A 120,694-nucleotide genomic window follows, 5' to 3' on the forward strand; every position below is an offset into this window, starting at 1 on the left:
GGGATTGTAATGCTCCCTCTTCTACGGATACAAGGTGAAATTCTCTCCTGCATTAGGGCAACACTGTGCTTTCTAGCAGAGTTATGAAGGCTGCCTGCAGGAACTTAACAGGTGTATCTGTGCTTCACACACACACACTCCCCTGCCTGGTTCTCTGATAGTCCCTGGTTTTGTGAGAGCTCTGTGGGATACCAGACAATTAGCAGGTGTTGGACCAGTTTCAGTTTGCTGAGACTGAAAATACGTGTGCAAAGGAAAACTGAGGGGTGAGGCTGAAAGCTCTGTTGCCTCCCTCTATTTTGACTGTGCTCTTCGGCTGCGTTCAGGGACAGGCTCACGGAAACTCAGCATAGTGGGACTCATTCAAGTGTCCTCTCCTGGAGATCCTTCTCAGTGTCACCACGAGCTCTGCCCCACAGGGCTGCTGTCCCTGTGCATGCACAGGCCTCTGCTGATGCCAGCACCTTCGTTTAGTGACACTGCCCGAGCTCACAGGAGCCACTGCCTCCTTTCTCTTGGTGCCTCTGTGCAACTCAGGACTCAAAACACTTGGCCAGGAGCTTGCAGGTGAGTTGACTTCTGCACTGACTTCAGAGCGTTCTCCCTTCCAGTGTTCCAGTTCTGGATATCAGAGCTGTTTCAGCATTTGTGCTCCAGGCTTTTATTTCCAGAAGTCTTGGACATGTCTCTCTTCTCAATACGTCACTGGCAGGAGACTCCTGGGCTTTAGCTTTGCTGCTTTTGCTCCGTTCCCTTCTCATTACAGCACTCCATAGCAAACTGGATTGCCCTTCCTGTATTCAAACCTTCAGCTATTGGCAGGTGGCTTTCAGGACCCCCAGTCATTGCTGAGCCAAGCTGTACATATTTAATTGTGTTCATTTATTCTTTCTTCACAAGTCAGCCCTTTCAGCTCCCTCAGCACTTGTGTCACCTTTTTCTGAACCCCCTACAAACTCTGTCAGTAAGGAGCCCATCACAGAACACCACATTATAGATGCAACTTCACCACAGTGGCAAAGAAGAGATTTGACTGTTTCCTTCTGTCTTAAATGCAGTGCCACTGCAGATTCTCCTGCAGAATTCATTTGCTTTCTCTTCCCTTTTGCTGATGTATTTTAGTGAAAACTTACCTCCAGTTTTTCCTAAGGCCCCAGCTCTTGCCCAGGGCCACACATAGTACATAGGATGTGGGGAAGCTGTTGGCCTTAAATTCAGGGCACTCAAGAAGGATGGTGGGCTTATTTATCAGGGTGGAGAGAGGTGCTGGTAGGAGTCCCTGGAGGCACAGCAGTTTAAACAGAATTCAGGTAACGAGTCACAGCCAGAGCTGAGAACACAAGACAGAACTCCGGTTGCTATTTTCTGCATCAACCTTTGCCCTCACACCCCAGACCCACAGGCACCTTCCTGTCTGGGGAATGGCCCCTATCTCGAGTGCATGCCCTGGCAACCGGAGCAGCAGCACTTCCACACTGCTGTGTCTGTGCAGGCACACCCCAGCTGGGTGGCTGCAGCCCTGCAGGGACAGCAGGGTTATTCTCAGATGCAGCCACGCACATTCCACGCTGCGCTCTGTGAACTGATCTCTTCAGACTGGAGCTGCTTGAGGTGTGATGTGTTGCAAAGGCAGTGACGGGGGGAAGCTGTGGAAATGGAAGATGAGCTGACGTCTCAACGTGTCACAGCAGAGCCTCAGCGTGGGTACACTGACCTGGCTTGGAGCTCAGGACACCTCGCCCTGTACCTGCTTTCACCACTGAATGACTGTGTGAGCATGACTGAAGCACCCTCCCACCCTTGGCTGCTCTTTGCTCCCTGACCCTTCATCCAGAACCTCATCAAACAGCAGCTTTGAGACTTTTTTTATGCAGTACCTAAACAGCAGGGGCTGGGGTTAGCTCTCCATCACTCTAATGAAGCCCATCACAACAGGACAAACAAAAGCAGAGCAGAGTGATAACCCCTCACTAAGTTATTAGAATTGCAGCAGGACTAAATCCCGCCCAATCTGCTAAAGACAAGGCTGGCAGCAAGGGAATTTCAGTAATGTAATACATGTATTTTTAAACAGGGAAATAAGGAATGTCTGGGGAGCTACAGGCCAGGCAGTCTCACCTCGGGACCCAGCAAGATTGAGCAGATCTGCGCTAAGGCAGGTGCAAAATAAGGAGGTGATTGGTGACAGACTGCATGGCTTCACTAGGGGCAAATCCTGCCTGACAAATTTGGTGACAGTCTGTGACAGGATTGGTGTTGAGGGCTGAGGGAAGGGCAGCTGAATCATCTGCCTGGAGTTGTGCAGAGCATCAGACACTGCCCTGCGTGATCCCAGTCTCTGAACTGGAGAGACATGGGTGGACCACAGGGTGGGTAAGGAATTGGCTGGATGGCCACACCCAAAGAGCTGTGGTCAGTGCCTCAGTGTCCAAGTGTCCTTGGGGGTCAGACTTGGACTGGTGCTGTTGAAATCTTTGTCAGTGACAGGGCCGGTGGCATCATGTGAGCCCCCAGCAGGTTTGCCAGTGACACCGAGCGGTGTGGTGTGGTCAGCCTGGGGCCCTGGCACAGGGTGCCCAGAGCAGCTGTGGCTGCCCCCAGATCCCTGGACATGCCCAAAGCCAGGTTGGACAGGGCTTGTGGAGCAGCCTGGGACAGTGGAAGGTGTCCCTGCCATGGCAGGGGTAGAACTGGATGGACTTTAAGGTCCTTCCAACCCAAACCATTGCATGGTTCTGTGTGTGTGAGCTGATACACGCTGGGACAGGAGTACATGGCCATGGGTGCACCACAAGTAAATTTAGGCTGAAAAGTCAGAGAAGAACTTTGTCAGCATCAAGCCAGGTATGTTCTGGAAGAGTTTCCTCTAAGGAAGCTGGAGACAGATGACATCACCTTTCGTACTAACTACAAACGCCCTTTTAACATTAAAAAGTGGGCAGCTAATGATGTTTTGGGGCAGATTCCTACTCCACATCTTCCTTTCTCAAAGCCATGTCACATCTTCATTTCCTCTGTTACTTTCTAGCTTTAATTCCTACCAAGCATTTCCGTCAATTAGTCTGAAAAGGAGTCTAAAACAAATTTGTAAACCAAGCTGAGGTCCGATCAGAGGGTTCTACCTGTCCATTCTAAACCTGAGAAACTGTGGCTTCCTAGTGAGGACTTTTGACCGGATTTTTGTCTGAACCGCCTTACCACAATGGAGATAATTTGTTCCTTGATTGCAGCAGGCCACTTCAGGAAGTTTGCAGCTGAAGTGTGCAAGCAAATGCACCTTCTTCCCCACCAGTAGGAAGGGAGGCTGTGCTCCCCTGCCTGCCACCTTCGATTTCTGCAGCTCCCCAGGCCATGCCTGTGTCTTAACTAGGTCAGTCAGCATGGAAAGTGGAACCTTAGCTGGTTATCGCCGTCGAGAGAAGCTCTGGCTTGGGTTTCAGCACAAGCTGCTGATCCAACCTGTGGGGAAAGTGACTTCAGTGGAAAAAGCTACTTTTGTGAAGGAACAAAGCAGAAGGGAATTTGAAAGGACTTTAGAGTAGGTGAGAAACTCTGCTTGGTACCTGCCCGCCTTTGTGCCCCTGTCCTTACTGTGCATGTGCTCTAAAATACAGAGCAGAGGAACAAGCTCCTTGGAGTGTAAAATGCCAGGAGTTCTGCCTTAGCGGATCAGTGTCACTCCTGTGCCAGTGGCATGGCTTTGACAGGGCTGCTGGATGCAAACATGCTATCATAACCCCCAGGCCCAGGCAACACCTCCTTGTAAGAGCCGGGTGTGCAGCATCCTTTCCCAGGAGGTTTTGCAGGACCACGTGACTCTCAGGCAGAACAATCTCCCACAGACCCTGCACAGCGTGTGCATTGGGAAATACACTCTGGATCCATTGTTTCTGTTTGGGATCTTCCTGCACTGTGTGCTCCACTGCTTTGTCCTCTCTCCCATGATGAGAAGGAAGGCGGATCACAGATGCTCTGTGCTTTTTTACAGCAGTTACGTGTACAGCTGAAACCAGAGTCCTGAGCCTCCCCTGAAGGTACCATCTGATACAGCCCAGGCAGAGCCCAGGACACAGTGTTCTGCAGGGCTTCCAGCCCTTCTTTCTCAAAACTTCCCAACAGCTTTCCTGGCAAGGAGTCTCTTCCTGGCATCTCTACCTCACCTTGCTATTCTGCGTGTCACAATGAACCTGAGCTAAAGGTCACTGCTACTGAAAGAGGGGAGCTGCATTTCCCCAGCCAGCTCTACACTCTGCTGCTTTTACTGCCTCTGACTCTCAGCAGGGCCTTTTAAAAACAGAGAGAGTCTTCTCATCTGTCAGGCAACTAAGGAAGCACAACAAAAAACTCGTACTTTTTCTGCGTTAGGAAATAGAAATATTTGTGCAAGTCCCATGAATGCAAGGAAGAGGGAACGGTGAGCAGAACTGGAGGGTGAAGACCACTTCCAGCATCTGCCAGCAGCTAGAGCAGTGTGAAACCACAGTAGTTTCATCCTAACTGGAACCAAAACTGGTTTTTTGTTTTCTAAAACATTAGGAAAAACTGAAAAGCTGAAAACACAGAACAATTTTCGTGGTTCAGAGAGATGTCTTTCCTAACGATGCAAAAATACCTACAGGATAATTATCTCAGACCACAAGGCACATTGAATGTAATGTCCTTCATTCTAGGTATATTTTGGCAGAGTACAACCCTTAATTGTGAATATTCTTCTCTTTGGATGGCGTCTAGGCTAGAAAAAATATAGAATTAGCTTGTCCCAGTGGAGCACAGGGTGGGGTACTGCTGTCAGAACTTCGCCTGTAACTCTGGATGCAGGCTGTTCTCTCCTTCCCCATATTCACCCTGGAGAACCTTCTCCTGCTCTCTAGTGGCAGACGCACAGAAAGGCCCAAAACGTTCCAAAACGTTCCAAAACGTTCTGCTCCTTCCCGACCAGCTCACCCATTCACACCTCACTGTTGCTGCACAGCCCCGGAAATGGTTCCCAGTTCCAAGCTGGAATAGTTCAGTCGAGTATAAATCTGTATGCAGAGTGTTCCTACGAGTGTCAGAGCAATCGTTGTGCTGCATTCTTGAAACTTCCTGGAAGAAGAGTGCAGTCCTTTTCCATCTCCCTGCCTTTTACACCGAGGAGGGTGACTCGCTGTTTAATTGCAGTAAAAGCGGTAATAGCAGAGAGGCTCCTTGGCTGCCTGGCAGCTGGGACACAGCCCTTAAACTCACACCTGCAAACACACCTATAATTAGAGTTGAGTCCAGACTAAATGAGAGGTGATCCTGGATTTTAAACATGCAAACATTTCAGAGCAGTGGCATGTCCTGGATAATAAACTAAATAAAAAGTTCCCTTTAAGGCTTGCTTTAACATGAGCAACTCAGAACAGATGAGTCAGTGCTGAAAAATTGCAGATTATTCTCTTCTTCATCCCATCCAGTGGAAAATAAGGAATATAAACTTTTACCTAGTCATCTGCTGACGTGTGAGTAACATGGTTTGATACCTGGACAGGCAATCCTCAGCTTAACTACCTCAGTTGCTGAAGGATCCATTTTAATCAGAGTTGCACAGCACCCTCTTCTGCTGAGAGGAGCCAAGCCGTGGAACTCCCTGGGCTGTCTCTTCTCCTGTCTCTGATGGGCATTTATACACTGAAGAGCAAGGTAAGTATAAAAACTCAATTACAGCAACTAGGGCAGAATCAATAAAGGAATGAGAGGCTGGCAGCTGCTCGGATGGGGCTTTATTTCTGCAGCAGAATCCTGACACACGACATTACAAGAACATGGAGTGCTTAGATGAGTTATGAAGATTGATATTTATGATTATGACTTGCAATTGTGCTATTTAAAAAAACCACCTATTTGGTAATGAAAACCTGCTGGCAAGATCTGTTCAAAGAGGTGAAATTGCAGGAAGAGTAAAATCAGATCAGTAAATCAAATGCTCTAAATCATCAGTGAGACACACTACAATTAGGGTTGGATTCAAGCAGGCAGACTTATTGAATTGCGAGCATAAATCCATGTCATGCGTGTGCTGCCATTCCTTCTGGGAAGCACAGGCTCACCTCCAGCATTTCCAGACTGACCTCTGCCAAGGGCAGGAGGTTAAGGACTGTCTCCCAACATAATGATTCCCACGGACTGCAGTGAGTGTCAGTTCTCCTGAGGCTCCCCGGGCTGGCAGGATCCCCATTTCCTTCCCTCAGGCTCAAGGGGCACACAGGTGGATGGGGGGCAGAGAGACCTGCTGGAGGCTCAGGCTCTGCCTGGGAGGTTGTTCATTGCTGTTGGTCTGAAATGCAGAACAACCTTGGAACAGCAGGGCCTTTTCCTTTTCTCACTACAAACCTTGTCTCTTGTTAATGCCACTTGCTTTGTTTGCCTTAGGAAAACTGCCAGTTCCTAATGATCTACTGGCCAGTGTGTGGAATCTGCAGCACAGGAGTGGAAGGTGCAGGAGGTCCTCTGAACAATGCAGTGCCAGCTCTTGTGTGCTGCACTGTTATCCCTTTCCTTATCCACACAGAAAAGCACGTGAGGCTGCTGAGCCATAAAACTCCGGCCTGGGCTCTCCTTTCTGGACAGACACCTACTGAGGACATTGCTGTCAGCTGGAGGTTGAGGTGGCTCATTCCAGTTGCAGAGGTTGTGGCAGCTGGCTCATCAGCTTTAGTGCAAACAGGCCTGCCTTGGAATGAATTTAGGGAAATGCTTAACAAAAGCTGCTTTCAGCTCGGTGGCAACAGCTGGATTCTGGTGTTAAGAGGCAGCACTGCACAAGCACAAGTGGAGAGGAATAGCTTGTTCCAGTGGGCTGATTATGGCATGAGGAATTGGGAAATCCTGCATTTCAGTTGCTACCACTGCTTTGCTGAGAGGCCTTGGTGAAATCTTTTACGTTCTCTCTAGTGAGCATCTTCCTTATTTCATCTCCTGTAGCAATAAAACTTGCTTCAGTGAACAGTCACAAAGGCTGGCAGCTTGACACGCTACAAATGAGCCTTGCTTAGAAAGTTTAAGCAGGGCATATGATTTCCCTGGTTTAACTTTTAGTAGAGAGGAAAATTGTCCCAGCAGTGCACATGGGAGTGATAATATCTGTGAATTTCCTGTTCTCACTGGGGGAAAACACAGATCTAAGAGCACTTCTGTCTGTTTTCTCCTATTTCAGATCCTCTCTGCTTGGTCCCTTTATAAAGAAGAATTAGAATAAAGAGTGGATTTATGAGGAAAGAACCCCTCAAACTAACTGAGATTTTTGCTACAGAATGGTGAGGAACAATTTGAAAGTGACAGCAAGGCTGTTGCAGGATTTTAATCCTGAGTCCTACACTGATTTTGCTGTGGTAATCTGGCCAAGGTAACCATTCTTCCTCGTTTTCCCTACACAAATACCAGTCAGAAGGTGCTGAAGGGAGTTTGTGAACCTACTCTAAGCAGCACCTTTGGTGCAGAGCAGTCATTTCAGTGGCTCCTTGATTTTCTTTGTACGTATCCTGCAAAACTGCTGGAGGGAACTCAGTAAATGAACGGTTACTTGTCACCCAGCCTTGGGAATGGCTCCATCAGTTCTCCAAAGTGCCAGTTTATTACTCATTTTACTGAGCTACGAGGCATTAATAAAACATGAAGGCTGAAGCTGACTTCATTGCACTTGGAAATCCATGCAATATAATCACCCAGGCTGGGAAATCTCATTATTTTGCTTTCAGTTTCTCCAGGAAAACAGACATTTTGCACCAACAGAATTTACTCTTTGTGGGTTTCAGTTTGGATTCACCATCAGGCCACACTGCCGTGCTCCCAGCAAGATCCTTGCAAAGAGCAAAGAGACAATCCCCAGTAATTCTTTGGGAGTCTTCTTCCTTTGAAGCAGATCCAAAGAGTGGTCAAATAGCTCAGTGTAACCAAACCCAGAATCCTGAATTCTGAGCACCACAAACCTCCTCCAGGACAGGAACTTGGATACAAAGGATCTACTTGGGTCCACTTGGGAAGGGTCAAAAGGAGTCCTTAGAGTTTACAAACCTCTTGGACATCTTTGAAGAGCTATCAATCAATGGAATAACAGAGATCCAATTTTACTGTCCATTGGAACTTTCAAAAGGCTTTGGCAAATCCATTTTTTGAGGAACCTAAGCAGCCAAAGAGGGCAAGGGAAGGTCCTAACCTGGGTAGACAAAAGAAAGGGATGGTAAAAGTAAGCCATCAAGCCCCACAGTAGTGCCAGAAGAGCTCTTTAGGGACTGTGCTGGATGTAAGCAGTAGAGCATATTCACAAGTGACTCAGAAAAGGGTGTGAGCATTCTAGTCACTATTCCTGTTCATTTGCCTTTCCGTTTTCCAGGATTTAATATAGAAAGGAACATTATTAACATTTACTCTGGCTTCCTGTGTGACATGAGCTGGGACGAACCCAAATTGATTGCAGATTCAAATCTAGTATCTGGGATTGAGCTAAAGCAGACCTTCTATGAAAAAATATCTAATCTTCTTCTTAAAATTTCCTGTGACAGAGAATCTATGAGAACTTCATCATGTCAATCTAGAGGTTAGTTGCCCTCAACACGAAAAATTATTAACTTAATTCTGGCCTGGAGGCGGGGAGCTTCCAGGCAGCGTCTCTTTTGCAACTCCATCTGCTGGTGTGTGGAGTCCTCCGTGCTCAGGTCTCCACCTCTCCATGTGGGTACTTAGAGATGATTATCAAATAATTACTTACACTTCCTTTTGCTCAACCAGAAAAGATTACGCTCCCAGGATCTTTTCTATTAAAGTCTGTCTTCCAGTTCTTTTCCACTGAGCAGGATCTTCATCTTGGATTTGGTGCTCCCACAAGTCCTGGGTAGAGTTTAACCACCTTTGTGAGGGTCTTCTGCACCTGGAGACCCTTCCAGCCAAGGGGAAGGGCAGGATCATTCTCTGGCCATCCTGCTCCAGTCTTGTCCCTGCTAGGAAAAGTTAAGCATTCCCTGGTACTGAAAGGGCAAACACCTGCTCTGAACCCTTTCCCCTCCCAAGAAGCTGGAATTTATAAAAGCAACAACACAGTTGTGAGCTGCCCCCCCATTACTCGTGAACGAGGTGTTTCTATCACCACTCGTTTCCAAAGAAATCCTGTCACCTCATCCTGTTAAGTGAAGCCTGCAAATCCAAGGAAGTGGGAGTTTGTTGCTCCACCAAAATGAGGATTTGTGAAAGGTTTTGCAGAAAGGTGAAAACCAAAGAACTAACAAGCCCAGAAGTGGCTAATAACATGCACAGTTCCTCTTGGAACAGACTTTGATCACAGCTTGTCAAGTGTCTCCTGTGCCATGAAGTTGCTGCAAAGGGGGACAGCCGTGGCTTTGTTGTTGTTGTTTAACCTGAAGTGCTTCCTCTGGGCTGGAGTGTGCCCTGAGATGTCCCCACTCCAGAGTCTCTCCATGGGAGCAGGAGACGGTGGCAGTGTCTGGGTGTGTTTTACTCAGCTGCTTTCTGTATGGGTGTGAGCAGCCAGCAGAAATCAATGTTTTGTGCCAGATGCTGTGGGAACATGGATAACCTGGGAAACTGAATGGACATGTGGGCTGTGCCACCTCGGATGAGGTTTTGTCTGGCCCCAGAGAAGGGTGGAAGTGCAGTGTGTAGGTGCTGGGGGCCCAGGCAGAGTGGGACACTGAACCTCTCTGGGGACCATGGCCAAGCAGGGAGCAGCTGAGCCATGAGGGAAATGCTGCCAAAATCAGGTAACCACAAATTGCTGCTCCCCATCGTCCCACCCCAGATCAGCCATGTGTGGGGCTGCATGTGCTGTGGCATCGTCCAGAACTCTGCCAGACAGATTGAAGCTCTTTTCCTAAAACCCCCCAAACCAGAAGCATTTTCATTCTCCTCCTAAATTGCATCTGGTGAAGCAAATGCCCCTTCCCTGTTTGCCTGGTGTCCCACAGGAAGCATCTTGGTGAAGCTGCTCCATTGAACAGAAGATTTAAGACGCCATCAGGCAGTAGGAGAGCGCAGGAGGGAATATGATTCTGTCAGCTAATGGTTCAGGGGGAAATCAGGAAGGCCTGTCTTCTGTCCTGCTCCCAGGAGTTGCTCCCAGGCATTCCCATGGGACAGGGCACTGGCTGAAGACAGAGCCCAGGAAGCAGCACCCAGAGCTGCTGGGTGTTGTCCTCCCCTGCACTCAGCAGCACGGAGCAGTCACAGCTGCAGCTGCTCATTGATTTCACCAAAACCAGCTTCAGTATCCGCAGAGGAGCCGGGTGAGGGGATCCCTCCCCCTCACAAAAACACACACACAAGGCTGCCGTCCATCCAGGCAAACTTATTGCAGTGATGAACTGATACTATCAAGGCAACGGCCTCGAGGGTCTGCAGAGCTTTGTTTAAACCCTCACACAAAGGTCAGCACAGTGTTGAAAACAAATGAAAGCACAGGCTGTGAAAATCAATCCGTGGGGAGTCCCTGGGTGGGCTCTGGGAATGCGCAGGGGGCAGGGGGGGCACTCTGCTTCCCTCTGCTCAGCTGCAGGAGCGTCCCAGAGTTTGGCATTGTTTAACCGGGATGGCACTGGGGAGGAGGAAATCTTAGTTCCTCCTTGTCCTGAGAACCAGGGAGGTGCCTGCAGGACAGACTTAATTAGCACAAGGCAAAGGGCAGGCCCAGGTAAGGAAACATGGAATGAACCTTCTGCCTCCACCCTCCTGGCTTCGCTGGGTATTTCATCTTTGCCACCTGTACAGCACCTGCACCTTCTCTTATTAGGAAGTCCAAATCTCATTTTATTATTAACCACTGGAGTAATACTGTGCCTCCTAAACTACCATTTAAAAAGCAGGGGAAAACACATTTTCTCTTTTTATTCTCTTCTACACATACAACCTTCTTGTTTCCAAAGCCAGCAGGTTTTGGTTTATCTTTCAAAAGAAGGACATTCCCTTTTTGGTAATGGTAAGGTGTTCAGAATGTTGGCTTAGATAGTTGAGATGAAGAATAACCACAAAGCAGCTTATAATGGAAGTTCAGCTTGTCCTTAATGGTGGCACTGCAGCACAACTTCATCATGCAGTGCAGACAATTGTCCCCCTGCCCTCCTCCCATGTTCTCATGGAGCTCTGCCCTGCTCCTCTGCTTTGGGTCCCCCCTTCTCTGTGTTTTCCCTGCTCAACTCCTCTCACCAAAGCTTTCTCTGAACCTAAACAAGCAGAAAGGACTCAGCTCTCAGCTGGCATTTGGAGACCACGAGCTTGTTTCCTCTGCTGCCACGTTCTGTTCTCTGCTGGCTTTTGACATCAGCAGGATTTGCTGTGACACCTGTAATTAAACAGCAGCAAGGGACACACAGAGGCCCAGACTGGACCAGGAGTACATTTTTGATACAGAATTGAAGGCAAAGCTTGATCAGCACAAGCACAAATGTGCACATGTAGACACAGGCAGAAGCAAACTGCAGGGAATAGCCTCGGATTTAGGATAACCACGAGACCTTTCTGGTGTTGAGTGGGCTACAGGCAGTACCACCCAAGGCGGGGTTCTACAGCAAAGCCCAGACAGAGCAGGCCTTTATTTTAATCTCAGCATTATTTGCAGCCTTATCAAGTGAGGCCTTTTCCCTTTCCTCTCCTTATCTCCTGGCTCCTGGGGCGCTGGGCTTGCTGACACTGCTGCTGAGCCACACACGTGGTGGTGGCACAAATCCCTCCTTTCCCTGCAGGATCGTGGGGATGTGTGGAGGACTCAGGCTGGCCTCACCTGTTTGCTTCTTTGTAAAGGATGTGCTTGTGCCAGCGAGAATGAAATGCAGGCAGAAAAAAATACCCTGTGTCCCTTGGCTGTGTTTTCATGGCCATGAAGCTCTACGCCCCTGAAGTTACAGAGTGGGAAGGATAATTCCTGACCCATCCGTCTGTGGGCACCATGGCCGGGGTGTCTGCATGGGATAACTCCTGAAAATCCCTCTGTGGCACCATGGCCGGGGTGTCTGCATGGGATAACTCCTGAAAATCCCTTTGTGGCACCATGGCAGTGGTGTCTGCATGGGATAACTCCTGAAAATCCCTTTGTGGCACCATGGCCGGGGTGTCTGCATGGGATAACTCCTGAAAATCCCTCTGTGGGCACCATGGCAGTGGTGTCTGCATGGGATAACTCCTGAAAATCCCTCTGTGGCACCATGGCAGTGGTGTCTGCATGGGATAACTCCTGAAAATCCCTCTGTGGCACCATGGCAGCAGTGTCTGCATGGGATAACTCCTGAAAATCCCTCTGTGGCACCATGGCAGCAGTGTCTGCATGGGATAACTCCTGAAAATCCCTCTGTGGGCACCATGGCCGGGGTGTCTGCATGGGATAACTCCTGAAAATCCCTCTGTGGCACCATGGCAGCAGTGTCTGCATGGGATAACTCCTGAAAATCCCTCTGTGGCACCATGGCAGTGGTGTCTGCATGGGATAACTCCTGAAAATCCCTCTGTGGCACCATGGCAGCAGTGTCTGCATGGGGTAACTCCTGAAAATCCCTCTGTGGGCACCATGGCAGTGGTGTCTGCATGGGATAACTCCTGAAAATCCCTCTGTGGCACCATGGCAGTGGTGTCTGCATGGGATAACTCCTGAAAATCCCTCTGTGGCACCATGGCAGTGGTGTCTGCATGGGATAACTCCTGAAAATCCCTCTGTGGGCACCATGGCCGGGGTGTCTGCATGGGATAACTCCTGAAAATCCCTCTGTGGGCACCATGGCAGTGGTGTCTGCATGGGATAACTCCTGAAAATCCCTCTGTGGCACCATGGCAGTGGTGTCTGCATGGGATAACTCCTGAAAATCCCTCTGTGGGCACCATGGCCGGGGTGTTTGGGAGGGGCAGTGATCAACTGGCATCTGCTTGAAGCTCTTCTACTTCAGGCATGCTGACCCAGCTTGGGTTTGCAGTCTGGCTGTTTTCACAGGTCCAGGAATACTGAGTCAGAATGGAAATGTCTGGAGGTTGTTCTCCCAAATGCTGACTTCTTGCTGCCTGCCCAAGAAGTGAATCTTGCAGAGTCATGCCTGGTATCCATCAGTGTGTCAGTTCCCTCCTACTAATATTTCAACTCATTTGATAATTTAAAACAAATTTGATGGAGGGATTTTGTCTCAAAGTGAGTATCTTCCTACATATTTATGGAAGTAGGTGGCTGGAGTAAAGAGAGAATTCCTCTTGAGTCATAGCATTATAGAATTAGAGGGTAATTTAGGTTGGAAGGGATCTCTGAGAGTCTTCTGCTCAAAGCTGCCGCACATGGCAGCAGCATCAATAAATGAGCAGACACTGGAGAATCCATGGCAGCACAGCTGGGAATTGTGGAGGGAAGGTTTGTGTTGAATCCTGCACATCAGACATGGGAGACTCCACTCCCAAGGAATTTCTTTTATGGCCATTTTGCTCGCAGAGCATCTTGTTTCTAATTAGTCTCTTATTTCAAATTTTTCCATCTTCTGCCTGTCTTCAGCAGCTGGGGAGAGGGAGGCGTTGTAAGGTACATCCCTGAGGATTACGAGTTCCTCGGTCAGAGTTGTACAAGTGCCTGGCACGGGGTATGGCTGTAAAACTTTGGGATTGGAAATGTGATGCTGAGTTTGATTAACTTCTTCTGAGAAAAGGAGAGGTTTAAAGTGAGCCCAGACCGAGTGCAGCTCACCAAGAGCAGAGTCTGGACTTGCCAAAGCTGGAGGCTGCCATGACCATTGTGGGGGGCACATTTCCCATCCAATCCGGCAGTGCCCGATCACCCAGAATAGCACAGGGGATGTGGACAGGAGATGCAGCAGCAGGACAGGCTCCACAGAGGGATCTGTTATTGTCTGGGAGGCTGCAGCTCATTAAACGCTGCTGAAAGGCACTATTTTGAGAAGGGCTTGTTTGATGGGCACTGAGCTGATCCCCTTGGAGCAAACCTCTCTGTGCTGTCTGAATCCTCTCCTGAATAACTCCACATCCGGGGAGAAAAATAAGCTAGTGCTCGGTTTTTAAATGGAAATGTGATGGAATATATATTTGGAAGGCAAATTTTATTGAAGCCCAAGACAAGCTCAATATGAGCATTTCACTGTGAATATTGGAGGATTCATTGGTGGAGTTTAGACAGGAACTTTGTAAGCTAATTGTGACTAAATCACGCATCTGCTCTAATCTCAGCAGCTCCTCTGAGCTCTGTCATTTCTCTTCCTTAGAACTCCATCCGTGGTTGTCTCTGTTTTCCCATTTCTCAGAAGGTTCCTATTCTCCAGGGGGAATATTAAAGGTCAGGTGGCAAGGTGCTCATGCTAATCACTCTGTTCCTAGCTGGATTTCAGCTGCTTGCTCCACTGAGGATTACCAGCTTCTGCAAAACATCTGGAAATCTCTGGGGGTTATTTGCTGCAGAGTCTGGGAATTCTTTCCAACGCACATGGCTGGATTCTTGGGTAACATGTCCTTTGTGCAGTCCAGTGGCAAAGCTGTTGGTTGTCAGCACATTCCCAGCAACCCCTTTTACACCCTAGACAGGTGTTCACATTTCGATCTTGGTTACAAGGGTGAAGAGAGTGGACTTGCTGTGGATTTATTTACCACTGGAAGCTGGAGTGAATATTGCTTTCCAAGCACTTCCTGGTAGCAGCTTTCCCATCCTGTTGTGGATCTCAGCTCCTGCCGCTGCCTCCGGTGCCAGGCTCCGCAGTCCTCCATCGCTGGGGATCTCTTCAGCGTCTCTGTGCTCCCACTGATGGACTTTGAACCCACAGCAGCTCTTCGTTCCATCCTGACAGCAGCTCTGGGGGATCTTCCCTGTCTCCTCCCGCCCAGATCCCAGCGCCCAGGCGTGGATCTCCCTTCCCATTGCTCAGCTGGTTCCTTCACCCAGCCTGGTGCCCTCTGTGCCTTAAATGGGCCTCGGCACACGTTCCAATCCCCAGTCTGCAGCTCCTGTAGGGAACACGGAGAGCAGGAAGAAAGCCCAGGCTGAATTTCAATGAGTGCAGTGTGACAGCACACCTGGGTAATGAATAGGGCCAAGGGGGAGTGAGGATTTGTGTATTTATCACTATTATTTCTTCATTATCTCCGAGCTGTGCTGGGAGCTGCAGAGGCAGCGAGTGCAGCCTCTCCCACCAAAACTCCAAGGCAGAACCTCCCTGCTTTGTAGTGTTGAATATTTCATGAGTTTCATATGCCAATTATGAGTTACCTGCTGCCTGCTAGGAACAATAGGCCGCTTTGAAAGGACTTGTTCCCATTCTTCCCAGCCCTGCTACATGTTTAGTGATTCCTTTTTTACCTGAGAATCCAGAGGCTCAGGGGTGATGATGGGAGCTCTCAACCCAAGCAAAGGTGGGCCTCAAAGACCAGCTTGCACTGCTGTTCCGGTACCCTGAGCCACAGGATGTGAGTTTTTATGGCTCTCAGTCTATTCTTCTGTAGTCCTGAGATCATTTGGAATGGGATTTTCCACATTTGCACTGCACCACCGGACTTTTATCAAAATACCATATAAATGTGTATCTGTGTGTATATATATCTATATAAAATATAGATAAATATATTAAAATATATACATAAATATATTAAGTAAATAAATAACTAAATAAAAATACGAGCTGGCAGAATTCCTTAAGAAACAAACTAATCTTTGGCTGCTTCACCTGCATTCTCCCCACTAAATCCGTTCCCTTTGTATTTATGCCAAGTCCCTTGGAGCAATGTCTGATAAATATTGTTCAAAAGGAGATGATTTCCCTCCAAACCACTTCTGCCTTTTCCTGACAGGTGACTTCTCCCACCCCCTTTCGATGTACTGTGCAGCCAGTGATGGGCAAGCCAGTGAAATACTGTAGAAATCTGCCTCTGAAGGTGCATTTGCTGACATGGAAAGCACTGCCACAATGCTGGCAGTAAATCCCATCTCCGATACTGGTTTCATCCCATTGGACAAGGATAATTTCCATCCCCTACACTTGGTTCTTGGAAGGCTCTCAAGTAAAATATCATTACTTGGAAGTTGTCTCAACACAAACTTGTCACTACAATTTAAAGACTCCCCAAATTCCTCTGAGTTTGATCACCTGGAACTGCTGGAGCCAAGTTTTCACAAGTGTTCAGGAACCCACACTTGGGGACAGAGCTACACAAGGAGGCACCTTGTGGATTTGGCACTTCGGACAATTCCACGAGCCCACGGAGCTTCCTTTGATTCTTCTTTGGCACAGAGAGATGTAAAGGTAGCTGTGGTCTGCAGGTGAGGAATTCTGCCTGTGATGTACGGCCTGGCCGGGGGGGCTGGGCAGTGCCAGGCTCCCGGGCACAGGGACGTATCCATAGCTCTGGAATGGTGCAGGGTGTGCCAGCAGCCCGGCTCAACCTTTGCTCCTCATCATTTCTTTCCTCCTGCACAAGGGATGGAGCAGAGTTCTGCTGCCAGGTGCCCTGTGGTGTTCTCCCCCCCGCCTCAGGGCTGTGGGAGAACCTGATCCCTGTCCCCAAATCGGGCACAGCAATCCCAGCAAGGGCAGGGAATGGTGGGGCATTTCCAAGAGCCAGCCAGGACACCTACAGCTGAGAGGACAAACAGCCTGGTGCCTTGAGCACGTCCTTTCCTGCTCTGTCATTCCCCGGGAACATGAGGGACTACGCTTAAGAAGCTGCATCAGTTTCAGGTGTTGTGCACCTCATTAATCAAAACACATCCTTTTGGAAGGCAGCTGATTGCAGCTGAGGCGCAGAAGTGCGTACACCTCAGCATCCCTAGTGCTTGGAGGAGGGAAGAAAAACGGGGAAAAGACCTTTAGTGCTCTCCCTGGCTTAGTTCACATTGTCTAATCTACAGGAGCGTTGGAAAACGAGGTTTATTTCCCCAGAAAAACTGGTTCTATTAGAAATTGTGATTAAAATAATAATAATATTAGATGATGTTTGCACTGTAGAGTATTTGGAATGAGTCACAGGCAGTCTGGCTGTGCCAGGAGGTGGGAGGAGAAGAGGAGCAGGTGAACACATGGGAGAAAGGATTCGGGAGAGAGCGAGGGAGAGGCAAACAAAGATGAGGAAGCATGTGCTGTGTGTGTGCTTGGTGAAGTCACTGCTGAGCAGCATTTCCTTGCCGTGGAGCTGCAGGAACATCCTGCTGCTTTACACGGCACAGCCAACCTCTGCCAGTGGCTGCTGCGAGGGAAGAGGGGAGTATTTGCTCCCGAAAGCAGAAGCACAGAGGTGAGGTGGGGATTTCCTCCCTGCCTGCCGTGGGCATTCCTTGCCTGTGCTCAGCCTCCCTGCCTGCGCAGTTCACGTGGCTTGCTTCTCCTAGCAGGTAGGATTTGCAATGTCTGAAACAACAAACCTTCCAGAAAGCTTCGGATGCTGAATCTCGGCAAAAATACACCCCAAAATCTCTCATGGTCAAACTGATTCTTAACTCCACTGGTTTCAAAGGCTTGGCACTAGGAACGATTTGAACCACTATATCAATCTAGGAGCTTTTTAAACAGAATGAACAGGCATTCCCAAAGAAGCACAGGCAGGGCTGATTGCCATCTTTTTCCCTCTTTTTCTCCAAAAAAACCCTCTCAAATATCAAAAGGCAGGGAAACCCCTAATCGTAGCCGTTTCCCCCACTGCCGTGGCCTCTGTTACAGGAGGTGGCTGCCTTGTGGGCAGCAGCGAGGGGTGGCAGGATTCCCGGCCGGAGCTGTTTTCCCGGGAGCAGCCTCGGCGGGGAGCCGCGGGCAGTGCTGACTCAGGAGCCCCCTGGGAAGTGGGGTTCCCCCGCCGCGGGGAGAGCCCACGCAGCCCACACCGCCTGCGCCAGCCCAGCGCAGCCGCCCGCAGGCCGGCGGCGGAGCTCGCCCAGATGCTGCTGCCGCTCATTCGTTCGGGTTTGAGTGCCTTCTGCAGATCCGTCCCCGCAGGAGAGCCGTAGTACCGGTTTGCGTGGCTGACGGGGAAGCGACACAGCCAGCGAGAAAGGGTCCTTCCAAACCTCCGGGACGCTGCAGGCCGGGGCAAAGGCACCGTGTTCCCGGCAGGCAAACTTCTCCTAGGGAACACAGGCACTCCCCGAGCCCCTGCTTTGCACGCAAGTGAGATTTTCAAGGTGAACCGCTGGTTTTCCTTTAGATTTGGGTTCTCCCCTTCCCACAAAACCCCCCGTGCCTTCACAAGCAAACCTGCCCTCAGCAGCCACACCTCCGGGCGGAGCAGGGAGCTCCCGCATCCGAGAGAAAAAGGAATATTCTCGCTCCTATTTATTTACTTTGTCATGTTTACGATGCTGCTATTTATAAGCTGGCGGCGGCCCGGCGGCCGCGGCCGCTAACGCGGGGCGGGCCCGGGTCCGGCGCTGCCCGGTGCCCGCAGCGCCCGGGGCGCGGTGCCCGCGGCGGCGGCGGCAGAGCCCCGCGGTTGCCGGGCGTTGCCCCTTTAAGAAGCCCGGGTGCTGTCTCAGGTAGGCAGAGCCTGTGCGCTGTAGTCGCTCCTATGGCAACCCAATAGAATGGGATCGCTTCATGAATATTCCCAGGAGCAGGGGCTGCATGAGGAATAAGTGATGACAGTGATGTAAGCAAGCAGTGGCCGCTGCAGGTTGCAGTTCATTGTGTTATTGGCCGGCAGGTTGAGGAGTTTGAGGCTCGAGCTTCGCTTTCCGGATGATGTCTGCCCGCCGGGAGCCACGGCACATTTGCATCTCGAAGCCAACATGGCAAGGCGGCTGCTGCCGCCGCTGCCGCCCTCCCTCGCCTTCCAGCCAGAAGTGTGTGGCTCTGCTCTAGACTTCTTGCCCAGTGCTCAGCATCTGAGCAGACAGGGATTGCAGTAACACTCACCAAGGGGAGACAAGCAGCAAGTAGCCAAATCGGGACAACGGAGGAGAAGGGGGGGGCTTTTTGCCTTCCCTCTTTCTTTTTTTTTTTTCGCCTCCTTCCCTTCCCTTCTGAATGCAGAGCCTGTGTTTTGATGCAGAGCCTGTGGATGCCACAGCCCGGTAAGGAGATGACACGCCAGTCTCCGGTCCCCCGTGCCCCGTGAGCCGGGGGCAGGGGCCTGGGGGCAGCGCCGGTTCCCCTCGCTGGGCAGAGAGGGGGGGTCTCTCCCTGTCCCCGAGCAGCAGCAGCAGCGGCGGCGGCCATGGACAAGCTGCCCCCCTCCATGCGCAAGAGGCTCTACAGCCTGCCCCAGCAGATCGGACCCAAGGCGTCGATCATGGACGAGGAGGATGACAGCGACAAGGACACCCGCAGGAAAAGCATCAGGCTCAAGCCACTGCCTTCGCCCTCTGCTGGGAGCACCCGGGCCCTCGGGGGAGACCCCGGCCGAGGGGGGGACCCCGGCCTGCTGGAGACGGAGGCCGGCGGCAAGGGCGCCAAGACCAGCACCAACGGGGACTGCCGCCGCTTCAAAGGGAGCCTGTCCTCGCTCACCAGCAGGCACCTCCACGACGCGGCCGAGGAGAAGCGGCTCATCGGCGGCGAGGGGGAGCCGGCCTCTCCCGGGGAGGACAAGAGCCCCCCCGGCAGCGGGGAGCTGGAGCAGGGGCTGCCCGTGCCCCCACCGCCCGCCTCCCCCCCAGAGCCCCAGCAGCCGCCCCCCCGGGCCTGCTCCTCGACCTCCATCAAAGTGGAGGGAGCTGGAGGGTGCGACCAGATCACCCCAGATGAGGAGCAGAGGCTGGGCCAGGCCGGCTTCATGCAGAGGCAGTTCGGGGCCATGCTCCAGCCGGGGGTCAACAAATTCTCCTTGAGGATGTTTGGCAGCCAGAAGGCCGTGGAGAGGGAGCAGGAAAGGGTTAAGTCTGCCGGGTTCTGGATCATCCATCCCTACAGCGACTTCAGGTACAACCCCCCCCCCTTTCCCGGCCCACTCCAAACTAGCTGGCCTGCCCCTTCCCATGCCACCTCCTGCACAGGGCACCCACCCCGACAGAACTTTCCTGGGTCATTTCCTAGTCAGAGGAGCTGGAGGACACAGCCAAGATCTGCTCCGCTCAAACAAGCTGCAGGTTTCCTTTACATTTCACCTTAATTTTAGTGTCTCCACACAATTAGCAATTTTAAATTGTTTTTAAACCAGTTGTCTTTGGCTTTTTATAATGGAAAGGCTCTCTTGAAGTTCATTGTAAATGGGGAAAAACTGTTCCCACCTGATGCACAACTTAGACTAAAAGCATGGTGTCTGATCTTAACTAGTCCTACATCTCCATGGATGCTCTGCCTGACTGATGCTTCCCATTTTCACACCTCCAAGTACTCTCCCTTCTCCTTCCCAAGAGTTAGGCAGGGATGTTGCTACTGTTGCTGCTCTGCAGGCGTCTTACTGCAGCATGGCTTGTCAGGAATTGGGATGTGCAGGGGATGGCAGCATTCATTAACAGGGTTCTTAACGGAGAAGGAGCCTCCTTTGCATCTGCACATCCTCATTTGCAAAATCATTTTGGATTGGGAATAGTTAACACTGACTTTGCCAAAGTACTGGCTTGCTCTCCCTCCACAGCAGCATTTCCGTGGAGGTTAATAAGGAAATGAGCTCGGAAACCTAGAGCCGGTTTTTGTGAAGTCCTGCATGGCAGAGGGGCTGTGTTTGGTTATTTCTGAGCAAACTATCGTCTGCCGCACAGGTGAATTGTCCTCTGCAATATGTAGGTAAAGTACTGCGATCAATAATTAATTACTGAGTGCAATCAATGGCTAGGGTTTATTGCTTCAACTTTAATTACAACGGGCTTACATGTCACATTTAAAAGCACACAGAGAAGAATATTATTCCAACATATCTTTGTCACACCAGGTGATTTTATTGAATTCTGGACTCTGCAAAGAACCGTGCTTGATTCCCAAAAATACAGTTAGTGAGATAATTGCAGGAAGGAGTTTCGGGGTGGATTTGGCCTCCCAAAGGCAGGAATGACAGAAACCTCTTGACACCAGCTATTAGGGATTTAGCAAGCAGCCCACATGCTTAGCGGATTCAGCACTGGCACTGACCAGATTCCTTGATATTTGCTTGGATTAACAAATGTTATTAGAAGGCTCTGTGAGTTGGAAGACTGCACTGTCATTTAAATTCAGTGCATTCAAGTGTCCCAAGCACACAGCTGACTGAGCTTAGGAGGGTTTCCAGCAGCTACAGCGTGATACAGAGTCCTTGCGAGCACAGCCTTCCCCAATCCCACACTGGAACCAGGAGAAAATTGCCTCCCAGTGAGACTGACCAAGTAATAGCTCCCGAACACTGTGAGAATGAGCAGCTTTCAAAAGAACAAAACCAGTTTCATACTCTCAGCTGTATTTGCAGTATTTGCCATGAGTCTGGAGTTTAACTGCTGTGTTTTCTTGGGTTATTCCAGCAATGTCGCACCCACAGGAAATTTGGGGTTTAGTCTCTGGGTTGTGTCTGGATTGATGCAAAAGCAGTGCTCAGCTTCCATATCCTTCTATCTCTGTAGTGGGTTTGTTCCCTTCCATATCTGTGCCTGTTTCCAGCCTGGCAAACTTCAGCAGCAGGAGCTGAGGTAACCACCTTGCCCAAGGTGAGATGGTCCAGAGAGTTTGGGTTTTCAAGGTTCCTACAGAGCCAGTGCTTATTCCACAAGGTGCTGAGGTAACTTCTCATTCCTGAGGCACTTGGCTATGGGGCCACTCCTGGCCTTGCCCAAAGGAATGGAGGCTGCTGGCAAGCCTTGGCTCCCCAAGCCAGATGACGCTGGCACTGAGCTGTTCGTGTATGCAGAGCTCTGGGGGTGCATGGGTGACTCCTGGTGTTAATAACAGAACCTGCCCTGACGGAGCTGGGAATCTGTGAGGGAAGGCACGGGGAGCTGGATGTCTGTACCTGGGGCACATTCCAGGTGGGCTGGTTTTCTTCTGAACTGGTGTAGCAGCCCAGCCCAGCAGCACCGGCCGTGTCCCTGCTGTCACCCTGCTGTCATCCTGCTGTCACCCTGCTGTCACCCTGCTGTCACCCTGCTGTCAGCTGTCACCCTGGGCTGGGGCAGTGGGGTGAGTGTCTGGAGCCCTGTGAGGAGGCCGGGAGGAGCTGGAGGCACCACTGCCTGCTCAGGGGGGATATTTCCAGGGAGGCTTTGTTCACCCCTGTTTCTAGGTCACCTGCAGCAGGATAGGAATTGGATAGGAATGCTGCTTGGAGAACATGCGTGGGCTTCCACAGAAAGTGACCTGTGGACAGTGGCTGCCTTGAAGGGGAAGAGCGGGAGCCTTCCCACCTTCTGTTGGGGCTCTGTATTCCCTCCTTCCCTCAGCTACAGCATCTCTCTTGGAAACAGCTCCCATGAATATGGCTAGCATTTTTTGACCTCTGGATTGCAGCAGATTGCACCAAAGAGCAGATCTTATCGAAACATTTGCAAGAGCTGTATCCGTGCCCCAAAGGAGGGTGTTGTGTGCTTGGGGAATTACGCAGTGCAATTCCTGACTGCTCCGTGTTCCAGCCGGGCGCGGATCCCGGAGCCTCGGGAGCTTGGAGGCTCCATGATCCTGCCCTTCGCTGGCACCAGAGCTGTGCAGCAGCGTTTGCTGGTCCAGTTTCAAGTTCGGAAAGGTTTAGACGGCGAGCTTGCTGTCTTTGCCTTTGGAGAAAGCTGCCTCCCCTCTGCGAGTGAGGTGCTCTCCAGGCGGGTTCTGGTGGGGCTCCAGCCCTCGTGACTGCTGGCTCCGAGCAGCTGGAGCTGGGAAGTTTGCATGGAACACTCCAGGCCGATGCACTGCTGTGAAATGACATTGGGGAGATTCTCCGACTCCACGGAGTCGCTGCTCCTTCGCGCTCTGCTTCGAGAGGAGTTCCTGATTTAGAATAGAACAGAGGCTTTCATCATTGTCTCATTAAATTATCATTTTAGCATCTAATAGGGCTAATTCCAGTGGCAAATCTATGACCCTCCAAGAGTAAAACAAATTAATATAGATTCCAGCTCTGTTGATCTCTGCTTTTAGTCCATTGTGAGGGGAAAAAACATCAAATGACCTTTATAAAAATCAAGCTCGGTGCCCCTGAGTACTCCTGACTAATGCAGTGGGCTGGTCCTAGAAGCGCTTAAAAGGTGTCTTAGCAATTTCTAATGAAAATTAAGAATGCTGGCTCCCATTCTGAGGTGCAGATGTGTGTGCTGGCAGCTGGAGTTCATTTGCATCTGTGGTTGATTGCACATCAGTGCAGAGCCACACTGTATTTCCTAGATCAAGATTTATCTGTGACTTTGAAAGCTCTTCCACTGGGTCGACAGAATTGTATTTTACTGCTTAGAGGAAGCATTGATCCAGTACAATTCGTTTAATAAAAAAAATTCCAGACAAACAATGATCTGTCTAGTTTGTAGCTGACTGAAGCATATGGGCTGTAGCTGCTGCCCAGAATTGCTTGCAAAAAAAGTGTAGCATGCTGCTTTTAGAAAGACCTGAGAACAGATACACTATCTGAGGGCCCAAAATAGTCCCAGCAGTGGATGTAAATAGAACTGCACATTATTCACTGCCCAGTAATCTATTAACTTCCTCACAGTGGAGAGAAGCTGCTGTCTCTTTGAAAACAATGGCAAACGTTCCACTCGAGAGCAGACCCAGCTACAGATTTTAGACTTCTTCTTTTCACTGGTATTGCTTGCAATACTTGCGTGCAAACAGATCCTTGATTTCGTTTGCTTCCTCTGCCAGAGCTCCCTGGCTGCCGGGACCCTGGGGGAGGTTTCTGTGGCAGCAAAAAGCAGGTGCTCAGGTGTGAGATGTGAGGGGAAAGAACAAAATCACTGCTTCCCGTCGTGCTGCCGTGTCCCTCAGCCTCCCTTCTCGGGGGGAGTCAGTGGGATTTACTAATTATAGTCCTAAGAACTGAACCCAGTGGCACTGTGGGATGGAGCAGAAATGGGAGGGACGTGTGTTTGCCTTTCCCACTCTCCTGAGCAGACCTGATTTCCAGTGCCTCTCCGAGTGCTGCTCTGGCTGTGCCACTGTTCTCACTGGGAAGCTTTCCCCCGTGCTTTAGAAGGGTAAACAGTTTGTGCAGAGTCCAGCAGCGCTGGCCGACTCTGGCAGCTCCCTTGGCTGGGGGTTGCTCCCTGCTCTCAGGCAGTGATGCCCTTTTCTCCATCTCCTGCCCCAAGTGCTGCTCCTTGTGCTGCCCTCCCTCCATGCTCACGCCCAAACGCTGATCCCAGGACTCGCCCTTTGCTCCAAGTGGGAATTCTGGGGCAGGGAAGGGGCAGGGAACAGTGGCTTTGGTGGCAGGACCTGTGCCTGGCGTTGGAATCCAGCGGGAAGTGCCGACAGGCCGGGTTTGGAGCGCACCTCCCGGGCTTGGCTCTCTTCTCGTCCCCTTTGTGGTGACGGTGTTGCCTTGGGCTAGCAGGGGGAGATTGGAGACAGGTCCCACTGCCTTTGCTGCGGAGAACTTCCCGGCCAATTCCCAGGGCTCCTTGCTGGAGCAGAACCAGGGGATCCAACCAGGAGTGATGTGGAGGAGAATCCAAATGCTGCCAAACACATGGATTGGGTCTCTGCTGTCCTCAGTGGACTTTCAGTCAGGCTGCAGAGGACCCATGGCTTTGTGACCATGACCTAAGGGAATGAAACTCCTGCATCCAAACTTCCCATGCCCATAGGCAAGTCAGCCTTCGTGCTCCAGCTCACTGGTCAGGAGGCAGAGGATGAATAATCCCCACCAAACAGGCCGTGTAGGAGTACAGCTTTTTGTGTGAAACGTGTTCACATGCCTGAGCTGGGAAACAGGAAGGCCTCGGTAGAGGCAGCACCTCAGTGCATCACCGGGATAAAACATTCTAGGACTATTATTATGATATTTTCACGTGGAGAAAATGAGACAAAATAACATAAATAAATACTAAAGCAAGCACTGGGATTTAACAAAGAGCTATGATTAAGATTTTTTTTGCAGAAACTTAAGGCAGGCCCTTCATACCAATCTCTGCCAATAGATGAAGACATTATCTCTCCCACAGAAGCTCCTCCCTCAGTACACTCACGGACAGCTCCTTTGGGAAAAACAATTTAACGTTTTCTCCATCTCTTCTTGTAAGATAACGTATCTTATTTATTATATCTTACTCAGATCCTGATGTGAAAAAAAAAAAAGGTTCATTTTCTCTTGCTTTACAAAATACTTACTATGCTAACAGTAAGTGTTCATTTCACTTCCTGGCAGCAAGGAAATTGGGAATATCATCCTCAGGTTACAGCGAGGTGGCACAGGGCAGTGGGGATTGAGGTAGAACCACCCCCGAGGTGGGTGTGGTGGAAGCAGGAGGCCTCACACAGCATGGCCTCGGTCAGAGCTCTGCCCTGGGGGCTCTGCAGGGAAGGGCACAGAGCTACCGAGGACCTGTCTGAGGAGCCATGGGTGCTGTGAGAGGACTGGGCACGTTGTGGTTTGGACCATTCCTTAGGCTGGCTCTGTGAGCAGCCAGACTGGGAAATGGGCCCATCCCTCCCACCCACCCTCTTCCCAGGCCTCTGCTGCTTGTTGGTTTGTCTGTTGTTATAGCAAAAAATAATCACTGCTGTAAACAATGACATCGTGTTCTCTCCCAACATCATCTCGGGATATTATTCCAGTTACAGTCTGGGATTGGGCTCCTTGCCTGACACTTCTGCAGGAGCTCTCCGGCAGAGGGGGAGGCTCTGGGCTCTGCTCACCTGCCCTGGCCATCACAGCCCAGCCCGCAGTTCCTTGTCTCTTCCCCTGCAAACCTGCCAGGCTGGGCAAGAAACGGGCTCCTATAGAAGATCTCCTTCTGCACACGCCTGCCCCAAGGCCTCCCTCGCAGCCTGAAGGAGGCAGGAATTCTCTGGGAAGCACTGCTTTGATCCATGTCGTGACTGTAACAGCACAGCCAAGCTCCCGTCTGCTGCTTCCTACCCCGAGCTTTTGACTTTGCAGTCTGGTTTTTAATGCGGTGGTTTGTACAGTTGTTAGGGTTTTAAAAACAGCTCAGTCTCTCCCCTTGGCACAATAATATCTCTGGGTTCATTAGCAGGTGTGGAGCTTTTCAAGGCTGTGCTGCACTGTCCTCTGCTCTGAATGAAGCAGTGGCCGTAGCAGGGAGTTACAGCAAAGGAAAGATGCTGCACCGCGCTCCAGGGTTACTCCAGGCTCCACAGGAAACACTCTCTGCCTGCTACAAACTCCCTGTTCTCCTCCTCACCTTCAGCCCCACTCTCTCCAACCTCTTGTCTTCCCCATCTCTCACTTGAAGTTTGTGTTTCTCATCCCCCCAGTGCCACCTCCATTTTCCAGGCTCCTTTTGGCAGGTGTCTTGTCCAGCCAGTCCTAGATCCCAGTATCCAGCTTCCTTCTCATCTGATCACTGATTTCCGCCTTGTTTCCAGAAATGCCTCTCCCCCTCACCCCTGGCAGTGTTCCAGTGTGTTGGGTTGGCATTTACTCAGTGCAGTTCCAGTCTCCATCCTTCCTTATCCTTCAGCTTTTTCTCTGGGTGGGTCTCTCCAGATCAGTTCCTTCTCCTGCTACATATTCGTAGTTGCTGTTGTCCTTCCGACTCTTCCAACAATCTCAGTTTTCTCCATCCCCTTCCTGACTTAAGAATGGATCATTTTTCCCAGTAATTTAAAACTCTTCCAACATTATCCTTCTCCTTCTCCTTGGACACTGCCAATGTTGAGACGAAAGCTACCCATTTTCTAATATTTAAACTTGAAAGATCTCAGTCCTCTGTGATGAATCTGTCTGGAAGCACGTGCTCCACTGCAGGAGAATGAAACAGATTTTATTTGAAGGAAAAATATGATTTCAAGGGTAAAACCCACAGAGTCAGTGTAGGACTTTGCAGCACTATTTTAAGGAGGTAAACTTGGGGTTTTGATCCAGTGTTATTCTGGTGAGGTAACTGTGCTGGTGCTTTCTGTGGCACCGAGGTTTTTCTGCTCCAGTGTCACTGCTGCTGCACTGAAATCCATTTATTATACAGATAAAAGAGTGATCTTTGTCTGGAGATAACATAGTGTCATTTCAGCTTGAAACTGCTGGAATTTGTCTTTGTTTCTGATGTGTTATGAGCATCTCATTAGCAAGCTCATGAATCCCTCAGTTTGCTCTCAAAACCAACTATCTGAGCTCTCATCTCTGCCAGAGCAGAGATTTCCTCCTTTCTCTTATTTTTGAAAGCTGTGTTGGTGCCAAGGCAGTTATAGGTCAATTGAGTTATTGTTGGTTCTAATTGGCACTCTAACAAGCTATTAAATCAATTTACCTACAGATGAATGTCACTCAAAAAGCAAGGTGCCAGCTCCTTTTGAGAACTTCAAAAAGCCCATTTCCTCTGCTGAGTGCGAGGGAAAGGTCAGGCTGCACGGAAGTGGCTACTTGAGATTTGCCCCCAAAATGTTTGCACCACGAGCTCTGTGGCTGAACACGGGCCGGGCTGTGAGGAGGCATGACACCATTTCCAGAACCCGAGGCCAAGAGGAAGAATTAAGAGCATCACCACCTCTGACAGATCTCTTGTGTCCCTTCCCCAGCGTGTAACGAAGCAGGGGCTGATTTCCATGTGGCAGGATCGAGGTGCTGTCCTCCTCCTCCACAGGTGTGTGTCCCACATGCTTTCCTGTGGCTGTGGATGCAGGTGCAGTGTCCACAACCATCTTCCAGCCCCCAGCTGGTGACATCATTGCCTTTTGGATGTCTAGAGATTCACGAGGTTTCCTCGCTTCCCTTGCAGAAGAGTCAGAGTCATTACGGTGAGCAGGGTTGATTTAAGTTCCTTTCTGCGACGTTTGGATGACCTCTCCCCACAGCAGCACTCCAGAGCTCGTCCCCACAGCCCCGAGCTGTCCCTGGTGGGGTGGCTGTAACCCTGCCTCTGCCGAGCCTGCAGGGGTGGCTGTAACCCTGCCTCTGCCGAGCCTGCAGGGCAGCACCAGGGCTCTCTCCCAGCAGCACTGCACGTTCAGAACGCACGCTGCTCTCCAGGACAAGCGGTGAGGAGTGCTCAGGTCCCCGTGGGCGGGCTGGGCTTTGGGGAGGCACAGGGCAGAGCAGGACGCAGCTTGGCTCCGTGCAGCTCTGCAGTGCTGACAGCACCAAACCTGGGTTTGCCAGCAGACACGGCACTCACAGCTCCAGAAACACAGCAGAGGGAGCAGATGTGTCCTGGGCTAACGAAGTACTCTTAGAGAGACCTTTTCCTGCCCCTTTCCCATGCTGAATGCTCTGCTAGCTGGGAAGTCCCTTTCCAAACTGGAATTATTCCCTGTGTGCAGTATCAGACGTGGTCACCCCGTGGCTGGTGTTAGCACCAGGCTGGAGGGAAACCAGGCTCTTATCTCCCGAGGAGACGCTGCAGGCAGCAGGGGAAGACAGTGCCGTGAGAGCAAAGCAGATGAGCATCCAAGGGGGAATTCCAAGGTCAGCTTGAGGGCCCACCACTTCCACGGTCCAGGGGCACGGTAGCTTCCCCAGCCGTGCACGAGAGCTAATCTCATTTGTGGTGACTCGTCCAAATGTGCTAATTAAGGATTTAACTCTCTTTGGATGGAGAGCTTGTCTGCGTGTGCGCATCCATTGTTCCAGAGCTCAGAGGCAGGAGAGGAGCTGCAGGTTGCCTCCTGGCTCCAGCGTAGGAGCTCTAACTCCTGTTTTTTGATTGTCACAGCCGTGCTCAGGGTGTTTGTGAGTGCCAGGCAATCAGGAGCTGTGCAGGGAGTAACTGCTCAGCCCTGTCACAGCCCCAGCAGGACTGGGAGCACAGGAACTCTGCTGGGACTCGCTTCTCCTCCTCCTTGTCAGAACCTGGCCACTGTTACAGCCTGATCCTCCTTCCACCTGAGCACGGGGAGGGCATGGAAAACCCTGGAAAGCCCAGGGAGGTGCCTTTGGATGTGCTGGGTGTGGGAAAGCAACGTCTGACGGTTATCAGCGCTTGGGAGGAGATAACAGCTGCATTCCAGAGACTGGGGGACTCCACAAATCCTTTCCTTCCCAGTGATCTCAGGGCAAGGGGCTGGCTCGGCTCAGCACTAACACCTCTCAGCAGGGCAGCTGTGCATCTCGGGGCACTGGGAGCAGGGGAGACCCTCCCTGTGCCTGCTTTGTGTCCTGCAGGGAGCCAGCGCAGGGACACCCTGGCTCTGCAGAGCAGCAGAACAGCGGGGCAGTGCCCACCTCACTCCTGGCATGTCCTGCACCAGCTCTCCCAACAGTCCAGGTGATAAGAGAAAGATAATGATGCCTGGCTCGGTGCAGCTTTTTTAACAACAGCAAGCCCACTTTCATGAAGCACAGATTCTTGATGCTTGACCTTTCCCCCTTCCCTTCCAAGTTCTAATGCATGCACAAGCGATACTTCTATTAATAACAAGAGGAATATATTTTTCCATCCCTATTTTCCTGTGAATGGTGGGGAGGGCAGGAGGAGGGACCAGTCTAGACTGCAGATGATGGTCTGTTCTCCTTGATGCCCATACAAAGCACTCGTATCGTGCTCATTTAGCTGTGGATGCACTCGGAATGACAAGCAGTGCCTAGCAGACAGAAGGACAAGCTGGAAGGGATGTCAGGCACACAGGTTGGACCTGTGAGCCATCCTGAACTGAATTCTCCATGCCTTCATTTCTCCAGCTTTAAAAAAAGGGGTGATGGTGCTGCCAGGGGCTGTGGAAGATGCTGGGGGACTCTACAATATTTTAATGTAGCAGCAGATGCCAGAGGAGGTGCCAGCAAGGGTGGGGTTGGTCTCTACCAGGCAGTTTCATAAGAAATTCTTCAGGATTCTCCATTTCTGTGTAGTGCTGTAGATTTGGTCTCACCTATTGTCCACCTTTAATTGGGACCCCAAAAAGCAGTGGGTTCATGTGCTGTTAGGGGATTTCTGAATCATGGGTTCCTTTGTCTTAATAAGGGAAGGGGTGACCAATACTCTCCAGTTCCATGTATGGTGCTCCATTGTCTGGCACATTTAGAACTAGGCTGGAAAAAGGAAAAAAGCCTGCATGGAGAGGCAGACAAGATGGATTTTACCTTTTATGTCCATAAATGAGAATTGTGCAGCCCCTGCATGGGGCTCAGAGATGCTCTAAGAAGAAAATGTTCCACCTTTCCCGCACCAGTCGTGTACTGCAGGGTGTGCTACCCTTTCCTTTGGGAACGTGTGACTCCAGACTTCAGGAAACACTCCCAAACACCAGGTCTGGCACAGGAGCTGCGCAGTGTCTGTCCCTGCTGTGGTGTGGCAGCTCTAGGAAGCATCCCTGAAGCTGGGTGGCTGGCAGATCTTTTGGGTGATGTGTTGTGACCCCTGGCTTTTGGTGCAAACACGAGTGTGCTCCATGCCAGCCTTGGCCAGGGCAATTCCCTGCATGTGCCGTGGCTGGGACATCCAGGCTTGTCCCACAGCTGGCAACTGCAACAAAAACCTGGGTCACAGGCGTGCTTCAGTCAAACCCAGATGTGCCCACGGCTGCTGGCTAAGCCCTGAGTGCTTCTGGACAGTTCCTGGTGCTCAGTTTGTGGGACTGTTGGGGTCTCTTCTCCTTCATTCCCACGGCAATGGGCTCCTCTGCTGTCTCTGCAGCACAGGCGCTCCTCGCTCATCCCTTCCCATGGATCCCACCGGCCTCTCCTTGCCCGCAGATCCTGCTGGGAAGCTGGGCCCAAGCCTTCCAAACCGGGGCAGCTCCTTCTGCAGCACGAGCAGGACTTGGGGCTGACAGTGGCAGCTGTGGGTATGGCCCAGGACTCCTGCTTTCCAACAGGGGATCTGGAAGCCTCATTTGCAAGTAAATTCACACAGCCAAATCTGCACTGCAGACAAAAAAAGATTTGCCTTGACATCATCTGCCCTGCTCTGCGCTCCGCAGTCAGTCAGGAGAGCAGAGCACAGCTCCAGCCTCTCCAGCTCAGCAGAATTAAGGCTAAGCTTCATCATGAGCTCATGCAAGCTGTTCCCACCCCCAATAATTGGCTGCTGCATGCTTTGTGTCTGTCTAGCCATTGCTGCGTGTGGGTGGGTGTGTTGTGTGTGTGTGAATGAGTCTGCTGTGGAAATTAATGCATAACATCGGGGGTGCAGCTAATGATGAAGTGCCTTGGGAGTGCTGGGGCTGGCAGCAGCGTGAGCCAGGGCTGAGCCCCTCAAACACCTGCACAGAGATCCCTCTGCCTGCTACCACAGCATGGCCATTCCCACTTCCAGACCACCACCACCACCTCTGTTTTGCTTTTCCTCCCACCCTAAAGCCCTCAGAAGTGTTTCCAGTCCTGTGTTCCCCATAGCTGAGATGTAGAAGCAGGACAAAAGGCAGTGTAATTTCTCCAAAGGTCAGTCCCCCCATCAGAACAACCTTCTCTGCAGGTGAATAGGAGATGCCAGAGGTGCTGGTGTGTCCGTGGCGATGGGAGACGATGCAGTCCATGAGCGTGGCTGTGGAGACACTGCTGGGTGAAGTCAGGGGTGAAACCCCCTGGGACTTGGCAGCTGTTCTGGGGCACAGCTCTCACAGGGCTGTTCTCAAGTACTTCCTCCAGTGCAGTCACCACAGGCACACTCTCAGGAATGGCAGGCCAGCAGCCTTTCTTCCCAGTCTCCGAGATACAAGGTGCAGAGACAATCCCTGAGGGAGCCCAACAAGCTGCCTGCAGTTAGGGCCTCACATTTCCTCAGCCAGGCCCGCGAGTCCCTCCCGTTGCCTCAGCCTGGCCCAAAGCTTCAGGCCTTGCTTCCTCTCCACACCCCTGTGGCTGAGATTTTTCTGGAGAAAGGGCACCTCTTTGAAGTCAGGACAGGTCAGTGGAAGCTTCTGCCTGCCCCAAACTTGGATTCTAAGATCTGCAGCCCTGTTAGGGAAAAAGAGTAGGGCTGGCTGTTCCTCCAGTTGTGTGGTTCAGAGTGGAGCATGGCTTTCCTACAGCTGGGCACAAGAGGAGGGCAGAGAATTCTTCACAAAAACCTTGCTTTTCCTAGGCAAAGTATGGCCCTGGCTGGCTCAGGAAGAGAAAGGGAGGATATTCCAACTAAAGGAGTTCTGTAGGAATACAAACGACCCTGATGATAAAAGCCCGTGGCTGCTGGCAGAGCACTCGTGACCTTTGCAGGCAGGCAGGTGACGCTGCGAGGAAGGGCAGTGCAGCTCCAGCGCTTCAGCTGTGCTCAGCCCCTGCCCTGGAGCTGCAGTGCTTCTGCTGCACTTCCCTCAGCTCAGCCTGGCTGCAGGGCTGCGTGAGATCATCCCCCCACACCCCAGGCTTCCCGTGGGTGCGGGCGGGCTGGTCGGCATCGCTTGGAAATGAGGTTCATGAGCAGACATACGGAGCCAAATTCACGGGTGAGAGTGGCCCTGGGAAAGAGTTTCCCTCCTTGGAGGTGCCTCAGGCCGTGTGTCCTGTCCAGGAACCCCGAATTACCCAGGCCCTGTGCTGGCACTGCGCTGCTGTCACTGATCCCACATCCCACTCCCAGCTCTCTGTTCAGTGGCTCCTCAAGGCAGGATTTAGGGAGCCTGGGGCTCTCTTGCCACAGTGGAAGCGGTTCAGAGCCCTGAATTTTCTGCTCTTTGGCCACAGAACAGCTATTTCTGATTCAAGGATGCCTTTCCTGAAGGAGATCCCTCATTTACCATCTGCATATCTAACGAGCTAATATGGGTTTGGATACACTTGGGAGCAGAGCTGCTCTGCTCTCTGCTTGCCCTGGCCTCCAGTCAGAGACCCTCTGCTGTTCCCCACTGGAGTGCTGCTGGAGTGACTTGAGAGCTTTCCCCAGGTCCCCTCACCATTAACCCATCCTCCTCCTCCTCTTCCTCAGCCTCCCTGTGCTGTCCCGGTGCCAGGGCTCCCAGCTGGGCTGAGGCACAGCACAGACATTTCTGCTGGGATGAAAGAACAAGAGCAAAACCCTGGCTCCTGCCTTACTCTGAGCTTAAGCAGAAGGACGGGATTAACTAAAAAGAAGAAAACCACCGAAATCATGTAATCATGATGGAAGCGCACGAGTTGCCAGCCAATTTATGTGCTATCCCAGCACATCCCTGCTGAAATCAAAGGCTGAGCCAGTGCCTGCTGCAGTGGCCTTGAAACTGAGTCCTGTGTGTGCAGAAGGAAAAGCTACAAGGGTGTTTCATGTTTTGGAGAAGAGGGCCCTTTGAGAGTGTGTTCTTGGAAAAGCTGGAATTCATTGAGACACTGCTGCCATCCTCCATTCCCAAAGCAGGGCAGGGAAGAGACTTGCCTCTAGGCACCACAACCAAAGGATAAGACTTGTCTTTTCTTTTAAGGCACAAAACTTAAAAGCCTGGAATAGTCTTTTGTGGCTGTGACTCTCAGATCCCAGAGCGTGTTTAGGTTCTTTCAGGGTTTCCTCTCCCACACTCAGGACCAGAAGTAGATCTTTCTAGAAGTGCCCACCTCCCAGTTCCATGTGCTTCTCTGGGCTCAGGCATGAACAGAGCCTGTGCTGAGTTCCTGCCTTGAAGCATGGATTGAAAATCGAAAATACATCTGTACACCTCATTTACACCTTCAGTGGGCAGGGAAAGGTTTGGCTGTCACTGCCTTGGAGCAGGCTCCTGTCCTGCTGTCCCTGTGGTCACCACTGACTGTGCCAGCGTGTCCCACATCCCAAGGCTGTGGCAGTTGCTGTCCCAAGCTCCTTACAGAGGCTGGCATTTCACATTGCCCTCGTAGCTGGTCCGAGCCTGATGCCACAGTGGAAGTACAAGTGGGGTGTTGTTATTTAGTGGGTTTCCGTGGCTCTCCTATCTGCTCTGCCCCAGCTGTGTGTAGCAACAGCTTTGTCACATTCCTGTGAAACAGCAGGGAGATTTATTCCCAGCTTACGGCTGGAACAGGAATATAGAGGAAAAACTGCTGTATTTCCTCTCGGGTTGCTCACACAGATGGAACCTGAGTGGTGCAGACATCTCAGTAGCTCCTCAGTGACAGCCCTGTCCTTCCTGTCCCTGCAGTGTCCCTTTCCCAGCCTGTCCCTCTGGCAGGCTGGAGCCTCCTCGTTCTGTATTGATGGAAAATGCATCAAGCTGAATATATTTCTGAAACAACTTGTTTCTGGCAGGTTGTTCGTTCTAAAAATATATTTATTTCTAATTGCTGAGCGGAATGCTTAATGAACTCTTCCTTCCCAAGAACAATTAATCAAAGAAATGATTTAGGGCTGGCACTTGCTCCCCCAGGGCTCAATGGCTTCGTTCCATTGACTTAAATAGAGCAGGGCAAGTCCGGCCCGTGGTGGGAAAGATTTATCTGAGCACTTTTCGTGGTGCCCATCGCTGTTTGTCTGCCTGTCCCCGGCGCTCGGTGCGTTGAGGAGCAGCAGTGCACAGCAGAGCCACCGGGAGCTTACAGAGCTGCCCGTGTGCTAGCGGGGCTTTGGGCTGCTCAGGAAGGAGCAGGCTGCAGCTGCAGCCTGCTCTGGGAGCTTTCTCCATGGGAACGTCACTGAGACGCTGCAGCATTGGATAGAGGAGAACCCTCTGGGAATCCCCACCACACCACAAGTCAGAGAATTTGCAGCGTGTCCTGGAAAGAGCAGGAGAGGTCCAGCAACAGCCCGGGTCGTGGCAAAGGGCGGGGAGGTGCTCGGTGGGAGTGCCTGGATCCCCAGCACATGCTCCTGTCCAGGAGTGTGTGTAGCAGGTGAAAAGCCAAATTTCCTCCTACCAGTGTGACAGGATGGGAAAGGCCATAAATGTCCTGAGTGTGACCACGGAATTCTTTCCATTGTGCATAACTGTGACTGGAAGCATCCTCTGTGGGCAGCTGTGTGTGACACTGTCCTTGCTGGGGACAGTGTGTTTTACACGTCTGCTGCCTGAGTGTTTCATTCTCCCGTCTCAGAGCGTGCCCCAAGTCCTCCTCGTTTTCCCTCAGTCTTGTGCTGCCCCTCAGTTTCTGCTGGGTTCCCTCATTTCGGTCAGCCCAGTGCAGGGACGTCTGGGGGACTGGAACAGTTCCTCAGAACTGGAAGGGGCTTTGGAGCCTGGAGGCTCCTTGCATGAGGATCTGAAGCTGAGAGCTGAGTGCCCTTCGGACACTGGGTTGGATGTCAGAATTCCTGGTCTCTGCTCTCTGCTCTGCTGAGGCAGTGAGGCCCTCTGGAATATCTGCCCCTCCGTGCCTCAGTTTCCCCAGCTAGCAGATGCTGGTGGGGAGACTCAGCCACCTGCCCTAAAAAGCTTTGAGGTCAAAAGGGAACCAATCTCTGGGGAGCTCCTCAGAGTTCCAGTACAGGCAGTAATTAATTCAGCAGCCATTCCAGAGGGAGGGATAGTGGATTCACGTGGATGCCTTAGGTAAGCACAGCCTCAGTACAGTATGTTTCTTCTGAGACTGAAAATAATCAGAAGCAATTGGACTTTTTTTTTTTTTTCCTAACTGCTGCATTTTTAGAAGGTGATTCATCTCTCATCTGGGGTCTGGGCTACCTGAATAGCCCCAAGATCCCAGCAGCATTAGTCTTTTTGAGGATTCATTGTGCTCCATTGCAGGCTAAATAACTCATTACAAACAAGAGTCTGATGTGAGCACCAGCTGGGCAGGAGAGGCACTTTGTGCATTGGAAGCTGAAGTGCACACAGGGAGTGCCTCCTTACCTTCTCAGGTGCCTCACTGCTTCCATCCCACTCCGTTCCCATCTCAGGTGCCTCACTGCTTCCATCCCCCTCCATTCCCATCTCAGGTACCTCACTGCTTCCATCCCACTCCGTTCCCATCTCTGGTACCTCACTGCTTCCATCCCACTCCATTCCCATCTCAGGTACCTCACTGCTTCCATCCCACTCCGTTCCCATCTCAGGTACCTCACTGCTTCCATCCCACTCCATTCCCTTCTCAGGTGCCTCACTACTTCCATCCCACTCCGTTCCCATCTCTGGTACCTCACTGCTTCCATCCCACTCCGTTCCCATCTCAGGTACCTCACTGCTTCCATCCCACTCCATTCCCTTCTCAGGTGCCTCACTACTTCCATCCCACTCCGTTCCCATCTCTGGTACCTCACTGCTTCCATCCCACTCCGTTCCCATCTCAGGTGCCTCACTGCTTCCATCCCCCTCCATTCCCATCTCAGGTACCTCACTGCTTCCATCCCACTCCGTTCCCTTCTCAGGTACCTCACTCCTTCCATCCCCCTCTGTTCCCTTCTCAGGTACCTCACTGCTTCCATCCCCCTCCGTTCCCTTTCCTGGTACCTCACTGCTTCCATCCCACTCCGTTCCCTTCTCAGGTACCTCACTCCTTCCATCCCCCTCTGTTCCCTTCTTAGGTACCTCACTGCTTCCATCCCACTCCGTTCCCTTCTCAGGTACCTCACTGCTTCCATCCCCCTCCGTTCCCTTTCCTGGTACCTCACTGCTTCCATCCCACTCCGTTCCCTTCTCAGGTGCCTCACTCCTTCTGCCCCACTCCTCCCCTGTGGGAAGAGCCCCTGGCTGGCACTGGGTGCTCAACCTTGTCTGGAACAGTGTTGCCAGCAGGAACATTTCCCACCAGGGCTAAAGCAAGGATGTGAAGCAGTGAGGATTCCCATAAATTAATAAGGATCACGCAGAGCTGAAGGTCCAAAACACACCATAATATGTGCTCCATCCATCCCAATCCATGCTCCTCACACATTGCTCCTTTGGCACTGCCTCCACAGCTTGAGCCATATTCACCAGGTACAGCAAATCCACACTAAAGATGTGGCCATCCCTGCTGGCCAGCGTGTTTTAACTCCAGAGCAACACCTGGGAAAGGAGGGATTTGCCTGGGAGTGCCCCCTGTCCTCCCCGTGTGTGCCCCCCAGCGCTGTGCTGAGCTGTCCTTGCCAGGGGTGACAGCCACACGCAGCCAGCACCTTCTGTCCCTCTGGCTTTCCCCATCCTCGCTGAACCCGTGCTTTAGGGCGTTTGGAACCTTTAGAGGGAGGCAGCTCTGACTATGAGCATTCCAGCAGACCATTGGAAAACCCCAAACTGCTTTCTATCACCTCTTCCTGGCAGCTTCCAGCATTCCCGTGCTGCCATTAAGCAGGAAAGAGGTCGGGCTTTTGTCCCTGCCCCATCTGGCACCACCAGGGCTCCCGCAGTAGGAATGTGTGCACGGTGCTGAGGTCTGGCAGATGCTGTTGCCTCTCTCAGACATAAATCCTGGGCACCGTGGAAGTTGGAGAGAGACTCTGAGAGAGCACGTGTGCCTGGGAGCAGAGCTGCAGTAAATCATGCAGCTGAACAGCAGCTTCGGGTGTGATCCATCCTCGGGCACGGGGAGCTCTCCCTGTGCTTTTTGGGCTTTCCTTGAGGGGTGGCTGGCTGTGACCAGCCCAGGGCTCAGCTGGGCACACACAGAGATGTTGTACCGGGGTGGTGACCTGTGGGGTGGCTGTCCTGGTGCTGCATGCCTCAAAGGCTATGGCAGGTATCCCAAACCTGGGCTCTGCAGCCTCGAGAGAGCCCGGATGTTAGAATAATCCCAGAATCCCAGAATGGTTTGGCTTGGAAGGGGCCTTAAAGCTCATCCCATTCCACCCCCTGCCATGGGCAGGAACACCTTCCATTGTTCCAGGTGACTCCAAGCCCCAATGTCCAGCCTGGCTTTGGACACTGCCAGGGATCCAGGGGCAGCCACAACTGCTCTGGGCACCCTGTGCCAGGGCCTGCCCACCCTCCCAGGGAACAATTCCTTCCCAGTATCCCATCCAGCCCTGCCCTCTGGCACTGGGAAGCCATTAAGGGACCCCACTTTCCTTTGGGGACTCTGGAGCTGTGAGTCCCAGCCCACCAGAGCTGGGGCACAGCAGTGCCCAGAGGAGCCCTTTCAGCATCTTGGGTGGTGGGAAGTCGTGTTCCCAGCTGGCAGATGACCGAGCTGGGTTTGTCACTCCTTGGGGACAACCGCAGAGAATGAGGGCATGGATATGTCAGCACAAGGCAAACCAGCAGCTCTCAGAAAGCACTGCCGTGTCCCCTCCACACCCCCACTCCCAAACTGTGATTCTTACCTACTTGTGTGACTCATGTAATTTCTCTGCCTTATTTTAGTGCTTAATGTTAGGAAATTTGGCTTCCTAGTGGCGAGAGTGACATCCTCAGCTCACATAAACCCGTATTATGTCAAGACAGACACGTCAACACAAACCAGTTAAGAAGGCAGCCTGTCATCCCTGTGACTTCCCAAGGAGATGAGTGTGGAAGGTCCCTGCTGTCGGTGTCGTGTGTCCTGTGCCACCCTTGGAGCACCTCTGAACCGACAGACATCCCCAGGACCTCCCTGCCCTGGGCTGAGCCCCAGCCTGGGCAGCAGGAAAGGGGATTCTGCCCCTGCGCCCCTGTGCTCAGTGAGCCCCCACCTGCAGAGCTGCCCCAGCCCTGGGGCCAGCACAGGGAAGATGTGGAGCTGCTGGAGAGAGCCCAGAGGAGGCACCAGGATGGTCAGAGGGATGGAGCAGCTCTGCTGGGAGGAAAGGCTGGGAGAGCTGGGATTGTTCAGCCTGGAGAGGAGAAGCTCTGGGGTGACCTCAGTGTGGCCTTGCAGGGCCTGAAGGAGCTGACAAGAAAGATGGAGAGAGACTTTGGATGAGGGTCTGGAGGGCCAGGACACAGGGAATGGCTTCCCACTGCCAGAGGGCAGGGCTGGATGGGATGTTGGGAAGGAATTGTTCCCTGTGAGGGTGGGCAGGCCCTGGCACAGGGTGCCCAGAGCAGCTGGGGCTGCCCCTGCATCCCTGGCAGTGTCCAAGGCCCGGCTGGACATTGGGGCTTGGAGCAGCCTGGGACAGTGGAAGGTGTTCCTGCCCTGGCAGGGGAGGCACTGGGTGGGCTTTAAGGACCCTTCAGCCCAAGCCAGTGTGTGATTCTGTGATGCTGTGATACACATCTACGGCATCTATAGACAATCCTTTCCTTCCTCTCCCTGTGTACAGACCAAGCCCTTCCCCGTGCTCCCGCTCTCTGGGACAGCTCAGAGCTCCCCAGCGCACATCCTCCCTGCCCAAGCACTGGGGTTTGACTCATGCTGGGTGCTGGACATGGGCCAGGGCCTGAACTTCATCATGTCACAACTTATGCATGTCTTTAGGCTTTAATCCTTCACATTCCACAACACATTCCTGATGACTTGGAGGCCACAGCCCTTATTGATCCATCCCTTCCCTACAGCAGCAGCATATGGCACGTTTCCATGGCAATAGGTCCCCCTGAAGGGGCTTCCTTCCGTCCTTCCTCCCTTCCCTCCCTCACTTTATTGGTGTTTTTCATTATTAAATCATCAGAGATAAATGCACACAGGAGAAGGGTCAATGTCTGGATCAATGGGCAGCAAACAAAGAGGAACTTTTCCATATTCATACAAGCAGGAGATTTCAGGAGATCAAACAACGTGGAATTGCCAGGCCCTGAGCACGGCAGCTCATGCATAATATATTCTGGGAACTCTGCAATCAATACACATCCAGCACCTTGGAGACCCCTGGGATTCGGCTGCAGGTGGGCAGGGAGAGGGGAATCCACAAACATTTATGTAGGGTGGGGCACGAAGAGGGGGGTAACTCTGTGCCGTCGGTGCAGCTGTGCCTCAAGGCTACCAACAGAACGTGGTGCTGATCTCTTTACCCCTGCAGGGTGTGCGCTGGGAGCTTCCTTCTGCTGGGGTTTGGTGAGACCTGCCTTGTGGGTGAGGAGGGAACCTTCCCTCAGCAGGGACCCCACAGTGGTCTGACCTTCCGTGGGGACAGGAGTCCTCCAGACATGGAGCTGATGGTGGCTGCACAGCCTGGCTTCCCTTCCTGAGGAATCCTGTAAACCTCCTGGTGAACCTGCACCATTCCAGCTTCACATGGTGTCTCGAGCCCCTGCTGCAGTGAATTCCCACTGCAGGACAATTTATATCCGTGCTCACCCCAGTGGTGCTGCGAGAGCCACAATAAATTGCCTGGGTTCAGGCTCCTTTGGGCCTTCAGACAGAGAGGGGATAAGCTTTCCTAGCACTAGCACCATAAAAATTTCACTGCTCCTGCAGCTCGTTGCAGGGGAATTCTCCACGAGATATTAATAGCTGTGTCCGAGCAAGTGAGAAAATATTAATAATGCTGCTTTAGTCGGAAATGGGATGTGTGCTCTATTGGCCTCCATGCTCCAAATTTAGAGCCGGAACAAACCAAGTCTCTTGTGGCTATCTCTGGTTCTGTGAGAGAAATGAAATCTTGTTTATTTTTACCTTTCTGGGAAGATTGGGTTCCAAGTATAGATTTAAGACAGGCTTTAATTCAGACAGGCTGGTGTCTGCAGGCAGGAAGGCAGCAGGAGCTGAGGATGGTGGGCATTGACTCCATGGGGCCGAATCCCCCGCGACGTTCCCGAGCCTCGTGCCAGGGGTGTGGTTCAGCGTGACTGGGAACCAAAGTGCAGGAGCAGCTTGGTTTGGGTGCTGCGGTTCATCTGCAGAGCAGGACTGGGAGTAGGTGTTCATCAAAGGGCAGCTTGAACACAAACCCCTGGGAAATGCTCATCCAGGTCCTGGATTAGCACTGTGCGGATTGGATGGAGCCTCATTATCCCAGGACAGATGCAAGGCAGGCAGCAGCGCTCCCGCCTCCAGGAGCCTCTCTGCAAACGTGGTTTGCTCCATCCTTGAAACTGAGCTGAGCAGGTGAGTTCACTCACCCCTGCAGGATCCCGAGCGGGCGACGGCCCCGGCTCGCAGTTGGAGTGCTGCTGTCCTGGCCATGGCACTTCCAGCCCCTCTCACCTCCCAGCCCGAGTGGGAGTGCCCGCACGTCTGAGCAGGGCTGGCAGCATCCCTTGCACGGGCTTTTCACGTGCTTCACGTGGGTGTGGTTCACGAGTGGCACGCTGGGGCACAGAGATAGTGCACGCTGCTGCGTTTCTGAGGCAGGAAAGCAGCAAACACAACGAAGAGGTTCCGGCAAAGTCGCAGAAGGTCAGGACTGTCTGTCTTGGCTGATTCACAAAACCTCTTTCAAACTGAGATGGAGGCAGGGAAGTGTCTCTGTCTCGGTGACTGGAATTTCTGTGAAGGACAGTCACCAGCAGCTTCTTGGGGGCTCTGGCAGCTCCCCTGGGCAGTGCTGGGTGTCCCACGTGTGGCTTGTCCTCCCTCCCTGCAGAGCCCACACCAGAGGAACGTGTTGCCAGCTCTCCTGAGGTAGCAGCTGATGAAAAATAGCAACTGAGCACTGAGCACGGAGCTGTTCCCTCGTTCAGGCAAACCTACTCTTTGGTGGATTGCCTTTGACATGAGCTCTGCTGTCCTCGTCCTCAGTTCTTCAGAATTCTCCAGCAAAAAATCGCTGTCTCATGGATTCATAGAATGGTTTGGGTTAGAAGGGGCCTTAAAGCCCATCCAGTGCCTCCCCTGCCATGGGCAGGGACACCTTCCACTGTCCCAGGCTGCTCCAAGCCCCAATGTCCAGCCTGGCCTTGGACACTGCCAGGGATGCAGGGGCAGCCCCAGCTGCTCTGGGCACCCTGTGCCAGGGCCTGCCCACCCTCACAGGGAACAATTCCTGCCCAATATCCCATCCAGCCCTGCCCTCTGGCAGTGGAAAGCCATTCCCTGTGTCCTGTCCCTCCATCCCTTGTCCCCAGCCCCTCTCCAGCTCTCCTGGAGCCCCTTCAGGCCCTGCAAGGGGCTCTGAGCTCTCCCTGGAGCCTTCTCCTCTCCAGGTGAGCACCCCCAGCTCTCCCAGCCTGGCTCCAGAGCAGAGGGGCTCCAGCCCTGGAGCAGCTCTGGGGCCTCCTCTGGGCTCTCTCCAGCAGCTCCAGGTCCTCCCTGTGCTGGCCCCAGGGCTGGGGCAGCTCTGCAGGTGGGCTCTCACCTGAGCACAGGGGCACAGGGGCAGAACCCCCCCTTTCCTGCTGCCCAGGCTGGGGCTCAGCCCAGGGCGGGGGGGGGATTCAGGGCTGGGCCATTTCCAGCTCTCACCCCCCAGCACCGCCAGGTCCCTTTTTCCCAGGGCTGCCCTCGATCCATCCATCCCAGCCTGGGCTGATCCTGGTGCCTGCCCCAGCCCAGGGGCAGCACCAGCACTTGGCCTTTTTGGCTTTCCCGAGGCTCACACAGAGTCACCTCTCCAGCCTGGCCAGCCCCCCGGGTGTGCCCCGGGGCTCCCTCTCTCCAGGGGGCCTGGCAGCAGTGGGTGCAGAGCAGAGGGGCAGCAAGCCCAGCTACCTCAGACTGATAGAGTGCCCTGTGTTGTGTGACTTACAGAAAGGGCATCATTCACAACGTACCCGCTTCTAATTGCTGAAATCCATCAGTGCCTCAAACGTGGTGTTTGCAAATTGCCAGCTATTACTGCTGGAATAAAAATACCTCCAAGTAATGTGTATATTTATATTTTTGCAATAGAAAAGAGAAGGAATTTCCCCTTGGCTGCTACTGATCAAATTATAGATTGTAACATGACTGGAAAGCTCTCCTGAGTCGAGACAACCACCTTTGCTGGGTGCTACTTCTACCTCAGAATGAGTTTCTTTAATGTCTAGTATCTCATAGTCTATCTGCAATATAGGATGATAATACCTTCCTAATTATATCTGCTGGGATTTAATTAATGTTTGGACATTACTTTGAAAAATGTAGGGTGTTGATTATTGTTTAATAATGTAGTGTTAGATTTAAAAATTAATGATAGAGAAGCAATGGAAATGCTTCCTTGCTTGGACTGCAAATGCCATCTCCAGGTATTACATAAACAATAGCTTCCTTCATTTTCCACTTACCAAAATCCATGTAATTATATTTTAAGGTAATAGTATGAGCATATGTTCTGAACTTGAAACATGGTTTGGAGTTGGGCACCGCTCGGAGGAGATTAGGTGAGCAATTATGTAGATTGAAGATAATCTAAGTCAAAGACTAAGTGCAGACCTTGGAGAATATTTTTCCTCGGGTAACACTGCCAGCTGAATTCCATGGGAATTCTGTCAGGGACAGCACGGGAGCTTTAAGGAATCCAGATGCCAAGCGCTGCCGGGCCCACACCTCGTTTGTGCTGGGAGCTGTCCCCATCACGCACCTGCCTGTGTAAGCATTCCAACCCATCACTGCCTCACAGGCCTCGTGCTGCTGGCAGGGCAGGGAATTCCATGGGGAATCCCATCCCATCCCACCCCACTGACCCCGGCGCCAGCTGAGCCCCGCGGCGCCCAAAGGCAAGGAGCGTTCCCTGCTGTCACCCGGAGGAGCTGCCGGAGCATCCCTGGGGGTGCTGTGGGTGCAGCCCTGTCCCGGCCAGCTGCGTCCCCGCTGTTGGTTTTCCATGCCTGGCAGTGCCGCTGGATTTGGTGCCCCCGAGTCCAGGAGCCGCCGGGAGCCAGCGAGGCTGCAGGAGATGCGGGTACCCAGGGGATTCTGGAGGAGGCTGGGCCCAGCAGGCTGCTCTGCTGTCAGAATGCATGGCTAATTAGCAGTGCTCCCAGGAGCTTTAGTCAGCATGGCAGAGGAGAGCCAGTATTTGCATAGACCGGTCAGAAGGAATTAAAATTGTTTGTCTTTTCCTTCAGCCGGGTCCTTTCCCATTACACCGCACTCAGAACGTTTTTGTAACTCGTTTGACTCTTTTTCACGGCAGAGAGGTTTCCAAGTGCACAGGTATTTGAGTAAACTCCCTATAAATAAATGAATTCTTCCCACAAGGGAAATACTGGTTAAGTGTCCTTTAGTGTGTTTAGGAGCGGTGAATCGCCGTGTTCTCCCGTTATCTCTGGGACAGAGCAACGTCTGTAACTCCAGCAGAAGCAGCCTGCTGCTGTCTGGGAGAAGCTATGCTTCCAGAGGCAGGGAAGGATCTCCTCCTGCTTTTGCTCCTGCTCTCTCTGGGAATGGCTCTTTCTGGAGTAAACTTAGCTCCCGCTGTGGCTCCGGCCACCCCGAGCTCCGCTAACGCTCTTTCCAAAAGGTGATTCCTATTTCCAGCCCCTGCACTCCCGGGAATTGCAGCTCTCCTGCTGCCTGCCCGGCCGCTGCTGAGCACGGCAGTGCCTCATCCGGCCCGCGGTCCGGGGCGAGCCCACACAAGGGCAGCTTCCCATCAGCTCCAAGGGAATTAGGAGCCGTTCCTCCGCACCGGGCAGGGGCCGGAGATTCCGTGTGGCACTCAGTAGGTGGCACTCTGTTTCTGGAGTCAGCACCGAGCCTCGGGACAGCAGCTGGGCTTGGTTTGGGCTTGGCTGGAACGAGCTGTGCTCGTTCAAGAGCCGTTCTTGGGAGGTCAGCAGGGCTGGCCGCGGGCTGGGAGCTCAGTCCCACTGCTGGGCAGAATCTCCCGGGTCCTGGCACTGCCGGGCAGGTGCGTTTTTATTTGTGCTTCGCTTTGAGGCAGCGCCTCGCTGCAGACCAGAGCTGGCTGCCTTTCAGCAGGAGCAAAAAACCCCAAAAAGCTTTGTTAATTTAGAGGTGAGGCTGCTCCAGTCCCTTTTCTCTGGACCGTGCAAGCGCTAGGGAGCCAGAGCAGAAGTTCAGGAGCCACAAATGCGCAGGGTTGGGGTGCTGTTGTGACGCAGTGGTGCTGCTGGGCCTCTCACCTCTGAGATTCACTGCTGTCTCTCCAATTCCTCACAATCCTTCCTGAGCTCATGCACTGGAATTGCCCACACTGCGCCGTGGAATGGTTTTGAGAAAGGAGATTTCATTTAATGGTAAAAAATGACTTCCAAAAGCAATATATTCCTGGCCTGCTGTCACAGTGTGCTCTAGGCAGGGCAGAGAGATGGTGCAGCGCTCCAAACCCACAAACCAATGCCTACAAAGTGTACATGCTGTCACATCAGCTGAGTGTGCTTACAGAGCGCATATTCCTGACGTGTCTGTGGCACGCTAATTCTCAGACACGTTCTGTTTAAATAATATATCAGGAATTAAGAGATCCGAGGTAGTGGTGCATGTTAAACCGAGATTTTCAGATCCAAGGAGCGTACAGAGAGTAGGATGGAGTACAAAAACCAAGGGTGTTTGAACAAGACATCTGGTTTATGTAGTGCTGCCTGTTCCCTGTGCTCTGAGCTGTTCAGTTGCACTGAGTCAACTGTAATAAAACAATACATTCATATTTATTAATTTTTTATGTAGGCTTTTGGAAGCAGGAAGAGAAGTGAGAAGAAGGCAGGATATCAGGAGATGTCCGAGAGGGGCATCTCTGTCCGGCTCTTTTGCAAGCCACGTGAATGGCTTCCGATCTGGTTAGACTCAAAAATCAGATTCAGGTCTAACCCTTGCTTAGCCTCGGACTTGTGTGGACAAATCCTGCACTCTCCACTCTGCCGTGTGGCTCCTCTGTGTGCAAGGCAGGGATAATAACTCTGCCTCTCCTGGGTGCAGCGGAGCCAATTTCATCACTGTCAGCTCCGTGGAAGCCCTGGGTGAAAGGAGCAACAGAAATCCAGAAAACATGGGTTATTAATAGCTGGTGCTTGCCCTTACATACATCACATGCACCACTGGTCATTGTGGCCAGTAATTTACAGGGAGGGAGAGGATGTTCCTCGGAGCAAACGCGGAATGACACTTGGATGGTATCAGCCCTCTGAGGTGTTGCGGGCCCGGAGAGTCTAATTAAGTCTGAACGCCCTGGTGCCACCCTGAGCAGATCCTGCTTCCTATGTGGGTGAAATGGAAACGTGCAGGAGCTGTGGAAACCTCAGTAGGGGAATTTGAACTCCCAGGCAGTTCTCATTGGAAAGGCGGCTGCTGGAGCTGGCGTGCAGGCCAAATGCTCAGTGGTTTCCAGCTTTTTCTGCCTCCTTCCTGGAGCCCCAAGGTTATCTCCTCCCTGACACCGTTACTAGGGGGATCAGTGGATACAGAAGCTTCCCCTCTGTGGTTTTACGTGATGGCTCCAAAGGTCAGAGCTGAGGGGCCCTGACAATAATCTGGAGTCAGCAGTGCAGCCCTGAGGAGAGCTGTGCTGTCAGGAGCACGGGGCAGTGGCGTTTAGCACTTCACCCCCTGCCCACAGCACACACCCTGCCTCTCCAGGGGCAGCTCAGGGGCAGCAGGCTGGCAGGGGAGAGCTGCAGGAGCTCAGGGCCGGGAGAGCAGGAAATGCTGGCTGCAGCATGCAGGACAGCTGACCACACTGGACAGGGAGAGGCCAGGCTAGCAGGGCATGCTGCAGTCAGGGCATGGCATTTCACTGGCCTTGGGTGTGTGCAAAACATCTTCCTCGAGCTGGGAGAAATCCTGCCACGGCTGGCAGCGTCCCCAGTTACCAGCGAGTGCAGAAATCACCACCCAGCCTAAAAAAGAGGCACAAAAATGCAAAGATCTCAGAAGAAAGGCATTTACCTTCCCATCTCTGCAGAGCCAGCCATGCCAGGCTCATGCCATTAATTGGAAACTTGGGCAAACTCATTTTCTTTGTGCCTATCTCCTGGTGTATTCCCCAGGGCAAATGAAAGATGGCTGGGAGGTTATTTATTTTCAGTAATAATGCACACACTGCTTCCAGACTTCCTGCTATTGTGCGATTATCCAGATTAATTGCCTGGGAAAGCTGCAGCATCATCTCAGGCCCTTATTAAGGAAGCTCACAGCACGGATTTATATTAGGGCATATTGCTGAGTGCCACAGCCTTGCTCTCAGAGGCACATGGACAGACCCCACTGCTGAGTGCTGCCAGCACCCCTGTACCCGCACACCGAGGGGAGGATTCCTGGCACCCTCCCTCACGGCACCCTGAGAGCCAGGAAGAGAGAGCTGAGGACATTTTTAGAAAGCTCGTTAGGGAATAACTTTGCTTATTCTAAAATCAGTTCCCATCAGCCTCTGCTGAATGATTGTGAGAATTGCTGGGGTGCTGCTGGCCGCTGACCCTGTCTGTGCATGGGCAAGAGCTGGAATCTTAAAGATGCTTTTAGGTGCATTAAAGTGTTCTTACCAGGCAGAGAGGCTCTGGACAGAGAAGGCTTTTAGGGAATATTCTGCCCTTTTGGTTTCCCTGCTGAGAGTTTAACAAACCATGCAGTTGCCTCACTCTGGAAATCCTGTTCTGCAGCAGCTCAGCCTGCTCCAGGCTCCAGCCAAACAGCCACTAACCAAGGGACAGCCTGAGGGCCTTTAAAGCAAACCCAGCTCTCCTGAAACACCTCAGGGATTTTGGCTGGGAAGTGTTGGACACAGGAGCAGCACATGCATGTCCTTCAGCCCAACACTTCCCCCTGATAAATCAGTGTAAATCCAGGGTCACACCGATGCTCTCACTGCTGTTGAGGTGATTGCTCACCTCCTGTGACAAGCTGGTGATTATTGCACTAATAACTAACGGTATTAGAGTAGCTGACCCAATGTGGAGCTGGTAGAATCTTGGCAGTGGGAGCCCACAGTGCATCGGTATCCACATGGGACACATTTGGAGGGGGCTGGAGCACCACTGTGCTGGGCACGGAGGCTCCTCAGCAAGCTCTGGCACTGGGCAGGGTTTTAGTCCTCGCTCTGGGGGAGTTGTGACCACATTGCCTGAGTGTGGATCTGTGGAAAGTCTTCAAAAAATCCCAAACAAATAAATGAGGGGTTCTACTCAGACTGTGTGTGCCTTCAGAGCAGAACAGCAGAACTGGGTGTTATGGTACGGTGCCACTGGGAAACACTGACCTGCCACTAAGGTAAAGATAAGCTTCTTGGAGACCGTGCTTCATGCACCAGGCATTCAATGTTGGTGTTACTGTCCTTAGAAATGGAATAGGTGTTTCCAGGCACGTGACTCCAAGTTTATTGATTGTTTCTGGACAACACAGGAGCCTGGAGAGCGTGGGCTAAACTCCTGGAGCCCAGGCTCGGCAGGAACCTGAGCTGAAGGCTGTAGATGAGAACTCGGGCTCCAGCTCCATCCTGATCCCAGAGCTCTCGGTGCTGGCTGCTTCTAAAGAAGGATCAGGCAGCAGGAGCAAAGCCTGATGGTTTAACCCCCAATGGCTTTATTGACACACAGGCTCTGGGGCCTCCCAAACCCTCGTTCTCTCCTAACCCAGCAGTCTCTGTAGTAACCACAGGTTTTTCAGTCTGTGCCTGGGCAGCTCCCAGGGAAGTGTTCAGGCGGGCATGCCCGGCCCTGGCTCAGCTCCTTTCGGAGCCCTCGAAGGCAGAGCAGGAGTGTTCCTCTGATATTAATTAGGCAATTAGCCTGTGCAGTGTGCGTGCCCAGGCAGAGCAGCAGGGCCCGGGGGATGACTGACAGCAGAGATGGATGAGTTCATCCGTGCCGCTGACCCGGGCTCCTCGACCTCCTGCCCTATGGCTGATCTCACATGTCTCTGTCTCGCTGTCCAGGTTTTACTGGGATCTGACCATGCTGCTGCTGATGGTAGGGAACCTGATCATCATCCCTGTGGGCATCACCTTCTTCAAGGATGAAAACACCACCCCGTGGATTGTCTTCAACGTGGTTTCGGACACGTTCTTCCTCATCGACCTCGTCCTCAACTTCCGGACAGGCATCGTGGTGGAGGACAACACCGAGATCATCCTGGACCCGCAGAGGATCAAGATGAAGTACCTGAAGAGCTGGTTCGTGGTGGATTTTATCTCCTCCATCCCCGTGGACTACATCTTCCTGATCGTGGAGACGCGCATCGACTCTGAGGTGTACAAGACGGCGCGGGCCCTGCGCATCGTGCGCTTCACCAAGATCCTGAGCCTGCTGCGCCTGCTGCGCCTCTCCCGCCTCATCCGCTACATCCACCAGTGGGAGGAGGTGAGACAGCCCCGGGCACTGCTGCCAGCTCTGCTCTCCCACAGTGCTCGCCTTGAGTGCCCCCTCTCCTTCCTGCCGCTTGTGTCGGGGCCCTCGCGCTTTGTTGCAGCAGGTTCCCGAGGGAATTCTGCAGATTGTTGGGACGCTGCTGTGGGCTGGGGATCAGCATCCACCTGACCTGGGGAGATGCTGCGTGGGCTGGCAGGAGGGTGGGCACAGGTGGGCCCCTTGCAGGAATTGTGTAGCTGGTGAACAGAGCAATCAGCCAGACAGCGAGGGCTTGCCCTCTCCGAGCCCCCAAAGGTCCAGGAACAGCTCCGAGGGAAGGGCTGGAGACAGCTGATTTGCAGAACCTGTGGCATCTGTTTGCCATCTGCTGCTTCTCTGTGCTTATCTCTTGAATAAAGAGATAAGTGTGGGGATGTGTTAGAACCCTCCTGCTTTCTACATTCTCTGACACTGTGCTGAGGGAAAAAGGAAGGAGGAGCAATCTGTAGACAAAGGTCTGGTGAAAAGCAAGATCCCCACGACCCCTGGAGCCTGTGCTGCTCCCAGGGGGAATTCCAGGATGCGGGGTGGGTTGTCAGGCACGATGTGGGTGAAGCCACAACCTTGCAAGTAGCTTGACAATCAGTTATTTCCTCCTGTCTCCGTGCTCTCCAAAGCAGAGAGAAAGCTCCCTGCCTCTCTCTCCATGTGTCAGGAGCATATTTTCAGGACAAGGAAAGCTGGTCAGGGCAATTTCGTCTTGGTCCCCACACTTGGTGTTGTGCTCTGGAGCAGAGCCTGCTGCAGAGCATGATCTAATGCAGAGCGTGCTCGTCCTGGGGATGAGGAGGGGAAGCAGCCATGCAGGTCGTGGCTGGATTGCAGCGAGCTGTCGCAACACTAATTCATGATGGGGTTGAGCCTTTCCCTCCTCCCAGCAGCCCACACTCGCAGGGAGAGCGCTGGGGCACACTTCACAAACCTCAGGCTGCACCCTTGTGGTGTTACCATTTGTGAGGGCTTCACTTGGAGCACAGCAGAGCCTTGTGGGGTCTGGGGTGACACTGGGCAAGGTGCTGGACAGGTGCTGGGGAGAGGCAGCCGCAGCCCTCGGAGTTCACTGCTGTGTTCATTCGCCGCACGGCCCGGGCAGGAGTGCACGGAGAGGTGGAGATGAACGAAGCAGAGCTGTCCTTCTGGGGTGACTCGGTGAGTCAGGGGCGGAGCAGAGCACTGAGATCTCCCCGGGTGTGCTGGCCTGTCCCGTGGCTGCTTTGCTTCCCCGGTCTGAGCAGCTCGGCAAAGGCGAGGGTGGCTCGGGCTGTTGTTGGAGCAGCTCCTTCACCCGGATCCACAGGCACCCACAGCTCCCTGCTTGCTCCCCCCTGCTCCTTGACTTCTCTTCCAGGCGCTGCTTGAAGAGGATTGAAGTATATTTGCCGTTGATTGTACTGCATTTGTTTTAAAAAACGAAACAGAAGCAGATCAGTGTTTTTCCCTCTCCCGCTCCTCGCAGTTTGGCTGAGCAGCCATTTCCAGCGTCGGTCTCACAGTGCAACTCCTGCATGCTGCTCCCCTGTGCTGCCATCCCAGCCCTGGGGACAGCACAGCTGGGTGCCCTGTGGGGCACAGGCTCCCCGGGTGAGGCAGTGCTGCCAGCGCCGGGCACAGATGGTGCTGGGTGCAGTTGGGGACTGCAATGCAGACTCCGGCGTGCACTGCAGAGCCCAAGCACCAAACACGGCCGGCTTTGTCGAGCGGGGCTCGGCCCCAGCTGCAGTTCCTGGAGAGAGTTTGGCACTGGGAGCTGTTCCACCTTCCCCACGGGGAGGGAGGCAGGGGGAAGGGGTGATCCCTGTCAGTGGTGCACTGCCTGCCACAAAGCAGCGGGGAGACAGGGCAGGGGAGCGCTGCTTCATCCTTGCGTGGGAGCTGTGCTCCCTCAGCCATGCTGACAGCTCTCTCTGCCTCTGAAGTGCCTGCAGATGAGCCCTGTCTGAAAGGCCACATCCATCTTTCCTCCCTGCACCCATCAGGGCTGCTCTGGGAGTGCTGAGCAGTGTTGGACCAGACTTACTCTGGGTGTACAAGAGATTGCTGTGCACAGCTGAAGGAGGAGGAGGAGGACTGTTGGGAGAGGGGTGCTGCACGCCTGCTCTCTGTGGTCAGCTGGCAGTGTCTCTTTAGCTCTCTGCTTGTGACCAGATCACCTGGAAAGGAGATGTGAGCACGGCATGCTGGGGCTCTGGAGAGGAGTGTGTGAACCAGGGCAGTGTGTGTGGGGCAGAGTTAACCAAGGGGGATGGACAGGGAGGGATCACCGTGTCACTGTGTGGGGCAGAGTTAACCAAGGGGGATGGACAGGGAGGGATCACCGTGTCACTGTGTGGGGCAGAGTTAACCAAGGGGGATGGACAGAGAGGGATCACCGTGTCACTGTGTGGGGCAGAGTTAACCAAGGGATGGACAGGGAGGGATCACCGTGTCACTGTGTGGGGCAGAGTTAACCAAGGGATGGACAGGGAGGGATCACCGTGTCACTGTGTGGGGCAGAGTTAAGGGAGCTGCAGGGACAGGGAGGGATCACCGTGTCACTGTGTGGGGCAGAGTTAAGGAGCTGCAGGGACAGGGAGGGATCACCGTGTCACTGTGTGGGGCAGAGTTAAGGGAGCTGCAGGGACAGGGAGGGATCACTGTGTGGGGCAGAGATCCCCCCTCGCTGCACAGAGCTGGGGCAGTCACTTCCTCTGGATGCAGGGACCCAGCACACCCAGCTCCCTCCTCTCAGCCTCCTCGTGTCCCTGGAGCGAGGGCAGGGAGAAGTGGGCTCTTGCCGAGCTGCCAGCAGCCTCTCGGTTCTCTGCCCTGCAATTGTCCCTGCTCTGCATGAATCCATCACCGGGGCTGCAGTAGCAGGAGCAGCCTGCGCGAGGGCTGCAGTGCTGTAAAGCAGCCAGGCACCCATCACTTCCACACCGGTGCTGCTCTGCGGGCTCCGCAGCAGGGGCTGCAAGGGCCTGCACTGGTGTGGCTCCGAGCAGCCTCTGGCATCCTCCCCCAGTCCCAGGGAGGTGCTCTGGGGATACAGCTGGGCAAACAACCTAAAGAGAAAAGCAAGGCAAAAGGCAAGAACAACAATCTGATGCACTCGTGTTCACTGGAGTATGAAAATAAGCTTAATTCCAAATGTAGCGGTTTCATTTGCATGATGCATTTTGCATGAGTGGCCCCACAAATGAATTTACCGGGAGGGCAGAATATAAATAGAGTCTTTCTGAAGTGTCTGCCGTGTCTCCCCTGCAGCTGGGAGCTTGATTGCAGTGTAGGCAGCTGCACTCACACTGGCTGGGGCCCGCCTCGCCTCAAATCCGAATCACCAGCCCCAGTGGCTGGGAGTTCCCCAGGCCAGGAGCACAGATCCAGGAGGGTCAGAGCAAACAGGGCTGCTCCAGTCCTGCCTTGTCCTCCCTCAGAGAAACCCTCATTATCTCAGCCTCTGAACTGCTCCAGCAGCTCTTTGGGGTGCCTCGCTTGGTCAGTGCTTCATGGACCTGCAGCACATTGCCCCATTGTCCCATTATCCCATTGTCCCATTATCCCATTGTCCCATTGTCCCACTGTCCCAGGGTCAGAGAGTTGGGCCTTGCCCCTGCTGGGCTGACCAAGTGTCCAGGGAAAGGAGATCCGACCATGAACATCCTACAAAGCTCATCCCAGGGTCACCCAACAGAAAGAAAACCAGCAGGAACACCGTGGAACCCGTGCATTAAGTCAGGATGAACCATCCAGGTCAAACTGGGGGTCAAAAACCCCTCAATTTTCGGAGCTGTCCCTGCTGTATGCACAGCATCTACCCCGTGGCTGGTGCTGGGCGCAGTAGCCTCTATTTAAGATCAAACTATTTTGACTTATGAACATCCATTGGAGCAAGAGCACCATCCTGCTCCTATAAATTGGTTTCCAAGTAGCACATAGGCCAAGATAACCAAAATGTTTTGATTGCAGACTCTGTGGGAGGGATTATGATGGGAAGGAAAGGAACTATCTGGGATTGATTTAGATCACAGTGATAAGATTATCATAAGTGAGGTTTTTTTCAGATTTTTGTCAGGAAAAAAAATACATCTTTTGGTTTTTGCAGCTGAAACCCAAAGCAAAGGACAATTTGGTGATTTTCAGGCTATTATGTTATTGAAACCTTGCAAACTTGCCTGAGTGCTGTCCTTTTCTTCCCTCGAGTTTCCATATTACAGAGAAGCTTTAGGAGGGAAGGAATGCATCCTCTCAGGTCCCAGTAGCAACTTCCCAGTGAGAACTGGGCACAGATCGGACCATCTGGAAGATGAGGTCACTTCTCAGAAGGTTCAGCTCTTCAGAAAATGGCTCCAAAGCTGGAGGGCCTGGGTGGAAAGACTGGGAAAGCGCTTCCAGAGGCTCTGAGAACACGGCTCCCAGCTGATTCTCCTCTTGATTTGCTAATTCCCTTGGTTTCTTCTGACCTCTCCGTGGCCGTTCCTAAATTCAATTAAAACAGTGTGGCGAGTGGCCTGGGGGATGGGATGTTAGCCCAGACCCATAACTGGCTCCTGGGAGGAGCCTGCAGTGATGGTTGCCAGCAGCACCGGCAGCTCCAGGGAGCTGAGCAGATCCTTTCTCAATAGGATTTGCACTTCTGTCCTGGGAAACAGCAAGGCAGGCCCAGGAGAGTCACCCACTAAATCCTCTGGCCACCCTGGGCTAAAATCACACTCAACAAACACTGGGAATGGGGCCAGGAGGGGGATGAGGGGCTGGGCTTCTTCCCAAATTTGCATTACCTCGTTTCTGAAGCTTATTGAACACTGGTCTTTAACGTGCCTACAGGAGCTTATTGAAGCCATAACGCAAGATACAGGAATTTCCATTCTCACTGCACAAAGCGACCCAGAATTTGAGACATCTTTTGCTCTCAGAGAAAATGCTGGCTGCCCTGAAACAAATGGCAAAACCTTCTTGGTGCAATATCAGCCTGAGGTTTTTTCAGATTTTGCCTCAGCCTTTCACATGGAACTGTTGTGCAGCACAACATCCTTGGGGAGGGAGAGCAGACAACACAAGGAGACGGATGTTCTCTATTCCTGTACGTTGAATTTTCCCTCTCCTCCCCATGGGCATCCCCAGTGCTCCATCCCTGCCCCGTGCCAGGAGGAAGACACCCAGAGCAGTTTGTGCGGAGGAGCTGGTCTTTGGCAGAAGTTCTGCTGCTCTAATGCAAACTCAGCTCCCCACCTGGGCTCTGGGAATAGAGTTCCAAAGAGAATATCATCAGAAACGGCTTCTAATGAATCAAAAGGAGCCAGGCAAATATTTGAGTAGCTGAGCAGCCACGGAGGGTGCCATGAAAAGGAAAAAGCTTTACTTTTCCCTACTCTCACCTTCTGGCAGCACTTAATGGGTCTTGTGTCAACAGCAGGGTGTGAGCAGGCTCTGGGGTTTGGGATTGGGGCACAGAGCCGTGTGTCTGTGGGGCAGGGGCTCAGAGCCTGTCTGTAGGAACACCTGGTGTGGGATTGGGGCACAGAGCCGTGTGTCTGTGGGGCAGGGGCTCAGAGCCTGTTCCTGAGCAGTGGAAGCCTTTTGGTGTCCCGGGGATGGTTTTCCCGGTGTGTCCTCACCACAGAGGTGCCCATGGGACGGGCCCAGCCGGGCACTGCCCGGGCAGCAGCAGCAGGGGGTTGCACCCTGCCCTCTGCAGTGATGCCCTGCTGACCAGGGGTGAGCAGCGCTAATGACAGGGTGCTGCCCGTGCCCGGGCTCTGCCCTGGCTCACAGGGTCCCTCACTCCGGCCTTCCCTGCAGAGGTTTCCTAAACCCCAGGCTGCTCCCCTGATGACCCCAAATCCCTGGCAGAGCTGAGCCCTGGCCTCTGTAGGTTTGCCTGCCTCTCGGGAGCTCACATCCAGCACAGCTGCCTCGGCCCCGTGCCCACATCGTGCCAGCTGCCTGGCATCTGTCTCGGCCCTTGGTGTTCAGAGGCTTCATTCTCGCAGCTGTGTGCCCCTAAGTGCCACAGCCTGGCACGGGGGCTCCTCCTGCCACTGCTGCTTCCCGAGGTTTAGTGCCATGGAGCTTTGCTGACAGGGTTTGCTCCTGCTGCAGCCCCGCAGCGCCCGGAACTAGCCTGCCCTGGGGCTGGCACACAGGGGACAGCTGGGCAGTTGTCACCTGAGCAGAGCCGCAGGGTGGGTCAGCCTGGAAGGCACCGCCCAGGCACAGGAGTGTGTCCAGAAAGCTCTGGAATATCCCCAGGAAGAAGACTCCACAGCCTCTCTGGGATCTGTTCAGGGCTGGGCACTGCCCAGGGCAGTTCTGCCTCCTGGGCTCAGGCCCTGCCCGTGGCTCTGGTGCTGCTGCCGGGCCCCAGAGCAGAGCCCGGGCCCTGCCCTGAGCCCTCCCTGCAGCCAGGGACACCCAGGGCTGGGGGCCCCTCTCAGCTGGGGCTCCTCTCGAGGCTGAGCAGCCCCGGCTCCCTCAGCCTGTGCTGGGCACGGGGATGCTCCAGGCCCTTCCTCAGCTGCGCAGTCCCTCTTGTCCTGAGGAGCCCAGAGCTGGACGCAGCACTCCAGGGCTGAGCAGAGGGACAGCAGCTGTGTTTGTAACGGGAACAGGGCTCAAACCCAGTCCTGCGATGGCAAAGTTAAGGGGAACTTCGAAACACATCCAAGTGCTGCGAGCCCAGGAAGCAGCAAGGGCAGTGCCCATTCCCTGAAATGTGTGGGAGCACAGATTTACCCCCTGAAAGGGCTGTGCTCTGCAGGAAGAGCACTGCAAAGGCCTCTGGAAGGGCTGCAGCCTCTCTGGAGCTGGAGCTGAACAGCCCAGGGTGTGTCTGTGGCCCAGCCCGCACAGCCTGCTGCCAGCACATCATCTGTGATGCACATGCACACACAGTGCTGGTGCTGGGGACAGCTGAGGCAGCTTTTGAACCTCTCACGGGGAGATTCCTGTCACCACTTGGGCTCCTGATCCAGTGCCAAGCCTGGCTTTGTCCCTTAGAGCCGTGTTCTGCCAGCCTCAGCCCAGACTTGGAGTCCAGTTTGTCTGAGGCACATTAGCCCTGGCAAGAGGGTGCAAATTAATGGCTCCTCTTCAAAGCCTCTCCCAGGAAGGCACTATTGATTGCATTCATATCAAGTGGGAAACTTTAATGAGACAGCTGGAGAGAACAGCATTTCCCTGCCTCACTTGTTGTTCAGCCAGGCAGGGCTGGCGAGGAGCATGCCAGATCTGTGAGTTGTGTGAATGAGGCAGGAGCTTGGCCCACATAGGACCGTGGACAAAAGTCAAGTTGGCTGGTGGAGGAGAAGGGGATTTTGAGCAGCGTGGCAGTGTGGACTGTGTTTCTGCCAGGAGAGACTGAAGTCAGTCCCTTCCTGTCCCCACAGAGCCTCCTGCTGTGCTGTGAGCGCGGGGAAGGGGCACAGGGCAGTGCCAGCCCCGCAGCTGGGTCAGGGCTCCTCCTGCCCTCACACTGAAAGGGGAGGGATGCTCCTCCACAGGGCACCAGACCCCGAGGCCGGCTCTCACTTCCACTCCAGTGTGGCAGCCACACTTCCAGGCTCTGTGTGTGGGGGGGGAGCCGGAGCTGGGAGCCCCCAGCCCTGAGGACAGGTCTGGTTTTGAGCCACTCCTCTCCCTGCCAGAAACACGGCAATGGAAGCAAACAGCCTTGCCTTCCCCACCAGCCCGAGGTGAAGGAAGGAGAAATCTTTCTCAGGAAGGACACGAGCCCGACCCAGAGAGGTGCGTGAGGGTTTAATGGGCAGCAGCCTCATTGATGAAGTTATTTTCTGAGCCCTGCTGTGAAAAGAGCTGTTTGGAAGACAGTTTCAGGACATGCAATTATCCAGTTTGCCAGCTTAATGCATTCAACTTAACCTCATTTTTATGAAGCAGAAATCAATGTGGTAACTTTTTCAAGGCTAAGAGATGACATTTTATTCTTGCTTCTCTCATAAGGAGGCATATTTTTAAGCTTCGTTTTCTGCTGTAACTCCTCCTAGTTTTGATTAAGCAGGAATACTCCAAGGGCTAGAGGAAAGAGTGAGGCAATTTCCACATTCCCAGAGTCACATTAGAATGGAAAATGTTTCTGAAACCTCTTTGCAAAGCATGGAAAAATTCTCCTTCTTGGAAGAGGACTTGGAAGTGCATTTAGAACTTCAATGCAAGCGCTTCTGCATTAATTTCATCCAAGAACCACTTCACCAGGGAAGGATTCTAAAGGTGCTGATCTTCCTCCCAGTTTTTCATTCCAAGGAATGCAAAGCCCTGTTCTCTGTTACTGCAGTGTCTGTCACCCTCTCTGCTCCCACATGGTCAGGGGTTATTTTGGTATTTTGGTACCCATTCCCCCCTCGTGTCCCCTTCCCTTCCTGAGCCAGGAGTCCTGCAGAGCAGCAGCTGCCGGAGCTGGGAGCTGGGCAATGCTTGTCCAGAAGCTCCCCAGCAAGACTGTGCCACAAAACTGAAGGGTAATTGCCCTGCTTTTCATTAACATGGCCCTGTCCCACCCCTGGCATTTCCTGGCGTGGGTGGCAGCACACAGGAGTGTGTCAGTGACACCTGCAAAGGCCTGTCCCCGCTGGGTGCTGGTGATGGCACCTTTGCTATTTGCTCATCCAGGATTTGGGAGGGAGAAGCCAGGAATCAGGGAGGGCCCCGTCAGGGGGAACATTGTGCCTTTGGCAGCAGCTGGAAAGAGAAAGTGAGAGATGTGATGTGAAAACAGGAACACCAGAATTCTTCTCGTGGCTCCCTTCTGGGGTCGGGCGCCTAGAGTGCCACCAGGGTCCGCGCCGTGGAACGAAGGAAAAACACAGCCACCTCACAGGGATCACACAGCTGCGGTTCAGTCGCCCCTGAGGGGCCACCCTGAGCCACCTGCCCAGCTGTGACACCGACACACCTGTCTGCAAGGAGCCCCTGGGCAGGGCCTGTCCCCAGGGCTGGGGGCCACTGCTCGCTCTCCTCGCCAGGAACATGGCCCTGAGCCGGGGTGGGACATTCACATCTTCATCTCAGCCCATCAGCCGGGGAGGGATCCATCAGAGTGAGGGTGGAATCGCAGTGTCCCCCGGTTCCTGGGGCTTGGGAGAGAAGCAGAGATTTGGGCAGAGCGTTTCTAAGGGTCGGATCCAGCAGGATGGGTCATCAGGAAAGAATCAGGGTCTGTGTGTGTGTGTCAGTGGGTTTGGAGTAGGAGGAGGCTGCTCTGAGGGCAGATCTTGAGCTGGGGGTGAGTCAGGAGCTGAGGATGCCTGAAGACAGCAGAGCCTCAGAGCAGGGAGCAGCTGGAGTCTGCCCTGCCTTAGGATCACCTGAGCTCTGCTGCACCATGGAGTAGCTCCAGAGGGTGAACTTTGGCACTGACAGGCAGCAAACCAGCAGCAGCAGCAGCAGCAGCGTTTCCTCGTAAGCACTGGAGAGGAACTGCGAGGATAATGTCCCTTAAAGTAGCTGACAGGCCTGCTTTTCCTCAAGTCCCTGGAGAGGGTGGAGAGCAGTTAAGACACAGCAGCTGTGTTTGTTTTTTCTTCATTTATATATTTTTTTCCCCCAGCAAAGTGCCGGGTGTTAATTCCTCTTGATTTGCTCAGCACAGCCCAGTTTGGAGAGGCCGTCCCTGGAACAGGGCTGATTAGCCTCCTCTCCAGTGTGCATCACCCAAACAGCCACTAATCACACTTTATCCCAACTGCATGCCTCTCGCTGAGGCTGTAGGGAATTCGGCTGGAATTGTGCAGTCAATTACACAAACTTGGGGCAGCCAGAGTCCAGAGCCTTCTGTCAGGCCCTCTGCCCAGCCAGGGGGGAGGTTGCTCTGGTGGCGTGGAGTGAATGAATGCAGTGCTGAGCTCTGCGTGTCCCCTGAGCCCGGCACTTCCCTGTCCCTGTATCTCCCAGTGTCCCTGTGCTGGAGCATCCATGGCAGGTGCAAAGCCAGCACCTTCCTCTCTGTTCCCATCTACTCCTGCATGCACAGGAAGGGTGACAAGGGCTGTGTACAGGCAGAGAGAGGAGAAAAACTCATGATCCAAGTGAAAAATGCATGATCCAGGATGGTTGTTCCTCCTCCAGTGTTCCTCCCCGCAGAAATGGGGGTGAGCCCTGGTCCTCTGCACTGCGAGCTCCTTCCCCAGCTGTTCCCTGCCGGCAGTCACAGGCATCCCACAGGAGCCTCTTCGGCTGATAAATCACCTCAGGCTTGTGGGAAGGACAGATAAGAGCTTTCTCTTCAGCTCTCTTCCCTCCAGACTTAAAAGACACATCGGTATTTTGTGTTGAGCATGAGGCAGAGCCAGTCCAGCTCTGGAACGGGGAAGAGGTGCAGGAGAGGAGGGCAGCAGGATGCAGGGGGCTCCTGTGGAAGGAGACAGAAGAAGAGAGAGCTGGAGAAGGCTGTGGCATCCCCGGCTCTGTTCTGGCACGGGATTGTCTGTTTGATCTTCAGACAATCTGTCTGTTGTCAGATCAGTTAAATGTGCCAAGCAGCGGTGTTTGTCACATTTTTTGGGCTGTCCATGCAGCAGTTCACCCCATGATGGGTGGGAAGAGGGCAGCTGCCCTCCAGGGAATGTTAGGGATCCTCCCTGGATCTCCTCAGTGATGCTGCTGGACGTGAGCCATGATGATGCTTCTCATACACAGACATTTTGCCCCTCTCCTTTTTGCTCTTCAAGGGCACTTGAGCAGCTGGCAGGGAAGGAAGAACCCAGCCCACTTTGGGAAGGTGGAAAAAACCCTTCCGCTCCATCCTGGCTGGCTGTGAGTGCTGGGAATGCAGGCGGCGCGGTCTGGAGCCAGGCTGGAGCATGTTCCTCTGGCCTTTAGCCTCTCCCTCCTGCCCTCCCCGAGCCACAGCACGCGGCAAACTCCTCCAGGAGCCCCTGCCTTTGCAGGAGCCTTATCTCCGAGCACTCTCCCCTTATCTGCAGCCTTCAGCCTGGCCGCGCTGCACGGAGGGCGGATGGGGACCGCAGCTGCTGGCAGCAGCTCCCGTCCGCTGCTGGGAAGTGGGAGCTCTCTGGACCCTGCTCGCAGCCCCTGTGCAACTGCACAGCCAGGGCACAGGGATCCCTGCTGCTCTTGGAGCTTCCCCAGCCCTGCGGAAAGCAGTCTGTGCCCCTTGGGGTGTCAGTGACATGCCAGAGCAGGCACCTCAAACGCCTGAGCAGCCACGGCCTCCTGCACCCTCCTGCACCCTCCTGCACCCTCCTGCTCCTGGGTGCCAGCGCACCCTGGGCTCCGGGAGGGTGCTTTGCCCCTTCCTTGCCTGAGGAGCGCTGCCCCAGGACGTGCTGCTCCTGCAGCCTTCCCTTCCGCCCCCGCAGGCTCTCCAGGCAGGGGGGGAGAGGCGCAGAGCGCAGCTGCTGACCCTGAGCAGCTAACGGGGGATTGGGAAGGGAGAAGAGCCGCTGCCACAATCAGTGCAGCAGTGCCTGTTTTGATTAGCCAGCAATTTTTCTGGTCATTTGGAGAACAAAATTCGCCTGCCTGCGCTCCCTCCTTCCTGGGGGAGACATGGGCTGTTGGATGCCGCCCCAAAACTCCCTCTGCTGTCTGGGCGGTGGGGAGAAACCGTTCTGTGGGGAGAGGAGGCTGTTTCCACAGTGATTGGAGTGGACAGCCCAGGCTCAAAGGGCTGGAGGATGTTTTCTCGCAGCCAAGGCCTTTCCTCAGCGGGAGGGCTGGACACCAGCACCCCACACCGGGGCTTCTTGCTGCTGCCATCCTGGTTTGCAGCTGGTGCAGAGCTCGCTGTGCCTCCAGCCAACACCCAGGGCCTGAGGCCGGCGCTTCCGCGCTCGGTGCAGCCAGGAAGGTGGGAAGGGACACCGATGTGCCAGCTCAATTGACAGCTGGCACGGAGCAGGGGATGTGCTGATGGAAGGGAGGCAGCTGCCAGCTTCACATGCCAGCGCTGGCATCGGAGAAGTGACAGGACACGGCGCCAGGAACAAGCGGGGCTGGCGTGGGGAAGAGCCTGGGGCAGCGCCGTGGGAGGGCTAGTGCGTGACCCCGGGATGAAGCCCAGGTGGCTGCCTGGGGGATGTCACTGCAAGGGCAGCAGTGTCCGAGTCCTTGCAGCCTCCTGGGAGCGGGACAGCCAAGCCGTGCCCTCCCTGCTTCCCGCTGGCAGCCCTGGGAGCCAGGTGTGCCGGGCTTGGCTCCCGCAGCGGGGACACGGCCACGCCTCCCGGGATGGGCAGCAGAGATCCCGCTGCTTCCTGGAGCCGTGGTCAGCGCTGGGAGCAGAACATCCCCTCCTCCTGCCCGTGCGGGGTGTGGGGCTGAGCCCTCAGCACAGCCCCGCTGGCCCCGCTGTGGTGACAGCACGGACTGGCCTCCCTCGGCTGCGTGCTGGCCCGATCTGTCCCTGCCTGGCATTGCCGGCCTTCCCTTGGTGGCTTTGCCAGGCTTGCCAGGTCACTTTGGCTGCCCTGAGCCACAGCCAGGACGTGCTGGGTTGGGCAGACCCAGGTGCAGCCACAGCTGCCCACAGGAGCCTCCTGTGCTCCCCATCAGCCCTACATGACGTGGGCTCCTGCCTTTCCCTTAGCAAGGTGATGCTGCTTGGCATGGAAGCAGGGAATTCCAGACCGGTTTGGGTCAGGAGGGACCTTAAAGCTCATCTGTTCCACTCCCCTGCCATGGGCAGGGACACCTTCCAGTAGCCCAGGGTGCTCCAAGCCCCGTCCAGCCTGGCCTTGGACACTGCCAGGGAAGGGGCAAAGACCCCTGCAGTCAGTATTTTGCCTGGAGGTTCAGTTTAGGGTTTCCTCTGATTGCATCCCAATACATTCTGCTCCAGCCCCTTCACCTCATCCCTCACGTTCCTCAACACTTCCCTCCTCACCTCCCTTTTGCCATCCAGCAGATCTGAAGAAGAGACAATCACCAAATTCCTTGTCAGAAGTGTTTGCATCCTCCACAGTATCTGGAGCACGGCTGGAATCCGTAATGCAATCCTAATGTTCAGATCATCTCTTGTCTCTGTGCTAGGGAGTGACAGAGCTCAGCTTCAAACACCAACCCCTCATTAAACATTTGAACACCACTCCGATCCTTCCAGAGCCTGGGCTTCCTGGTGGTTTAGGGAGATCCACACTAATAACTGCGACATCAGGCATCTGTTCCTGGCTCCGTTTTCCGTCCTCCCACTGAGGGCTGTGCAATATTTCATCCCTCAGGTTATTTTGTGTAGTGCTCTTGGGAGTGCCCACACCCATCCGAGCGCTTCCGAGCAAATTCCCTGGAGGAAGTCGCCCGTTCCTAGGAGGTCATGAGGAGAAACTTCACTGAATTCCCAGGTCTCACCCACCAGGGACACTGAACTCTGGAATACGATGGTGCTGTGAATCCAGGTTTAGTGGAAGGAGGCAAACTCTTACGCTCTGTAAGAGTTCATTAAAGATTGACTCTTCTTTTTATAATGAAATTTGACACAAAAGGTCATGCATGTAGAGGTTTCAAGGGTATGGGACACGGACCTGGGATCTCAGGGCTCTGAGTCCCAAACTGGCAGGCCAGACTCACATCTGGGGTCTTCCATCCAGGCTTGGAAATCTGCAGAGGTCAGGTTTAGTGCCCTGCATTTGCTTCATGCCATGCTCAGCCTAACCTTGGTTTTTTGGTGTTCAGAGGCTGTTGGGAAGCCCTAAAGCTGTGGCTTTTGGAACAGCCCAGCTCCCTCACCCCACGTTGCTCTGGCAGAGCTCCTCACATGCAGCCTAATCCCAGCTCCCTTTGTGGAGGGGAGAGCACTGTAAGCACAAAGACAGAGCTTCTTTCCTGGTATTATTTGAACCAGGAACTCATTGAGTGCCAGAGCTTTCCAAAAGGAGTATTTAATGTTGCCTGGGAAGTGTCCCTCGTGCCCTGCTGGTCTCCTTGCTTGATCCCATATGGAGCAGCTGCTCCTGCTCTCTCCATCCTCTGCCTGGCATGTCCTGATTCCCATTTCTTGCTCTGCCAAAGGTTTCCGCGGTCAGGGATCCGGCTTCATTCATAATCGTCTGACACTGAACTATAATTCCACCTTGCATTGGAAGTGGTCTTGGAAAAGACACCTGTTCTGGGAAATGCAGAGCACTGGAGCCTTCTCCATCCCTCTTGCAGCAGGGCTTGCACTCAAGGGCACGGATCCATCCCTGCTGACTTTTTTGGGGGAGAAAAGGCAGTGTCAGCCCTCCTCGATTCCTGCTGTGGGTCTGAACCTCTCCTGGAGTCCCAGCTTGTGTGGGATCTGCGCTGTGTCAGTACAAACCCAGGCACGGAGCAGCCTTCATGGAATCACGGGCTCACAGAGCAGTTGGGCTGGACCTTAAAGATCATCCAGTTCCAGCCCCTGCCACGGGCAGCACACCTTCACTCCCACAGTGAATGGGCCGAGTGCTTTCCTTGGCACAGCTCCCACTCACAGCTCTGGAGAGGTCAGCACTGAGGCTGACCAGCAGCCAGGAGCGATTCCCGGAGCCCCTGAGCCCTCCGGAATCCAGCACTGCTGGTCGGGAGCCGGTGCCGCAGCCAGGAGCGATCCCCTGATCCCCTGAGCCCTCCGGAATCCATCACTGCTGGTCGGGAGCCGGTGCTGCAGCCAGGAGCGATTCCCGGAGCCCCTGAGCCCTCCGGAATCCAGCACTGCTGGTCGGGAGCCGGTGCTGCAGCCAGGAGCGATCCCCTGAGCCCTCCCGAACCCAGTGCTGGTGGGAGCCGGTGCCGCAGCCGCTGCCAGGGCTGGAACGGGGTGTGCCCCACATCGCCAGGGCTCAGTGGGGCCCTGTCCTGCGTTCCAGGGCAGATGCACAGCCCGGAGCCTCTGGAGGCAGCGTGGCTCTGCAGGGCCCAGGGCTGGAGCAGCCTCTCTCTCCCCCACGGAATGCCTGAGTGGACCCGCAGCGGTGCTGAGAGCAGAGGCTGGGCCGTGCAGCTGCTGGAATGACCAGTGCTGCCACTCCTGGGGGCTTCATTCCCCCAGGCCACTTCGCAGTGCTGCTACCAGCAGTTTTTCTCTTCCTTTTTCTGATGGGGGCAATGTTTCCTGCTGCTGGCCGGGGGGTTCGCAGCAGTGGGGTGGTGTTAAACCAGCGGAGAATGATCCAGACTAGAGAGGGCAAGGCAGGACAGGAGCAGTGAGCAGGTTTTGGATTCCCACAGGGCTGAGTTTCCCTTAAACTGAACAAGAACCGAGCAGAGTAAACACGAGCACTTAAAGCAGCTCCACTCATGTTTTGTGGAGCTTCTCTGTAGAAGCTGCTTCTCTGTGACTTCTTCCGTTCTGCTCCTCTGCTGGAGGGGATGAAAAGAGAGCAGGGATTGAGGGAGTGCAGGGTGGAGACAGGCTCTAAAAATAATATAAATGGCCATTGTAGGTTACCAGAGTCTAAAAATACTCCAATTTTACTTACTTGGGCTACTTCTACATCAGAGAGTAAAGCGAATTCAGAGAAATCTGATGAGAACAACCTGGAAGAAAGGAAAAGCTTGGCATTCTTTCCTTGAAGGGGAAGGGATTAAAAGAAAAAAACCAAAAACGTGTACAGTAATAATAACAGCAGCAATAATCAGCTAGAAAAAGATGAGTGCTGTATTTATTTTTCCTGCTATATTCAGCAAAGATAGGGGCAGCCAATGAAATTGGGAAGGCAGCAAATTCCAAAAGCAGTCCAGGCAATGCTCCTGGAGACAGCAGCTGTGCAGCCATGGGAGCTCCTTCCACAGGGAACCCCTTCCAGGGGCACTTTGGGGGTTCCTGGGAGCTCCTTCCACAGGGAACCCCTTCCAAGGGCGGCACTTTGGGGGTTCCTGGGAGCTCCTTCCTCAGAGAACCCCATCCAAGGGCGGCACTTTGGGGTTTCCTGGGAGGTGTGGGGTAGACAAAAGGAATGATTCTGTGTGTGCGCTGGGCAAGGGGGGTCAGGCCAGTGGAGGAGTGAATCAGGGCCCCATTCCCAGCGGGATTAACTCCAAGAGATGCTGCAGCAAAGCCGTTTTTGAAGGCAAATAGCAAAGGCACGTAGGGTTATTGGGTGCTGTAGGGTTATTGGGTGCTGTAGGGTTATTGGGTGCTGTAGGGTTATTGGGTGCTGTAGGGTTATTGGATGCTGTAGGGTTATTGGATGCTGTAGGGTTACTGGGAGCTGTAGGGTTATTGGGTGCTGTAGGGTTATTGGGAGCTGTAGGATTATTGGGTGCTGTAGGGTTATTGGGAGCTGTGGGGTTACTGGGTGCTGTGGGGTTCTTGGGAGCTGTAGGGTTATTGGATGCTGTAGGGTTACTGGGAGCTGTAGGGTTATTGGGTGCTGTAGGGTTATTGGATGCTGTAGGGTTACTGGGAGCTGTAGGGTTATTGGATGCTGTAGGGTTACTGGGAGATGTAGGGTTATTGGATGCTGTAGGGTTATTGGGTGCTGTAGGGTTATTGGGTGCTGTAGGGTTACTGGGAGCTGTGGGGTTACTGGGAGCTGTGGGGTTCTTGGGAGCTGTAGGGTCATTGAGAGCTGTCGGGTGTGTGCTGGTGTCCCATTTCTGGCGATGAGTCTTCAGGATAGGAATCCCAAGAATATGGAGGGTCCCCGTCTTCCCCCAGTCCTGGGCCTGAGGCCCCACTGCGGACCCTGGACTGGGCTGCCACAGCCCTGAATTGTGCCTGAACCCACAGCCCTGCCCAGCTGGTCCCCTTCCCTTCCCGGGTGTTTTTGGGATGTTGGGCTGTTACCCCCCTCACAGAGCTGTGCAAATCTCCTCCTTTTCCCTGGCTGGGGCTCCTGGGATTCCTGCCCTGCTCGCTATCAGCAGGCAGCATTTCCTGCAGGATTTCTAATTACAGGGCAGCCTTTGGGGACTCTTCCTGCCCAGCCAATATTAATGGAGGGTTAGAATATTTTAGGTACACTTTAAATACTGCTTTTCAACATCTTTGTTCTGCCCGAGTACACTTTTTATATAATCTGTATAATCTATATACAGCCACAGCAGGAATTAATCCCTCATACTTTCATAAATATCATCTGGGCTGCTTGTTTGTTAAAAACCAGGTCTCCCTGCCCTAGATTCTTCAAGGAAATGAAAAATTCACCCGGCCCTTCCCCCTTTGCTCTCCTGCTGGGATGGGAGCAGCCTCTGGTGTGTGTCCCCAGGTTCTGGGAGGTGCAGATTCTCGGGACTCCCCTTCCCGGTGCTGCTCCCGTGGGATTTGTCCCCTCTCAGGTGCAGCAGGAAAAGGCTCCATTGCTGTTGTTGCCCCAGCAGAGTGGGAGGACATCCGTGTTGCTGTCACTGGTCCCAGGCCGCCTGTGATGTGTGGCACTGCGGTAGAACACACTTGTGTCAGCCTGGGCAGGGCAGCTGTCCCCGCTGAGGTCCCCGGAGGTGATCCAGCCCTTGCTGGGTGTTCTCACACTCGTCTCTGTCGGGGCAGCTGAGAAAAGCCCAGCGCTGGCAAAGCCACTGGAGTTTGTGCTGCCCGTGCCCACAGCCTGGCACAGCTCCTCCCGATCCCTGCATGGCTGCAGCCAGGGATTCTGTCCCCGGGCTGGGCAGTGCCCCTGTCCTTTCTCCTGCCCTTCCTGATGTGCAGGAAGAGCCAAGAGTGCCCAGAGTGGATCCCTGTGCGGGCGAGGGCTCAGCCGGGTCACAGCCAGGCCGCGGTGCTGAGCACCCTCTGCCCCCTGAGCTGTGCCCACGCTCTGCCCCGTGGCACAGGAAACATCCCCCGCCCCAGGCCTGCCAGGAGCTGCCTTCCCTGGCTGTTACAGCCCCTGGCAGCATCCCAGGAGTCCCGGCTGGAAGTTGTGCCTGGTTGCCGTGGCTGTAATGGAATTAGAGCGCAGGATTGAGTTAGGCGAGAGCGCCCTGCGTCCCTGCAGAGCACGGAGCATCCTGGCAGCCTGTGCCAGGCTGGAGCAGCCACAGGCCCTGCTTTGGGACTGGAAATAATCAAATAGAAACCCAGGGCTGTGCCAGGGCCTCACCTGCCTGCACTGCCCCCGCTGTGCCCACCAGGGAGAACTTTTCACAGGCAAACGGGTGCCTGCTCCTTTTGGGGAGTGCAGTTTCGGCTCTCGCCTTCCCCTGCGCTCCTGCAGACGCCCAAACTGGGCTAGCAGAGGGCTAACAAGCGTGGGCTTTGCTGGCCTGATTGAAGTGCAGGTAGCGTTAAAGAAACACTGGCAATTGATCAAGAGCAAACTGCAGGAGTTCTTTAGTTCTTGCTCCAGGGCGGGACCTGATGAGTTCGTATTCAGTCTGTCTCGGCTGTTCATTGTACGGATCCCTACTGGGATTTTAAAGATCTGCTCTGAATTTTGAACTAGACAATGCAGGTGGGACCGAAAGGAATAAGAAAGCAAAGGTCACTGCTGATTCCTTTCTCAGGTTGGGAAGGAGGGCTGTTCCACGGGATTCGGAGGAGCCAATTCCCCGTCTCATTTAAGAGCCTGTTCTCGTGACGTGGCCGTGTTCCTGCCGTGTCCTGGTGTGTGTTTATGGACACAAACAGAGCTGGCAGTCCCTGGTTCCCGTGTCAGGCTCTGCGTGGGGCCAGGGGGCTCCTGTGGCACACCAGGCGTTCACTGAGGCCGCTCTCAAGTGCTGCAGAGGGAGCATTGGCTGAGCTCCGAGACAACAGCTCCGAAACAACGAGTGATTTCATTCACTGGCGTTTAACTTCTGCCTCCTGCTCGGGGCCCTTCACCGGTGCTGGAGTTTGCACCTTGTGGCACTCAAACAGCTCCCAGAGAGCCATGGCATAGCCCAGCTTTGGGAAAAGGGTTGGGATCCCCTTCTTTGGCACAGCTCTGTAATGTCCTCACTGGAAACAGCTCCGGGGAAAGGCTGGCACTGTCCTGGGTGATGCCACAGCCCGGTCAGCCCTGCCAGCAGGGTTTGCCCGGTGCTGCTCCCAGCCAGCTGCCTGCACTGACCGTGGCCTGGAGCTCGGGGCATTCCAGGTGTTTTCCCTCAGCCCGGGGAGGTTTTGCCCAGAGCACAGTGAGCCCTCCTGGCACAGGCTGCAGCCTCACCTGCAGCACCCGGGGCAGGCATCCATCACCTCCCCGTGCTGCTGCGTTCCCTGTTCCAGGGGGAACCCTGCCCTGAGCCAGCACGGAGCCTGGCACCGCCCTGCACACCTCTCAGTGCCCCTCCTGGAGCCATCCCCAGCCCTCCAGGCCCCTGTTTCCAGCCACCTGTGTGCCTTGTCCCTTTCTCGGGGATTCAAGCCTCCTTTCCCCTGAGCAGCCCAGATATTCCTTTCCCTGGGCACATCTATGTATAGCTCCTGGGCAGGGCAGACCTTTTGTCTGGTGACTGTGGTCATTCTGAAGCGTCCAAAAAAGCCCATGACCTATTTCCAGCAGTGATTCACTGCAAGCCTCTCAGAGAACTACAGTTCCCAGAGGTGCAGATAAGAGCCACGAGAGATTAGAGGCAGCCTCAGCAGGTGAGATATCTAATTCCTCTTGAGAGCAAGACACCCAAAGCCTTTACAGCTCTGGGGTCCTGTTTTCCTTCCCTTTTTCCGAAAGCTGTGGAAAACCTGAGCTGGGGGAACATAAACCGCACGGAAAAGCAAAGGAGAGCTTCCTCCAAAGTCACAGAGCTGCCGGAAAGAGCCCTGGCCCCAGTCCTTGTGTCGCTGCTCCCGGGAGGTGACAGTGCCACCGTCCTTCCTGCCGCTGCTGTCTCACAGCCAGGGCGGTCTCACACTCGCGGAGCCACAGCCCAACCCCAAATGTTTAAACCAAAAGGTTTAAAGGGAACCGTGCGGGAAACACGGTCGTTTCGAGTTGTGCCGGAAAATATTTTTAAAAGTCTGTGTCCCGTTGCCGTGGTGACAAAAGTTCTTCAAACGATGAAGATTAAAGTCTAGGCTGGGAATGGTGGCATGGGGAGAGGAAGGGGGGCTGCTGTCATGACAACCTCAACTCCGAGAGTGCAAGAGGCAAAACACACGGTGGTGGCAGGATCTTGGGGGTTTATATATATCTATAAACATCTGCCAGCTATGCCAGCCTTCTCAGTGCTAATTACTCCAGCTAGTTCACCTTTCTCTGCTGTCAATATTTTCCAGGAGACACAAGTCTCGGAGGGAGAAGGCAAGAACATGCCTTTTTTTTTCCCCCTTCCCTTCTGCACAGGCTTTGTGCTGTTCTCTGTCTCCATCCCCTGAGCTCCTACCTGGGGAAGAGCTTCCAGTGGCCAGGAGCAAGAGTTAAATCATCTCAGGAGGAGCTGGAGGCTCGCACGGTGCCCTTAGAGAGTTTTCCAGCCCCGGGCAGCGGCAGGAGCAGCGCCCTGCCTGCACACACACACTGAGGCTCTTCCTCCTGGGGCCTGGCTCACCCACAGCCCACAGGCAGCAGATCAGAGCTGCCAGCCCGAGCTCTGGCTCAGCACTTTGCCCTCAGCTTCCAGGGCAAGAGGCTTTTCCCTGCCGTGTGCCCCGCTGGCCCCTCCGGAGCAGCGGAGCTCGGGCGTCGCGTGGAGGTTGGGAGCAGCAGGTCAATGTCAGCACAGCCCCCCGAGCCCCGCCGGGGGAAGCTGCCGCGGCAGCACGAGGGCTGATCGCATTCCGAGCGTAAAATGTGCTTGGCTGTCTCCGCTACCACCTGGGCCCCGGAGCCCTGCCCTGCGAGGGGCTGCTCCGGGCACACGGCCCCGGCCCTTGCCGAGCGGCAGCCCCGGCGCACGGCAGCGTCAGCAGCTCTGCTGGCGGTGCTTACGGCACTGGGTGCCCAGCAAGCAGAAAGAGACACTCCACCCCAAACTCTTGCCTCCGTCTCAAACTCCCTCTCCTGTGTCAGGAGCATTAATCCGCAAACACCAGAGGTTTATGTCCGAAAAAGAGACAGAGGGGTTCTGTTACTTGATTCGAATAAAGAGAGAGGCCATGGGGCATTCCCCCTGGGGTCTCTCAAATTTTTGGAGGGCGCAGCCTCTTTTTATCCCAATTTCCCGACCGCATTTCCCTCTCTCTTTCCCCATTGGCTGAGGTACTCGAGAGGCACAGCCTTCCCGGAACGCCTAAGACTCCCTTCTAATGTATACCCCCCCCCCCCTTTATTTTAATTCTGATGGAATTTATGGTTCTTCCCATTGTTTCCTTCATCTCTCAATATCCAATTCCATTTATCAGCAGACCTACAGTTTATCTCTTTCTTTCCGTTCATCGATCAGTGGAATCCTTCCCATTGTTTCTTTTATCTCTCAGCACTAGTTTTACCCACCCCCAGCTTGTTTGCAAAGACAGGTCCCTCGTTCCTTTCGCCTGCCTGTGCCCCTGGGTGCTGGCACAGCAGGCAGCCCGCAGCCCCAGCCCGCGCACTCGGCCTGCCCATGGAGCTGTGCTCCGCAGCCCGGCCCGGCTCCATCTGCTGCCTGCTGCTCCCAGCCCCGGATCCCCGGCTCCCTCCTCCCGATCAGCCCGGCCTGACCCAGCGCTGGCCCTTCCGAAGGGATCCCGCTCCCCGAGGTGTCAACAAACCCAGCTGGGATCCTTTACGGGATTCTTCCTCCCCAGCTCAGCCTGGTTGCAGCCACAGTTGCCTCGAACATCTTTGTATAATTTAGTGGCTAGAACAGCATGTTTTCCGTTCTTCCAAACAAAAAAACGTGTAGAAATGTGTCAGTTCTTCCCAAAGAAGGACGTGTCCATTCTTCACCAAAACCCTAGGAGTTACACAGGACAGGAGTCAAACTGGATTATATTTTGCCGCATCTTAAGCGTGACATCCCATGGAGAATGAATAGGAAGTTGGGGAGGGTGAGGAAGGAGCAAGGGGAGGGGGATGATGCATTTCCCACAGCAGCATCGGGAGAGGGGAAAGAGCAGCCGAGACGCTGCCGTGCCTTGCGCCGCACCCTCCGTCACCCCACAGGCGGAGCTCCTGCGGGAGCGCCCTCGCCCTGCCAGCCCTGATTGCTGTGCGTGCTCGGGGTGGCCACGGTGGCTCTGTGTGTGCCCGAGGCTGGCTCTGTGTGTGCCCGAGGCTGGCTCTGTGTGTGCCCGGGGCTGGCTCTGTGTGCCCAGACTGGCTCAGGGCTGGCTCTGTGTGTGCCCAAGGCTGGCTCTGTGTGCCCAGACTGGCTCAGGGCTGGCTCTGTGTGTGCCCAAGGCTGGCTCTGTGTGCCCAGACTGGCTCAGGGCTGGCTCTGTGTGTGCCCAAGGCTGGCTCTGTGTGCCCAGACTGGCTCAGGGCTGGCTCTGTGTGCGCCCAAGGCTGGCTCTGTGTGCCCGCCTGTGCCCAGGGCTGGCTCTGCGTATGCCCGGGCAGGTTTGTGCTCCTGGGGAAGCCCACCCTGCCAGCTCCGTGTTCTTTGTCAGTCCCTCGCTGCAGCCTCCCAGGATGGGGCTGCACATCGGGGCTCCCAAACCCTTCCCCTTGCCTGGCTGTGTCGGTCAGGACTCATGCCGGGTGTGGGGAAGGTGACAGCTGGCACTGATGCCCAGGTCACCCACACCTGCTTTCTCAGTGAGCTGCCTTCAGCTCGCACACTGGCTGGAACGAGCTCGTGGTCCAGGCTGGTGTCGGGACTAAACAGGCTGGGTGGGTGTGGGTGACCCCCAGCGCCGCAGGGACTCAGCACAGGCACCCTCGGTGAGCTGGCCTAAAGGACTGCAGGCTCAGGAGAGCTCTTTGCAGCACCCACCCGTCCCTGTCTATCGGCAGATTAACACCGGCGGTGAGAAGGCAGCTAATGCCTCTGTGAGGAAATGGATCTTTGGTATCTTCAAAAGCCAAGGAGAGCGAGGCAGGCTGAAAGGCGTGTCAGCTTCCTTCGCCACAGCCCACAAATACTCTTCCTAAATGTGGGTGAACGTGTCTTTCCTCACAGAGAACAACCTGAACGCTGACCCTGGGGCACTCGCAGCAGCATGTGAGCCTGTTTTCATTTTAGAGATCTGCGTTTCCTCCTCAGCCCTGTGGGGTGTTTAAGCCAGAAATGAAGAGCAAATTCTTTGCTTTCCATTAAGCTGGAGCAGGGTCACAGCTCCGTGGTTATCCCCAGGGGGTTTATCCCAGTTGTGTACTAGCCATGGTGCGGGCACAGACCCCAGCCCTGGCTGGGCACCAGCGGGATGTGGAGCTACAGCACTCCCGCTCCGTTGGCAGTGCGTTGGTGAAGGGCAGCGGGCAGTGGCAGTGCCTCCCCGTGGAGCAGAATCCGCCCAGGAGCCCGGCATGGCAGCAATCCTGCCAGAGCCAGCGCTCCGATGGGGGCTCGCCCTGGTTCCCGTTGGCATCATCGGGGTGCCGCTGCCCCAGGGCCCCCAGAGCCCCACAAACCCCTTGGATCCGGGCACAGCAGCTCCAGAGCGTGGCAAGCCAGCAGTGGCATCCCAGAGCAGATGGGCACTCACACCCAGCCCAGATGTGCACTCATACCCAGCCCAGATGTGCCCTCACACCCGGCCCAGATGTGCACTCACACCCGGCCCAGCTGTGCCCTCACACCCAGCCCAGATGTGCACTCACACCCAGCCCAGCTGTGCCCTCACACCCAGCCCAGATGTGCACTCACACCCAGCCCAGCTGTGCACTCATACCCAGCCCAGATGTGCACTCACACCCAGCCCAGCTGTGCACTCATACCCAGCCCAGATGTGCACTCACACCCAGCCCAGCTGTGCCAGCAGAGCCGGGCACAGGGGCTGTGCCATGGGCTGGGCTGGGCCTGGCAGGGTGTGCCCGGAGCAGCCGCTGCCCTGCCCAGTGCTGCCCTAGGATATCCCCATGGACACGGTAGCCCCATGGCCCCAGCCAGCCTGCAGCAGAGGGATGGTGGTGGCCCCAGTGGGATGGTGGTGGCCCCAGAGGGATGGTGGTGGCCCCGGCCAGCTGAAGCAGAGGGATGGTGGCCCCGGCCAGCTGGAACCGAGGGATGGTGGTGGCCCCAGATGGATGGTGGTAGCCCCAGAGGGATGGTGGTGGCCCCAGATGGATGGTGGTGGCCCCGGCCAGCTGGAGCAGAGGGATGGTGGCCCTGGCCAGCTGGAGCAGAGGGGTTCTGGTGGCCCCAGAAGGATGTTGGCCCTGGCCAGCCGGAGCAGAGGGATGGTGGTGGCCCCAGATGGATGGTGGTAGCCCCAGAAGGATGGTGGTGGCCCTGGCCAGCCGGAGCAGAGGGATGGTGGTGGCCAGCTTGGAGAAGAGGGGTTCTGGTGGCCCCAGAAGGATGGTGGTGGCCAGCTGGAGCAGAGGGGTTCTGGTGGCCCCAGAGGGATGGTGGTAGCCCCAGAAGGATGGTGGTGGCCCTGGCCAGCTGGAGCAGAGGGGTTCTTGTGGCCCCAGAAGGATGGTGGTGACCCTGGCCAGCTGGAGCAGAGGGATGCTGGCTCTGGCCAGCCGCAGCAGAGGGATGGTGGCTCTGGCCAGCTGCAGCAGAGGGATGCTGGCTCTGGCCAGCCGCAGCAGAGGGATGCTGGCCCTGGCCAGCCGCAGCAGAGGCGTTCTGGTGGCCGTGGTTTGGGCAGCGCCCGAGCCGGCTGCCCGCACAGAGCACAGGCCCAGTTCACGCACAGCCCTGACTGGAGGCACTGGCAGGGCCGGCCCCGCTTCTCCACGGCGTCCTTGGTCCCTCCCAGCGCCGGCGCTGAGGCCGTGGCAGCGCTGCTGCAGGGCGGCTGCAGGGCGGCCTTTCGGGTTCCTTCTGGTGGCATCCCGCCAGCTCGTTCCACAGACGCGGGATTTCCAACATGGAGCTCTTACATAACCAGGAATGACTTTCTGAGGGAACTTTTGCTCCTCCCGCTTTCCCAAGCTGCCCTTTCCAAAAGAATGGCAAGGTGTCCTTTGGCTGGAAGGACAGCCCTGATCTTGTAGCAGGGATGCTGAAGCCAGAGCCGGTTTTGGTCTGTCAAAACCAGGGCTATTAACTCTATCCAAGAATATCCTGTGAATGTGAATCCACACTCGGCTCCCTTCTCCCAGTGCAGGCAGCAGAGAGACAGGAAGCACAGGCAGTGCTGGGGCGGAGGGAGCTCTGGTGCCCTGGGACCCAGCCTGGCTTGTGTTACAACAGGACACAAAGTCCCGAGTGTTCCTGATGGAAAGCAGAGAAGCTGCAGTCACCACTCACGTTCCTGTGCTCGTGCAGGGCCCAGCTCTTCTGGAATGTTCCTGGCCCTCCTCTCCCTGGTGAGCCAGGGAAGTGCTGGAGGGCACTGCAACGCTCTCCAGAATTCCCCGCAACACCAGCACCTCTTTGCAGCAGGAGCCTCTCAGCGGCAGGCGTTTGTTCCCAGCCCTGCACAGTTCCTCCCGCGTGCTACGCTTCCTGTTTTCCTCCCGCACGGGAATGCAGATGTATTCCAGGGAGCGGGCAGGAGCTGGGGGCTCCTGAGACCTTCGGAACCGGAGCTGTGTGGCCCGCAGCTCGGACATTGGCAGCCCATAATCGTAATCACCGCTGGCAGTTCCTGAGCCACGGTGCAGCTCCTCCCCGGGTGCCGCAGCCCGGGTGTGTCACCCTCAGGGCTCTGCTCCCAGTCACAGTGCGCATCCCAAGGTGCAGAGCAGGAGCCGAATCCACCCTGTCCTCTCTCCGAGCACCGAATAAAAGCTCCCCGCCCTCCCCTGACTCGGATGGATCCCAGCCATCCTCTCAGAAGCTCCATATCCATCACCTGGTCCCTGAGCCATCCATGCCCTCGGGCTCTGCACTCTGCTTTTCATCTATCACAGGAAGGAAGGCACTTCCTCAATCTGACAGGGCTTCTCCCTGGCCCCGGCTGGAGTTCCCTGGGTTACAGCAGGGCTGGAGCTCTTTGAAAAACACCCGGAGGTGTGAGAGGAAAAGTCATTAGCAGAGAAAAACCCTGGTGGCACAAACGATCCTTCTGCAAACTGCTGCTCCAGCTTCATTAAAAGCACAGCCCCGGGCTCCCATTCCAACAGGATGGATTCGCTCTGGGTTATCTAAATGAGAATGATCATTTCTGCAGGGGGAGGAAAAAAGAGGAAAGCAGGAGGAATTATTCTGTATGAATTATGTGCTCAGCTTTCATACTGACCTATTGAGTCAGCAGTGAGAGCTGGATTTCCTAGAACACCTTTCATGCTGGATTTTGGAGACGTTCTTCTTTTCACCCCCGAAAGATCACTCGAATGGCCTTTCTCACACCGGCAGCGTGGGCTCCAGCCCGGGTGCAGGGCAATAATGGAGTTAGCAGCAGTTATCCCAAGCATTCATCCTTCTGGATTCCCGTACCCTTTGTGCTCCCTCCTGGCGTGGGTTGGGCACGCGGGCATCGCCGTGGGCGTGTGACCCTGAGGCGGGGATGGCTGGTGTGGAACAGGCACTCAAACTGGACAGCAGCTCCCACAGCAGAGGGCTGAGCCAATTCCCGCTGGAAAAATGCCATTCCTTCGCCTGGTAACAAAAGTTTTCTGCCGTTTTAGCTGCTGAGCTGCCTCCCTGCGGCACGAGGCCGATCTCTGGTGTGGGCAAAGGTGGCAGGCACACAGTGCCGTGGTGCTGGGAGGAGCAGGATTATCCCTGTTGGAGCAGCCAGGAGCTGTGTGGATTTGGCCACACATCAGGCAGCCTGTCCCCTGTGTCACAGGCTTCCCTGACACTCCTGTCCCTTGGAAGCTGACGCCCAGGCGAGGCACTTGCACCGCCCCGGATCGGGCCGTGTCCCGTCTGACCCGTAAGAAAGCCGTGTCTGTGGGTTTATTCACACGGGAGGAGCTGGCAGGTGAGGAACCCCAGCCCTCTGTGCCATGGTTCTCTTCCCCTCGCCCACCTGGGCAGGGGTGTAGCAGCAGGACCCAGGGAACACAAGAAAAGAGAGGAATCAAGTCCTCTTCCAGAAGCCTCTGCCGAGCTGGAGGCCGTTCCTTGTTGCATTTGAGCCGTGCAGAGACTGCAGCTGACATCCAGCACAAAGGCAGCTGCCACTGTGGGTCACGGTGTAACACATCCAGCAAGAGCAGGAATCAAAGAAGGGCATTGCAGCTCAAAGATGGAATGACAGAGTTTACTCCTGAGGAGTGGCTGATGGTCCAGAAATATTTGCAACCAGCTTATTCTATAGAACGAGTGACAGAGCTTTTAATGGCGAATGAGAGGACAAAGTCGCAGGGCAGGAGGGGTGACCGATGATGACTTTGTGTTATGGGTTTTAAGCTGTTTTCAGCTGGTTCTGCTTGCACACTGTGCCTGAGCCGAGCTGCTGCAGCCTCTGTGTCCCTTCAGCAGGGCTTGGGACCATTGCCGCGTGTAATGGCACTGGGGTGGTGTGCGGGGGAGCTGCCGTCTAACCTGCTGCTGTGGCCCCGCAGATCTTCCACATGACCTACGACCTGGCCAGCGCCGTGGTGAGGATCGTCAACCTCATCGGGATGATGCTGCTGCTGTGCCACTGGGACGGCTGCCTGCAGTTCCTGGTGCCCATGCTGCAGGACTTCCCCGACGACTGCTGGGTGTCCCTCAACCGCATGGTGGTGAGTGCCGCACAGGAGACACCCTGACCTGCTCGCGTTTCCTCCTTTTGCCCTGGTTTATGTTTTCCCCCTGTTTCCACTCCTCCCACTGCCGCTTTCCAAAGAGTGAGGCCGATGAGCAGAGCCCTGGCCAGGTGCTGTGGTTTCCATCCCCTGGATCAGCTCATGATAAATAATGATAAATAATCGGCTCAGAGATGGTGGGTGGGGCCTCCCCTCTGGAACATCCCGTGCTTCCCATCCCACCTCTCGGCCCTAAACCCAGCCCCTCCGGCACCCACAGCCTTCCCCGAGCTTCCCGTTCCTCCGTACATCCCCCGGGCCGGCCCACAGCTTTCCTGCGCCGTGGGCACGGAGGCAGATCCTGCAGGGACAGGGTCCCGGGGTTCGGGCAGATCCTGCAGGGACAGAGTCCGGGGGTTCGGGCAGATCCTGCAGGGACAGGGTCCCGGGGTTCAGGCAGATCCTGCAGGAACAGAGTCCCGGGGTTCAGGCAGATCCTGCAGGAACAGGGTCCCGGGGTTCAGGCAGATCCTGCAGGGACAGAGTCCCGGGGTTCAGGCAGATCCTGCAGGAACAGAGTCCCGGGGTTCAGGCAGATCCTGCAGGAACAGAGTCCCGGGGTTCAGGCAGATCCTGCAGGAACAGGGTCCCGGGGTTCAGGCAGATCCTGCAGGGACAGGGTCCCGGGGTTCAGGCAGATCCTGCTGGGGCACAGCCCCGGGGTTCAGGCAGATCCTGCAGGGACAGGGTCCCGGGGTTCAGGCAGATTCTGCAGGGACAGAGCCCCGGGGTTCGGAGCAGGACCGGCCCCGGCAGAGCCGCAGAAGGCAGGAGCCAGGCTCCCTCTCCTGGCACCGAGCAGCAAGGAGCCAGCATGGAAAGGGCTTCCCGCGGGAATGGGAGTGTCTGGGGTCCCAGAGACAGGGCTGGGGCTGCTCCACAGTTCCCATTGCTGGTGCCTTTGCCCCATGCCCCCGGAAGGGTCGGTGTGACCACCCAGCCACCCCGGGGAGAGCCACGGTCACGGGCTGAGCAGGCAGGCTGCCCAGTGCCACCCCGAGCTGTGCCTGCCGCTGCTGGGAGGGAGCTGGACACCATATGGCAAAGGCACGGCGAGTTCATGGTACCTTTCAACCATCTCGCTGAGAATGCAGGAGCTTTTATTCAAAGGGACAATGTCCAGTTGATTAAGCAGCAAAAACTGACAAAGCTTAAAAAATTGCCTCTCATTGCAGTTCTTAACCTCCAGATTCCCCCAGCCAATTTCTTCTTGAATAAAGGAAATAATCGGGCACTGGGGCAGAACAGAACAAATGTAAAACGTATCGAAGCTGTGCCAGCCTGCCGTGCCTCCCCCGTGCAGGGCTGTGGGCACAGGCTGCCCGTGCCTGCAGGAGTGAGCATCCATGGAAAGCTCATCTGTTCGCTGTTTGTTTATGCGTCTCTCCCCCTGCAATACTGGTTCGCTTCCTGCTGCTGCGAGGTGCCAGGCTGCCAGTTTGGAGCCTGGAACCCTCTGTTTATCCCCAGCACAACAGCAGCCCGTGCAGCTGCTCTGCCCTTCCCTTTCTGCTGTTTATGTGGCACGAGCAGTCAGAGATCGGGGCCCATGGCGCAGTCCAGGGCTGAGAGGACGCTCAGCTCCTCACCCCAGGGAGCTCCGAGGTGCAGGGGGACTCATCCCCATCCCGGGGCTGACCTGGCCCTTTGCAGGACGGCTCAGAGCAGCAGATTTGGAGCACGATTCCCTCACCCCAACATTTGGCTGCTGATGGCAGCAGCTCCTCCTGGCTCCTCCCCATCCATCCCTCCATCCATCCCTCCATCCCTCCATCCATCCCTCCATCCATCCCTCCATCCCTCTATCCATCCCTCCATCCATCCATCCCTCTATCCATCCATCCCTCCATCCATCCATCCCTCCCTCCATCCCTCCATCCCTCCATCCCTCCATCCCTCTATCCATCCCTCTATCCATCCATCCCTCCATCCATCCCTCCCTCCCTCCATCCCTCCATCCCTCCATCCCCCATCCCTCTATCCATCCCTCCATCCATCCATCCCCCATCCCCCATCCCTCCATCCATCCATCCATCCATCCATCCATCCATCCATCCGTCCCTCAGGGAAGAGGCACAAGCTGGGGTTGAAGCTGCAGTCAAGAGGAAGGCTCTGGAAAAGTGGCAGCAGATGGGGCAGAGGAAGGAAAGATTCAGCCGAGGCAAATCCCAGCAGCAAGGCTGGGGAGAGAGGAGGAGGCATTCCAGAGGCAGCGTGGCTCCGCAGGCTCCGGGAGGGCAGGGGAGGGAGCTCCTACCCAGAGCAGAGCTTTCCTCATGCTGCAGCCTTGTCTTCCCAGCCTTGAGAGCCTCTGAAGCTGGGAATTAAACTTGCCTTGGGGGAATTTTTTTTTTCTGCTTCTTCCCTGCATCTAAACCACCTTCTTTTTTTTTTTTTTCTTTTTGTTCCACTTAAAAGAAGTGGAAAAAAAAATCATTATCCCTGAAAACAGAGCCTCAGGAAAATGGGATGAAGAACTGGAGAGTTCTACAGCTGCACCTGTAGTTCAGGGGGCTTCCACTCCAGGAGCTGTGCAGGAATCTGCCAGCCCCAAACCAGCCTGGGGTCAGAATACTGAGTGCAGTAGCTCTTCTGCAACCAGCCAGGTTTTTTCTCCCAGTAATGTCCTTCAATCCCCTGAGAAGAGTTCCAGGTGTGTCACAGGGACCAGTGGTGGATGTGGATGGCTTTATCACTGAAACAATTTCCATCGAATCGAGAGGGGAGTGTTGAGAGAGGCCACGGAGTCAGGAAGCAAGAAACCAGAGCTCTGGGCTCTGCTTTGGTGGCAGGCTCCAGATGGAAGGTTCCAGAGTGACTCTGGGTGATGGGCAGGGCTGGCAGGGGAGAGGTCAGGGTGGCCTCCATGCCAGGGAGCCGGGAGGATGGATTTGGGGACATTCTGTACCGGCCTGGCCACAGCTCTGAGGAGATAAATAAATACCCTTGGTGCTCAGCTGCCCTGATTACACACAGCAGCCAGAAATCCGGGAAAAGGGAATCTTCCGAAGCTGCTGCAGCCAAGGGGAGCTGGAAGTGAGGTCCAGATGCTTTGCAGGCTTTGTCCATGAGCGTGCTGCTCGTCCTCTGCTCCGGGGTTTCCCACCACTTGGCACTCCCTAAAACCAGCCCCGATTTCCATGCAGCAGGGAAGGAAGGTTCATCACCTCCCATCTGCTTCCTAAAGGTTTAATCCTCACCCAGGGGATTTGTGAAGGGTCTGGCGTTGCCAAAACCATCTCGGGGCCTCGATAAATCCCCGAGTCCGGTTCCTCCCGGTGCTTCCCCCGTGCCCCGTGCTCCATCTGCAGCAGCCGGGGAAGCAGTTGGTGTCTGGCTGACTCTCAAGCGGCAGGGCACGGTGTTTGCAGTATTAATTGCCGAGCCCCGCTCCCAGGGGCTTCAGCGTCAGCTTTCCCGCAGTGCCCCTCATTAGAGCCTGGAAGCACTGGTGAGTCAGCTGCAGAGTGCCTGCTGCTCCCCCAGAGCCGGCCCGGCAGCTCCTCTCCCGCAGACCCCAGCTCTGCCGAGCCCTGGGAGCTGCTGGGAACACTGGCTCCTCCCCTGGGCGCTGTGCTGAGCCCACAGACCCTGCAGGGAGGGCAGAGATGCCCCAGGCCACTGCAGCCACCGTGCCCGGCAAGCCCTGGCCAGCCTCCCCTCCGCCAGAACGCGGCGAGCAGAATCCCTCCCTCGGAGCTCAGAGCTCGGAGCTCAGCCCCTCCGTGCTCACAGCACCGTGCTGGGGGTGCCGATGGACGGGGGAAGAGGAGTGGCTGCTGTTGATGCCTTTTCCGGGTCTTAAAATCAAGAGTCAAACCTTGGTATTTATTTTAATCAAGATTTTACCTTGGTATTTATTTTAAGGATCCTTAGGTGCACCACATCGAGGTCAAATGCACCAAAATGCACCCCGCAAAATGCACACCCCAAAAGATCTGGTAGAACATTACAGGTCTTACTAATTAGCATATCTATCAATATATCAATATTGATAAATATATCAAGCCCAGAACAGGCAGGTTCTGTCCAAGGTGAAGCCTGACCTGACATCTCCATCTGTTCCTCCGCTATTCCCATCCTTCAAACTGGGCCTGTTTGCCCAGCCCAGCAGATGCAGGGGTGGGCAGGGATGGTTGGAGACAGCTCCTGAGTTCTCCAGGTGTTAATGGTGCGGGTCAGGCAGTACATTGTGCCCAAGGACTGCGCCCCTACCCCAGGAACTTCCAGTACTTCTCCGATCTTTACTCCTCTCACTCCTCCTCTCCAGTGAGGATTCAACCAGCCACGCTCACGTGTACGTCAGAACCAAGACGCCCTGTCAGACACCACAGTTTGCCTTTGGGTGCTTCTGTGAGGTGCTACAGAACCCAGCAGTGCCTTTCAGGTGTCCCAGGAAGCGTCTCCAAGTACTCAAAGGTGGATCTGAGCAGGCCAGACTCTGATGCCAGAGAAGCCCTTCCAGCACTGCCAGCGTGGCTGCTAAAACAAACCAGTCCGAGAAACTGCTTCAAAGTCATTCCCCTCCCCTTTGCAGACTCTCTCCGTGCCTCTGAGTAACCCCCTCCTGACTGTGACCAGGCACAGACCTGTAGCTCCGCTTTAGCTTGCTCTGGGATTTGCCTAAGGAGAGTCATTTCCCCCTGCAGTTTAAGGCCTCATTTCCCTCTCCTAATGGGCCATTTCAGCCGCTCCAGTGTCTGTGGAGTGGTGCAGCCCTCCTGCATGGGGGCTGGTGTGGTGGGCCATTCCACAGGGGCTGGCTCTTACGGGAACGAGCTGTGGCAGTGCGAGGCACCCCGTGCTGATGGAGCCGAGTCCACACCGCATTTGGAACCTCTTCTAGGCCAGCCTAAAGTACTGTGGGCTTGACCCATCTGCTCACCCTTTGGAAAGCAAAAAAGCCTGAGAACTAAAGATGTACCAAGAGCTGTAAGTGAAGAACCCTCATGGAGCATCCAGTGCTCTCTGCACTCGGTATCCTAAAGGTAATTGCTCCGAAAGGCTTCCCCTTCACAGGAGTGCCTCTCTCTGAGCAGCCCTTGACGCTCTCCCAGCAGAGCTCGGTTTGTTTGGAAAGCTCCGTGTTTCCTGCAGCTCTCACCCCCCAGTCTGCCACCCTTCAGTCTGGCACCCGCAGCCCGTCCTCGCAGGGAGCCCTGCTGCTGCTGGGAATTGGGCTGGGCCTCGGAGCTGTGCAATTCCCAGGGAGCCAGCAGTGTTTCTGTGGGCTGCAGGGCCTCGGCGTGTCGGATGTTCGAGTTTTGAATGACTAATTCCTACAAAACACTGGCGAGCTTCCTTGTCAACAGCACTCCTGAGCCACAGGTTGCTGGAAGAACGGCTTTTAAACCTTGAGCCTGCCTGGCACCCAGATGTTCACAGCCACTAAAGAGCCTGGCAGCCAGTTTCCTAGCTCAGCTGTTACTGCTCTGTCTGCCCAGATTCCCTCTGGAATTTCATCTCAGTGCTTTGTCCCTGCTCTCAGGCCTGTGGTGATGTGCTGCCCTGCTAAACTACTGCCACACTGAACTCAGAGGGCAGCAGCATTCCCGCCGCTCCCAGTGAGGAACAGGGCAGGAATTCATTCAACAAGGGATGGGGCAGGACAGCTGCAGTGCTCCTGTGCCCAGAACAGCTGGCAGCGCGCTGCCCACCCTCGCAGGATGTGGCACTTAGAGCCAAGGCTGGCCACGAGTGACAGCTCCCTGCCGCTGTCTCGGGGGGAGGGGCAATGCCTGGGCTAAAGCCATGGAGGTCACAGCAGCTGCCACGCCCTGAGAGCAGGGCCCCAGGACTGCAGGGCTGAGGGCAGGGGATGCTGCCCGGGGGAGCTGTGTGAGAGCTCGGTGCCTGCACGGAGCAGAAGTGCGTCTGCGAAATGCCACAAAAAACACATCCACCGCTTCTCTGGCCAGGCCTCACGGCCACAGCACAGGCCTGGAGGCAAAGGGGCAGGAGGGGTCACCTCTCTGGCCCCACACCTCTGGCAGCTCCCGTGGCCGGACCCTCCCTGTGCCCTGGCCAGGGACAAACTCCCTCCGCCCTCCTCTGTGTGTGGCTCCTTCGGCTGCTGGTGGCTCCTCCCCACGAGCCCAGGGCACAGCCAGCAGCTGTCACCAGTGGCCACTTTGTCTCCTGCCCTCTCTCTTGGCTCCAGGGGGGTTTTTCCCAGGTTTCTGCTCTGCTGGAAGGTGAGCCCAGACAGGCTGGCACCAGCAGGGCAGGGGCAGTCCCTCCTGGCTGTGACTGTGCCCCCGCTCCTGTGCCCGCTCTGCTGTCACTTGTGTGGCTTTGCCCTTCTTGTTGCAGTGGGAACCAGGCCTGTTCTTGCATAACGAAACCGAATCTGGCCGGGTAGTGCTATCAGCTGGCTTTGTCCACATGCTTATCTCCTAAGCAAGCAGCAGCCCTCAGCAGAGCTTCCAGCCCTGTGCCGCAGCTCCCAGCCAGCTCTGTCGCTGTTCGCTCCCCGTAAGATCAGTGAGAAGTTTCCGTGGGCACCAGTGGCACTGGGGAGCTGCTCGCAGAGAGGTCGTCAACCTGACTGTGATGAGACACCTCCAGGAGGTGCCTGGGGAGCTCCAGAGCTCCCAGCACTGCTGGCTGCTGGTGCTCTGGTTGGAGGTCACAGGAGAACTCTTCGTTTATTGGCGAGCCACCAGCAGGCCTGTGCGGTGACCTTCCAAGGTGGCACGTGTGTCTGCAGAGCTCCATCCACACCCTGTGCCCTTCCCAGGAATGGGGCAGCTGAGGAGCAGCCGGTGCTGCCGTGGCTCTCACCCAGCATTTTCCCATCCTTGTAAGAGCTGTGAGTGATGGCAGAGCGGTCACTGGACAAGGTCCCACAGCCGGCACTTGCTGGCAGATAATCCCCACAGGATGAGCTGTTCCAGCAGCTCAGGCTGATGGGAACCATCAGGAAATGTGGGCTGGGTTTTGTCCCTGTGCCGTGATGTCCCTGCTGCCTGTGTGAGCTGCAGTGGAGAGCACACGGTGTCTCAGGACACCTCTCCTGGCAGATGTTGCTGCTCTCAAATGAGGCCATTTGTAGCTCCTTAGCTCCCTGAGAAAGCCCCGTTTGGCACTGAGAACTTCTCTTCAGACATTATCAGCTTCACTCTCTGCCCTTCTCATCTCTCAGGTAACGACCAGAGCCCCTGGCCATTTCCTAAATGGCTGGACAGAGATTTTCCCCACTCTCAGCTCCCGCTGCTGGCTCCTGGCTCAGGCTCTCTGTTACAAGTCTCAGTTGAAGTCCATGTCCCTGGGGAGGAAATGATTTGCTTCAGTTCCCCTCCCACACGTGGGTCACTGTGAAATCTCCCAGTGCATCATCTGGGTTTATCCCAGGTTACAACAGGGCAGCCTGGCTGCCTTCCCTGCTGGAAAAGCACACGGAATTGCTAAAAACCGGGACCAAAGTGGGATGGCAGGTCACAGAACCTGGGCTCATTTTCCAAATGGAGTGAGCTGGGCTTGTGGGGCTGTGAGGGCTCTGAGGGGTTTGGGGTTTAGGGGCTCAGTGAGGGATACAGGAGTTATGGGGGCTATGGAGGCATTGAGGTGTAGGGGCTCTGTGGGCTATAGGGTCAACTGAGGGATGTGGAACTTATGGGGGCTCTGAGGGGCATTGAGGTGTAGGGGCTCTGTGGGCTATGGGGTCACTGAGGCATGTGGGAGTTATGGGGGCTCTGAGGGGTTTGGGGGTTGAGACTCCATAGCCCTCCTAGCTTTCAAAGACTCCCCAGACCTCCAAGCCACCAAAGAACTAAATCCCTGGGGTAACACGTCGAGGTGCTGCCGACAGGGATTTTTGGGTGCAGCAGCAGGGTGCTTTCCTGCCCCATGCCCGTGTCCAGAGCGCCGTGTCCCGTGCTGAAGCTGTGCTGTGTCCCTGCAGAACGACTCGTGGGGGAAGCAGTACTCGTACGCCCTGTTCAAGGCCATGAGCCACATGCTGTGCATCGGCTACGGGCAGCAGGCGCCGGTGGGGATGTCGGACGTGTGGCTCACCATGCTCAGCATGATCGTGGGGGCCACCTGCTACGCCATGTTCATCGGCCACGCCACCGCCCTCATCCAGTCCCTGGACTCCTCGCGCCGCCAGTACCAGGAGAAGGTAAGGGCAGCCCTGCTGGGGCCGTGGTGGTCTCTGTGCTGGCCGGAGGGAGCCCGGGTTGGTCTCTGCGCTGGCCGGAGGGAGCTCGGGGTGGTCCCCGTGCTGTTCAGAGGGAGCCCGGGGTGGTCCCCGTGCTGTTCAGAGGGAGCCCGGGGTGGTCCCCGTGCTGTTCAGAGGGAGCCCGGGGTGGTCCCCGTGCTGTTCAGAGGGAGCCCGGGGTGGTCCCCGTGCTGTTCAGAGGGAGCCCGGGGTGGTTTCCGTGCTGTCCAGAGGAAACCGGCACTGTCAGTGAGAGAGGCCGAGGGTGCAGTTCCTTGGCCATTCATCCCCATCCCTCCAACACCCTCAGGAAGAAACAGCAGCAGGATCAGTTAACCACAGCAGGGCGAGGAGGTGACTCTTGCTGTCTCTGCCTGACTTTGTATGCCAGCGTTATCAATGTCACCGGTACCTAACATTGGAAGTCACTTTTTCCTTTCCCACACCTTGTTTCAAACCCCCAGGGAACGTTCCAGAATGTGCAGCTTCTGTTTAGCAAGTGCTGTCTTTGAAAGTATCCAGATTATTCACTCCTGGGCGAGCTGCGGGACAACCCCCAAAGCCCAGATGAAGGCTCGGGAGCTCGGAGCAGGTTCCCCGGGTGGCTGTGGAATTAATGGCACCGTTGTTGGATTGCAGATTGGAGGCATGGCCAGAAATGCCACAGCCAGTCAGGTTGCCACTGCCACAGTCACTGAATTTGTGAGCTGGGCAGGGCATCCAAAAACAGCAGCTGCCCTCAGCTGGTGGGGCTGAGGAGGTTTTATGGCCGGGGTCTTGTGGATACATTTGATCTGGAGATTAAGAAGAGGAATTGTTCCTATTCTGACCCTGCCAGGTGCTGTTTAGGTGAGAGGGGAGCTGTGATTCAGGTGGGGAAACTGTGACCAGCAGGCACTGCTCAGGTGAATTTTAAGTTCGGGGAGGAGGTGGGATGACCTTGGAGCAGGTTCGAGACATGGGGATTGCAATGGGAAGAGAGCTGGGCAGAGAGGGACAGCAAAGAAGGCCAGAGGCTGACTCATGCTTGGAGCACAGGGAAGATCCCAAACCACAGCTAGAGCTAGAGGAGGGGGAACACCCAGAAGAAGAGTGTGGAGGCCTGGGATGCATCCTGGAGCATCCAGAGCTTCAGCTGCGTGCTGCAGCTCAGCTGGGCTTCTCCCGATGGAGAGCAGGGCACGCCGGGGAGAAGGACACTGCAGCACAGGGAATGCAGGCTGATCAAATCTCGGCATGCAGAGTGCTTATTCAAATGTGTTTGAAGTAGCACAGAAGTCAAGGACTGATCTGCAAACCCAGCCACCTGGCCAGCCTGGCGCAGCCAAGGCTGCACCTGCAGCACTGGGCACTCCGCGCTCCAGACAAGGGCACAGCGTGACCCTGCGGTTGGATTCCAGTCAGTGCTCGGGGAAATCAGTCCCCAGGAAGCCAGCAGGGGCTGTGGAGGGGGTGGCAGGGACAGTGGGAAGTGTTAAAGCCCGCTTAGAAAGCGGGGATGTGAGTGAGAGGGTTGGCAGAGCCAGGAGAAGAACTCTGACAAAGGCGGTGGGGAGGGGACTGCACAAAGGGCGCATTCCTGTGGCAGGTTCATTTCCCGAGTTATCCTCCCACGATCAAAGCCTCAGGGGCTCGGCTCGTTCATTTTCCTCTTGCAAATGGGACAAGCGATGGCCTAAAAACAAACATGTATTGACTTCCCGCATTCCTTAGCACTCGGACAGCCACGATTCAAATGAGGCTGCTGCGTGATTTGCAGCTCTGCAACTCCATTTAGTGCGGCCCTCCTGGGACAAAGCGTCTGGTGAAGCAGATTGGAGAGAGAATCTCTACAAGTTCGGAGGTCGATTGGTAGAAGCCAGCAGCGACTGAGAGACCTCTGCTGAGCACCCTGTGGGCTCTGCCTGTCCCTCAGCACAGCTCGGCCTGCAGGGCCTCGGGAGCTGTGCTGGGAGCGGCCAAGGAAAGGGACACGGTGGGCAGGGAGAGGAACAGCACAAACCCAAACGGGAGAGGAGGTTACAGCTGGAACTGCCCTGGGAGGCTCTGCTGCGGGGCACCCTCACGACAAGGTTCAGGGGTGAGTTTCTGGGGAGGTTTCAGGTTGTCCAGACCTCTGCCAATGCACTGGTTGTTCCCTTGGACAAGCAGGGCTTTGGAAAAGAGGAATGAAAGCCAAGCTGTGCTGGCTGTCGGCTTCGGGGGCAGGCTTGTCTCACTCTGCCTCAGATCCTCTGAACACTGGGACAGCGATCCCTGTCCTGTGGAAATCTTCTCCCAGAGCTTCTCACCGTGCTGTGCTGGTTCTGCAGGGCAGGGAGGCTGGGTGGGATCCACGGAGAATTCAGCGGGAATTCCTGCTCCAAGCCAGGGAGCTGCTGAGGTTCCTGGGTACCAGGGGACAGTCCCCCGTGGCACAGAGCACGCCCGGCCATGGAGGGGGCACAGCCATGGGGCAGGGCCAGCCCTGGCCTCCCTGAAAACGGGAACAGCTCTTTGGACATGGCTCTCTGAAGGGACAGTTTGCCCTCCACTGCCAGAGGCAAACCGAGAAGGGCCCATCAGAGCTTCCCATGGTCACGGAGGCAGTGGCAGGATCAGGGGCTGATCTTCTCTCCTAACCTCAGTCTGGAGTCTAACTCCACAGCATCCTTACACCCGGGGCTGGTGTCTATTTCCTGCATGCAAGACAGCACCACTAGAGCTCCATCCTGAGGGATTCTGACAGAAACGTTTCCCACAGTGGTGCTGGGCAGCGTGGTGGTGTGAGTGAGCCGATGTGACAGCTCTGACCCAGAACATGCCTGTTCTCACCCGGAGCTCCCTGCCACTGTGCTCGGCTGGGCACGCTCTTCTGGCTTCCCACACCCTCACTGAGCTCATTTCTTCTCCCACATTACTTTTCTGCAACATTGTGGGTTGAAAGAGCTTATCTTGGAGTGCCAGAGCTCTGGTGCAGGTGCTGGGGAGGGGCTCAAGGACAGGAGCAGGGGTACAAGACCCTCTGTTTATAGATCAGCTGGAGCCTTTACTTCATCCCTGCATGCAGAATTACCCCCAGCCTGTGTGACCGTGGCTCACATGAGAGGAAGAGTGTTCTTTGCCCAGGAGAGGGATAAGCTAGCCAGATAGGCCAGTGATTCTCGTGCTTTTTGCAGGTCCTCCTATTAATTTCTTTCCCTAATCCTGCAGCTGAGCTGGATTCGTATTTCTGTCAAGTCACCACGCACAGCCTCTCATCCTCCCCAGCGCTCTGTCACCTTGAGGGCTCGGGAGGGTGACTGTGCTGCTCGCTGCCATCCTCAGAACAGGGCAGGGACGCCCTGGGCTCACTCTCCCATCTCAGCAGGTGCAGGGAGGCTCAGCCCCGGGTACAGCAGGGGAGGGACTGGTGAGAGGCAGGGGTTGCTGCTGTCAGCACTGCAGAGCCCAGCAGAGCCCTAATCTCTCCTCCCAGAGCCTCCTCTCCCCTCAGGATCTGTGCAGCGCTGGCGCTCTCTGCTCTCCGCACTCCTTCCTCGCTCCTCCTCCTCCCTGAGCAGTCCATCCAGTGCCTCTTGTTCCGAAAATACCTCTCGGCTCTGGGTAGAGGCTCACGGTTTCCCGTGTCACCGTTCTGAAGCAGCACGTGCTGCGGCTCGCTTGCAGGGGGACGGGCAGGTAACGCTGCCGAGACAATGGCTCCAGGAGCCCCGCAGAGCATCGCCCCTCAGCTCCTCACACACCTCACAGCCCTCCTGCCCACAGTTCCTCCTGTGCTCTGCCTATCCAAGCGCTTCGCTGCCCTGCTCTAACATTTCAGCCCTTCCATCAGCAGCCTGAATGCAGCAGAGGGAAACTGGGGGAAGTTTAGTCGTGGGAAAGGCCGAAGTAAAACCGCTGGAATGTTCTGTCCCTGTTGGGGATGTTGGAGCAGCAGTGCCCTCGGCCGGCCCACTCCTCTGAGAGCTGGGAGCCTGTCCTGGGGCTCAGGCTGCCCTCGCTCCTTCTGGGAGAGCAGCAGCAGAGCTGTATTAGCAGCACGTTTAAGGGGTGGTTTGGGCTTTTTTATGCTCCATGATGAAACCGGGCAACTCACAGCTCCAGGGTGCTGCAGAGCTCCAGAGTCTCGTTAACCTCGGAATATTTAGACAGATTGACTCGAGGAAACCTTCCAGGTGTTGCTGAGTGCCCAGATGCAGATCCAGCCCCCGGCAGTGGGAATCCCAGATCTGCTTTGTCAGTGGGCAGGAGCTGGAGTCCTCCTCCCTGAGGCACCTGGAGCAGAGCCAGCATGGGGGAGAGGAGCCCTCACTGCCCTTGGTGGGTTGGGGGCTGCTCTGAGCTGCCTCCCCATGAGCTCGTGCAGGGAACGGGGGGCACAGATCCTGCCTGGGCTCCTGGATAGCCACACCAGCCTGGCAGCGTGCCCTGCTGATGAGCACCCCCTGCCAGCAGAGCTCATGAGCCCTGTGCTGGAGCTGGGGTGATCGCTGGGGCTCCGGAGCTGGCTGAGCCTGGGGGACACAGACACTGCGGTGACTCCGGGAGCCTGGGCAGGCACACACTGCCAGGATTCCACTGCTGCCAGGGGGGAAACGTCACATCCTTTACCACTCTGGGCAGGACTGGAAAGGGCATTCCCAAGAGGACTGGTCACCAGTAAGTTCTTAGGGATCATTCCCACATTCCTGGAGCTCCCAGGCATTCTGGAGGAGTCTCCTCCTGAGCCAGCACCCACTGTGGAGGTCAGGGGAGCTGCAGAGCTCCCTCACTCCTTGGGTAATGTGTGTGAAGGAGAGGGCAGGGAGTGCAGCACGCCAGAAATTAAAGGTGTTTGCAGCACTTAATCAAATGCAGAATGCAATCAAATTTCCTAATTGGAAAAAGTTTGGAGAGCCCGGCTTTATCCTGTCGTGCCTGCACCGGGTTTTCGTTCCCTCTGTGGAGAGATGGCCTGAGCAGTGCTGTGTCCCACCTCCCTGGCAGTCCAGCAGCCCGGGCTGATAACAAGGCTGATAAGTGATGTCCTTCAGTGACGGTGTCAGGGCCTCTGCTGTGCCCTGGCCTGGGGTGCCAGCACTGCCCCGGGGCAGTTCCCTGCAGGTAATGGGGTGTTATAAATAATGAGCTGTTCACCTCAGCCAGAAACTCAGAAATTGTGTCAGCTGTTTCAGGGTTATTTAATCCTTTCCCTGAAAGAACCCTGGGTTGTTATAAAACAGAAATGTTTGCTCAATGAAAACCTCATGGCTTCTTTTCAGAATGCCTTTGGGTGCCAACTGCCTTACCCACACTGAGGTCGAGTAGTTCCTGCTCGTGCAGGAGAATATTTTGTGGGTGGCCTTAAACGTGGTTTAGAAGGCCCGTTCTGAAGCTGTAAAACATGTCAGAAACAGGGGAGTTACAGCCCAGGTTCTGACTCCTCCATCCTGGGCCTGGAAGGCACACGGGTCGTTCTGCCCCGTGACCGCCGCGGTGACGCCTGCTCCGAGCCAGGGCTGCCTGCCTTGCCATGGCAAGGGAATGTCCCCGCCTCGGCAGCTCTTCCCATCCCACCGAGGGGCTGCAGACTTCGTTGTCAGTCTGGGAACCTGCTTTGGCACTCGAGCTGTTAGTAAATAAATAATAAATGGATGAAGAGCTGATGCTGCAGCGCGCGGAGCCTCCCGCAGAGCCGCCTGTCCCGCTGCTCCCAGCAGTGCCGATCCCTCGCTGCACCCTCGCTGCTCCCCCATCTCCATTCCAGCCCTTGGGGGCACATTTCACCTCGTCTCCCTCCTTCTGCTCCTCTGGGCAGAGCACTGCTGGTCCCTTTTCCCTGTCCCACTCCGGATGTGTGGCTCCAGTGACCTGACATCTCCACAGCGTCCTGTGGTGTTTCTGAAGGCAGATTGACCGTGGCCAGAAGTGCCCTGTGCTGGCCTGGTGCCTTATGGCAGGATGGGGCCTGTCCAGCCCAGCCAGGCATTGTCTTCAGGGGCCATTCCCAGGGGAAACAGGCTCTTCCCATAGCCACGACGTGCAGGTTTGTCCGTATTGCATTCCCGTGGGATGTACAGGATTAGAGCTTCGGGCTCGGCACCCACAACATTTCCTGCAGAGGGATTTGTCCCACAGCTCCTGGATCTGCTTTCCTCAGAACCCCGAGCAGCAGAGATGGCTGGAGGCAAACAGGGGCTTCATCAGGCTCATTATTCATCCTGCTCAGTCCGGTGCCATCTCCCAGCCCAGCAGTGGGATTGTCCGAGGCACAATCCCTGCCTGAACAGGAGCTGATGCTCAGCAGGGGGAGGCAACTCACAGCCATCCCCAGGGCAAGGAATGTTGGAGAAAAGTGGGAGAAAAGCTCCAGGAAGTCTCTGTGCCACAGCAAGAGATCAGGATCCTGACAATTCCCAAAGGTACTGTGCAGTAAGGGGAAAAGTGTCCCAGCTTTTCCAGGAAGGGACACTTAAAACTCATTTTCTGGTGGCAAAACGATCGAGGGCCGTGGTACAGGAATTAATTAATCCAGCCTTTGGAAAGGGTCACAACCAGGACATCACATCAGGCCTTTCCAGAATGGAGGTAGCTCCCAGACTGTGTCCCAGAACTCCTCTGTTCTTCCCTGAAACCCCTCAGCAGTCCTGCAGCTCCACGAGAATGAGCATGTGGAGTCACATGTAGATCCTAGACTAGATCCTGATGGTGGCAATAGGAATGGCTGAAGAGAGCCAGAACCCCAGAACTCAGCGTTTCTGTGGGTCTGACGATTCCTGAGTGCTGGGGAGCTGCACTGTTTGGCTCCTGACCAGAGATCAGGGGAAATAGAACAGAGATTCCCCTGTGTCCTGTCAGGACCCTCCCCGCGGTGAATCCCACGAGCTGATGGTTCCCTGCAGAGCACTGATGCACCTGGGAGAGCCCCAGCACTGGGCAGGGTGGCTCTTAACCCAGCTCCAGGGATATCCTGCTGCCAGAGCACCACAGTCCTTCCCTGAGCTGGGAATGCTCTGCTGCAGCCTCCTTCTCCTTCCACAAGCGCATCTCTGGTGACTTCCCTGGGGTCCAGACACGGAGATGTTTGTGATTGGAATTATACCCAGTGCCACAGTGATCTCAGCCTCATCCTGGAAGGATCCGAGCAGAGCCAGGATCACGGAATGTGCTGGCTTGGAAGGGACCCTCAGGGATCATGGAGCCCTGCACGGGACACCCCAACAATCCCCCCTGTGCCTGGTGGTTTCCACGTTCAGAACTGGGGCAAGGAACAGCTGAGCCTCTTCAGTGATTGATCCCTGCCAGAGAGAGGAGGATTCCTGACGGGTGTGAGGGCATGGAAGGAGTTAAACATATTTAGTTGGCTTTGGGCTGTGAGTGATCAGAGCTTTGGAAGGAGGGGAGGGAGGTGGTGAGACAGGAGGGAAAGTGGCCAGCTATAGAAGCAAAAATACTCAGCCGAACGGTTTCCTTTTGATATATTAATACCTCCTTCAAGGGCTATTTGAGGAAAAACAGACTTAAGAAAATGAGCTGGGATTTAAATGGGCTCAATTGTCTTCAGAGAGATTTAAATAATTCCTAAATGAGTGGTCTTGGTTGAACCCAGAGAGGCCACTAAGCTCTGAGCACAGGTCAGGCTGGGGACAGGGAGACAAGTGGGAGGCTGAGCAGGCGAGGAGGAGGAGGAGGGAGGAGGGGAAGCGGCTGTCAGGGAGGCCTGGCCACGGCTGAAAGGCAGCAGAGGGACAGCAAGTGGCTTTAGAGAGGGCCAGCTGAGCGTGGCATCATCCGCCTGACCCTGCAGGAGTGGGGCCTGCAGCAGCTCCAAGGAAAGGGGGAACACCCCAGTGAATCTTCAGTCCCTCAAACATGGCAAGAAGGGGTCGATGCTTTCATTTCTGACCCCATCTCTGCACAAGGGAGAGCCGAGGGCCCCAAAACCCTCGTGGGTGAGAGGAGGGAGCACCAGCAGAGACAGGAGAGACAAGATCTCCCTCTCCTTAACCATGACAGAGAGTGATGGTTCCTTATTTCACAGATTGCTTTTATAACCCTGATTTTCATTCGCGTTGAGAAGCAACACCGTTATTTGGGGGGAGGTAAATTTGTCCTGCTTTCCCTGGGAGCCTTATCTGGGGACGGCGTGGCAGGGGACTCTGCAGAGCAGTAATTTATTGCTCTTTGTTGCAAAGCCATAAATCCACGTTTGTGGTGAATAAGCAGAGTCCCAGTCACCTGATCCAGCCCGTGCTGGGGGATTCTTGGAGTGTGGGGATGTTTTTGCCGGGGAGCAAAGGGCAGTGGAAGATGGACAGCAAGTGCCAGCGGAGGAGGGGAGAGGGGCAGGGGCTGCAGCAGGGGAGCAGAGGCACCTGGTGACACTGGTCAGTGTCCAGCTCAGCCACTGCACTACGGCCGAGAGTGTTGGAGCATATTTTTGGCAAATCATTTATTGAACAAAAATGCAGCATTAAAGCAGGCAGAACTCTCTGTGGATTTTAGATGAAATTACTAGACCTGAGTCAGCAGAAGCTCATGCCTGATGATTTCCCTTTCTGTGGTGAGAGTCCCGCACGTCCTGTGCTCGGTTTGCCAGCTCCCATGGGTGTCTCGGGCTGCTGAGCCTCTCCAGCAGCAGGAGACATCTGTGGGGATGAGCTGCAAACCCTATAATGTGCTGCTCGGAAGACCACAAGCTCCAAAATGCTCTGTGGGTGAGTTGCCCACCAGGGAGCTGCTGTTTCCCATCCCTTTCCTCCCTGGCTTCCCCCGGGCACCCAGCACGTCCTGTCCTGCCACAGCCAGTCCCTGCACAGCCTGAGCCACGCAGGTGACCAAGGGCAGGGGTCAGTGCCAGGGGGGCCTGGTGGCTCCCTTGCCTTTGGTCAGGCTGGAGGGATCAGGAATATTTCCAGGCAGCTCCTGTGCTTTGGGAATGCCAGGAAGCCCCGAGTGTCCCCTCTGCCCCCCTGGCCCCTTGGAGCGATGCCCTCTCCTGCGTGGTGCCGATGGGGGTGGCAGCGCCAGCACAGGCTGTCCCCGGAGCAGCACCCGGGGCTGTGACGGGCACGACCTCACTGATCAGCCTCTCCAGCTCCAGCTGCAGCAAAGGGACCTTCAGGGACCTGCTGATCAGGGAGAAGAGGGGAAGGAGGGCTGGCAAAGGAGCAGCACAGTCCTAGGGTCGGCATTTAGTGCAGGACACACTCAGGCTCGTGTCCTGGATTGCCACCGGTGAAGGGAGCGTGGCCATTCCCTGCACACACCTTGTCCTGCAGCACCTGCAGGGCAGCAGGACGCTGGCACAGCCCTGGCCCCTGGGGAGGTGTCCTTTATTCACACGAAGCACCACTCACCCCAAAGCTGCTCTGCCGGCAGTCAGAGCGTGCCCTTGTATCCCCTCACACCGACACCGCGGAGAATTTTCATCAGGTGAGAATACGCATGGGTTAGGGTGAGTGCACGGGCACAGGAGCCAAGGGCAGCGAAGAAGGTCATGGGAAAGCAAAGGTGCCATCGTGGCAGGGCAGGTGGGAGCGCAGAGGAGAGAAGCAGCAGGCTGGGTCCTGCAGCTTCCGCCAAATAACTGGGATTTGATCCCGGCTGTGCCCTGGCTTTGGCTGTGAGCGCACACCCAGGGCAGGTTCTGTGCTTCCCCTGGCACGGGCCCTGAGGGGCTGCGCTTCTGTGACAGCTCTGGGGCGCAGCTGGCCGCTGTCCTGCCGTGTGCCATGGAAAAACCTTCCCTGGGGGCTCTGGGACTCCGCCGCTCCCACCCTGCACAGCCCTCGCTGGGCGCGGTTTGCTGGGAGGAGAAGCCCGGCCCGGCGCTCCTCTCGCAGCCCTGCTCGCAGCTGCGGCTGTGCGTGGAGAGGAGCGGGGGCCGCTCCGCACCCGGGCAACGAGCAGGTGTCCAGCCGGGGACCGGGCTGAGGATGGTTTTAAAGGTTAAAACACGGGGCAGCCATGTGGGGAGTGCAAAACGGAGCCCGCACACTCCCCGCGGAGCAGACAGCCGCTGCCTCCTGCTCCCCATGTCCCTGCTGGAGGTGAAGGAGCAGGTCCAGCACACGCTGCCCGTGAGCAGCGCCCAGCGCGGCCCGTGCCGGTAACCCCTGCCCCCCGTGTCTCCCCACAGTACAAGCAGGTGGAGCAGTACATGTCCTTCCACAAGCTGCCCGCCGACATGCGGCAGCGCATCCACGACTACTACGAGCACCGCTACCAGGGCAAGATGTTTGATGAGGAGAGCATCCTGGGGGAGCTGAGCGAGCCCCTGCGCGAGGTAAGGGGGCAGGGAACGGGCAGGGCACGTTGCCAGCGCCTCTGGCAGCTGTGGAGCTCCTGGGCCGGTGGCTCAGCAAGCTCTCACCTCATGTATTTGGCTGAAACTCGGCACGGAGTGCCGGCCTCATCCGTGCCCATTCCATCAGCCGCGAGAGGGGGAGTCAGAGGAAGGAGGAGCCTTCGGAGAAGCCCCCTTTCCTCCCCAGCTGAAGCCTGGCCGTGCAGGTTGTCCCGGGCGTGTCACCAGTGTGTCACCCCCGGGCTCCAGACGGGCCCTGCCTTCTGTCTTCCCCCACAGCAATGTCCCTCCGCGGCAGAGAGAAGAGCTGAGCGAGTGCCAGCCAGAATTTAAAACGAGTTTTGCCAGAGTCTCAAAGGGCACCCCTCTGAAACCCCCGTGGGGGGAGACAGATGCTTCCCCAGCTCTCCCTCTTCCCGCTCCGGTTGTCCCTGTTCCCATGGCGTGCTGTGCTGTGCTGTGTTTGGGGGGTTGGCTCAGCACCACGGCCCGAGTGGGAGCTGCCAGGGCACGGAGCAGCTCCCGAGCTGTCACCCCTGCGAGTGACACGGAGCCCCGGGGGAGGCACAGCCCGCCAGCCTTTCTTAGCTGGGGCTGGCGATGCAGCCCCTCCTGCCCGGCGCCCGGTGAGCACCTGTCCCTCCTCTGCTGGCCCTGTCCCCGTCTGCCCGGGGTCATTCTCCTCCTGGGCACGTTTGTGCTGTTTGACAGCTCATTGACAAGCAAGGGCAGCAGAGAACGAGGGGCTGCCGAGGTGAGTTATGACACCTGCCTGGAGAGGAGCCCCGGGCTCTGTCAGACAGCATTTCACCGCTGCTGTGCTCCCTCACAGCCCAGGGTGTCCTGCAGAAACAGGAATGCTGCGTTTGGGAGGTTCGAGTGCTGCTGCTGGGGGAGGCAGAGGGGCGAGGGCAGTGAGCGCGGTGCTCAGAGCACCCAGAGCCCGTGCAGCTGCCCCAGGGCAGCCAGGCTGAGGCGCAGCGGCTTTATCCCACTTTCAACGCACAGGTCAGCCGGGGGATCTTCATGAGGTGTTGACTAACCACACGTGTGTTTCCTCTGCTCCCTGACCCCTCCTTCTTCTCTCTCTCCTTTCCACCACACATGGTCAGGAAATCATAAACTTCAACTGCCGCAAGCTGGTGGCCTCCATGCCCCTGTTTGCCAACGCAGACCCCAACTTCGTGACGTCCATGCTGACCAAGCTGAAGTTCGAGGTGTTCCAGCCCGGGGACTACATCATCCGGGAGGGCACCATCGGCAAGAAGATGTACTTCATCCAGCACGGCGTGGTCAGCGTGCTCACCAAGGGCAACAAGGAGACCAAGCTGGCCGACGGCTCCTACTTCGGAGGTGCGTGCTAGTCACTCGCCCTCCCACAGGCACACCACTGCTGCGCCCAGGCATTCCTTAAATCAGCCTGGATCCACATGGGACTGATGGCCAGCACCTCCTCCTCCATCTCTGGCAGTCTCACAGCTTCCCAGAGAGGGGACGGTGCGGGGGGAGGTGGGCACTGCAGAGCCTGGGTCATAAATAACAGCAAAATGCGGCAGGGAAACTTGGGCCTTGTGGGTTCATTTCCTTCTGACAGATGGGTGAAGCTGAGAACCTAAAGGTAAAAAATGGCCTGATCTCAGTTCTGCAGGCACAGTCCTACTGCTGCTGTCTGGCATCGACCACACGAGGGGCTGGATAAACGGGGAGGGACAAACAGTCCCTCACCTGCCCTGCCTGTGGCTCAGCAAAGTGCCCTGGCGGTCAGCAGGCAGGGAGAATGTGTGAGCAGCAGAGCTCTGGAGCAGTGGGACCAGCAGGAGGCTGGGAAGGGTTTCGGGCACTGCTCTCATGAGTAACACAAAGCCCCCTCTCCTGTCAGAGAGCCCCAGGCAGGCTGCAGGATGACCTCTCCACCACCTCTGGTGATCTGCTGAGGAGAGGCAGAGCTAAACCTGCCCTGCCTTCCCTTCTGGGAGGCCTTCCCTCTAAAAAACTCCTGTTATGCATTTCCCACACTCCTGTTGCTCCTGGTTGCTGTGAAAGAGCCTGTCTGCCCCTCGCTGCAGCGCAAGGGGTTTGGAGCGGGAGGGTTGGGGTCAGGGTACCCTGACTGACACAGGATGGACACTGCCCGTGGCATTCCACCACAGCTCCCCGCACACCCTGAGCATCACCTCCTCGGGGAGGCAGCCTGGGAGCACGCTCACAGCCTCGGGGTGCTGCTGTGGGCGGGCTTAGCACGGATCCAAGGAATGGGGCAGGTGGATGGGCACCCGGCACCCACGGGGAGCAGGGCGCTGTCACTGTGCAGCGCACACCCTCTGTGCCTGTCCCAGCTGCCCGGGCTCTGTGTAAGCAGTGCAGGAGCAGGGCTGGGGAGCTCTCTGCTGAGCACTCAGGGGCTGTGGCTGAGTGCAGGGCCTCGCGTTCTGTGACCGGCTGAGCGCTGAGGAGGGGTGACAGCGCTGTAAACTCACCCAGGGCTAGGAGGTGCCACTGCTGTGGCTTTCCCTGTCAGTGCTTGTGGCATAGACATGAAAATCTCTGCAAACTGAGGAAAGACAAATGTTCCAGGTACAGGGATCTAAACAGCAGCCAGGCACCAAGGGCACAGATCAGCACAGAGCCTCTCTACGACTCGAGAGAGAATTGGCCTCAATGAGAGCAAGGCTTGACTTTCCTAGTGCCCACAAGGAGCTGCAGAAACACAACTCCTCCGGTGTGAATGCACAATGCTGCCTTTGATAATCCCCCAGAACAAACCTTGTGTGGCCGACCGGGCCAGCAGAACCCCTGAGGGGCCGCCGTGCGCGGCAGCTGCCCCGCTGACCCCTGGCACTCTGAGATGTGGGTGCACACACGGAGTGTGACCTCTGGCTGTGTTTTCTGTGGGAGGGCAGGCTGAGGGGCCGTGCAGTGAGGGGTGTGGGGGTGCTGCTGGTGTCTGTGCCCTGTCTCAGCCCCTCTCTGCCCGCAGAGATCTGCCTGCTGACCCGTGGCCGGCGCACGGCCAGCGTGCGCGCCGACACCTACTGCCGCCTCTACTCCCTGTCCGTGGACAACTTCAACGAGGTGCTGGAGGAGTACCCCATGATGAGGAGAGCCTTCGAGACCGTGGCTCTGGACAGGCTGGACAGGATTGGTGAGTACAGGGGGAGAGTCTCCTTCTCCAGGCTGGGTGCTCCGTTCTGTGCTGGGGTTGGGAAGTGAAGGAGATTCCAGGCTGCCCCTCCTTGTCTGGCTTCAGCTCCCTCAAGGACCCCAATCTAAACCTAGGGGGGGTAAGTTTAGGTTGGATATTGGGGGTAATCCTTCCCTGTGAGGTGCCCAGAGCAGCTGTGGCTGCCCCTGGATCCCTGGCAGTGTCCAAGGCCAGGCTGGACGGGGCCTGGAGCAGCTCGGGCTAGTGGAAGGTGTCCCTGCCTGGACTAGATGACCTTTAAGGTGCATTCCAACCCAAACCATTCTGGGATTCTGTGGTTGTCACAGCTCGCACTGGCCCGTCCCAGGATGCTCCCTGTCCTGTGGCAGACACAGCCTGTGCTGCAGACATCCTTGTGTGGGTGTCTCTTCCCCAGCTAAAGACCAGGATGACATTCCATGGCCACAGCCAGAGAGATGAAGTGACTTAGGCGGGAAGACTGCAGAGCTGAGGAGGGTGCTGGAGTCCCAGGCTGAGTCCCTCAGCTCCTGATCCATCCCTTCTCAGTGCTTGCATTCCCACTGCTTTCCGCATGGAAAGCTCGGCAGAGCTCTGAGCACAATGCAGAGGTCCAGGAGGGTGATGAGGAGAGATGCTGGGGACTGAGCTGGCATCCCAGCAAGGGCGGCAGTGCCACTGGGGCTTCTCCTGCCAGGAACATCGGCTTCTGTGCACCTCATCACCTGCTGCACATCACAGTGTGACCCCTGAGGGAAAGGCTCCGAGCTGCAGACACGGTTTGGCAAAGCCCAGCCTAACGAGGCCCTGGTGGAAGTGGCAGTAGGCCCAGCTCTTGGGTTATTTCAGTGGGGCTGCACAAACCACGGAGAAAATGGGACATCAGCGCAGGGATGGGCCAGCTTGGCTTTACCTCAGGTTCTGCAGGTCTGGGTGCTCAGTGCTGCTCAGCTTTCCAGCCTGGTGCCCTCTGGGGCTGCGGGATCAGGTGGGCAGAGCATCCTGTGCTTCCCGTGCTGTGCTCCGTGCCCCTGCACACGGAGCTGGAATCCACGGGAAACTCTGAGCCAGCACAAAGAACCTCACGTGCTCCTTCCCCGGGAGAGCTCCCGTTGCACAGACAGCTGCGAATGTCAGCGCCAGGTCAGACGGTGACACAGAGCCAGTGGAACAGCAGCCCCTTGGGTGCAGGGCTCTGCCGCTGCCCCCCCCTTCTGCTGTGCTGCTGGCCTGAGACGGCACTCGCCGGGCCCTGGTGTCCCCGGCACTGACCCTCCAGAGCTGCCCGTGCCCTTAACTCTCCATCGGAACTGTTGCGAAATGGCTCCTCCATAGCCCTTCCTGGTGCCCAGCACTCCTTGGCTGGGACTGCCCCACGGAGCCCAGGGCAGCTCTGGGCATCCTGCTGGAGCTGGCAGATCCCACAGAATTCCCTGTCTTTACAAACGAGGCGTTTCCTGCCTTCCTCTGGAACGTGCACCACCCGGGAGGAGCAGTGCAGCAGCTCTGTGCCAGCATGTGACCGCTGAAGGAATTCAGGGTGGCTGCGCTCAGACTCTCTGGATGCACAGGAATTGTTCTGGGGGACTGAGGCTGAGCAACAGCAGTTAATGAAAAGCAGGGATGAGCAGAAGTGGGGCCGCACTTTGGTTTCTGCCCCATCTAGTTCAGGATCTGTGCACAAGGAGGAAGCAAATGGAAGCCTCTTTCCAAGGTGGTGGGGCCGTCACTGGCTCCCTTCTGCCCAGGTGACAATGTCCTGGGGAAACCCAGGCTTCCCTGGGTACAGGAGGGTCTGTCCCTGTTCTGGTACCAGGATAAGATCCATCCAATATTCCCCCTGCACATTGAGAGAGCAGGGAAGAAAACCTCAGCCCACCCAGTCCCATGGAGAGATGGGGGGGGGGGGTGTTTCTGGCTGCTGGGGGGTTTGGAAAGCGTGGCCTAAGCTTTGTGCGTAGCAGAAGGAGCAGGCAAGGGCTCATCCTGTGCAGCAGCAGGAGCAGGGTTGGCTGGTGGAGGAGGAAGGAGGCACTCCCGTTGCACGGCTGAGCACTTTGGAAGCAGTGGGTGGACAGAGAGGAGGGCAGGAGAGGGGCCAGAGCCCCCCAGTCTGTGCTCCCACGGCTTCCAGCAGGAGCACGGGCTGTGCTTGGAGCTGTCAGGCACACAGACCCCTGGGCAAAGAGCTGAGGTGTAGCCTTGAACCTCTGCTCCTGCCGGGAATTGATCCCAGCATCCTGCCTGGATTGGGCAGGAAGGGATTAATCTCCATGCAGTGGCAGAGGCTGGGGTGCTACAAAGATCTGTGGCCCTGCTTAAGTCCGAGTAACTTCAAACTCTGGGGACTCCTCAGCCTGCAGAATGCCCCACACGTGATGCTCCACAAGCCGACACTCAGAGAAATTGGGCTGATCACTGCTGAATGACCATTTTGTCCCTGATTAAGTCTGCCCCTGCTCCTCGCTCCTGGCCAGGCTGTAAAGCTGTGCCCAGTGTTGGTGTGCTGCTGTGGCTCCTGCAGCGAGTGATTCTGTCTGGCAGCGTTGGTGAGGCGCCCCAGTTTGCCGTGCCCCGTTACGTAACTCACACCGTTCTGTTCCCCACTGCCTTTGAAACTGGTTTCCAGTGACCACTGGAGCTTATAATTAGATTTTCACAAGCATTTGCACTTGTAAAACACCACCACTCCCGTGCTCGTTGGAAGGGAGCCCAGCACGGGTGGTGAGTGCTGTCAGACCCAGGGTGCGCTCGGGAACAGCGGCGACGGTGCTGCTCCCCTGCTCCTGTGCGTGACAAACCCCAAAAACACCTGGCACCAGGTGCTCCCCACCCACAGCAAGGTCGCTGGCGAGAGCTGAAAACCTCCTAGAAGCCAGAGGAAGTTGTTGTTTCCCTTTCCCTCAGGAATTTTCTGCCACGTGGTTTGAAATGCGTATACTTGGAGTGCCACTTGCGTGTGTTTTGATACAAGGATCCCAGTTAAGTCAGGATTAAAGATGCCTCGAGTTTCCTCCAGGCACTGCAGATGCTAAAAACCGAAGAAAAGCCAAGACAACACAATTCCAGCCTCTAAATATAATTTATGATACTATTGCAGCATGAGGGTGTCTGCTCGAGATACTACAGCGGTAGAAATGTTAAAAGCTTTGTCTATAAACAAGCCACAAAAAAAGCTGTTCCCAAACTTTTGGCCTGCCAGCTCGTGACCACAGCGGTGCAGCCGAGATCCTGTCGGGTGTGCAGCCCCACTGCCCAGTCCTGACCAATCCCTGGGCTGTGCAGCCTCCAGGCAGGGCGGGCCTGGGCCCGGTGAGCCGGGCAGGAGAGCAGCCGGGAGCGGTGCCAAGCTCTGCCACACATTCCCTGCTTGTCCTTGTGCTGCCTTTGCCCCCAGCCTCAGTTCTCACCCCTTCTGCAGGGACAACGATGCTCCCAAAGGGGCAGCTGGGATGTTTCGGGGCTGCTCCCTTGGGAATTGTGGGGATAGACGAGGATGAACGCAAGTAGCTCCAACAATGTGTGCTCAGCAGCAGTTTTACACTGAAAACAAATAAAGTCCCGGCTTTGTTCAATGGGCAGGTGAGAAACCCCCCCAGAGCTGCCCAGCTGGGAGGAGCAGGGCGGTCTGGGCATCAGGAGATAAATACAGATAGAGACACAGAACAGCCCTTATCTGAGGCTGCTGATGCAGGTGAGGAGAGGAGAAAAGTGCCTTTGGTCCCGGGTGTGCGGTGCTCGAGTGCGTGAGCTTTGGCACAAAGCTCCATTGCAAATCGAGGTGGGATTCCCTACCCCAGTCCTGAGAGGACACGCAGGTGCTCCTCTCTCATCACCTCAAGACCCACAAATGTAACTGTGCAGGAGGAAGCAAAGTTTGAGTGCCACTTGCTCCGACTGCAAACCCTCTCCCTTCACCGCCTCGGTGTGGGCATCTGGGTTTGCTCAGCAGAGAGAACAAGGCACTCCGAGTGTGAAAGGGAGGTGGGCCAGGTGAGTCACACCTGGAAATGCTCCCTAGCACAGCGTGGGAGCCTGGACCTCCAGCAGGAACTGAGCATCTGAATTTCCTTTTCTTTGGAAGCCAAGGCCCAGACTGGGAGTGTTCTGTGCTTAGCCCAAGGAAAGGTGTCAGTAACTCACCAGCCTTGGGGGAATGTAAATGACTCCAGCTCAGCCAGGGGAGCTGGCAGCCCTGCTCTCCCTGCGGCTGCAGAAGGAAAACAGCCCCGGACACCCCAGTGGGAGGAGCAGGGGGTGCTGAGGAGAGCTCAGGAGCCCCATCCCTTACTTTGGCCTTGCTCTTTGCTGTCTGCATCGAGATAAAACACCTGCTCAGGTAACGTTTTACCACTCCAGCACCTTTACGAATAATTGTCAACCCTCTTTTTAATCGCACAAAGGAGGACCTGCTCACCAGTGACACCTCTCCTCTTGGGGGCTTTCCCTGCCTTGAAAGCACTCCAGGAGCTGTCTGCAGCCAGCCCACACTTCAGAGCAGCAGCTGACAGTGCCAGCATGTCCAGAGCGTCCCAGAGCGCGTCCTGTCTCAGCTGTCAGCCCCAGCAGGGCGCTGGGGAGGGCGTGCAGGGCCCTGGCACTGGTGCCACTCGAGGAGAAGGCACCCCTTGGCTTCAGCCTGCAGCGATGAGCGAGAGCCAGGAGCCCTGGGGTGCTCCCGGAGTGTGAGGAGTGCCACAGCTCCTCACCCCTCCATGGAGAGTCACAGCCTGCCCAGCTCTGGATATGCCATTTTTTTTTCATTCTGCAGAGCTCTGTGTGAAGAGTGGGAGGGGAAGAGCTTCGTTTGTCTGGAGCGTAGCTGTGCTGAGACTCATCGGGTAACATCGTTCAGCGTGTGTGTGGCCTGCAGCAGCAGCGCTGTGCTCTGCCTGTCCACAGGGACACCACGGATCCGGGGGATACTGCGGTTTGTGGAAGAGGGGAAGCACTCAGAGGCAGGCCTGAGCTGTACAGGGAGGGGAGGAAAGCTTCCACCGGGGAGGAGAGGGAGTTGTCCCTTCTAAAGGGACCCCCAGAGCTGAGAGGATCCAGAAAGGGAGAAAGGGAAGGGCAGGATGCAGAGGGAGCTGCCCTGGAGGTGTCAGAGCTCACACATCCATGGATTTACTCAGCCAGGCTCTCGAGGGAGTCACTCCGAGTTCCCAGAGCAGGGCTGGGAAGCGTTCTGAGCCTCTGCTAGAGCTGACCCAGCTGCCTTTGCTGAGCTCCTTGCCAAGAGCTCCTTGAGCTCCGAGCAGAAACCTTCCCGCAGCAGGGAATGCAGCTCGGGCTTCACCTGCCTTTCTCCATCCCGTTTTCACATTTCTCTAACAGGAAAAGGCCCCCCATCCAGTGCAGGTCAAGAATCACTGAATTCCCTGTTCCAGCTCACTTCCCTGTGCACACGGACCCTCAGACTGGGGCTGGGGCGTGCAGCCAGGATCCCAGCGCAGCCTTTGGTCCCAGCAATAATGAGTGAAGGGCCGGGAGAAGCGCCCGTGTGCTGGGAGCAGGCCAGGGCACAAGGCAGCCTCGTCAAATGAGATTATTTCAAATACATGCAAATTCAGAAAGTAATTTAGTGACCTGAATTCTTAAAGTGCAGCCAGTGGGCTCAGGGAGAACTGGAAGGAGAAAGGAACAGAAAGTCACAGCTAATTTCCCCCGTGCCTGGGCAGAATTTTAACAACAGGAAGCTAATTTGGATTGTTTGATAGAAGAATTATTGTTGAGTGCTGGCTCCTCTTATGAAATCACATGAGCCTTTCTCCCTGTTCTTTTGTGTGCTATCTACAGTTGAAGGAAGTCTGACTTTGCAGTTCTTAATTAGGGGAGCAACATCTGTTTTCTTCGTTCCCATAATTTTACATACCCTCCCTCCAAAGCACCAGGAGCTTTGCTCTGAACACCTTCAAGGCTCTAAAAATCTTCCTTTTCCCCTGTATTTAGCCCGTTGCTGCAGGGAGGCAAGCAGGGAGTTTTCAGAGGCCAGAGGGTGTTCCAAAGGTGGGGCCTGGGGTAGTTGCAGATGCTTGCTCTGCCCCGGGGTGTCTCCGTGAGTTTGTGCGGAGCCTCCAGCAGTGATTTTGGGTGCCTTGTTTATCTCAGCACCTCACTCTGCCCAGCACTTTAATTTCTGCGGGATAAACATCCCAGGAGGACAAACTCGGCGTCCCTGATTGGATTGCAGGGCAGCAGGAGCCCTTTTGGCTTCTCCTGATGAAGCTTCCCCGTGGCTGAGCAGGAACACAGCACTGGCTCCCTGCGGGTCACTGAGCCTGGCTGGGGGCAGGACCTCATCTCGGCGGGTCACCCAGAGCCAAACTCATCAGCTGCATCCCCCTCCCTTCGGGGGGGGGGCTGGGACACGGGATCCAGGGCGGGACAAGGGTTTGGAACTGTTTCATCAGTCCCATGAGGAGGAGGAATAATCTCAGCAGCAATCTCAGCAGCAGTCCCACTCCTCGCCCCACTGCTGCTCTGTGCCTCATGCAGCACCTCAGTCAGCCCTGCCAGGGAATGTTTGTCCCATTTGGGGCTGGCCAAGGCAGGATTCTCTCCAGAAGCAACCAACAAGGCTCATACTGGCACGCGGAAACATCCTGTGCATGAGGCAATTCATTAGAACGGGGAGGCCAATTAATTTTTCCAGTTTGCCAACCAATTACAATGTTGAAGAATGGTTTTGAAAAATTCCTCTCCCCTTCCACGTCCGGAAGAACATTTTCAGTAATCTTCTGTGGAGGAGAAATCTGATATTTTCTTGGCAAAACAGAAGAGAAAAATGTGATCTAATGAAACAGTTAACAGAGGCAAGCTGGCCTCAGGAGAACAGGGAAGTGCAATGTGATTTCAAAGGGAAAATGGAGTGTTCTGTTTTAAAAAAACCAACAAAATGAATCATTCCAAGATTTTTACGGGTACTACTTCATCTACTTGACACAAACCTAAGGAGCTTTGATCCAACCATTTCCAGTAATCGCCAGGCACGTTTGGAGAGCAGCAGCACGGTCTGTGCTCAGCTGTGCCGGGGAACCCAGCGGCTGTGGGGCTCCCTGGGGGCAGCTGGGACACATCCGGGGGAATTTATCCCGTGCTTCTCCTGGGACCAGCCCAGGGAGCAGCCCCGGAGCCACAGGCAGGTGACAGCAGGATTGGGATGAGGAGTGCTGGCAGCAGCACGGAGCGGTGGCTCTGAGTGGGGAGCTTTGGGAAGCTGTTCCTCATTCCTGTGCTCCGGCCGTGCCCCCAGCCCGGCTTTGCCTCGGGACAGCAGCTTTGTCCCCCCGGTGGCTTTGAGCTCAGTGGGAATCCCCAGCCCCCGCCTGACCTTGCAGTGCTGCAGGAGCTGCACTCGGCCCATGCTGGGATTTGTCCCTTCAGCTCCAGGAAGGGCAGGATTGCCAAGCTGCAGCCCCTCTGTGCCTCTGGAATGCTGCAGCCCGAGTCCCTCTCCTCCCCTGGCAGGGAGACACTCATGTCTCTGAGTGTGCTTGAGCAGCTCTTTGGGTGCTCATTCTCTGTGATTTTAGTAAATCCGCCCGGGAATGGCTCCCTGTGTGCCCAGTGACCTCCTGTGCCCCTCAGGGCCAGAGCCCATTTAGAGGTGACACTGGTGCTGCCTGTGCTGGCCCGGCCTGGGAAGGACCAGGATTTGTGTCCTTAGAGGTGCCCAGTGCTGGTGCAGCCCAGCACACAGGGAACAGCCACGAGAGAATTCCTGCACACGCACAGACAGGCGCTCCAGCCCCTGGAATGACTTCGGCAGCTCCAAACTCTGTTTGCCTTCAGGATCATGTCCTTCCCGGGCCGGGATCTTGCTCTGAGTGGGGAACAAAAGCCTTTCTGCCTTTTTTGTGCAGGGAGTGACTGGCAGTAGGTGAAACAGCAGAGCATTGAGCATCCCATCCCATCCCAATCCAATCCCATCCCATGGATCCCATCCCATCCCAATCCAATCCCATCCCATCCATCCCATCCCATCCCATCCCATCCCATCCTATCCCATCCCAATCCAATCCCATCCCATGGATCCCATCCCATCCCAATCCAATCCCATCCCATCCATCCCATCCCATGGATCTTATCCTATCCTATCCTATCCTATCCTATCCTATCCTATCCTATCCCATCCTATCCTATCCTATCCCATCCCATCCTATCCTATCCTATCCTATCCTATCCCATCCCATCCCATGGATCCCATCCCATCCCATCCCATCCTATCCCATCCCATCCCATGGATCGCATCCCATGGATCCCATCCCATCCCATCCCATCCCATGGATCCCATCCCATCCCATGGATCCAATCCCATGGATCCCACCCCATCCCATCCCATGGATCCTATCCCATCCTATCCTATCCTATCCCATCCCATCCTATCCTATCCTATCCTATCCTATCCTATCCTATCCTATCCTATCCCATCCTATCCTATCCTATCCTATCCTATCCTATCCTATCCCATCCCATCCCATCCCACCCCATCCCATCCCATGGATCCTATCCCATCCTATCCTATCCTATCCCATCCCATCCTATCCTATCCTATCCTATCCTATCCTATCCTATCCTATCCCATCCTATCCTATCCTATCCCATCCCATCCTATCCTATCCTATCCTATCCTATCCTATCCTATCCTATCCTATCCCATCCCATCCCATCCTATCCTATCCTATCCTATCCCATCCCATCCCATCCCATCCCATCCCATCCCATCCCATGGATCCCATCCCATCCCATCCTATCCCATCCCATCCCATGGATCGCATCCCATGGATCCCACCCCATCCCATCCCATGGATCCTATCCCATCCTATCCTATCCTATCCTATCCTATCCTATCCTATCCTATCCTATCCTATCCTATCCTATCCTGTCCCATCCTATCCCATCCTATCCTATCCTATCCTATCCTATCCTATCCTATCCTATCCTATCCTATCCTATCCTGTCCCATCCTATCCCATCCTATCCTATCCTATCCTATCCCATCCCATCCCACCCCATCCCATCCCATGGATCCCATCCCATCGCACTCCCCACAGCAGCCACGTCCCCGGTGCAGATCCAGGAGCAGAGCTCCGGCAGCATCCCAGCCGCTGCAGCCCTGCCCATGGAGCCCCGGGAGCCGCTGCCTGTGCTCTGCGGGGCACAGAGGCTTGGCCTGAGAAGGGCAGGGAGGGAGGGAGGAGCGCTCAGCGTGCTCCTGCAGTACCTGCAGCTACACTCGGATCGCTCCCTCCTCTCTGTGGGCTTGCCTCACATCCGTGTCTGCAAGGGAACGCTTGGGAACAGCTCCCGTTGTCGCTGAGCTCCCTCCTCGGCTGCTGCGGAATCACCTCTGTCCTGAGAAGAGCTGAGTGGGCTGCGCTACCTCTCCGATGCTCCTCATGGGGTATTTTCTGTGCTTTCCACGCTTTGCAGCACAGACTAAACACATTTCATCTTCCCAGCATCACGGTGGCAGGGACTGGGATCTCCCTCCCGTCTCACACTTTCCTCCTTATTGGTGCAAGAATTGTTCCACCTTTTTCTGGTGGTGGATTAGGAACTCGGTGAGTTGTATCCAAGACTCAGAGTGGCTTTTTGGGAGAGCAGGCTGCCACCTTCCCTCTTCAGAGTGTCATCCCAGCTCTCTCCTGCCAGATGTTTGATTTTCCATTTGGCTGGAGTGAGAGGCATGTCCTTAAACTCTTCCTCTTTTATCTGTTACACATTTAAAAGCTACATCATGCACTAGAAAAACCAGCCAACCATCTGGATGTCATCTAGATGTGCCCCAGATCATAAAGATCTGGGAGCTGGCTGGGTGGCATCAAAAGGAGATTCCTCTGGTGCCAGGCCCTGCCCTGGCTGGCTCTGACCCCAGCCCGGGAGTGCATCCCCCCAGTGCCAGGTGCACTCCCAGGCTGGATAAATCACCGCATTTTCCAGCCCATTGCGAGGGCAAAGAGCTGAGTTAACCTCTGGCTGCAGGCTGGGAATCCAGCTGGAACATTCCCTAAAGCTGGCACTCCAAGGGCACGGCCGGATTCAGCTGGGAGCTGCAGGATGCCTGAGGGTCCTGCCTGGCCCAGCCGAGCTTTTCCAGCTCAGGAAGTCAGAGAATAGAACCACAGAACCATTCAGGTTGGAAAAGACTCCAAGATCATCAAGTTCTGACTCACAGAGAAATTTCCTTACCCCTGTATTCGACTCCAGAGTGACCAGGGCACACGAGACAGATGAGGAAAAGGAGAAGCTGAAGGAGAGTGGCTGAAGACTTCACTGGGTTTATATTTTTGAGGTTTCTTCTCTTTTTCTATGGAAGCTCAGGTGCAAAATGGGCATCTTCCAAGTCCATCAGCTTTGCTGCCAGGCTGCTTACTGCCTAAGGACGCGTGTCCTGCTGGACACGGTTCTGTGGGATCTGACGCTGTTGGTTCCACGGAAGCAGGAGAGGTGGTGCTCGTCACCTCGCTGCTGGAGCAGAGGCTGTGCCCAGATCCCCCGAGGGCAGTGCGGGGCAGCCGGGGAGGCACTGCAGGGGGCTCTGAGGCAGCCCCCGTGCTCTGCCGCCCCACAGTGACCCTTCCTCTCCTCCCTTCCTCCCCAGGCAAGAAGAACTCCATCCTGCTGCATAAAGTGCAGCACGACCTCAACTCGGGGGTGTTCAACTACCAGGAGAACGAGATCATCCAGCAGATCGTGCAGCACGACCGGGAGATGGCTCACTGTGCCCACAACGTGCAGGCCGCCGCCGCCGCCGCCTCCACGCCCACGCCGGTCATCTGGACGCCGCTGATCCAGGCCCCGCTGCAGGCCGCTGCTGCCACCACGTCCGTGGCCATCGCGCTGACCCACCACCCGCGCCTGCCCACGGCCATCTTCCGGCCGCCCGTGTCCGTGCTGGGCTCCCTGGGCCAGCAGCCCAGCCAGACGCCCAGGCAGCTGAAGAGGTTCCAGTCGCTCATCCCGTCCGCCGGCCCCTCTGCCGTGGGCTCCCCGTCCAGCACCCCGTCCCAGCTGCACACGCCGGGCGCAGAGACCCCCTCGTCCTCATCCTTCCACATCCAGCAGCTCGCCGGCTTCTCGGCTGCCGCCGGCCTGGGCCAGTTCCAGGTGGGATCCCCTCCGGGGGGCTCCGGCCAGCCGGGGCCGAGCAGCACCTCCTCGGTGGGGCTGAGCCAGTTCCACAATGCACCCTCGGGGTCACCCCTGGGCACGGCTCAGCCCCTGCAGCAGCAGCCGCAGCAGCCGCAGCAGCCGCAGCAGCAGCAGCCGCAGCCGCAGCAGCAGCAGCAGCAGCCGCCAGCCCTCTCCAGCAGTGGATTTGGGCACTTCCAGCAAGCCACAGCCGGCTCCCCATCGACATCCCTCACCCAGCTCTCATCAAACTCCCCCCCCAGCCTCCTGAACCAGTTCCAGCCCAGCACGAGACCACTGCAGGGGGGACAGTCGCAGCAGCTCTCGGGCAGTGGGACCTTGGTGGGGATGAACCACTTCCAACCCCCTCCTTCTTCCAACTCTCCATCCTCCAGCCTCAGCCAGCTGGCGCAGGCCTCGGGCGGGCCGTCCGCAGCGCTGTGCCAAACACATCCAAGTGCTTTAGGATCTCTGACTGGAACGATAGCCCAGCTCCACCAAGAGCGGCCGCCCTTCGCCTCCGCGTCCCCGCTGCAGCAGCCCGGCGTCGCCTCTCCCTGTTACACCCCTTCTGGCCTTAGTCCTCCCAGTCAGAGCCCGGTGGCCAGCAGAACTTTCCAGTGCGGCCCCGCGGGGGCCTCGGGCTCCCAGGGCTCGCTGCTGCTGCCGCAGCCCGCCAGCCCCCCGGCCCCGCCGCTGCCCGGGCGCAGCGCGCTGCCGCCGGGCCGCCTCAACCAGGACATCAAGCTGATCTCCGCGTCCCAGCCCTCTCTACCCCAGGAGCTGGCTCAGACGCTGGGCCACCACAGCTCTCCTCACTCCTCTAGAGAATCTGTTTCCAGCTTCTCCCCTTTCCCCGGCGGCGGGAGCGGGCTCCTGGGGAAGCCGTGCAGCTCCATCCCCGGGCGGGTGACTCTGCCGCGCCAGATGTCCTCAGGTTCTCTGCCACACCCGCTGGTGTTCGGGGCCGGCGCCGCTGCCCTGGCCGCGGGCGGGCGGAAGGAATCCATCGTGCTCACGGGGGATCTGGAGCCCGTCAGGTCCAAACTGCCCTCCAATTTGTGAGGACTCCCGGGGCAGCTGCTCGTGCCAGCCCTGCCCTGCCCTTCAGTTCCCGATGAGTTCGCCGAGCAGTTCTTTCCTTTCCTTCCCCCCCACCCCGCGCCACTCCTGCTTTTTTTTTTTTGGTTGGTTGGTTGGTTGGTTTTTTTCTCCATTTCTTTTGTTTAGGTTTAAGTGTGCTTAGAAACAAAAAGGAAAAAACACATGAAAAACACCAGAAAAAAAACGAAAAAACAAAAAAAAAAAAAGAAAAAAGAAGATAACCAGGTATTCTTAGAGCTATAGATTTTTGGTCACTTGGTTTTATAGAATATTTTAATACATGGAACAAAAGGATACGAGCAAATTTAATCCAACGAGGTAACACACAGCCGGGGCGTGTGCCTGAGCTGGAACATGTGAATGAGCAGCCATAGAAGCCACCAAAAAAGATTTTCCTGTTGAGACAAAGACCCGAGGTTGACGTGGGCCGTAGAAGGGGCCGTGGGGTCAGGCCTGGAGCCCTGGTTGGCCTCAGCTTTGCCCCAGCTGTGACCCTGGGGCTGGGGGACGTGGGTGGCCCAGCACACACCAGGAGTGTCCCTCCCTCCATCCCAGGTCACCTCCTGTGCTCAGCAGGTCGCGGAGGAGCCAGGAAAGGGGTGAGTTCACTCTCGTAGACCCCTCTAGGGATTTCCCAAGGGCTGAGGTTTGGGCTGGACTCCAGCTGAGGAAGATGAAGGTGACCAGGAGATGGACGGGCCTCACCACAGATTGCCCCTCCCTTGCTGCACCGATGCTCCAGTGGGAACAGGGAGCAATCCCCTGTGAGGCACGGGGAGGGCAGGGATGATCCCTCTGTGCTCTGGGATGTGGGCAGTGGGAGAAGCCCCGGCTCTGCCAGCACGCCGAGCAGGAGGCCCCAGGCTGCAGCCTCTCCGTGGTGTGTGCAGAGCACGGCAGGGATGAAGGGAGAGGCAGCACATCCACGTCCCCTCTGTCACTTCGCCACCTCGGTGCCCGTGGGTGACTGCTCCGAGCAGAACTAGCGAGGACTGAGCAGTGGGCTGCAGTCCCCAGCCCTTCTCCTCCTCAGCCCAGGGCAGTGCGAGGCGCCGGGACAGTTCTGGTGCCCAGCCAAGATTTACAACTCTGTTTTTACCCTTAAAACCAGATCAAGCCCAGAAATCTGGCCAGCCATGGTCTGTGCTTGTCCCCTGCTGGGGGAACCGAAATCCTTTGTTTGATTTCACCAGCAATAAGAGCCTGCACCTGGCGGGCTTCCCGTGCCACCCTGCAGCGTCCCCGGGCACGCTGGGGCGCCTGGAGCTGGGTCTGGGCTCCCTGAGCGGGGCAGTCACAGCGGGGCGAGGACACGACGGGGCCGGCAGCGCTGAGAAGCCACAGCCTTTACCTCTAGGGCAGACGTCTCCTTTTGTGTCACTTCATCCTTCCTCTCTCTCTGTTTGGGGTTTTCCTGGGCCAAGGCGGGCTCTGTGGCCACCTCACTGTCCCAGTCAGGTGCTCAACTTTTCTAACACTCGTCAGAGACTCATCCAGCCTCCCTCTGTCCCCAGCCCTCAGGGGGACGCAGGACTCCATGCAGCAGTGCCAAAAACTCCCCTCACCCCAGTCCCGAGCCCGCCAGCTCCCCGTGCCCCCCAGACCCTGGCTGGCAGTTGTTTTTATACCGAACTGTCCGCAGAACTCTGCCACGTGCCTGCACCTTGAACGTCGCATTCCTGGGCACTCCTGCTTCGCCCTGCTTTGGTGGCTCCGAATTCAGATGTGATCAGCTTTGGTCTTCCTTAAAGGGTCAGGGGAACTCTGGAAATGCTTTTTCTACTGGCTCCATGCAGCTGTGTCCGTGTGAGTGTGGCGGGAGGGTGAGCGCGCGCGTGTGTGTGTGTTTGTACAGGTTTTATAGCTGTCTCTATATCCACACCCGCTTTTCTATCTCTAGGTAGCCACCCACACCTGCAGCCTATTTATGCACCGTGTCAGCACACACACACACATATTTATATCTATGTATCTATAGCCTAGTTTTACACGTCAGTCCCGCAGGGCTGGTGGCAGGTGACAATTGTAACCTCTAGATCCTGCTTTTCCAAATACGTACGGCTTCATCTCGGAACAGGAACCGGAGCAGACTCACAGGCCCTCTCGTGTTCGCAGAGGTAGAAGGAAGACTCACAATATCCTTTTCAGTTTTTTTGGGTTTTTAGCAAACCTTTCCCCCCCGTGTGTGCCAGAGGGCCCCTGGCCGAGCACCTGGAGAGCTCCGTGTGGGGCTGGGCTGGGCTGGGCTGGGCAGGCAGGGGGGAAAGGCTCCGGCCCTCCCGGATTCCTGTCCCGCAGCTGCTGCTCTGGCCCCGAATCCCGGCCACCCCGGGGCCACTCAGGGGCCACCCGGGGCTGGCGCTGCCCGGCTGTGCCCCCTCCTCGCTGCGGGACATCCTCCTTGGCTTTGCTTCCCTCGGGGATCTTCTTTGGGTTTCCAGCTCTCAGCACTGCAGTAGCCAACATTGAGTTATTCTGACTGGACCCCAGTCAACACTAGGCTTGTCTCAGTAGGTGGAACTATATTTATTACTATTATTATGATTATTATGATGATTATTATTATTACTCTTTTTTGTTTTCTTTTGGGGGGAAGGGAGGGGAAGAGTTCTAGGGGTGGGGTTTGCAATATAAAACACACAATAAAAACCTTAGTAAATAAAAACGTGAAAAACCCACCCCTCTGCCTCGCTGTCTGCTCCACACGCTGAACTCCAGGCAACACGAGACGAGCTTGGAAGAAGGAAAAACCCCATTTCAGCCCTTGGCCTTGCCCTGCCTCTGTTTTCCTGTGCCTCTGGAGCTCGGGCAGGGTGCTCACCACCTCACACGCTCTCTGTCCTGAGCCCCTGCCAGCAGAAGTTTAAAACTTCCACCCACACCTGAACTTTCACCAGGCCCAGGGACAAACCTGGCCATTGTTTGGCAGACGTGTGCACCAAAACCCATCCCTTCGATGCAGCCGTGGACGCTGTGGCTGCCTGGGGGATCCCTGGGGAAGGCAGGGCACAGGACACAGCCCTGACAGCAGGACAGGGACTGTCCCAGGAGCCACACAGCGAGGAGGGAGCAGCTGCAGGAGGCTGCCAAGGCCGGGGGCTGAAGGGTTTCAGGAAGGTAAAACTGGCCTCAGCCTGAGCTTCCCTTTCACTCCTGCAAGGCCCTCTCGGCGTCCGTCCAAACCCACCTGGGCAGTGACTCCTGGTGTGGTTTGCCTTTTGGAATGGGTTTCTAGGCTGGGCTTCTTTATTTCCCGTGCCATTCCTACTACAGAGGGAATGGACTGTCAGTCCTGCCCGAGCCAGCATTTCTTTTTAAACTAAGATTTCACAGAAGGTTTGTAAACTTGCAGGGTTGGACTGGAACAAAGTCCAGGTTTTGAGCTCTCAGAGCACACCTGGGAGGCCTGGCTGGTTCAGCACATGGTGGTGCCTCCCTGCGAGGACTCCAGAGGGCACCAGGGTGACCCAGCTATGGGGGAAAACCTCCCCAGACCCCGGGCACTGCCCAGGAGCAGGGTGGGTCTGCCCCCTCATCCCCACTCCCCGCCCCACAGAGCCTCAGGATCCATGTGGGGGGAAAGGCAGGAGCAGCAGCTCTGCTGGGCTCTCCCTTTGCCCGGTCCCAGTTTGGGCAGGGCTGGGATTCGTGGGAATTTCAGCCTTGCCTTGGGGGACTGGCCTGGCCTGGCTGCCCCCCCACTGACTGTGCCCTAGAGAAGAGCAGTCCCCGGCTTTGGGGGAGGCAGCAGCTCCCAGACTCGCAGTTCCTGCACCCTGTGGGGCGTTTTGGGGTGTCAGAGACAGCGGAACAGCGCAATTCCCGGCAGTGCTTCCCCAGGGCACTGGGATTGCCTGGTCCCTGCGCCAGTCAGCCCCGGACAGGAGGGAAAGTGCTGCCAGGGCCACAGAGGGTTGGCCAGAGGATGATCCTGGCATGGGTCAGCTCCCTTCAGCACCACGGGAGTCCCAGGAGAGGGGAGGGAAGAGGCCAGCCCACGCCAGGAGCCCAGGAACCAGCGCTGACCCCTCTGCCGGGCTCCAGGGTGGCCGGAGCACAGCACTGGGGCAGGGATAACCCCCGAACTGGGGTGCACTGGCACACACGAGCAGCCCCTCTCTGCTGGAAGCACTTGGATGCCAGGGACCCCCTCCCCATCCGCTCCTGGCTCCTCCACCCCTGGCTGGGGTGAGCTGTGGCTGGGATGAGGGTGGAGCTTTCCCTCTGCTGACCCAAAGCCGGGCTCAGTGACTCCCCCCTGCAGTGGGGAGGAGAAGCGGGGCAGGGCAAGCTGCAGTTCGGGTTTGCCCTCAGGGCTTGGAGGTGATTTTGCAGCAGCTTTTCCTCACCTCTGCAGTTCCTTGGTCACGTTTGTCCCTTGCCCCACACCGAGAAACGCTCCCATTGCCATCCCAGGTTTCGTGTGTGCCTCTGGCCCCTCTGCCCCAGCTTCTCAGCCCAAATCTGCAGCAATTAAATCCAGCTGCTCAGGCACCTTGTGAGCAACGCTATCCGCTCCTGCCAGAGGTGCAGCCCAAGGTCCTGTCCCCAGGTCAGAGCCGAGCACCTCCCCTTCCCAGCACAGACCCAGCTCCCAGGTGTGCTCCTGTGCAAGGCGCTGGCTGGAAGGACGCTCTGCCCTCAGTCAGCCTCCCCAGGGACCTCGGGAGCACGGTGCCCAGTGTCCCCAGCCCTGTCCCCGCTCCCCAGCTGCTCCCTGGATGGGCAGGGTGTCTCCAAACCCATCCGCTCCCTGCCTGCTCTCGCCTCTCGCTGAAGAGGCCGAGTTTTAGCATGAGTTTATTGAGTGCATTGGTTTTGTCACATCATTCTGTCTCACTGATTCCAGCGCCCTTTGCCTAAGCCCCGCTCTGGCTTTAGGCCCTGATTTTAATGGAGCCGAAGGTGGTGCCCCCTCCTCTGGCAGATTAAGGGCACAAAGCCCTGACTCGGTTCTCCATCTGCAGAGGCCGGAGATCCGATTGCTCCCTTTCCATCACCGCAGCCCAGCTGCCTCCCAGCGACCCCAATCACCGGCGGCCGCTGCTCCCTGCGGTCCCTTCCCCAGGCTCCTGATTGAGCCGACCTCGGCTGGAGCCTCCCAGGAGGGAGATTCTCCTTTGTTTCGCTGAGGAGACACGGCATCTCCCGGGCTGGAACGGGGCAGGGGCGCTGCGGGAGCCGGCTGTGCCCCGGGAAGGAGCCGGGCAGGAAGGCGTTAAGCGCATCGGTGCCGCGTGTCGGAGCGCGCTCCCCTCCCCGGGAGCCGCTCTCCCGGCTGTGCTGTAAATTAGAGAGCTCTTCAGGGTCATTTTCCCCTCTTCCCTTCATTCCTGTTTTCACACAGCCGCTTCGTTCAGCGGGGTGCGAGCGGGGCTCACGCGGTGCCCGCGGAGCTGCACACGTGCTGTCCCCTCCGCGCTGTCCCTGGGGGTGGCCCGGGGCCAGCTGTGCCCAGCCCAGCCCCGGCGGGGCTCCCGGGCTCCCGTCCAGCGCCGTGGCCGCAGGATGTGGTCAACTTCGGCCAGGAGCGTGCCCATCCCTTCAGCCCCTCCGCAAGGCCAGGCCAGCCCCAGGGCTGGAGCTGCCAGTGCCGGTGGCTCCAGCTGGCCCAGCCGCCTCCGCATCCTGGGAGCGGCCCCTGGAGAACGGAGCTCCGAGGCAGGCGGAGCCTCCGGCACATCCCGGTGCTGCTGGAGCGAAGCCCCAGAGCCACCAGGGCCTGGGCGGCCCGGTCACTTCTCACTCCCGGGAGGGAGGATGGAGGACAGGCCGCCGGTGCTGCTCCTCCGTGAGCGTTCCTGCTCCCCCAGAGCAGCCTCGGTGGATTCCCCGGAGCACAGGACCCTCGGGAAGGAGGGCACGGGGCTGAGGACACATCTGTGCAGGGCTGCAGTGCCAGGCAGGAACGCTGTCCCGGGGGATTGTTCACCTCTCCCTGTGCCTCCTGCGGCGGAGACGGAAGCGCCAGCACAGCTCGTGTTCCATGCCCAGCGCTCCTGGGCGGCCGTGGGACCGAGGGCAGCCGCACTCAGCTCTACAAGGATGCTCAAGGCGTGGCTTTAATCAGCGCTGCCATGAAAGCCCCACGCCACAGATCCCTCGGGAGCTGCGGATACCCCGGGGGGAGCAGGGACACCTGGAGGCACTCGTGGCACAACTCACACCTTTTATCCCTCCCTGTCTCCAGCCAAGCGGTCTCCTCACAGCGTTTGATTCAAGTGGTACCAAACCCGGTGGGCACCAGCCCTGGGCACTCTGGGGTATCCTCTGGGAGCCCCTGAGTCACAGCACCGTGGGGACTCAGCATCCATTTCTCATTTTTTGGGATGCTGTTCCTTGCTTGATGGGTTTATCAGATCCCAGTGGTTCTCCCCAAGCAACCCCGGCTGGGAAGGGCTGTCCCCGCTCCAGCTCCCACCCCATTAGCGCCCTACTGCTCCCAGCCCCCTTTCCAGGCAGAGAGAGCCCCGAGCAGGTGGGCTGGGACTCAGGGAGATGTCCTGCAGCTGGGGAGGGCTCTGGCTGGGGCTGGAGATGGGAACACCCGGGATGGAGGTGATGGGGAACAGCTGAGGAGTGTGAAGCACAAGCGGCTTCCAGTTTGGCTTCTCCTAGTCCAGCTCCTTGCAGCAAACAGCAGGAAGGAGCAGCAGGTTCTCCTGTGTCTGCCTAGGTAAGAGTAGGGGGTTTGGGGTGACCCAAACCTTTCTGGGGTGCTGCTGGCCCTTGTAATTCCTGGCTGCTGGGGGCAGCTGTGGGGGAAGGCTGAGCCCTGCCCTGTGCTCTGTCCCCCCGCCACTCCTGCTTCTATCAGGAGGGGCTCTGGGGGACTTGGTTGGAGTGGAAGGTTCTGGATCTGGGAGTGGGGCTGTGTGCCCTGTTTTTAGGGTCCCCTCTGTGCTGGCAGGTTTGGGGCCAGGACTGGGCTGCATTTCTTCCCCCCAGCCCCAGGTCTGGGGGTGCCTTGTCCCTTTTGGCTTCCTGCCCTTCCCAGCACTGCCTGCACCAGCACAGCTTTTCTCCCTTCTTCTCCAAGTGGGAAAACGCCCCCGGCGATCCGTGCTGCTGCTCAGAGTTGGGCCAGGGAGGGCAGGAATTGCTGTCGGGATCCAGCAGGGAATGCAGCCATGGAAGCCCCTGTTCCTCCAGCCTGGCCTCAGGACGCGGGGATGCTGTGAGGGCTCTGTGCCCCTGCAGGAAAAGGCGGGGAAATCCCAGGAGCGGGAGCGGCCAGGCGGGGGCAGGGGTGGGGAAGGGAGAGGAGGGGTGGGGAGGGCAGGATGTGGCCCCGGTGCCGGAGGGACGCTGCTCCTTGGGCCAGGGACGCCCCCAGCCAGGGTGCCCCAGGGACAGCCCTCGAGGCTGGGGGGGCGCTGGGAGAGGGTTTGGGATGGCACCCGGAGTATGGAGAGCCCCTGGCGAGGTTTCCCTGGCAGCTGCTCCCTGCCGGTGCCTCAGTGCCTGTCGGCAGTGACAGGGGCTGTTTGTCACCGCGGCCCGATCGGTGGCAGCGGGGTGGCAGCGGGGATGCGCCGGCACCGGGACAGCGGCCGGAGAAAGCTCCGGGAGGGGAGCGCCCGGCGCCGGCCCCCGGCAGGGTGGGATGGATGGAGGGGACGGATGGAGGGGATGCTGTCGCCATGGAGACGCTGCCACGGGGAGCGATGGGCTCCGGTGTTTTCCTGGCGCACGAGGATGCCGGGATGCGGCTGTCGGGAACGCAGCCATCCGGGGCTTCCACTGGGAAAGGCCCTGCCTGGGCTCTCCGGGAGTGTCCGACCCCAAACCTGTGTCCCGCAGCCCCCGGGCGCTGCCCGGAGTCCCCAGCCCGGTCCCCCTGTCCTGCAGGGTGGGACCTGGGGGTCAGCAGCAGCCTCGTGAAAGGGTCCCGGGGGGGGGGGGGGCTGGGGTCAGGTTGGGGCCTCCCAGCACCCTCGAGGGGACGCCGCAGCTCCGCCTTTGGGGCCCTGCCAGCCGCCGGTCGGGATTCTTCTTTTCCCCTCAGGTTGGCATCCGGGAGTGGAGCGCTGCCCTCACCCTGAGGGGAGATCAGAGGAGGGGAGGCACAGCCAGCCTGAAATGACGGAAGGGAGAAAGGGACACGGCCAAAGCTCCAGAAGAGGAGCCCGTGGCAGCTCGGCCTCCCCTTGCCCGCAGCCCACCGAGGGCGAGTCCTGGTTGGGTTAAGTTAATGAGCGATGATTTCATTGCTGCATCTGCAGCTTGTCTTTAATTGTCTCAGCCTCTGCAGCAGCTGGAGAATCTCGCAGCCCCGGGGTGCCGGCTGCTGTGCCCAGCGCTGGCCCATGTCGGGGTTTGCAGCTCCAGGACAGCACCGCCTGTCCCCAAGACTGGCTCTGGTGGCCCTGGTGCATTTGGGTGCTAAAAAAGGGCTGTGGTGACACTGCCACTGTGACCAACCCGCTGTGGGCAGAGCTCCCTGGGGCTGGGAGGTCCCGAGACAGCCTCCTTGGGGAGCAGGATTTCCTCCTAAGAAATTATCAGGGAAAATCAGGGTTTGCCCAAAGCCCGGTGGGAGCCACGGTCCCTGTGCCTCTGGAGAGGGAAGGGCAGTGTGTGCTGGCAGAAGGCTGGGAAACGGGAGCTGGAATTGGGAATAGCTGGGAAAAGTTGATTCTGGATTGCTACAGGGCAGGGAACAGGTGGTTCTGCTCTCCTCCTGCAGCTGCCTCCAGCCCTGCTGTGGAGGGAAGGTGCTGCTCAGAACGTTCCCCACAGCAAAGGGGGAGCCCCCAGAGTGGGCTGAATCCTCCTGGGATTTTAGTTTGTCCCTGGCACCTGTGGCATTCTGGCTTTCCCTGTCCCTGCCCCAGGCAGGTGCAGGCTGGGTCTGGGGGTGTTCCCCACTCTTCCACCTCTGTGCTCGTGTTCCCCTGGCTGCTTTGCCACGCTGTGCCTGCCGAGGGTTGACTTCCCCTTTCCAAACTTGCTGTGCCCTGGGGGTCCTGCCGGTTTCCTGGGATGTCTGTCCCCTGTGCCTCCAGGGTGCCCCCACACTGCAGAGCTGCCAAAGCCGCTTTAGGGGCAGGGATTTTATCGTGTCTGGCAGGTTCTGGAAAGCCCCAGTGCAGCTCCAAGCTTGGCTTTCAGGAGTCACACGGGGGCAGATGTGTAACCTGCTGGAAGCCTCTGTGGGGCTGGGGAGCCCTGATCCAAAAAACAGGCTGGGAGAGCTGAGGGTGCTCACCTGGAGAGGAGAAGGCTCCAGGGAGAGCTCAGAGCCCCTTGCAGGGCCTGAAGGGGCTCCAGGAGAGCTGGAGAGGGACTGGGGACAAGGCGTGGAGGGACAGGACACAGGGAATGGCTTCCCACTGCCAGAGGGCAGGGCTGGATGGGATCCTGGGGAGGAATTGTTCCCTGTGAGGGTGGGCAGGCCCTGGCACAGGGTGCCCAGAGCAGCTGTGGCTGCCCCTGGATCCCTGGAAGTGTCCAAGGCCCGGCTGGACATTGGGGCTTGGAGCAGCCTGGGACAGTGGGAGGTGTCCCTGCCCATGGCAGGGGATGGGATGGGATGAACTTTAAGGTCCCTTCCATCCCAACCATTCTGGGATCCTATGAAAAGCTGCAATGGTTCGGTGCTTTGGCAAAAGCTGTTGAGTTAAATCACCCTCAGCTGCTGCAGGAATGCTTTTATTGACATGAAGAGGGATTGGGTTTAAGCCCAGTCTCAGCTCAGGTGGAGATGGGAGGCTGCTCTTACTGGGCAAAAGCCTGCGAGTGTTGCACGGATTTATTGCAGGTGGTCGAGGCAGCCCGTGGTTCTGGCTTGGAAGCCAAGGCTTCCATGGAAAACCCGGGGTTTACAGCGTGAGTTCCTCCCTGAGCTGCCCCTCTGGAGCAGCAGCACTGACGCGGGTCCCTCATCCCTTCCCGGAGCTCAGCTCGGGCCGTGCGAGCGCTGCCGCTTCTCAGCAGCGAGGCACCGCTGCCATCTGCTGTCCCCGGGCCGCGGTGCCGGCACGGCCCTGGCACGGCCCTGGCACGGCCCTGGCACGGCCCTGGCACGGCCCCGGGCACAGCGACACAGCCAAGGGGCTCCGCCGTCCCCGGGGAACGCTGGCGGTGTCTCAGAACCGGGAGCACGGGGCTGGGAAAGGGCTCAGCCTGGAGCAAAGGAGGCTCAGGTGGGACCTTGTGGCTCTGCACAAGTCCCTGACAGGAGGGGGCAGTCGGGGGGGTCGGGCTCTGCTCGCAGGGAACAGGGACAGGAGGAGAGGGAACGGCCTCAGGCTGGGCCAGGGCAGGCTCAGGGTGGACAGCAGCAGGAATTTCCCCATGGAAAGGGTGCTCAGGCCTTGGCAGGGGCTGCCCAGGGAGGTTTGGAGTGCCCATCCCTGGAGGTCCCCAAGGAAGGGCTGGAGGTGGCACTCAGTGCTCTGGGCTGGGGACAAGGTGGGCATGGGGCACAGCTGGGACTCGATGGTCCCGGAGCTCTTTTCCCACTTCAGTGATTCCGTGTGAATCCCAGACCGGTTTGGGTTGGAAAAGCCCATCCCCTGCCCACCCTGCCCCGGGCAGTGCCCCCGGGCTCAGAGCTGGTGAGGCCAGGTAGGGTTTCTCTGCTCCCCCAGGACTCAGGAGACGCTCCCCATTTCTCTCCCCCGGCACCCCCACCAG

General features: G+C 56.2%; 1 protein-coding gene across 1 annotated transcript; it reads left to right on the top strand.

Moving 5' to 3' along the window:
- Positions 1-19,131: 19,131 nt before the first annotated feature.
- Positions 19,132-110,014, top strand: HCN4 (hyperpolarization activated cyclic nucleotide gated potassium channel 4; the record flags this gene model as incomplete). The annotated part of the gene is made up of 8 exons (XM_082290864.1): positions 19,132-19,835; positions 48,257-48,680; positions 75,998-76,159; positions 84,126-84,344; positions 94,486-94,632; positions 95,766-96,006; positions 97,631-97,795; positions 108,420-110,014. 8 exons carry the CDS (start codon positions 19,132-19,134, stop codon positions 110,012-110,014), a joined length of 3,657 nt encoding a protein of 1,218 aa, XP_082146990.1.
- Positions 110,015-120,694: the final 10,680 nt, after the last annotated feature.

The sequence above is a fragment of the Coloeus monedula genome (assembly GCF_965178545.1).
Source record: "Coloeus monedula genome assembly, chromosome: 14".
Classification (NCBI taxonomy): domain Eukaryota; kingdom Metazoa; phylum Chordata; class Aves; order Passeriformes; family Corvidae; genus Coloeus; species Coloeus monedula.